The sequence below is a fragment of the Myiozetetes cayanensis genome, unplaced genomic scaffold (assembly GCF_022539395.1).
Source record: "Myiozetetes cayanensis isolate MyiCay16 unplaced genomic scaffold, myiCay2020 scf13, whole genome shotgun sequence".
Taxonomy (NCBI): Eukaryota; Metazoa; Chordata; class Aves; order Passeriformes; family Tyrannidae; genus Myiozetetes; species Myiozetetes cayanensis.
The window spans coordinates 13,505,800-13,627,695 of record NW_026086937.1 but is presented as its reverse complement, the minus strand read 5'-3'; the positions used below and the strand labels follow the sequence as shown (position 1 = coordinate 13,627,695).

Below are 121,896 nucleotides of genomic sequence, written 5' to 3'. Positions count from 1 at the left end.
CTGCTGGGAGGAAAAGTAAACAGAAAGGGGGCCAGAAGGGCTGGGCAGAAGATGGGGGTGTTATCAGGTACCCAATCTGCAAGGCTCTGTTCAAAAGGGAGGAGAAGGCTGGAACCATCAAAGCTGCTCTGGTGGCCTCGATCCAGGTGGGAGAAAGGTTTCCTCCAGCTTCTGCTGGGCTTCTTCCTTCTCATGGTGTACTCCACTTCCTCCCAAGCCAGGGACAAGCCCCAACATCCTCTTCCTCTTCTCTGTGTGGGAGATGATCATCGGTGTGCTGGGCAGTGTGAAGGGCAACCCCCTGCCCTGGGCAGCCCCTTTGGTCCCTGGTGGGGCTGGGGGGGCCCTTGGGTGGGAGCAACAGGGCAGTGCCCCAGGAGCAGTGGTTTGGAAGAGTGATTGAGGCTACAGTTTGGGCGATAAGCAAGCCTGTGAGGATAAGCTGTTCCACTCCTGGGGGCACACCCATCCAAGCTCATCACAGTTTATATCCACTATACAAGATCCTAGATAGTATAGAAAGTTACATACATACTTATAGATGTGTGTGCATACATTATGTGAGTTTTCCATGAATGTATATACATGGTCAAACAGTCTCAACAGTTTTTGGGAAGAGGCATCTTGCTGACCTGGACTGCTGAGTTTGGCTGCTGAGGGTCTGCAAGCCAATTCCCTGGGGGTGACCACTCTTGGTGCTCTGGGACAGACACAGTGATGCCCTGGTTGTTCCATCGTCTCACTTCTCACTTCTCTTCCCAGCCTGGCAGCACAGGAGCCTAGTCGGGGTGGCAGCATCCTTGGGGGCACCCAGCCATGTCTGGGGAAGGAACAGGAGGGTCCCTGGGGGTGTCACCAAGGCTGTGCACAGGAGCTGGTCCCTTGGCTGGGCAGTGTTTGAGAGCCAGAGCAGGTGGGGAGCAGGGCATAGGAGGATTTTGCTCACACACCCTCTACATCACTTGTGCCTCTCAAGAAGTTGAGACATCTGTGGGCTGGCTTTTCCGTGAAACAGCCTGCTCTTCTGGTTAGCAAAAATCCCCAGCTCTCCCTTGCACTCCTCCTGCACGCCTCCGGTCTCGTTCCCCCATCACAGCCACCTCACTAGTGTGTCCCATCACCCACGGCCAGGCAGGAGGCTCAGGAGATGGTGTCTCTAGTGGGAATGATCCTTACTACCTCATGCTGGCAGAAGGAGATTTTCCCTTCACAGGAGGGGAAGGCTGAGGCCAGCAGGACTCCAACCCCAAGCCCCTCCAAGGCCAGCATTTCTCCTGGTGACCTTGAGACAGAGAGTGGAGGCAGCTGGCTGGCTCTCAGGGCCTGTCCCCCCATCTGAAATACCAGCTCAGTCTATAAATAACACCTGGCATGGTTCTCTCCCCAGGCATCAGAGCACTGAGAAACTGAGCCCTCTATGCCCTCATGCCACAGGACTCGTGCCCCATTTTAGAGATGGGGAAGCTGAGGCACAGTGGGGTCCTTGACCCTGCCTTGCAGTGAGCTGTGATGCAGTGCTGTGGGTTTGCAGGGCACTGGGAGGTGTTTTCCAGTGGTAGAGAGACTGGTCCCCACTGGGAAGGGGAGGATTTGATGGGGGCTATTGCTCTGCCAGGGGATCCACATGTTGTCCCACCCCAGGTGTGCTGTCAGGGCAGTCAGGGTCCCTTTGTCTCCGGAGAAGTGGACCGCAGGGGCCTGGTGTGTTGTAACCCTGTAGTAGCCCCCCTGCCCTCCTTGCTCACTGCTCCCTCTTGACCATATCTGCCAGGGACGGCAGTTCCCACCCCAGCAGCTGCCTCCCGGGGCAATCGGTGGGGAGCACATGGCCCTTATCCGCAGGCCATCCGCGGGCAGGGCTCCCTGCCATCCCTATCAGTGGGGCGGCTCCGGACCTGCGGCTGAGGGGAACTGTTCCTGCTGCACTGGGGCCGGGGCTGGGGGCATTGTCACTTCCCCACGCTGACCATTGCAGGGGGATGGTCGAAGGTCCGGGACTCCTCTCCAGCCCTGTGCTGTGACACAGATGGATTTGCAGGGGTCCGGCCAAGGCCATTGCACTGGGAGGTTGTGGATTGTGGTGGGACATTGAAGGCAGGTGGTGGCAGCAGCCTTATGACTGCCAGCAGGATCTGCACCCCCCGTCCACTTTCACCAAACTCTCATCAGCAACTTCCTTACCAGGGTGATGCTTGTGGGCACCAGGAGTGGGGGGTTCGACAGGGCCAGCACCTTGGGAAAGGCTTTTCTGTCCCTTTCACAATTCTGAATGACCTCTGTGTTTTATTATTTTCTTAAGGTGTGCCCACCTTCCTGTTTCCAGTGGCTTGGCAGGGTGCTGCTGGAAAGCTGGCAGGGTGGGGATGATGACTCTCTCCAAAACTCCAGGGGTGTGAGGGACCAGGGTCATCTGTGGCTGTGCAAAGCATGGGCATCCCTGTGAAGAGGTGCCTGTGGAGTGTGGTTTTCCCCAGAGGTGGGGCCGGACATCCCCCCATGCTCTGAGATCCCATTGCTCTTGGGGTGCTGGTCCTGCCTGGCAGAGTGAGGGATGTCCCTTGGGAGAGGGAGCATCCTGGCTGCTGTGTCCCACTGAGCAGGGTCTGTCCCTCTGTGTCATGTAACAGCAGTGAACATGGATCCCCAAAAGCTCAGAGTGCAGATCTTTATAGTCCATTTGTCTGGCTGTACCACAGCCTGAGCTGGTGTGAGGTTCTCACTCCTCAGCGTCCCTGTCATCCGCAGTGGCCCCAGACTCTGGATAGGAAAGGAGAGTATGAGGAGAAATGTGTTTTGGTCTCCTACTACCTCTTACCAGGGCTTTTAATGAGGATTTTTCTTCCCTAACATGTCCTGGGCATGGGGAAGCTGGTGATGGTCTGCTGGGAGCCTGCTATGCCTGCCAAGGTCAGCCCCTCTGGCCATAACCACAGGGAATTAGAAACGGGTGGAAAACTGTATAAAACCCCAAGCAAATATTTGCATTTCAAGGGATTTTCCAAGTACTGGAGAATGCTGACACAGCAGCAGTGTGGGCGATGGATGGCATGCCAAGAGGGTCTGCTTGGCTATTTTTTGGGGGCAGAATTTCAGTGGTAAAAGAGTTTTGTTTAAAATAAAAAAAGCTAATAAAGCAAATGGAGAGATTTTCCATCACAGCTGCTGGCTTCTCTGGCAGCTCCTCAGGGCAAAATAGCCACCCTGATTCTGAGGGAGCCATGACCCTTCAAACCACCCCTGCCCTGGGCTGGTAGGTGTGTGGCTTCTGTCTCAGTGCTCCTTTTTCCTCTCTCTGCTGAAGGGATTTTTGGCAGGAAAGGGGCTCCCTGTACCTGGGGCTGCTCTGCCCAGGGGGGCGTCCTGTGAGTCTGGGGCTGAGGTCGAGCTGGTGGGAGCCTGACCTATCTGTTGCCCCAGTTTTGCCTGCGCCCAGAGGTTGCTCACCTGCTGTTGGCTCCTGCCCACCCTGCCACCTTTTGGCCATGGTAGCGGCCGGAGTGGAGACGGGTGACTGGTTGTCTTGGTTTAAAAAGGCAAATGCCTGCCGAGGAAGGCGGTAACCTGACTGGAATGGAAAGAAGACCCCTCCCTCCAAATTATTATCCTTCGAAATTAAGAGGCTCTCAGGCAAAAAAGTAGAAAAAGGAATTACAGTTCTTTACTAAAAATATATGCAGAACAAAACAGAACAAACACCACCACTTTAACAGAAGCAGCTAGGTCCTGCTTCGCCTTGCGGTGCTGCTGTAACCACGGACAGCAGGGGACGCTTGGCACGGGGCGGGAGGAGAAGGGTCAGCCGAGAGCGCCGTGCCGAGTTCCAGGACTCACCGAACCACGGTGGCGGGGACGGTGTGGGAACCTTCCCGTGGGCAGCACAAGGACCCTCTCACCGTTTGCCGGAGTGGATGAGTGGGGACGGGGTGGTGTTGGAAGCTCCTCCTCGGGCAGTGCCGGCCCCCGCCGAGCCTGGAGCGAGCTCCGGCGGTGATAGCAGTCTGCAAATAAACCAGCATAGGATGTGTAAGGTCGGGACCCTCCTGGAGCCGCTGCGAGCCCCAGCAAGGGGGTAATCAGGCACTGGAATGGCCTGCCCAGGGAGGTGGTGGATTCTCCGTCCCTGGATGTTTTTAAGATGAGACTGGATGTGGCACTCAGTGCCATGGTCTAGTAACCATGGCGGTAGTGAATCAAGGGTTGGACTTGATGACCTCAGAGGTCCTTTCCAACCCAGCATTTCTATGATTCTATTCTATGGTTCTGTGATTCTATGACAGCTGAGCGCTAAAGCTGATGGGACCAGAGGTGCGTGGAACGGGCGAAGATGAACGCAGAGACTCTCTCCACACCACTTCCCGCTCCCGAGCCAGGGAAGAAGCGAGCAAAAATCCTCCCAAGTCCAAACCCACTGTACCTGCTCTTCCCACACTGCCCCAGTGCATAGGCAGAAGAAACCAAGGAATTCCAGCTCTGCAGGGAAAGTCGTCAGCCCTTCGATGGGAGAGCCATTAAGATCTGAGCTAGAAAGACAATTGAACTTGATGTTTCCCTAGCAGAAAGGCTTGATTGATTTTCGCTCAAAACTGTGTATTTGTGTGGAGAAAATTCATCAAAGGGTTTGAACCTATAACACTGGTGGACGAGGGTGCCCACAGACCCTGATGGCCTCAGGACCATACATCCCAAGCATAGATAGGGGCTGCAGTAAATAAGAAGTTGAGGTTACCCTGGCCTACCCCATCCTGCTGTGTTCCCTCTCTCCACACCCATCTCCACCAGCTCCCGGGGCAGGTCGAAGCAGGCGAGCTGGAGGCACGTCCTGTCCTGCTGGCACAGGGAGGGCTCAGCGCCACGAACTGCAGGGGTGAGAGCCCTCCCTGTCCCCAGCTCTGGCGTGGTGTCCACAGCAGGATGGTGTAATGGTGTGTGAATATGTCTTGGCCGCATGCAGGGTGGGATGGGGTGGTCTTGGGCAGGGTAATGGGGCTGGGGGTTTGGTGGAGGTGAGTCAGTGCTGCTTGTATCACCGGTGCATCCAGCACCAAGAGAGGATAGAGAAGGGAGTGTGTGCAATGATGGAAAACTTGCATGCGTGTGCATGCGTGGTGGGACCAGCTCATGCAGAACATCAATGTGTGGGGATGCCCCCCTGCTCTGGGCTTGGGGTCCAGTCATGTCCTGCATTCCCATCTCAGGTTGGCAGGATGCTCCATGCCCTACAGCCATACCTGGCACCTGGGGGTGTGCTGTGCTTGGGGACTGCAGGGGACCCAAGGGCTCAGTCAAGCTTTGGTACCGCCTCAGCGGTGAGGAGGGTTATGATGATGCTGGAGCAGAGTCAGGGACAGACCCAGGTGTGCTGGGCAAGGGGACCACCATGTGCCCCGATGCAGTGGGCACCCCTGGGTGGTGCTGGCCCTGGGGCTGCGTGCAGGCAGGTGAACAGGCTCCTGCACAGCCTGTGTGCACAGCACACTGTGCAGCACGTGTGTGTGCATGCTGGGACAGGCCTCTGCTTCCCTGGGGCCACGGATACGTGCAGATCATGCCTGTGGTTATGGACCGCAGGGGGATGAGCGCCGGGTAAATGAGGCAGGAGAGCAGGACTGCCATGACATAACAGTGACCGCCAGAGGCCGGCACAGCAGACATCACAGGAGTTGACATGTTTCTTCGGATGTGGGCAATGCTGGTGACACTGGTGTGGCACAGGGGTGCTGAGTGGGGGGCCTCCCATAGGGCCCCTGCACCACGTGGGGTCCAGGAGCATCTAGGGTTTTGGCCACCCCCTGCAAGGGGTTTGCTTGTGCAAGGTGGGGGTGAGTGTGTGAGTGAGTGCACAGGGCTGGGTGTGCAGCGTGTAGTGTGCCAGGTTAGTATGGGGGTACAGCATATAGGGCAGGACAGGGGGCATGTACAGGGATAGGGGGCTTGGTTAATGGGGCTGAGGAGAGGGGAGGGCCAGGTGTGTGCAGCACCTCTAACATGCACAGAGCCCCACAGCAACACCCTCCTTTCCCCATCCCATTCCCATAGCAACTGAGGCATCCCCCCACCTCACCACCCCATTCCTGTGAAAATGGCAGCATCTTGCTCCCACAGCGAGATTCAGGGCACCCATTTGGAGTCCTGGTGCCACTCTGGCTTCAGCAGGAGCCCACTGCCAGAGGGGCAAAGTGTGGAGGGTTCCAAAGGGACCCAGTACAAACCAATACTCATTTTCTTTGAGGTGCTGGGAGGACACCTGGAGCCGTGGGCACCCCTGGGACCCATGAGGATGCTGAGATCCCTCTAAGACAAGGATACATTGCTCCTAACACCTCAGCTCCCTGCTCAGTGTGCCACCTCTAGCCTGCTGTCCCCCTCCTCAGGCCATGGTGCTGTTGATGTCCCCAGGGGCTGGAGTGCTGAGCCGGGGCTGAGCAGTGGGCCAGCCCTGCCCCCTAGTGCCGTGGGAGCTGCACCCTGCAGGGTTCAGCCCCGAGGCTGCTGGAGCTGAGCCACCACAAACTCCTCACAAGGCCCACACAGCTGTGCAGGAGCATCACCTCCCACCCTGCCCCGCTGCTGAGTGGACAGAAGGACACATCCTGGACCCTGCATGGCACAACCAGCCCATCTCCGGCCTGCCCTTGGGAATACGCAGCAGTGTCACCCCAGCACAGGTGCCCTGGGACATGCAGGAGTGCCGGCACGGGTGACAGCCGCCTTCCCGGCACCCCGGGTCGATAACCGGGCGGCCGAGGCTCTCTGTGGGCCGGGACACCAATGGGTGGCTGCAGCAGCGGGAGAGGGAGGGGAGCACTGGAGGCTCTGGTTAAACTGGAACGAGGCGCGGCGCCCGCGGTCCCTGCCCTGGGGACTCTGACCCCGTGGGCCGGCGAGGGGAGCTGAGGCAGGCGGTGACGAGCAGCCCCACAGACACAGAGCCGGCAAGGGCAGAGCAGGATGGATCCCACCTTCGAGCTGGCAGATGACCCCAGGTGGGTGCTGGAGACCCTCACGCTGCTTTTCAGCCAGGCAAATCTAACTTTTTGCAGCAGAATTTCGGATTATTCCATCTGTCAAGGAGGGGAGCCAGTTGTGGGTGAGGCAAGTCACGCAGGGGACTGCGGGGACCCTGCAGGGCTGGGTGTCCCCGTGCCCTTGTGGCCCTCTGCAGCACTCCCTTCTGCTCCACAGGTTCTCCCACAGTTTGGTGGAGATGCTGATCAGGAACTACAGCGTGCCGGCAGCCTGCTTCTCCCTGCCACCCACCTCCCGGCAGCTGCTGCACCGTAGGTGGGGGGGCAGGGTTGGGGACACCCTCCTCTTGTTGCTGGTGGGAGCAACAAGGGATGAAGGTGGTAGGGTGGCTATGGCAGCTGCAAGCAAGGAGCAGCCCCAAAGAAGGAGGAGGCAGTGTGGTGCTACCAGGGTCTTAGCCTCCCACCCCACAGTCCTGCCTGCAGGGGTGGGGATGGCCCAGGAAGGGCCAGCACCAGGGCAGGTGACATGGGACAGGGAGCAGCGGGGCAGAAACGCCAGCTCTGGCACAGCCAGACATGTGTAGGATGTGGCACAGAGCTTCCCAAACCTGTGGGGTGGTGGGTCGGGGGGCAGCTCTCTGCAGTAGGGGCCCCAGGAGGGATAGGACATGATGAAGACGGCTTCTCCCCCCTCCCTGGCAGAGCTGGATGCAGCCCAACTTGCCATCATGGGCCTCTGCACCATCATGACGCTGCTGTCGGTTGCGATCTTTGTGGAACAGGCTTTCTACCTCACCCGCAAGATCCGCTGCCCCATCAAGATGAAAACCCTTCGCTGGAGCAGCTCAGCCCCTATGGTGAGCTGGGGTGTGGGGGTGGTGGGGAGCAGCACCCCAGGGGGCCAGGGCCACCCAAGGAGTGCCAGCCCACAGGAGGGGAGTGTCGGTGTGCCAAGCTCACGTTCCCCCAGGTTGTGTCTGTGGTCAGCTGCTTCGGACTGTGGTTCCCGCGCTCCATGATGGTGGTGGAGATGGCTACCACGGCGTGAGTATCACCCACCCCAGGGCAGGGGCGCTGTGGAGCCCATGGGGCTTGACTTGCCTTCCTCCTCCTCCTCCTCCCCAGGTACTTTGCCATCTGCTTCTGCCTCCTGATGCAGGTCATGGTGGAGGGCTTTGGGGGGGAGGAGGCAGTGCTCAGCACCCTAAAGGATGTGCCCATGGTGGTCAGCACTGGGCCCTGCTGCTGTTGCTGCCCTTGCCTGCCCAAAATCACCATGAGCAGGTGAGGGAGACATGGAACAAACCCCTACTCCTGGGGAGGGCTTTTAGCCCTTCCTTCTGCTGGGCTGGAGGAGAAGTCCCTGGGCAGAGTGCTATTGGTCTTTCTCTCTATTCCAGGAAAAAGCTTAAACTGATGATGCTGGGGACTTTCCAGTATGCCTTCTGCAGGGCAGTTGCTGTCTTCCTGGGGCTGGTCCTGCACACCGATGGGAATTACAACCCTGCTGACGTGAGTGCGAGGGCACAGGGATGGGCAGGGTGATGTCCTAGACAGGGAGCCTCTGCTTGCCCTTGCCTTTCCCAGCAGCTTTGTCAGCTCAGGACTATATTTTGTGTGCTGCCCCTACAGATTTCGGCGGAGAGTGTGGCCCTCTGGATCAACACCTTGGTTGGCGCCTCCACCCTCTTTGGCCTGTGGGCCCTGGGCATCCTTTTCCGGCAGGCCCGGCAGCACCTGGCTGAGCAGAACATCCAGGGCAAGTTTACCTGTTTCCAGGTGAGCCCCTGTCCTGCCCAGCCCCCTCCTGCAGCACAGATGGGATGAGGGGGCATGGAGGAAGATGGTGGGACAGGAGCTGCTGCTGGGAGAGAGCCCGGTCTGGCTGTGGGACAGTGGGAAAGGTGAAGGGTGGGATCCTGGCAGCGGCGCAGTCCCCACCACCTGTGGTGTTGGTGGTTGCAGCTCCTTCTCGTCCTGACGGCACTGCAGCCTGCCATCTTCAGCATCCTGGCCAACAGCGGCAGCATCGCCTGCTCGCCGCCCTTCTCCTCCAAGGCCAGATCGCAGCGTAAGTTGGGAGACGGGGGAACGGCCTGTGCTCCTGGCTGAGCCCCTCCATCACATGGCGTGGCATGGGGAGGGGGCGTAGTGGAAGGTGACAGCTTCAGATGACCCTTCTGCTTTTCCAGAGATGAACCTGCAGCTGTTGATCCCGCAGACCTTCATCCTGGCAGTGCTGACGCGGATGTACTACCGCAAGCAGGACAACAAGCCAGGCTACCAGCCCGTCAGCTTCGCACCCACAGGCACTGACGTCAAGGCGTGAACGGGAGGGAGAAACTGGGGTGCCAAGGGGTAGAGTGGGGTGAGAGGCTGGTGTGCTCTGTACAACCATCTCCTCCCCCAGCCCTGGGGAGCTGCTGGCAGCAGAGGAGGCAGAGGGGAAAGAGCATCTTGGGACCAAGTGAAAGGGTTTGAATCCTGAAAGCCATGTGCCAACGGGATCCGTGAAGCTGCCTCCAGCATGGGGGCTCTTGTCTAGCACTGAGTAAAGATGAATTTGTACTTGAGTCTTGTGCTGGTGGCTGGGTTCATATTATCTCTGTCCAGGTTGGGTGGGAGACGACTCCAACGAGGGTAAGGAGTATGAAATCCAGAGCAGCACAGCCATGGCGTGGGACCATCATGGGGTGCCCAACATCCAGCTGTGACAATGACCTGTGGGTGCTGCTGGCTGGGGTCCCAGAGCCAAGGCAAGGCCAGGTGATGGTGATTTCTCACAAGACCTCTGGACAGGTCTGGCCTGTCCCTGGGGCACATTCTCCATGGCAGTGGTTGCTCCTGAGAGCACAGAGGGAGCATCCACACCTGCCAGCCTGGAGCCAGGCAAAAGGAACCTTGATGAGCCTTTGTAACACAGGCAAGTAGTTAATGCTGCCTTAACCAGCCTTGCCCCAGTACCTGCCCTATACTTAGAGCAGAGGTGGGGACAGACATCAGGAGCAATTGCAACTTGCAGAAACCACTGGGTATTTTTGGACTTCCAAGTGTTCATTACAGACATCACAACAGGCACAACTTAGCCCGTGTTTTCAAATGAACAAATCACATGTTTAAAATCCTAAAAAGTTGCAGCACTCTCTGATGCTCTTGTTTCTACCAGCATCCTTGGCACCTTTCAACTCCCTTCTGCTGCTGCTGCTGTTCTTTGCCATCAGAAAGTCCCCTCCTGGGGCTTATACCAGCTCTACAGAGGAAGTGAGGTAGGGCTTTATCACAGGAGTGGACTCTGGATTTAGCAGCATCAAACTCCACACGTTCACTGCATGCTAGGAAAATTTTATTTTCCCACGGTACCTCTTACTTCATGCTTAAATCAAGCATGTCCCTTCTGGATACTTCTTTTGAAGAGTGAGGGATGGGCTAGGGGTGTGCAGGACAGCCCTGAAGCAGCAGCATTGGGTATATCTGTGGGGAACAAGATGATCCTGGAAAACTTAGTCAAATGTGTTACTGAAAGATCAATGTCCTCTTCCTGATAGGACATGACAGTGCAGGAGATGAGTGGTCCAGTGATCCAGGAGAAAAGAAAATAACAAAGGAAAAAAAAAGAAAAAAAGACTAGACTGGGATTTGAGTGTCCAATTTAATTTCAGTGCAAGGAGGAAGCAGGGATTATTGGTTACAAGAAACAGCTCTGTTATTCCAAGCTACATGTAAAACCATGGCTGGCTTCTTACCAAGCACCCCGGGTTTTGCAGAGAGATCAAAGAGGTTAAGGTCCCTGCAGAACAAGCCACCATCCAGAACACCACTGTTATCCAAATTTACAGAACACTGTTGCATAACTTGTGTTTTAAACAGTAGTAAGGCTCTAAAGCAGCCTGGCCTTTGTGATCCGGCTCAGGAAAGCAATGCAACACCCATACTGAGGGAAGGGTGAGGAAGGGAAGGTGGGGAAGATGAGGGAAGAGACAATGTGGATGACAAAAAGTAAGTGCTCTACCACTCATAAACCAGAGGATTAACAACTGGCTTCTACCAAGTGACCATCATTTTTGCTCCTTGCAGCTTCAAATTCATAGCAGCCAGCCATGCTCCCACAGCCACACACATCCCTGCTGAAAGAAGTCCAAGTGGAAGATTAGGGATCCCCAAAATATCCTTTCCCATACTGGCTGTGAACTCAACAGAAACACAGAGTCTCTGTCAAGCTCTTTGGGCAGCATGACAAAGGACCAGTAAGATAAAAGCTGGAAAGAAGCTGCAGCCTGTTCCTACCACAGGGCCACCATGTACCCTGGAAGCATCACATTGTGCAGAGCTTGTGGCAGTGCATGATGAGTTTCCTCCTTGCACCTGCTGCTTCCCAAGCCTCACATCCCGCTCTGCAGACCTCCCTGCAGCACTGCTGACCGGGCCCTGAACTGTCCTCTGCTCCCAGCACTGCAGGATACAGGCAACTCAGGCCCAGCAGCTCCACCCAGAGACCACAGAATCACAGGCAAACCCGACAGAAAAGTGTGTGGGAGCTCCACAGCTTCACAGCAAGGCCAGTCCCTCCAGCACTGGCTGGGGGACAGTGCACTGACCTGCTCTGCTCAGGCACAGGAGGGTAAGTGCCCTTGGGGAGCTGCGGACCACAAAGCTCACTGTAGATCACAGACATGACAGCAGGCACAACTGGACCACGGATTCAAATGAGCATTACACGTTTAAAGACTTAAAAAGCTGCAGCACTCTCTGATGCTCCTTCTAACCTGCCTCAAGGATCAGAGTGAGCCTGCACCAATTTGTGCATGTGCTGCACAAAACAGGTAACTGTCACATGAACTGGGACCCTTCATGGGGGTAAAACATGCCCTTCATCTGTCCAGCTGCACACACGGACAGCAAACTGGTTGCTTTGTCCTTAGAACAGCGACTTCACAGCACCAGTGTAAAGGACTGCTCCAGCCCTTAGAGCACAGCAACTGAAACACAAATACGCACAGAGCACAGTGCTGAGGGGCAGTCTGCACAGACACATATAACATACCACAGACTGGGACAAGGATCTTCTCAAAAGAGTACACACATTCATTTCCTACATGGGCTCTCACACCCCCAGGGAAATGCATAGACAGCAAGTGCACTGAAGCAAAGATTCATTCTCTTCTCTCCAACAGCAACTGAGGGCTCAATTTTAGCAGTCTTGTTGAGGTTAGCTGGACAGGCCTTTCCCCTTCAGCCTCCATATAACTTGGAGCTGTGAATGCTGCGTGCTTTATGGGGTGTGCCACTCTACAGTGCCATGAGTCCTTCCCGGGTGTAACTCCTGCGTGCCAAGGTACCCCTACCCAGCACACTCTCACTGCAACACGCTGGGAAGCTCAGCTTAGAGGCATGTGAGCACTACAGGGTCTGCTGGATAGACTCCTATCGCTCCAGCCCAGCAGGGAGGTCTCTATTTCCTAGAAGCCTTGTTACACCACTGCTTTGTGAGTGCTCTCGAGGTCATGCCGGTTGAGGAACTGAGGGGTCTTTCGTTTGGCAGCGGCATGGATACTGCCTGGGAGGGGGGGGGATAAGACAGAGGAGCTGAAGGAAAGAAGAGACAGATGGATCTTCCCACTCTCCCTCTCGCCTGGAGGTTTAACAAGGGAAAAGAAACCAAAATAAAAGCCACGCTCAAGTGCTATTCTTTGCGCTTTTAAAGAGTATTTTTTTTAAAATATAAAAGCCATCTTCACCCTGGAAACCATTAGAACGTAAACAATAAAAAGGGGATTTGGGGAGAAGAAGGGAGAGGAGGTTTGAATGTGCTTCCAGGCAGCAGCCCTTGCTAAGAGCAACGGGTGCCTCCAAGGCCCTGTGCTCACCGTCAGCCCTGTTCCTATGGCTCTCTTGCTCATTCAGAGTTCCCCGCTGGGTCTGGACTTAGGATTCTGTGATTAGCAGTTCACAGCAAATCCTGGCAGGTAGCTCAATCCTCTTCATCCTCGCTGATGTCATAGGTGACTGCAGACTCGTTCCTGGAGCGGTTGGCGGGTGAGGAAGGAGGAGTCTTGGTGGAAAAGGGCCAGCGGAAGGAGGGAGATGGGGAGCGGTCATGTGTGGGGCTACTGCTGGGACTCTGCTTCGGGCTGATGGCCTGCAGCATCCGGCCCTTGCCCTCCTTCAGCATGTGTTTCTAGTGATGGAAGCAGGAAGAGAGTTAGCACAGTTTAAACAGTCATGGAAATGAACACTATTTACAGCTTGTGCAGCAAGAGCTGTGTCCCTTCAATACTTCGTGCAATGTAAGAGCAGAAAAAGCCCCAGCATCACTCTGGGCTTTGGAAACTGCACTCAGAGTAATCACCACACATTTTCAAGCACTTCTAACATGCAGTGCCTGTGATATTTACCCAGCAGCACAGGAAAACCTGGCATAAACAAGCAGCTTCAGACTCATCCCAAGCCAGTGACAAAGTGACTGTCATCCTCCTGGCAGCTCAGTGGCCCTGCAGGGCACAAACTGGAGTTGACAGGCCAGCTTGTGGGACAGAGGAACTTTTCACCTACAATTGTAACTGTGTTATCTAGTTGGCAATGGTGAGGGCCCCCTGAAAACAGGCTGCCCAAGCCTGGGACAACTTGTCTGGAGACAGGTAACACACTGAGCACCACAATTAAACCCTAAACCTTTGCTCTGCAGAGGCTCTACAATGATCACTGATCTCTCTGAGATCCCCTTTTCCCAGAACACCTCCTTACCAATGCGCCTTCTGGACCAAACATCTCCAAGAAATTGCCGATGAACTCTCGGGACTTCTCTTCCCACTTCTGGATGAGATCAATGCTCTTCTCCTCCACTTTCTGGACAAATTCCTTTGACTTCTCCTCTACATCCTTCACCCTCTTTTTCACCTTATCCACGCGTTCCTGGAGGTGGTATTTCTTCTCCTGCACAGTAAGCGGTGGATCAGAACACAGCTCACCAGATCTGAGTGGTGACCACTTCTGCTCTGTGTTACTGCACTGAACTGCTGCTTAAGACTCAGCATCTCCATTAGTCTGGTGACACTTCTCCTTCATTTCCATGACACTTCTTCCCTAGACTACATGGCAGACACAGTGGGGCTGTGAGACACTTTGTGGTAGGCACTGGCACAGCACACACAGCAAGACTATAGCCAGAGATAAGCACTATCTAATAGGAGTGCATGGAAGAAGGAAATATTTATACAGCATAGAGATTAGATTTGAGTGACCTGCTGTAGGTCTCTCTGCATATCACAACAGCACCAGTCTTTTTGCTGGGTGTTTTTAAACACAGGCAGACTATTACATGCCAAAGAGAGGCCAAGCAGCCGTTACCTCTCCTCTTTCATTGTTGTTCATAGGCATGGTATCTGAGTGATAAAAAAATGTTTACTACTTTACTTCCAACATCAGAAGTGCCTTCTGCCATGTTATTTTGTCTGTGGGCTAGAGCTGCTCAGCAGAGGATCGGGGCGTGTCCTTCTGTCCTGCTCAAGCACTTACTACTACTCCTGCAGCTCCAGAAGAGAACAGCACAGTGGGAACAGGATCAGGTTTTATCCTAACAAATGACTCTACCTTAAAAAGGTGGCTGAGCAAATAGGAGAGAGATGAGACAGAAGCTGCTGCCAAAAACAACCCACTTTTCATTCAATTCAAGAAAGTACACATTTCGCCACACACCCTCTCTCCAGCTCTTTCAACAGGTAAAATGTCACTAGGATATCTCTGACAATGGAGCAGTATTAGCAAATCTCCAGTTCCTCTGGGTGGGTCCCTGAGGTGATTTCAGGGGCACAAGTTTAATTTCTACTCCAAGGACACTGTTTTGGTGCAAATGCTTAGCTCTGCAGACAGGCCTTTTACTGGCTTGTGGCAGGACTGTGCTATCACTAGACAAGACTCAGAATCTTCATACTCTGCGGCATGTGGTGAGACCCCCTTCAACTCACGTTTATGAAGCTGACATTGAGCTCTTTAGCTGTGTAGCCCCGCTGCAGGTTCCGTCTGACATAAACGTCATAGTCCCGCACGATCCGTGTGATGATGTCTGACGTTGAGATCCCCTCGGTCCTCTGAGTGGGTGCAAACATGCCTAAAGTTGGGGAACAGGACACAGGACAGCTGTAGCAAGACACATGGCAAAAAGCTGCTACCACCTCTATTAGGAAACAATCTCTCCTGTCAAGAGCTCCTTTCCTGACTGTCCTCCCATCATCACCTCTTTGTCCTCGAATGTACAGTATGAGAGTCCTCCTTTCTGGGACTATAAGGAAGACCTAAGTAAGACCAAAGCTTGTCAAAACCCTCTCAAAATACCAGGTATTCTAATGAAAAGTTCTTCACTTTAGCTGGTATAAAGACTATTGATCATAACCCACTGCATCTAGAACAGTGTGGGCACAAGGACAGGACAAGGGGCCCTACAATTCATATAACACGCTGTGAGGGCTAAGTTTGGATAGATATAGGAGAGCTGCACCCTCGGTGAATTTTACAGCAAACAGTTAGAGGAGCCCCTTTGCTAAGCTCATGAAATTCCCCATTTGTGAGAATCTGTAAGTTAAACTGTACTATGTTTTCAAAAGGTCGCAGTTAATTCAATCACAACTATATTGGAATTAGGAATTAATGCTGGGCCATGGTTGGCCTGGGACATGGAACAGTCCTAGTGATATGAAATAGGGCCTAAAGCTGCTTCTTCCTGCCCTCAGTGCCTCCTGGGTAGACCTTGTTCCCAGAGGGACACTGCCATTTCCCCAGGCATAAACAGTCCTCCCATACACAGGCGCAGGAGAAACCACAGCAGATCTTTGACAGGAAGCCCTGGGGAATCTGACTCAGACCCACCTGCCTCTTTTATATGCTTATAGACATCATCACTGCCAGCAGAGGAATAGGGGATGTCATCATGTGCAACAAAGTCGATCTGAAAATTAAGAAAGTGAGTCAACATTTTATCTTGAATGTGCAGGTCTCCTGCTTCTGTCAAAGGCTGGTAATTTTCGGCTCAACACCTCCACGCAGGGGTGCGACAGAGAACAGCAAGACACTTTCCTCTGTTACAAAGTACCTCTGAGCAGTCCCGAGTTCTCACTGGCAATTGCCTATCGATTGTAAGCACACACCAGAGGCAAGGAAAGGCTGGGAATAAGGACACAGCTGTTTTAAGCCCCACAGAGGAATGGTTTGTTAACGGCAACAAGTCTCCCCTGGAGACTCCTTCACCTCTCAGAGCAGTTCAACAGATGTTAGAAATTCCTTCCACTTTATCTCACCAACTGATAAAGACTCTCAAGGAAGCTTGCCTAGTCTCCTACTGCAGGGAAGCTCATGAAAATCTAAGCTGCTCCTGCTGTAAACAGGGAGTTGGACCAGACGCCCCCTAGAAATCCCTTCTAACCCATGTTATCCTCTCCCTACTGCATTTCACAGCTATCTCTACCCAGCACCAACTTCTGGAACAGCAAGAACCCTCTCAGGCTTCTTACCATGTCACAATCTCTACCTTATTTTAACATTACCTGCCAGCTCAGCAAATGCTTCTAGTCTCCCAAGAAACCCACTGGAATCCCATAACCCAGTTCATTCTATATTCAAGCAGTTTCAGCAGAAAGAGCTTGCTCAGGCAGAGGTCACCCCCAAGGATGAATTCTTGCTGTGAGCAGACAAGAGGGTAATCAAAATTCCAAACAGATCAGATATCACAAATTACCCTGTGCTCTGCCAGGAATTCGGGTGTGAGCGTCCACGGCGCGTTTCTCACCACTTCGTCCACATAGCGACAGTGCTGCACAGCATCGTAGCGCTCGTTCTCATTCATTACCGTGAAGCCCTTGAAGTTGTGGGTCAGCTCATCACTGCAGACTGGAGAAAACAGACAGGCAGCAGTGAGCCTGAGGTACTTACCCCAGGTCTTTACAGTCAAAGGACCTTCCACACGCCCCTGCTGGCAGAGGCTGGCACTGGCACTTCCAAACCCAGCTCTTCCAGCCACAAAGCACCAGAAATAGAGAGCAGTACAGGGCACTTCCTGAGAAATTCTGGACAGGCTGTTTGGGGAACTTCTGTCCAAGCTGGGGACCTACACCCCAAGCCTTCAGGGTCTCTAGAGCTTACAACACTTACCAAGAAAACCAGCCAACACAGAAGACAACTCTCCTATTTGAAACAGCACCTGGGGGCCTACGGGGCTTTTAAGCCTAAGGATGCCTCAGGCTTGAAATCTGAAGAACAAAAAACCCCACTGCCTAAACTTTCAATTTCATAAAATGCCATAACACAGTCGAATTCTTGGAAAGTTGTATTCAAACACAAGGGTGAATTCACAGGAAATCAAGTTAGCTTAATTATTATGTTCTATGAGAAAGTAAATTAACAGCTCTTCATAATCTGCAACACAAGGTATCAAGGAGGGAGTTTTATTTGATTATCAGACTCAAAAGTAACAGACTCAAAACCAGTCTCACTGGTATTGGATGTATTTATGTTCTAGACAAACAGATGATAAAGAGCGGGTGAGACTGTTCCCAGCTTGGAGCTCATGTTCTCTTGGGCTGTGGCCTCTCATCTCAGTCACGGTGCAAGGGAAGCAGGTCATTGCCCTCCACCTCCTCACCAGTCTCCGAGAGGCAGAGAGCGTGGTTATGCTCCTTGATACTTTAACATGTTAATAGTTTGACCTGAAGTTATTTTCCTGCTTGTTTTACAATGTTTATGTACATGGGGACGTCATTCCACTTTCAAGATTTCTAAGCTCTGGGCATTTTTGTAGTTGGAACAACTGTTTCAGCTCTCCTCTCTCCCTTCCCCTTCCAAACACTGTTGTAGAACACACAAAACAATGCAGATGTACCACTACAAAAATGCCCTCAGCAGTGATGAAACTGATAAGGAAACAAACCACCCAAGGATGTTACGTTCTATTGCATGATCAGAGTCTGATTTTGCTTCAGGAAGCTAGTGGAGTTGAGAAAAATAGTTAAAGGTATTCTCAGCTCTCTTACTGTAGCATCATTACACAGCCTGACCAAGGGTCAGCTCTTGACAGACAACATGTACAGCCTGAGGGGCACAGAGGCAGTCTCTGGACAGAGGCCTGTGTATTGCAGCAGCCAGAAGAAGGGTATCCATTTTCCCCTTACATTCTTGAAGGAGGCCTGGCTAAAACACCTCTGTTAGATCCCCTCAGGCACTCGGCAGGATATTTCTGGCATCATCGAAAGACTTATGACCTAACAGCCAAAACAGTGAACTTCTATTTGGAGAAATGGGGCCTCGCTGACTTCCATGTGTTCAGGCACATGCCCGAGAAAGCACTCTGATTTCCATGCTCCTAAGGGGATCTGTTTGGCATTAAGCAATTCCCATAAGCAATTCCCAGCAGAGAGCTGGAGCTGGGGAGTGACATGCAGAGCAATACAAATGACACAAAGCTCAAGCAGCCACAGAGGGACTATTAATCATTCTTTAGCTGTCTTACTCAAGAGTCAAATGCTCAATTATCCTTAAGACGTTTTGATACTCAGATGTGCAACTCACCTGTATCTGTCACAAAACAGAAGGGTCAAATTAGAATAGCGTGATCAAAAATCTTTTCCTGAAGCACTCACCTGGTACGGAGAATCTTTCTCCAGACAAATCCAACCCTCAACATATTGCAATAAGACTCCAGCAACATTTGGGACAATCAGCTGCAGTGAGAGCCACTGAGGCCACAAAGACAAAAGCCCTGTATGCACAACTACAGACGCAGGTAAACTGTACTCCTGCAACAGCCAAAGTCAACAAGGTCACTCCTTACCTCCAACAATGAGGTATGTGTTTGGGAAGAGGTTCTTCGCTTGCATCAAGGCCCGGGCATGTCCAGAGTGAAACAAGTCAAATATTCCATCAGCATAAACTCTGACAGGGCGATCCACTGTGCCAAAAAGGACAGAGAGACAGCTGTGAAGATGCCTTCCTGGAGAAGCAGCTGCTGCTCATGCCTGCATTTGAGGACCTGCTTAAACTCATGGGGGGGTTACGGAACACAAAGCCATAGCCAGGACAGATTTGTGAAGAGAAACGGTTGTCTCTGTCTTCCCACATGGAAACAAATGCATCTGAGCTGAAACACAATCCCATTCAAAGACAGACTGAAAGCCTACCATATATCACCCTAACAAGATAAAGGGAGACCTAAGGAAAACCCTGTACATTTCCCTTCTATGGAAATCCAAATGCAGAATTAACTTTTTTCACAGCAGTGAACTACCAGAGGGGAACTGACCCAGATGTTTCATAGGTGCCTGACTTCCTCCTGCCTGCCAGGATGGCATCTCAAGACCTTTACAGAATCCCCCTCTGCAGCCTGCTGCAACATCTACAGTCTGGTTGAAGGACCAGACTGTTCCAATTCCCCACCAGCATCTTGGCTCCCCTAGACCAAATGGCTCTATCCAAAACCCCAGCTGGACTACTCAAAGGAAAGCATACACAATTCTGCTGAACTTCTGGCATTAGCAGCTAAATCCATGGAAAAATAAGGAAGAACAAATCTTTCCTCAGGCTACCTCTGCCAGGGGAAATTGTAGCTCAGCTCTTTGAGGTCAGCACAGAGGTAAATTGAGATAGTCTAGCCCTGCCATGTAATAGTCCCATCCTGAACCCCGATTTCTGGTCTTGGGACTACACAGTATTCCAGTCCTCTTGCAGAAAGCCACACAGTCTTTGTATCTGACACACTTGGGAACAACCTGCTGCTCTCTAGCCTAGTTCAGGCAGACAGACTCAGAGAAGTGGTGTGAGCAGAGGCACACCAGAGCTGCAGTGAGGACACAGCAGAGAGAATACCTAGCAGGATTGCTGAGACCCCATCTGGGCAGAGTCCTGAAGGTACCCAGAGACAGAGCCTGGGAGGCAGCAGGAAGAGGACTTGATGCAAAGGTCAGGGTTGTCAAGTTCAAGCTATGCAGAGGAGTCACTTTTTAGTGATTCTACGACCTCAGGCTGAAGATGCCAGGAAGCTCTGAAGAGCCAAGGATCTGGAGATATGTGACTGCAAAAGCTTTCTGTATGCCAAAAGAGGGCTAGTCCTGGCAGGCCTTTATGAATGTACAATCACATTCTGGAAATTGGCTGGGACATCCTTCCCTTTCCTCTGTACCTGCAGCAGCTACAGTTCCTGAGCACAGACATAAACAGCAACAAGGAAGCATGTAGTGTATTTTAGTCCTAGCAGGCAGAAAACCTACCACTGCTGAAATCAAGAGACTTTTGTGCAGGCTCTGGAGACTTTCAGCTGGGAAATTAATGTGGACTGTGAAATAGTCAGAACCTATGGCAGGAAATCACTGCCAGGTGTCAATCTGAGCTGGCTCATCTGTCAGCAGCAGTCAGGTAGAGAGAACTGCAGCATTTTTATTGTCTCTGTAGCTATAACAGAGGCCAAATAAGACAGCACCATCTGCACACTCTGTTTGGCAGGAGAGGGCAGTTATCTTTCAGGAGTCAGTCCTGCCTGTGCCTCTGCTCTGGACTGCAAAGAGAACAGTGTTTCTTCCACATTGTTGTTGCGAGGCTGGCCAACTGTGTTTAATGACACTGACTTTAATTCAAATCCAGGCTAGAATGAGACATTCAGATACATATTTTTTTTTCACTTGCCCATTTCAACTTTCAGAAAAGATGCCTTTTAGAGCGCTTAACTTCAAGCTACTGCAAAGTAGTACTGCAAAGTAGTACAACAAATGTTCAGCTCTGATATTACTCTATAGTTGTCAGCAGCACAGGAAGAGTTAAATACCTGTTTGCTTCAAATACTCTTACTGGTGAAGGTACAGCTCCTCACACATACAAGCTTGAATTTCAGTTGTACTGACAGGCCCAATTTCACATGGGAACAGTTATCTAATCACCAAAGTGTTAATTAAGTCATTGGCTGCAAACCTAGTCCAACACACAAGGTTGTTTCGGTCTCAGAGATACCACAATCACACCCACCCTCCAAAACCCCAACATTTACACAATCTCCTTCCAGTCAGTTTTTTTTTTACTTACAAGGGGTCCCTCTCATCGCTTCTTCATAGGTTACTCTGATGTATGGCTTGCTGTAGTCGATTTCCACTTCATCTGAAAACGGAGCCGGTTCCCTCAGTCCCTAAAAAGCCAGGAAAGTTTTGCTGTGAGAATGCAAAGGTGAGGGCAGTTCAAAGCAGCAGCACTGCCACGGCAGTGTCCTAGTCACTGACTCACTGCATCTCTGCACAGTTCAGACACGTGTACTAAAAGGCTAGTTAGTGTAAAACCTCAAAACAGCCCTGCAGGGTGATTAGCCTGAGTTTAGAGAGTAAGAGAGAAAGCAACGTAGAGTTTAGATGACAGCAGTTATACTGGACCCAAGAAAACCGGAGGCTCAGATCTGCAGCTGCTAAACCCAAACTTTGGACACACAGCACTTCACAGCAGCACAAGCCAAGCTTCAAACCTCACTGTCGCAGCTCCAGCTCTGCCCACTCTGGCAAGACCATCGCTCTGCTGTGCCTGAGTGCTTGTGCCATGACATACAAATTGTAACAGCTCCTTGATTTGAGTATATGAGCAAGCAGAAGAGCAATGCCAACAGCAGCACTAATGTGTGTATTGTCATATTGTATTACATTCACCATTTCTGAGCCATACAGAGTGAGGGACTGACCTCAATCTGTGGCAGAATACTCCAGCTGCTTCAAGAAAACTCCTCTAACTTGCTAGCTTGACCACAGCAGTACATTTAATCAACAGCTGAAGTCCAGACATCATTTCTGGTGGGCTCTGAATGGAAACAAAAGATCTGCCCTTCCCATAACAAAACAACAGCTCAATTTCCTTTTAGCTGGAAGGTATGGGGCAGCAATGGACAGTCAGAACACTAGTAAATAAGCTTACAGATCATTAACACCTACAAGCTGCAAAAGTCTTATCAGCAGTTTCCTCTCTGGCTTCCTGTCCCCCTGCAGAATCCTGCCACGGTGCCCAGCACCACTGCAACCCAAAAAACCACTGCTATTATTGCTACTGTCATTCCTCATTAGAGTGCTTCTAGAGAAGAGCACAGGAAATCAACCACTGACCACTACATTCAAGCAAACTGATACTGCTGAGCATCTCCTTTAACTTACTGAGGCTCTGTGTTTCACACACCACCTCCTCTGCCAGGATCCTTACTGTCAGGTAAGGCCTGCAGGCCTCTCCTTTCTTCACTGCCATTGTATCTGGGACTTGTGAATATAAACAGATTCTTTGTAGTTTGGTTGGCACACACCTGATATGAAGCTAGAAATAAAAGCATAAAAAAGCCCAACAAAATTATCAGAGGAACACAGAGAAATGTTCTCAAAAGGTCCTGCCAGCGTCTTGCCCTTCCTCTGCAGGGCCTCGGAGGGTCAGAACCTAACGTGGTTTGCACAGTCCAACAGGCTTATGTGTCAGCAGGTTTGTTACCACCATCTGCTGCTGAGCCCTGCTGCTTCAGGGGAACATTCTGCCAGCCAGCTGCTCAGTTGGGAGTGGTAAAGCCTTCAAGGTAATCTCACAGTTAGGCAACACTATTACTCTTGCTATAATAAATAAAACTTTTGCAAATGGAAGAAAAAAAAAAAGGAAATCTTTCATCAGGAGATCTGTGTTTGCCCTCTGGCTAAAAAACAGGCAGGAAGCTTAAAAAGTGGCTAGATATCACTTGTCTTGTGCTATTTGTAGACAAATGCTTTATTTCTGATACAGGACAGACACCAACTTAAAGAGCAAGTGACTCCCATGGAAGAATAACCTGCACATTTAACTTTCCTTACTGAAAAGACATGGGGGTCTTTAAGAGGGGCGGGGCAGGTCTGACAACAGTCAAGGATATAAAGGCTCTGTGGGATAAGTCACATAACAGCTCAAGCCTCCACTCCCAACGCTTGCCTCCCCAGTTCTCACTGCTGGCACTGCTCTTACTTCAGTACCACCAGCGCTATGGGAGAGGGCTGAAGGTCCCGAGGAGCAAAATGTTGCCATTGAAGAAGAAAGCTGCAACACATCGCCCTATTTTGCCAAGGACTATGACCGCAGTGCAACGTGGCAGGGATGGCAGCTGGCTTTGGACAGAGATAAGGAAAGAACAACCAGAGAACACGTGATGCACGGGGCAGCTCCAGGAAGAGGGCAGAGGAGAACTGCAAAAAGCCCATTGTCGCACTACTGTGGCAAGGACAAGTTAAAGTTAGCCCTTGACATTGGCATTAACTGGCCCGGACCCCCTTCAGAAGAGATCCCATTAGCTTTAGCTTGCTAAAGCTGCCCCAAGGTTGATCTAGGGGAAATCCTTTCACTTGTTTCTTCTTTTATTTTTATTGCTCCTGAAGTACCAGGAGCATAAATGCAGTCTTTCTCCAGACCAACAGAATCAAACAGTGATCTTCCCAGTGCTTTAGAGCATGAATTCAACAGATTACTTCTGTGGGTGCTTACAGACTTCAGACTCTCCTGCACTTCCATGTGCTTGTCTGCAGTATTTCTCCCTCCCACTGGGTCACTCAAAACACACCTCTCAGAAGCAACCTGCTTCTCCTCCATGGGTATCTATATGCATGCCTGTTCCACTGCAGCTTAAGTGACAAGCCGGACACACCACAAAAGCAGCTTAGCGATTGCCTCAGACCTAATTTAAGCCCACGTTGTAAGTATGTTATTAGCATGAACAAAGGAAGATTTCAAACTGGATTTGCAAGAAGGATAGCTACTGTCATGTGCTTCTTCTCCTCTGCCCCCCCTTGTTTTCTGTGTCCACAGACAAACCACCACAGCTCAATGTTCTCATCTCACATGCTCCTAAAATTCATATCTCTGCTTACTTACGAGTGAGCGTCGGGACATTTTTGGAGGGATTCCATCCAGCTCTGTTGCCCCATTAGGGCCAGATCCATCTTTTCTTCTCTTTCGGGAATTCAGCCTGGAGGAGGTCGGCGGCTCCATCTTGCCAAGCACGTCCAGTAAGAACTGGAACAAAATGAAGGAGGAGCAAAAAAACTAAACAAAAAAAACCCAAGAAAAAAAAAAAAAGAAAAAAAAAAAAGAAAGAAAGAAAAGAGAGATATTTGTCAGTTCTTCCAAAGCAGGATCAGTCAACAGCAGGCAGAGTGTACAGAAGGTCAGTGCAAAGACACAGCCACCTCACAAGGGGCTTAGCCAGTTGTATTTGGCATCAGCTGCCAAGGCTTGACAAACAGTGCCTGGTGGGAATACTGAATCATTTAATGCAACTCAGAGCTGTTCTGCAGAGAGAAGCGTGCAGCAGTCAGCTGGCTGGAGAGAAACTGAAACAAGAGTTGCAATACAAATTATAAATCATTACTACAAGGCTAATTATATTACTCTCACATCTGAAAAGCAACCTAAGGATTATGGCACGCCCAGTTCACATTCAGCCCTCCCTCAGCTGTCATTTGGACTCTTTACCCTTTACAGCACCCAAGGCAGCTGGCTGGGTGTGCTGCATCCCTGTAGAAACCTCAAGAGAGGAAGGAGGGATAAGGGTGGGGGAAGCAGAAGGCTGAGGGAAGGGGTCAGAACTTAAATAACTAGCTGGCTTGCTGTTTGCTTTGTTGTTTGTGTAAGACCAAGCTGCAGCTCCCCACTGGGGACAGCTCACCTTGGGCTGGCTGCCACCATGCTCCCCTGTTGTCCCCCTGTCCCCACCGCAGTGGTGACTCAGCAGATGGTGAAGCAGCTGCTGACACCACATTAGGGCACACTGACTTCTGGCACTTTATGTACCAGGTTGTCATTAGTGGTGGTACAGCTGAACTGCTTCTGGGATGGACAGACCGACCACCAATTGGGGACAGAAATTGTGACAGCTATGTGGAAGTAAATTATCTGTGCTTTTGAGCGGGAGTCACCATACCATTCCAAAGGGGCTCTGGAATATTAGAAAGCCCAGCTTCACACAGCTGAAGCAAAACTATGGGTTTATGGGAAGGCATGGCAGCAAATACTCCCTTTTCAGCTGCTGCAGGATTTAGAAATGGGTGGTAGATTTGCAAAAACTAAAGATCAGCATTATGTCTCTTGCTCACTTGAAGTGTGCACCTCTCCAGGGCAGCAAATGGCACTTCTGGACTGCTGTTCCTGAGAGCAGCGTGACCCCTCCACCGAGGAATGATCCTTATGTGCGTGCCTCAACCCCTAATAATAAGAGCAGTGTGGAATTTAAAGTGTCTCCCCACCCATGTGCTATGGGTGTGCTGGAATGTGCTAGGTGGGGCAAGTGTAAGGTATGAGAAAGGGCAGATGCCCCTCTGAATCCACCCTTTTCCTCAGCAGAGGGGCTCTGCTGAATGTTCATGCTTGGGATGAGCTGGGACTGTCCTCACTATGGGCCACTGGCAAAGAAAGGTGTGCTTTGTGGAAGAGCTGTTAAGAAGCAGATTTAGTGACTGGACTTACTTACTCAAGCACAAATGACTTCAGGTTAAGGAATGTTCCAAAGTAAGGAGTCCAACGCGGTTAAACAACACACGAACATCCCACTCTCCCCACTGAGCATCAGCAAGACAACACCTTAGAGACAGGGTTAGAGCCAAACACAGCTGATCTGGGCTGGGGCTACAGGCATCTGAGCATCCTTGGCTGCCCTGTTAGACCTGCTACAATACACTAAGAACAGGAAAAGGGAATCTTAGGTGTGTGGGGAGCCAAAAAATACTGTGAAGAAGATAAAAGTGACAGTGAAGAGCAGCCACAAGGACACTTCAGAACTGCAAAACCCATCCAGCACTCACTCTATAATGCCTGTGAGTCAGGCTTGACAAATTTCCCCCATTCCAGTAATTAATTTACCATTTCCTAACAACGAACATATGTGAGGATGCAAAAGTAATCTCAGGCAAAAAGAGTTTGCAACCCTGGCTTCAAGTCTTCAAACATTAAACTAGACATTTAACTTCCAGGCAAGATCGGTGCTATAAATGCAGCAGATTCCAAAGTGCCTCTGTGAAAACACAGGGTATAACACAAGTAATTTTTAGATTTTGCAAGGTGTCTCCTTGCAAGCACACTGTATCAGTCATTTACTTCACCACCATGGTCCCAGCAGAAACCATTCAGTTCACAAAAAGCAGAGAACATCTGTCCCTGGCTCAAGTAACCCCAGCGTTCATGGAAACAGAGGGGTGGAACAGCAGCAGCTTTTCTTGTTATTTGGTCAAAATAATTTCACTGTGCTTCAAGTCCCCTGTTTGTCCCTGACCACTCCCTTTCCTTCCCTTTGGAGAGAATTAAACAGCTTGTTCACATGCTGAATGCAGACATTCTGAACCACTGCCCAGCAAAACATTAAGAGCACTGGCAGAGGTTTTGGTGCTGAAGTTATGGACAGAGCAGCCCCTACACACAACCAGGTGAAACTCTTCCCACGCCAGCCCAGCCCACCAGAGCAACCAACTTTTCTGCTGAATTATCACCATCACCTACCTTCCTGCTCAGTGCAGAGCTCACGGTCAGACAAAGACAGCACAGGGTAACACCGCGCTTTAGGCTGACGTACAGCAGCACTGTCCCAGCCCAGGACAAAACTCCAACAGCTTCTTCCAGTCCTTCCCACACCCAAACACCCACTCTCCTCCACGCTAACTTTTCTACCTCTCAGGGTATTCGTAGTGAAATGATGGCAAACAATAACATAAGCAAATGGATTTCCAACTTCAGATATTCTATTAATGGCTTTGCATTAAATAAGCAGCAGTGGTGAGACAGTACCAGCCACACAGCAGCAGCTCTACCCAATATACTGAGTGAGAAAACTGCTTCAAGGATGGGATAGACATGCTCTGTCTGCTCTGATCTTACAGGTTAGATGTTGCTGAAGAAGCCTCTGAGATGTTTGGAGAGCTGGCTTGGGCACCTGAGTGATGCAGCTCTGTTAATTACTCAAATTAAGGGAGAGATTAAACAATAATTTTACCACTCTTTGGAACTTTAAAACCTCTATGCTGTGGCTACTGCGTTTCTTGCAAGTCCTCCCAGCAGTCCTCGTCTTCATTAAGAACCGGGAACACGTTTCCAAAAACACAACACACCTTACTGTGATAAAGTTACTAATCTTAGAATGTTTCATTTTAACCCAAGTGACTAAAATAGTATCCTAAACAATTACTAACAATGGGATCCAGCATCTGAAGTTGAGCTTAACACATAAGGACACAGATTTGCTTCCCCAAATGCATAAAACACTGCCTCTTCTAAAATTAATTACATTTGCACCAGACGGGGAAGAGGAAAGACAAGATAACTCTCGAAGCTCATTCTGAACACTCCAAGATAGAAACCAAGCATAACCCGAAGAAAGAGCCCTGCTGTAAAATATTAACACTGTTCTATTTTAAGGCATCACCCTCCTGCATTAGTGAGTGCACGACTGAATATGAGAAACTGCTCGCAAGGAGCAAGGTTGGAAGTGTCCCATTTGGGGCAAATCACAGTCTCCGCACCACTTTACAAAACACTAAGGGCTTTGCTTCTTAAACTTATTTCTTTGGTGCATATCCCATACCAAAGAAGGGCCTTGCATCACCAGCCAACTGGCTGACTGAGAGAGAGAGGCCTGTATGTGCTCTGCAAGCAGCATTCGACTGCCAGACAGGAGAAGAGTCACTCTCCCTGTCGGGGAATCACTGAATCCCACCAAAACGCAGCCACTTCTGGGAGGAAAAAAGGACAAGCATTGATTACCACCAAGGAAGAAGATATATAGGCAGGGAAGGAATTTAAAACTTCTCCCTTAATTAATTACTTCTCTTAATTAAAAACTTCTCCCTGAGTTAACTACACTGTTGTCAGAGCTGGAATTTAACCACAACATCGAAGTTAATACCTCTGGCAGGTGGAAAAGGTCAGAATAGGCATGGCAAATATTGTTGGTTAGCCAAAGCCTTATTTCACTGCATCTTCACGGACAGCACTGATGTTTTTTAACCTTGGTGGTGTCGGAGAACTCCTGCCTCACACTACACCGGAGAAGCAGATCAGATCTTTCTGCACCCTGAGCACACTGATGGCAGGAGGACCCGGCCTATCTGCATCGCCTTTTGATGTCCCAAAGAACTTCTCGAAGAATATTATCTGAAAGCTTACATCGGCAGCACGATTTTTTTTGCCACTTCTTTTGCTTTTCACTTGCAGATTTACATGCCAAAGCAAAATAAATCCTGCTACTTAAAGTGAAAGCCTGTGCAAAACAAGAGCTGATTGCGACGACTGGATAAGTGCTCCAGTCCAAGGCTGCTGCAATTCCTACCTGGGACCTGAGCACAAGACTGGCAGCGGGACCAGCGAGGCCCTGGGACACCCACAGCTCCCTGGGTGGCACCGCCTGCTCCAAGGCTGCGCTATCGTCCCTCCGATCCTGGGAGGCGTTGGCACAGTCAGATGTGACTGTCATGTGCTGCTTTGCCTACAAGATCATTGCACTTTACAGGAACCAGCTATTTCTCTTCTGCTGACTCATCTGCAGGCAATACTACTAAACTTTGCACTCTGCCATGTGTCTGCCTTGACACATGGACAGCATGTATGCGGAAGCCTCAGGGAAAAAGAATAAGTCCTGTCACTTCAGATAATAACCCTTGTCAGGCTATAAAGTACCAAAGAGTCCCTGTATTCCTCCACATTCCTCAGTCATAGGTCAAAAAGAATCCTTTCCCCCTGTTTTTCCCCACCTTCAACGCTCAGTTTAAAAGTAACCTTACTGGCATGTACCCCTGTAGAGATCTGTTGTAAACAGAAAGACTTGGAAGAAGTTAATGGCAAAAGACTCATCATGGATTTCTCTTTAATCAGTGTTTAAAAATCTTGCCCCATCTCCAAGGCAACTTCATGCCCCGCCCAGGCTTGCCATGCCCACCTCTGTCCCAATCTCCAGACTCAGAGCATCTGCCTGGAAACAGAGTGCTGCTGGCTGTGACCCAGCCTGTTCAGCTCCAGAGACACTGGGATGGTCCCCACAGTCAGCATCTGCTCTATCTACATGGTCTAAGTCCTTGAGCACCTTGTAAAGGTTACTGCAGGATCTGGCAGAGTCCTATCTACACGTAAAACAAAGTCTGCTTCAGCTTCTCCGGATAAACAACAGCAGCTATCCTGCAGCATAATCACAGACACTTGAACGTACAAAAGGGATTCCAGTTCAGCCAGTGCTACACATTGGTCCAACAGCATCCAGACCTTTGCTACACCAGCTAGAACAACCTCCCAGGCCTTGCCCCCTCTACTGATCTAGGCAGGCTGATAGCATTTTCTCTAGCAGAGCCTGAGAATGAACAAGCTCTGGCACTTGTGTCCTGCAATCGATAAAAAGATGCTGCTTCTCACCAACAAAGTCCCCATTGGCTTAAGACAATTCTACATAACACCACAACTGAAAAGAGTGCAGCACAATCACCTTGGCAGTGTTGTGAATTAATACACACATAAAAAAGAAAAACTGCCAGCAAGACCTTCTCTGTGAATTCACGGCCCTTCTGGGTATACCACAACCCCAAGGCACTGAGAGTCCCGCCATGCAACAGTGTCTGCTGTGGGTAGTGAAGCAGAAGAAGTAGGGTTTGTGCACAGTATCAGAGATCTGGAGCCTGCCCTGGGACAACAAAGTACGAGAATGGATGGTCATTTTGTCCCAGCTTCTCCACTGTGTTTTCTTTTTAGGACTTAACCACAGAGCTTTTTGAGACTTCAGTGTGAACTTCCTTTCGTAGTTTTACACGTCAATACCAATTCCTTGCTGCAACAGTTACTATTTGTGGCTCTTTATACAGTGATTTCAAGACAGTTACATCCCAGTTAGATCTTGGAGTGAGAAACTTCCAAGTCATGAATTTTAATAATTATGTATATACAGCAGATACCTTCAGGAAATAAAGCATGGGTACTTGTCATCTGAATTTCAAAAGCAAATACCATGGCTGTCCTCAGGCCCAGGAGTCCTGCAGATGGAAACCCAGCAGTACCTGTCCCTGACCACCCCAGCCCTTGCCAGCTACTCACCAGGGTCCTGGTGCTGCAGCAGGACAGGGTGGGGACACAGGGAAGGCCACCTGCAGCACCCTGCACCTCCCTCCACAGCCAGCGAGGGCTACCGAGGAGCATCGCAGCTCTCAGAATTCCTGAGGGCTTTAAAGTCTAAGCACAAACCCATTAATGAGCGCAGCCAGGGCTTTGGTGGACACCAAAAGCGGGTTACAGAGGACGAGTGCCTGCGCAGCAGCTGGGTCACACCTTCCTTCGCCGCGGCCAGGGCCACCTCCTCACTGTCCTCTCTAGGCCGTGGCTGTGTCCTCTAGGTCAGGGCACGTTCCCCAGAGCCCCCCTGCTCGGAACCCTGCGGGTGAACTCCAAAAGTTTCCCGCAGCGTCTGCTGCTGTCTCCTCTCAGCCATCCCCGAGGAGCAGCCCCGAGGATCACACCCGAGCCCCAGCCCCTGCCCAAGCCCCCACGAAGCTTGGCACGGCGACCACCCCAGCAGACGCTGCCCCCCTACCCAAAGCCAGTGCCCCATGTCCCGGCCGGCCAGCACCTCCCGCCTGTGCCACGGCCACCCCGCGGGGAGCGCGGTCCGGGGAGGGACCCCGAGCGGCTCCGCAGCGGTGCCCTCGTGTGCCGCCAACCCAAACCCGGGCCCCGTGACAGGCACGGCTCTGTCCCTGTCCTGTCCCTGCACCCACAGCCCCCCACCGCCCCCTCAGCGCCAGCCCCCACTGCCGCCGGACTCCCCCTTACCCGCGCTCCGCCGCCGCTCCGCCGCCCAGCCCGGCCCAGCCCAGGCCGGCCCCGCCCCGCTCCCGCCGACGCCAACGGGGCGCGGGCGGAGCGTCGGCCCCGCAACGACGGGAAGCGACCGGCCCGGCCCCGGAAAGCCGCGTCCCGGGAAACCGCGCCTTGGAACCTCCGTTCCGGATCGCGACGGCCCTCCGCGTCACGGAATACACCGAGTTGGAAGGGGGCCACAAGGATCGGCCAAGCCCGCCTGCTGGCCGTGCACAGGGCAGCTCCGAGAATCGCGTCATGTGCCTGAGAGCCTCGTCGAAACGCTTCTTGAGCTCTGGCAGGCTTGGTGCTGTGCCACTGCCCTGGGGAGCCTGTTTCCAGTGCCCGACTGGGTGAAGAACCTTTCTTAGTATCCAACCTAAAGCTCCCCACTCTTCATGCCATTCATGCCATTCCCTCGGGTCCTGTCACTGGTCACCGCAGAGAAGAGATCAGTGCTACCCTGCTCTTCCCCTCACGAGGAAGGTGTAGACTGTGATGAGGTCTCCCCTCAGTCTGTCCAGTGTAAATTCCAGGGGTTCTGGAAGGAGGGAGCAAAGCATCCTTAGCGCTGCCCTGAGCCATGGTGACTTCAGGGCAGCCCTGCATGGCCACACAGCCGCGGTCCTCCTGCCTGTCCCGGCGGTGCAGGACACCAATGCACAGTGCTTCAGCAGCAGCTCACTCTTTCTCCAGGGAAAATACAGCATCCCTGTCCCATGCCACAGCCAAGGGTGGTGAGGTTGAACGATCACGGACGCAAACCTTCTTACCTACTTTGTACAATACGTTTGTGAAGCAGCCATTAAAACTCTCCAGAATGGAGCAAGCGCAAGGTGAAAAATCATGATTTAATAGCCATGACTTGATATAAGCATCCAAACGAGTCTGAGGTCATATATACCATCTCTTGGAAGGTGTTGCTGGGGGGGGGGGGTGGTTTGCTGGTCCCTAAAACTCACACTCCTGGGTTATGCATAAACTGAGCAGTGCCATCTCATCTCTGGGCAGGTGCCTGTGGGTGACACCCACAGGCAGCAGCAAAGCAATCAGGGAAGTCACCCTCCATCTCCCATCAGAGGAAAAGGAGAGGAAGCCACTTTCAAACAAACAGAGACCCAGAAGTATGCTGTATCTGGCATTGTAGCCCAAAGAGGGATTTCAGAAGATGCATCATAATTTTTTACTTCCCTGACTTCCAAGAGCTGCACAGAGAGTGTTCTGCTCCTAAAGTTGGTGAGGGTGGGATTCAAGGTTCACCTCACCCCACTTCAGCATGCTAAAAGCCAGTTCATGTCACTGGAATGGCTCACCTGTGCTTGGTCAGCACACAGAGAACAGGCATCACCACAGAACAACTCATCCCACCTTCCAGTGGGCATCCAAGATGCTCTCTGGTGGCATGCACTCTCTCAGGAACCAACCTGGTCTTCTAACTTTGGGGGAGTGAGAAGCTTTAGCACTCTTCTGCAGATCTACAGCAGCCTTTCCAATGCTGGAGTCCCAACAAATTTGGTTGTAAACACCCACCCTTGTATCCCAAAACAGAGAGGCAGAGATTGAGAAAGTACTGCAGTATCTGCTGAAGAGGGCAAGGAGCGATGATCATTTGCAATGTCCCTGGGTGCACCAAACTAAAGAGTAGTTACAGCAGGGGGGAGTTTTGGCAGTCTTGGGGTGTGCAGGCTCTGGCCTGACCTAATGTCCTAAATACCTTGTCTTCCTATCAGTTAATACCACCTCATGTGACACAGTTGGGACTCACAGCCCAATTGTTATAGGAGTCACAGAAACAAATCTGGATAACCGGAATAAGAGGTCAGCTTTATGGGTTAATTTACAAAGAAACCTCAGAAAACATTCATCTGAGTAGTGCAGACAAGCCATCCAGGGTAGTGCACCTTGTAGAGTGGAAGAAAATGTCACAGTAGAAGAAGTATCAAATACATAGATTTATTATGTTTCTTTTCTTATAAATATTTCATTAATTTCATAAAAATAAAAGTAACAGAACCCTCTCAAGACAAAAGTTTAGTTTGTCTTAGAAACAATACACTTTTAGGACAAAACCAACATACTACATAAAAAACAAAGGGCCATTTAAATAAAGGACATAATAATATTGTGCTTAAAGCTCTATTGATATCCACAAGGAAGAAGGAATGTTGTAGTGTGTAGACCAGGTGTAGGACGTGCTTTGTAGAGCTGTTATTTTCTTAGGTACTAAAGGAAGAACATGATGCTTTAGTGCACTTTAACAAAAAATACCCCAAAGCAATGCTTTCTCCTCCAACTCTGTCCCTCTGTGCAGTGTTTGCCACTTTCAATAGTAGAAGCAGCCAAACGCAGCTACCACACAAAACAGGCTGTCCTGGGGAAAACAGAGAAAGGCTCCATGTTAGTCAAGGCAAGCTCTTTGCTAGCCTAGTGGAATGGGAAAACCTCAGGAACATTTAGACCAGAGCATAACCTTGCTTTGTAATATATTGCAACTTTCTGTCTTTTGTTCACCTCACAGGTCAGTGCATCTGAATGCCAGAAGTGCCTCACTTGCCTCCATCCACACACCCGCAGGTGTCTAGGTGTCAGTTTAAGATAAATAATGAAGTAAAACCTCAGCTTCTACTTAGTCCTGGATTTCAGCCATGCTCCACGACTGCAGTTCAGCAAAGCCCAGAGAAAAGACTTTGTCTCTTGTGCTTCCTCTCCCCACCTGTAAAATGGTGTGACTATAATGACTTTTGTACAGTACTGTGTGACCTACTCAGGAAAGAAGTTTTCCTATGTTGGATATTATATCTAAGTATGTTATGTGAATGAGGACATAAATCATACTGGTTCAATAGTCTCAGTTCCTTCCTTCTATTGGTTGCATTTTTTTCTGCTCCATATTTAAGGTCTCCCTGGCTCTCATACAAAAGCAAGTAGCCTTACACTTCCCATGGGAATCCAGCTGGTACTTACATTCATGAACACGTCGTGAGCACAGCTGTCAGTGTCAGCGTCCCAGAAACATCGCGCAGCCATGCTAAACAAAGGAGCAGAGCGGAGACATTACCCAGAGTTCACGTGTGAGCACCTAAGTGATCACACATACTGTCCTTGAAAACCAAACAGAGCTTCCTTTAAAGATAAAGGAATTGGGAAGTGTTCTCCTGAATCCCAAGCCTAAATCTCCCCTGCTGAATACAACATGCTGTAATCCCCTCTGTATGTGGCTCAAGCTCGATCTTCAAACTCATCACCCTATCAACCCTGCTACCTCCACTGTGCAGCAGGGCTTGAACCTCATTGGTATGGTGCATAAGAATCTTTGACTTCTGGCCTATGTGTATCAGTGGCTGATTTAGCTTATTTGTCCTTGTCCTTCACCTCCTGCACCCTCATGGTACATACTCCCAATTTATTTATAGGGAGCTATCGTATTCCTTGGCAGATGCCATGTTACTAGACCATGAGCTAAGCTCTTCTAGTGCTTTTGTATCTATACGTTCTGTTCCCTGAACATCCTGCTGGACTTCTACACCTGCTTCAGTCCAAGCCTTATCCTGAGGACAAGCAACTGGCCCGTAACAGGGTATTACAGATGAGACCTCACTGCTGCCTTGTCTAATGTCACTGACATTCCCGTTTCTATGCTGCAAATGTCCCACTCCCTGCCTACCTCAGTAAGTCTCAGCTGATGGGATTCCTGTTTGTGGCACATGATATTGTTCCCAGTCCCTACATTTATGACTCACTGTTCTAAGATGGCTGATTTTCATCTCTTCGACTATCTTAGCCCTCAAGGTTATCCTGTTTTTTCGGTTTTTGCTGTACAGTATTCCACTCTGCCTCTGGAACACCCTGGTTACCCAGTATTTTGCATTAAGGATATTGGTGACCATTCGTCAATATTGCCTCCTGCCTGTTGCAAACCAGAGAACTTCCCCAATTACTCTGTCATCGTGTGTTGCTGGGCTTCACATTTCCAGTCAGACCACCTCACTGAACTGTTCACCCTAGTACGGTGCTTCTGGAGCAGTCTGCCTGCAGCTGGACATTCCTGACAAGAGCCTGAGCAACAGGTATAAATATTTCTCTCCGATGCCCAAAACACTGAGGCAGCTCTGTTGTACTTATCTTCTGCTGGAACAGTAATACAGATAAGCCCAGCAGATAAAGCACGTAAACCTTGTGGGCTGCTCTCTTTTGTCTTCTCCCTATCCAGTAGTAATGGAAAGCTACAGCCCACTACTGCAGCCAAGAGGAATTCTTTTGTCTGACTGTAGGCATCTGGAGCTAACTGCAGGTGCTCAGCACCCACATGGGAATCTAGCTAGGTTCCCATGACAGTAGTGCAGGGGGATTATATATATTTAAACTTCTGAAAAATGCCTACCTGGCATGATTAAATGTAAATGAAGTGCTTATGGAAATCTGGCTTTAGACAGAAGTGAATTACCATGGCTCTTGTGCTACAGCAGAGCCTTGGGAATGGATGGGGTGTGTGCCCTACTTCATCATGAATACAAAATAAAATGCTTCTGCAACACTCCTCACTAATGCTTCTCAGCATTTCAGGTTGCTAAAAACCACCACAGAGCCCATTATCACTGGCTAATTCAATCAGCCACAACCTAAGCCTTCAAGTGCCACTTAAAGAGAAAAGAAAGTGCTTTACACTTTATCATCTGCAGAGAGATTTTTGTACCTAGGGAAGCTGGAAGCAGCTTCCAAAGAAAAAAAAACACACCCAAATCCAACAAACGTGATAGAAAGACAATTAGAAAACTTACTTCACTCCTTCTCCTCTCTGTTCTCCAATCACAACCTGCACCACCATTTTGTACCTGTCAAATCCCTCCTCTGGAGAGAGAGAAAAAATAATAGTGAGGGAGCAACAATTTGTTTAAAATATGAGCCCAAAATAGGACCCTGAACGCCACAAAGCCAATGTCCTCTACAAGCCCGTGCAAGTAGACAAGTGGGCAGACTGCCTTGTGGCTTCATTTTCCTAGAACGGAGTACCATGGTTTTACCGGAGTTAAAGGGTGAACAAGGTAGTTGGCATCTATCAAAAGATGCATCTAAGGCAGAAAACACCCCTGAACAGCCACACTGTATGTCAACATTCTGCTTTGACAACTTAGAAGACCTGACCACATGGAAAGAACATATATAAGGCTGCTGTGGACAAAATGCAAATGGAAAAAAATTGTCTTATTTTAAAACTGTTCTGATGCAAAGGTATTGTAGAGATTCTTCTGCCACATAGGCATTTCCTTTGCTTCTGAGTGGGAAAAAAGGCCCCATAAAAGCATATGTGGGTCTGTGTTATGTGTGTGCACAGATATGCAATTGTTTTACAATAGTAAAGAAACGCCTCCGGGGCACAGACCAGATCCAATCAGGCCATGGCAATGTTCCAGAAGCCAAATCAGAACAAGCATGTTTAAAATCAAATATGGATCCTAATGCCTGTCTTCAACAAAGCAGTGTCCCGGGAAGACTCCGGCGCATTGTTTCCACTGGAGGATTGAACACAACAGGCTGGGTCTGTTATAACATTCACCATGTCAATGCTTATCAGAGATACCAGCTGATACAGCGGCCACACTGGGCCAGCCTTGCTTCAGGCTGCTGCAACTGTGTTTACACATTACTGCAGCCAAGGCCTGTGCATATGAGCTTGGCATCAACACGTGCTGGGCCTGCAGCTGCTGCTGGCTTTAAGGCAGATGTGCAAGTCCGGGAGAAGCATCAATCCACGGCACCTGCCAAGGTGACAGTCCGGCCATGCCACTGCACTGTGTCAGGCCAGCCCAGCAGATGGAGCACCAGCCTGTCCCCAGGAGGAAAGCAAAAAAAAAAAGTGGTTGTGCCAGCACACACATCCATGTACTTGTCCCAGCACAGAACTCAGGAAACACCTGCTGGAGCTTGCAGTTTCCTTCTTGAACTCAAAAAGGTTGGAGGGCATCCTGTGCAGCACCACCACAACCTTCTTGCAGTGCTGTAAGGCTGTAGTCACACCCCTCCTTGTCAGACTGCTCCTCTCTCCCTCTTCCCTGTGCCCAGTGAGCCTTGTTCTGATCTTCCTGCTGTTCCACTCTGACCCAACTCTGATCTCACAGCAGAAAAAAAGCAGAAATAGTTCTGTTTATGGAAGAAAGAAGCAATGAAGCATCACTTCTTTCTTCTCTCTGATGCCGCTTCTTCACCCCTGCAGCCCCTCCTGACATCCCACACCAGCCAAGCTACATGAAAACAGATCTTGTCTGCTGGAATTAGATCTTCAGTTCTGCAGGCAAGGAATGTATATATAGGACAGATTGTTTCATAACAGTAGACTCGACTCAGTCAACAGGCAAGGAATAGGTTTCAAGAATAAAGGAGGAAAGAAAGATTTTGTCAAAAGGGAGAGGACACGGTAAGGAAAGAAATTACTTCCCCAGCAGACCTCCTTACCTTTCAGTCTGTCTTTTATTGTTTCTGATAAGGACCTTGTAAGCTCGGGTATTTCTTCTGGGTCGTACTGTACATTGGCCAGCTTCTCCTTCAGTATTGCATGGATGCATTCTTTTACTGTGGACGATTTAAATCTATCAGGGAAAAAAAAAGCAGCAACAGAAAGCCCCGAAAGTTCACACAACGTGTAGAAACGTACATAACCCCACCTGGGAAAATGTAGCTTTCACATATTAAAGAAAAAATGACAAATCAAAAACCGCGGGGGGGGAAAAAAACCCTGCTACGATGGAGATACTTAACCAGCCCTGCCAAAAGCCAAACACCCATGAAAAGGTGAGAAACCAGCCCCTCCAGCTGGTGTGAAGTTGCCCCTGAGCAGCATCCCCCACCCGAGTGCGTGTCCAAGTTGGTTAGGGAGTCCCGTGCCCCCCATCTCCCACACCCTCGGGGCTCCCCCATTCCCAGCAGACCCCCACAGCCCCTCCTGCCCAGGGAGCCCCTCCCCGACATTCGACATTCCCACCACAGCTCCCACATCCCCAGGGCCAACCCCCCCCCACCCACCCCAGTCCAAGGCTCCCACCATCCCCTCTCCCTACCAAAGCCCCCAGCCTCGGCTCACCGGTGCTGGAGGCCGGGCCGAAGGCTGTAGGTGTTGCCGGCCCCATCGTCCGTGCCCAGCTCGCCCATGGCCGCGGCCCCCGCAGCCTCGCCGGCGTTGGGTTACCGGGACAACCCCCGCCGCTTCCGCCGCTCCCCCCGCCCGCCCCCGCCGCGTCAGCGCCGCGTCAGCGCCATCGGGGAGCGGGGGGTGCGGGGCCGCCGGCAGGGGTGTACTGACTACCTTTGTTAAAAAAACAACAACAACAAAAAAAAAAAGGCAACGAAAAACAAACCTCCAACAACAACAAAACCAAAACCAAACAAAAACAAAAACCCCAAGACAACCCCCCCCCCAAAAAAAAAGAACCCACCCAAAACACACAACAAACCCCAAAGCCCCAAAATTATTTTGACTAATTTTTGCGATTAAAAAACTTGCCCAATAACGTCATTGGTAAATAAATGGTAAATAACCACTATGATGATTGTAAACTATTTTAATAGTTGTATTAATGGTAACATTTTGTTGTGGAAGGCACTGAGGTGCTGAAGCGTGTTCAGAGAAGGGCAATGAAGCTGGTGAAGGGTCTGGAGCACCACTCCTATGAGCAGCGGCTGAGGGAGCTGGGGGTGTTTTGCCTGGAGAAAAGGAGGCTCAGAGGTGACCTTATCACTCTCCACAACTCCCTGAGAGGAGGCTGTAGCCAGGTGGGGATCAGGCTCTTCTCTCAGGCAACCAGTGACAGGATGAGACGACATAGTCTTAAGCTGCCACTGGAGGTTTAGGTTAGCCATTAGGAGGATTTTCTTCACAAAAAAGTTGATTAAACTTTGGAATGGGCTGCCCAGAGAGGTGGTGGAGTCACCGTCTCTGGAGGTGTTTAAGGAAAGGCTGGACGTGGCACTTAGTGCCGTGGTCTAGCTGTCATCGTGGTGTTCAGTCACAGGTTGGACTCAATGATCTCAGAGGTCTTTCCAGCCTAAATGAGCCTGTGATTCTGTAAATAAAGTGTTTCATGAGGCTGCTGCCTGGGGTGAGGCAGGAGATCTGACAGGGAGAGAGTGAGGTAAGATGGCCCAGGCTCTCTGGGTGCTTCCCCGATGCCCCCATCCTGCCCCAAACCAGCAGCTGCAGCCCCTGTGTGCACCCTCATCCAGGACTCAGTGGGCTGGAGCAGCTGTGGGTGCCAGCAGGGCAGAGAGGTCCCTGTGCCCAGAGACATGTCTGCCAGACCTGGCCTCAGCTGGACAAGGTGAGGTGTGATGGTGTCCCAGACCCAGGAACCTTGCTGGGAGGGCCTGGCTGCTGAGGGGCAGTGGGTGCAGGTGGAGGAGAACACAACCTGGACTCATTGCCACTGCAAAGCCTGTTCCCCTGATTTTTGCCTGTGTGTTGCTGCCAGACCTTGTACTCTCTTCCTGCCTGTGAGCAAAGCATCCCAGCCATCAGGGAGAAGGTCCCAGCCTTTCTCCTTTCCTCCGGGAACTTCTTAAATCCTCCATAAAAGGCCTAAACTTCTTGTTCCCTGATATCCTCTCCCTGTCATACCCCTGTGCTCTTTTCCCTGCCTGCAGCTGCTGTCTGTCCCAAGGAAGGCTGCATGTGACGCAGCCCCTCCTGAGCTGACATTCTGCTTACCCCGCAGTTTATCTCGATGCTGCGATCTCCTCGATCCTTCCTGCGTGCAGTGGGTGACGCAGCTGAGAAAGGTCCCTGTGTGCTTCACTCAGCTCCGAATGGAAACAGTGTGAAGGCACAGCCAGTGCCGGTACAGAGCATGCTGCTGCCAGGATCGAGGTGCTGGAGGGGGCCATCACGTGTGACAGGGCTGGGGATGACTGCAGGTGCCCCTGGGGTACAGGAGGTGTGAGGTTGGACCAGGACGCAGAGGGTACAGCTACTGCAGTTTTGCTTGGGATGCACAGGCACATCCCAACTGGTGCCAGGTCCTGCCCCAAACTGCTCTGAGCATAGATGGGTTGATGAGATTCCAAGCAGCAGGAGCTCCTGATTTCCACATTTAGCAGCACCACTTGCTAGGGATGGACCATCAGAGTCCTTAGTACCACCGGACTCTGCCCACCAGTAGGAGCAGCACCTTACTACCATGCTGAAGGTGATGATGGCCCCGTGCCATACCCGTGTGGCACCTTCCCATCGGAGTTACCATAGCTCTGCCCAGGCCCCGCAGGTTTCCACTCGCTAAAGGAACAGTTTTGTGCCTCTGTTCCATCCCTCTGCTTACTCACTGCTTACCGTTGCTTACTCACACCCACGGGCTGCTGCCTGTCCCCACAGGGTCAGGTGCTGTTCCTCATGCAAATAATTTGCAGAGACCTTCCTAAATTCTAAGAAGTATCTGAAAGACCTCAACACCCTTCTGTGTTTATCTGCAAACACTATTAACCGTTTCCTCTTCTTGCCCCAGCCATTTGCCTCCCGCCTGGGTCAGAGCCACAGATGTGAATTCAGTTAAAATGTTGGGGGAAGGATCTTTGAAACCTGTGGGTTTCTCTTCCTGAGCATCTTTTTGTGGTAATCTGTGTTCCCCATTTCATTTGGGAAGCTTTGCTTTCCCTGGACTTCAAGGTCATTTAGCTTTGGACTCCAGTCAGCTTATCTGACGTGTTTGATCACAGCTTTCTTTTTCATCTTCCAAATTTCCAGTGCTCCTTAAATACCCCAGATGCTTGTAAGCCATATTGGGTCTGACTCTCTATCCTTTGACTCTGGTGATAGCTGTGTGCCCTGACAGTGATGGCTGCAGGAGACTGGAGCCTCCTCTGGGTCCCAGCTGTGTCCCAGACTCTCACTGACACATTGGCCACCTTCTTGTTGGGGGAAAAAAAAGACATTTGTGCTCCTATGAAGTGGTATGGTGTGCTTGCTGAAGTTACTCTCTCTTAGTTTTAAAGAGCAAACACTTATTTCTCTTTGTCCTTCCTTTTTAGACCTTCTTTTCCTCTTTTGGTGGCCGCATAGCAAAGGACCGTTGCGTGCAATTTACTGTATTCCATCTCACAGAAAGTGGCCCCCTCAGCAAAACCCCAAAGTGTATCATCCACCCCATTGGGCTGGAGGGGATTTACCAGCACAATGGGGTGCTGCAAAATGGTCTGAGCCAGGCTGTTTTCCTTGGTGCTGGAGAAGCTGGTGAAAGAGCCGGCAGGAGTTGTGTTGGTCTGGCAGGGTGCAGGCAGGGTGCAGGCAGGGTGCAAGGCCTTCCTAAAGCCTGGTGGCTGCTGTGTGGCTGGGGCTGGGCTCCTCTGCGATGCTGACACCTGGGGCACATGCTGGGCTGGGGCACGGCACTGCTGCTCACCTCGCTTTCCTCCGCAGCGACTTCCTAACAGCGAGATTGATCTTTTCTTTTATTCTTTTCATCGCTTTTTTTTTCTCAGAAAAAAGGGCATCTAGACATTGTTGGTTTCTCATGGACGTGGCAGCCTCCCCGCCTCAGGTACCGGCTTACACCCATTTCAAGCGCGTATTGGAAAGTTTGAGCAATTCGTGCTATGATTTTAATCAGAGCCCTGTGCTGCTGCCGCATGGGGTGGGGAGGATGAGCCAGTTTTTCCTGCTGTTCCCTGCCTCGAAAAGTTGTGATCTTGGTAGTGATACCCATCACATCTTCTCCCTTTAGAAATCAAAACATGTGGCAAGTGCCAAACAAGCCTTCCCCACCTGGCCTAGATGCCTGGTGTCAGCCATTTGGGGACATAAAGCCTCAAGGCAGAAAAACCTCCTTGCTATGAGCTTCTGTATTTCCTGAAGTTCAGTTTAGTTTAGTTTAGTTAGGGTTTTTTTGAGTGGGAATGCAGGAAATTGTGAAAGAAGATGTGAGGTCCACCTCAAAACCCACCTGCACCCTTGCACATGGTGGAGAGCGCTCCCTTTGCCACCCATCCAGGTAGTGCAGTGGCCTCTGGACAGGTGGCATGGAGAGGTGACAAGGTGGGCACAGCTCCCAGCCTTGCTCTGCAACCCACGCACGGCCAGCAGCTCATGAGAAAGGAATGATGCTACAATGCCAGGAGGAGACTGGAAAAGAAGACTCAGGACAGGCTGGATTGAGCCACCCACCTAGGGTGAGCCTTGTCTGCCCCAGTTCAGAACCCCCTTCTTGGCCATCCCAATTTGACCATCACAGTAGTGTTAGGTTAATAGTTTGACTTGATGATCTTAGACATCTTAAGGATTCTATGGTTCTATGAAATTAGGGGTGGCTCCCCCAGCCCACTCACCTGTCAGGACCATGTTTGAAAGTGAGAGGTGAGCAAGCCCCGGCCCTGCAACTCATTTCTGAAAGCCTGGAAAATAATGAAATCGTCATTAGAATCACATCCTTCACCCCAATTATTAATTTTCCCCTGGCACTTTCCAAAATTGCAAGGCACTGAGGCTGTGTTTGAGAGAAGTGGCGGAGCTGCTTTCACCGCTGGTTATTTCCTATGCAAGTATTAGTCAGTGTGGTGAGCGGGGAACATCGACGGCGGAAAAATTACAGAAGCCTTCTGCAAATGTCACCCCAATAACAGCACCCTGGCCCTGGGCACCTACCTTTGCTCTCTGCAAATCTGTTGTGAAAAAACACCCTGAAGGAGGCAAACCTTCTCCTTCTCCTTCTCCTTCTCCTTCTCCTTCTCCTTCTCCTTCTCCTTCTCCTTCTCCTTCTCCTTCTCCTTCTCCTTCTCCTTCTCCTTCTCCTTCTCCTTCTCCTTCTCCTTCTCCTTCTCCTTCTCCTTCTCCTTCTCCTTCTCCTTCTCCTTCTCCTTCTCCTTCTCCTTCTCCTCCTTCTCCTTCTCCTTCTCCTTCTCCTTTTCTCGTTCTCGTTCTCGTTCTCGTTCTCGTTCTCCTTCTCCTTCTCCTTCTCCTTCTCCTTCTCCTTCTCCTCCTTCTCCTTCTCCTTCTCCTTCTCCTTCTCCTTCTCCTTCTCCTTCTCCTTCTCCTTTCTCCTTCTCCTTTCTCCTCATCCTTCTCATTCTCCTTCTCTCTCTTCTCCCATCCCATCCCAGTGGGAGCAGCCTACCAGTAGGTGCTCCAGACCCTCCCTATCTATCCAGTGCCACATGTCCCGCAACACCCCACTGCCTTGGGCACCTGTTGGGACTACCCGTGGGTGCCTGGGAACCCAAGACAGCTTTCACTTATGTGCCAGGCTTGGAGCTGAGGACCTGTCCCTTGTGACCCCTGCCTGCTCCATCCCTGGAAGATTTCCCCAAAAAGGGTTCAGGCTCAGAGGTGCCTGTCTCTGCTGCTTGGTAGCTGGCTGCCTGTGTGGGAAAGCAAGGAGGGGAAGGGGCCAGGTATGGCTCAGCTGATCCCTGCCTCTGAGGGGAGGAAGCTGGGGGCGGGAGGCAGCCCGGGTTTCCCTCTGGGGGAGAGATGGGCACGTTTCATTTCCACCCAGCCCTTGCAGTGTACGACAGAGAACAAGCTGCTGCTGCGGGGAAGGAAGCACGGAGAGAGCCGGGGCTGGTACAGCACATACAGCACAGCACATCACGCCTGCCTGGGTAGGGGACCCACCACCTCGCTGTGGCTCTAGGTGCTTTGAAGACAACGTGGGGCAGCATGGAGGTGGCCCTGGCTGGCCTCTGTGCCGTCCTGCTCTGCTGCGGGCCCACGCTGGCCTGCTGCCGCAGGGGTAGGTACTGGAGTGTGGTGTGCTTGCTGGCGTGGCCTGTGTCATTTGTTGCTCTTGGAAAATGCCTAAAGGCTAGTCTAACTAACTAAGAATCTGGCATCAAGAAGGCAGAGACCCCAAAGCTTTTGGGTACATGCGGCTGAAACAAAGGACATGGGGATGCTTGAGGCAGAAACGGGATTAACAGCTGGGGAAGGGGACACAGCCCACAGTGCTGACACCAGAGCTGTGTTGTGGCACAGTGACTATAGTTAGGGTTTGGTGGGTTTGCCAGTGCCATGTGGGGTCTGGTGTTTTCTGCTCTGGTTCTTATGGCTTCAGTCTGTGCCCTTGGGCTGCAACTCCTGTTTTGGACTTGACACTGAGGAAGCCAGGGTACTTTCTCTGGGTGAAATTTGGGGAAGAAGGAGAGGTTGAGGGGAAGTGTTGAGTCTTGGCAGAGCAAGTGAAAGCCCTGGTGAAGCTGTGTTCCCCCTTCCTCCCAGCCTGACTCTTTCTTTGGTGGATTCATGTGTTTTCTGTCCTGATGGTGGTTGCAGGGTTGGGCAGATGTTACCTCTGGTGCTGGGAAGATGCAGGGAAAATGTAAACCCAACATCTACTTTCAGATGTCCTCCAAACACTTCATTCATTGTTGGCACCAGCAATGGTAGAAGGCAAAACCCTGAGCCTGCCAAATATTTCCTGTTAAACACAAAACACTGCAAAATTCAAAACCTGCAAATTCAAAATACAAAACACTTAAAAAATTCCATCTCTTAGTGTGCGCGCTGCCACAGCTGGTGCTCCGGTGGGAACTGGGGCACTTCCCTCCCTCCTCCTGTTTGGTCTCATCCCTCATTTCTCATCCCAGTTTTCCATCTGATCTTGTATCTATTTAAGAAATCGTCCAGGTTCATTTTCTGGTTGATGACACTGAGATCATGGTCCTACAGCCTCAGGCCAGAGCTGGAGGGACAGGAGGGACTTTCTGTCTCTGCCTGCAAGCTCTGGGGCTGCTATTGGTGTTGATTTCTGAAAAGGGGAGGTAAATTTCTTAATGACAGAGACTTTTCAAAGCCTTGGTTGTTTGAATCATTTGGACAGGTAACCCATGTGAAAAATGCCTCTTCCCACTTTTTATTGCTCTGAACAGAAATTAATGCAACAACTGCCATGTTCTACTGCATGGGACTGGCTGAACTGGGCCAGTGTGTGCCTGTCCCATGTTTGCAGCATCCCCACTGCCTAGAGGGGTTGAACATACCAGCATAATGGGGAGGGAAATGTGGTGAAGCAGCAGGGCTGGTGCTGAGAGCCAAGAGGCCTGTGGCTGTAGCTGACTGCCCTCTGTGCTGGGAGCAGCCTGGCAAGCCCATCTGGGACCCCCAGGGTGGAGGGCATACAGTTTGGGGACAGGCAGCTGGGAAGGGATGGCACTGTACGCTCCAGGTTGCTCTGTCCTGTTAGGTGGTCTCAGGCTGGAGATAGCAAATACTGTGCCATGGGCAGCCCCTGCCTGCTCTGAGGTCCAAGCATGGTGCAGTGGGCAGAGCCAGAGCATCCCAGCAGGCAGCCAGGCGTGAGATGGGCTGCACCACAAGGCACTGCCCCAACCCAGGACTCAGTCCCTCCGCTCACTTTCAGAGTCGGCATCAGCTGGAGGAAGGATGACTCGGATATTAAAATATAGCATAGATTTTGAAATAGTACAACCTTCAAAGTTTGTTTTCCCTGGTAGAGGTGTTCTGTGCTAATTTTAGGTAGCCCAGAACACAGCTTGCTCTGCTGAAACCACTTCACCGTACAGTTACTAACTCTGAGGGTCCCCTTCTACCCAGCAGGCACACACAGGAGGGAAGAGACATGGACTGATGTACCTCCCTGTGACCCAGAGTGATGAAGTGGACTGGGCTTGCATCCCTGGCTCCTGCACAGGGGGTATAACTGTTTCTGAGATCTGTACCTGCTGTAACCATGTCTGCACCTTGTTTCCTCTCTCCCAAACAGTGACTATCTTCCCATCAGTGTTGAATTTCCATGAAGGCGGCATAGCCACCTTCTCCTGCAATATCTCCATGGAGAGTGACTCTGGCTCAGAGTACAGCCTCAACTGGTACAAGGAGACCAACCTCAGCCAAGCCCAAAAAATAGCTGAGATCAGCCAAAACAACCCCACGATGAAGACGGAGAAATACCGGCTCACCAATCACACTCCTGTCTTCACGATCGAGATCCTGAACCTCCACCAGAATGACTCGGGCTCCTACTACTGTGGACTGATCACCCTCTTTGAACCCAATAAAGTGATGGAGAGCAAACGGTCCGAGCTGATGGTCACAGGTCAGGCTTGGGGCTGAGCTGATGGGTAGCACATTGTAGCTTCAGGGCTTAAGGCAGGCAGTACCCTGCTGGTGGAGGATCTGACATGGGTCAGGAGAGCACAGCTCTGCCCTTTCCCCTCTCCTTTGCATTCAGGGTTGAGGTCCAGGAACACAGGCTGACTTCCCTGTAAACACTGCATCTAGATGTGGTCCTGATGCAGGAGGTCTTCATCCTGCTGGGGCTGTGTCCCCAGTAATGCTGTTGGGAGAAGCAATTCTTACCCATTGATGGAGGTCTGAGACCAGTAGGGAACTGTCTTCATCCTTGAACAGCTCCTTCGGGGACGGGAATTGCGTTTGGGGTGATGACCAGGGCTCAGATGCCTCGAACAGCCAGTGTTGGTGTAGATCCTGACATTGCAAAATCATGCTCTGTGAGGGTCTGATAGTCCTGTGGTGTGTGAGACTGAGATTTTGCAGCAGTGTCTGCCATACCCTTGCTTGACAGCAGAGGGGCTTTGTGGAGCTCAAGCTGGCCTTTTATAAAAAGGAAAAACTCTGCAGAAGTCACTGTCTTCCACAATATCTCTTCCCAGTGCGAGCTGATGTTGTACTGGCCCCAGGATGTGGACATGGAAGGGAGGCCTGGGGAAGCTGTCCTCCATTGGGCTCTGCTGAGCATGGGGTCATGGCACAGGACTGCCTGCAGGTGCAGAATGGAGCCCTGACCCTTTGCACCCCAACTCTCAGAGATGTGGGATCATCTTCACCACCTGCAATGGGAAGGAATGGGACACATCCAAAACATCTCCCATGTCAGCCCTAAATCAGGGCCCCTGGAGGGATGGTGGGGCTGTGGCAGCCTGTCTGGGACTGAGCCTATTCTGAGGATGGTCCCTATGTTCCTCTGTTGCCTTTTACAAGAACTACAGAGATAATTTCCCACTCCTGACCTGCTGTTTTTGAATGGCTCTTGCAGCAGCCCCTGAGATGAATCCAACTGAGGAGCCAGAGATAGAGGAAGGCAACCTCTCAGACCACATCAAGGCCATGCTCCTGGGGATCCTGCTGCTGGCCGGGGTAGTTCTGCTGCTGATCTTTGGCTACCTCACCATCACGTACAGGAGAGGAGGTACAATCCCCCTGGGGGCCATGCAAACCCAGCCTGGGACAGGGATCAGCCAGTTATCTGCAGCTGCTTGGGGTGCATGGCCTGGTTCAACGTGCTAAACTCTGCTGTGACATATCCCTATGGAACGATATCTCAATGCCTAGGGGAGATGGGTGCTTTGAGCCCTGCTTGCCCGCTGTAGAGCCCTCAGACTATGTACAGTGGCTCTACACCACTCGTTGGTGTGGTGCCCCTTGCCCAGGCACCTTTGGAGTGTCTCATTGTCACCCTGCTGCAGCACAGGGCATCACCTCAGCCACTCCACAGGCACCCCAGAGGGTCTCACAGAGGGGCCCCCTGCATTCCATTAATTCAAATTAAACTCTGGACTGTGGGCTGATGTCTCACTTGTCCTTGTAATGCTCAGGGTGTTAGATCCTGAGCAGAGAAGGAAATGGTTGTGATGTCCAGTGCTCTCTAAGACGGGGGGCTGGGTCAGTTCATGCTGTTGTGGTGAACAAGTCTCTTCTAACCAAGTGTGTTACTTTGCAGATGTGCAGAAACCACCAAGTGAAAACATGCCAGCGGTGAGTTTTCCGCCTCTGTCGTCCTGCCGTGCTGCAGGGGAGCACTGTGGCATCGCTGGGGTGAGCAGGGTGCAGCGCCTCCCTTTATCAGCCCTTCACAAGCATCTTACTTCTCCTGTCTTCTCTGCTGCTGCTTGATCTTTTCTGCACAGCTACAACTGCTTTTCTGCACCTGCAGCACAACAGTCCCATCACAAAATCAAAAAAACTGCCCCAGAGGGGATGGGACTCTCTAGTCCAACCCTTCATCAACGCAGAGCTATCTTTGACAGTGGATTGCATTGCTGCAGAAAATGGGAGAATGTTTCCCCCCAATATATTAAACTAAAATATATTTTGCTGCATTTGGTGCCTGTTTTCTTCTGCTTTTTGCCAAGCACCTCCAGGAGGGATCTGTCTCCATCTTCCTTCCTACCCACTAATTTGGTAGCAGTAGGTTCTGCTGCTCTCTCTGTTCTCTGGGCTGAGCAAACCCAGCCCCAGGCTCCTCTCATGCACACTGTGCCATCTTCAAGACCAATAGAGAGGTGGGAAAAGGGCTTCTAACATATCCCTGCCTTCCACTGCACGACAGGGAGAGAACCCAGCCTGCCTGCAGAGGCAGAGAGCTGAGATGCACATGGCTTTGCACTGAACTCAAGGTTCAAGATCTGGTTCCTCTGGGCACATGCTATCCCAGGTCTGTGCATCTTTCTGCTTTGTATCTCTCACCCTCCTGGTATGCCTCAGACCTGATTCTGGCACTTGCTGTAAAAAAGGGGGCTTGTGCTGGGGATGGCAGGTACCTCTGGACGTGGAATCACCACAGTGGGATTTTCTTGCAGAAGGAAGAGAAGCCCCCTGTGGTGTCGGTATCCACTGTGGACTATGGTGTGCTGGAGTTTCAGAGGGATCAGTGCACACACGTGCTCCCTGAGACCCAGCCTGTTGACCAGACGGAATATGCCACCATCATTTTCCCAGAGGAGAAACCCGTCACACCGGAGCGGGGGAAGAAAAGCCAGGACAAGAGAACTCGACAGCTGCACTCACAGCCCTGCTGAGGATCAGGGTCCCTCCTCACCACAGTGTGGGCATGAACAGACTGCCCCGGTCCCTTGCTCCCACTGCAGTTTGCAGTTGGGAAAAATCCAGCATATCAGGACTGAAGCAACAGAGATGCTGCTGCTGGAGTTGATATCCGACAGTCCTGGCCACGGTGTTATTGTGGCTGTGGGATGGGTACCACAGGATGAGGAAGGTCCCTGCTGGGCTCCATGTGCTGCCTCTTCACTCAAGGCAGGGAGAATGGGCTGGGACAAAGCAGTGACACCAACAGGTCTGTCCCAAAGGCAATGTATGTCATGCCTCAGTTTTCTACCTCCACCCAGGGCTCTGTGGAGTGGCCCTGCTGCTTCCCTTCCCCAGGTCTGACCTAACTAGCAAAGCACGACTACTGGAGGTAAAGCTGGAGGCCAGAGCTGGAGTGGATCCTGTGAGATGCTGCTCATGGAAACCCAGGACTGAGAGCTTCTCCTTGCTCAGAACAGAGGCTGCCTTGTGTTCTGCTATTTAAAGAAACCCCTGGGAAGTGGGCAGCTGGTTTTCCTCCTTTCTCCTGGCACTTTCCTTGTCTCCAGGAGTCCCTGCGACCACAGGTTGGAGTTGGATCTGGCCAGGGGGGTGAATAAAGGATTTTGCATGAGGGGAGTTTGTTCACTTGTGATGGCAAGTGCGTGGGCAGGCAAATAACGGCTCTTGCACTGCAGGCGAGAGCTGGGAGGTGGCAGCATCTGTTGTGGTTCCTGGGTCTCTCCGTGAGATATGCAAGCTGCTCTTCCACAAAGCTGCTCTTAATAATTTAAGAGGCTGATGCTCCTTTTCCTCCTGCCCCTGTCTGAGATGGTCACCCAGGCACAGCTGCAAAACCAGGACCGCCCCTTACCATGCTTGTCTTGGGACATTCACCCAGCCCTTGGGGATATGCATGCTTGCTGTGCGTGGGTCTGGCTGCCATCAGCCAGGGCAAAGCTCACAGCAAGGTGCTCAGTGCAGCTTTCTGGCTTCAAACTTCCACTTTCCCTCTTAAAAGAGGTGCCAGGGCTGTGCTGCCTGCCAGAAACCAGAACAGAAAGAAATGACAGCTGCTCAAGAGGGGAGAAACCCCAGTAAGGAGTGGCTTTGAAGGCAGCAGAGACCTACCAGGAGACTGTAAAAACCAGTGAAAACAGAGAAGTCACTTGCATGTCACACTTCAGCAGCACCGTCAGCATATTTCTTCTTCACTTACTTCCAGTAAGCCTCGTGGGACCCAGCCTGGGCACTGCAGGAAGGGGTGAGGCAACCCAGGCATCACAACTTGTCCTCTGTGGGGACTGGAAAGTCCACGAGAAACTTCCAGAGGGGACCAGATGGGATAAACATCCATTTGGAACGCCTTTCATCTTTCCTCAGGGTGGGACAGTGGATATGGTGGCTTCCCTTTGTTCCTGGTGCTGCTGAGGGGTCCCAGTAGCCTCCATGGGCAGCGTTGTAACTCCAAAAACATTCACTCAGGCCAGTGCATGGTTCAGCCCATCGGGCCTCTTTGCCAGTAGCAGCCCTGCTCCTTTGCCCCAGCAGCTCTGTCAGAGATCTGCTGTGGCCGGCAGGGCCCGGAAAACCAAGGTAGGAGGCAGCCACAGTGGGCGAGAAGCGGGAGCTCAGTCAGCAGTTTTGTTTTTGGCTTTCCTGTCAGACACAACACCGGTGAGAGGGTGGGCCAGTGGGCCCTGCTTCATATTTTCCGATCTGCCTCTCAGGCAGCAGAGGTGCCAGATCTTGAGCCCTTCCTGCACCCCCTGGCTGCAGCTATGACTCCTCCAGGAGCAGTTGGGGCTGAGTCCCTTCCTCTCTTGGTAGATTGTGGTCTGCAGCTGACCAGAGACTCCCAAGCTCTCTGGTGGAGTTGGAGGTGTAGCAAACACATCTCCCTCTGACGTCTGGGGTGGGAGAATATCCAGCCTGTGTCAGTGCCTGTTGTGCCCCTCCAATCCCCATCAGCCTTGCTGCAATCCTACCCCATTCAGGGAGCAAGGCTGGGCTCTGGGGATATTTGGAGTGAGTGGTGCAGATGTTCCAGGCTGCCAGACACCATCTTCCATCCCTGTTTGGAGCACAAGGTACTCAACATTGGCAGAGACATGAGCTATGCTCCTGTGCACTGGGCACAGCACTGGCTGTGGTAGCCAGAGCAGGAACACAGCTGGGATGAGCTCCAGGTAGGATGCAGGTTTCAAGCCCCCAGCTGGGCATCTCTAAACCAAAGCAGTGCCTTAAAATGCATGTCAGGCCCCACACCCCAACATCCTGCTTGGGAATGGGGAGTTGAGCGTGTTTGTGTGCAGGAGCTGTTCTTTTGTCTTTCTTTGCAAGCCAGGAGAGCAGACAGGTACAGTTTTAACTTTCCCTCCAGCCTGGTGATGGTAGTTTGGTCTTCCCAGAATTACTGTGCAGGATCTGGAAGAAGCTGTTTTACCTCCTGTCCTGAGAAGTCCTCAGTTCTGGCTTTCCCAACTACACTATCCTACATCCCTCCTTCCACTGCCCCTCCCTCCCTATCACAACCCTCTTGCTTTTGCCCACCACTGCACCCATATCAATTGGCTGCCTGCCATTTGCACTAACTGGCAGGTTTATGCCCCTTTTCTCCACTCCAAGTTAAGGAAAGACTCAAGTAAATTCATTTCCACCTAGGATGCAAAGGTTTGTGTTAGGTTTTTCGAGGGGGCTGAGTTGACAGCTTCAAGTCCTTTGGCTTTCCCTACCCACATCAAGGGGAGACTGGGCTGTGATGGGCCTGGTGTGGTTTTGGCGCACATACTTTCTTCCACAGCTGCTTTGTTGGCTCTGAAGGGCTGTGGGTGGCAGGGTTTCAGTGGTCGTTGGTTTAGGCTGTGGAGGGGAGGTTTGCTGAAGGGTGGTTAGGCAGACCAGACCATCTGGCTCTGGATTTTGACCTTGTTCCCTGCAGCATCACAGCCACTGGGACTAAGCCCTGCACCTTAAAATCACTGGCCACTAACAGAGTAAGAACAGATCTCCAGACTGGTTTTCCATCCCATTCTGGGTAAATGGTGGCTTATATCAGTGCAAGAGGGAAAAGAACAAGGCCCTGAAGAATTAAATAGCACCTGGACCTGACTCTGTGTTCTCAGATGTGTCATCACTGGGAATAACTCCTGAAATGCCAGAGGAGATAGGGTGTAGGTTTGTATCTGCCCACCTCATTCCCCTTGGCATAGTGATGTGAGCGATGGAGAATGCTCTCAGCAACTTCCTTCCCGTTGCACAAAGCTCATAAGTGCACAGCAGCCAAACTGGGGTGTTGTGTGTGTGTGTGTGTCCAAGTTTTTCCATGCTGTATCCCCCCAGAGCAAGCATCCTCAGCCTGTCCATGCACACTCATGTGCAAGCACACGTGAATGCTCATGAACACAGATGTGGAAGCAACTCCCCATGCAAATTTGTGTGCACACGCCCAGATTTGCACAGTTACTGTTACCAAATACACTCACCCCACTGCAGACATGTATCCCCCCAGCCTCTCCATCCATGTGCCAGGGTTTCTCCCGTACTGGGACCTGGGTGCAGCCAAGGGGGTGGCTGTGGGTGCTTAAGCTGTTGCATTTCCTGCACACTTTGATCTGGCAGTCAGAGCAACCGCTTCTGACCGCGGACACCCAGCACTCCCCTGAGAAGTGGCTGTCACCAACGTCAGTGCCAAAACGCTTTGTCAGCTCCCTGAGACCACTTACCAGCTGTGACCTCTTGGAGAGCCTCATCCCTGGTCCCACCCTGGGGTCTTGATGATGGAGAATGGCCAGACCTCTCTGTGAAACGTGAGACTGATCCCTGTCAGCATCTGCAGGAAGTTTGGATGTGTGACTTCATGTGCCTAAGCTATACCAAAGCAAACAAAACCTTCCACGTGAGGCTTGGGAGCCAGCCTGGCTCCTTATACACCCTAGGCTTGATTAAAGGTGGTTGGGAACAACATGTGAACAAGCACCCCTTAAAAAAACCTGTTTCACTTAAAGAAAGCTGAACTTATAAAACACGTATTGAGAAAACTGGGCAGGCAGATGAAGATGGAGAGGCACTTGCAGCAGTGTCTTTGAGGAGAGCTGTGCCATGGAGCAGCAAAGTGCTGTTCCTAAAAAACAGGGCATTGCAGATGCAGGGGTGGGGGGAAGGGGTGGTCAGGACATAGAACAGTAAGGTCATTTTCAGGTGAGCACTGTCTTGATCACTGGGAGGTCTTGGAGATGTGTTTTTGTTTGAAAGAGGTTAGGCTGGAGGTGATGCAGCAGGTATGTGGGTTATTTGGCCCCCGGGTTAATGAGATGGTCTGTGGGTGGCACTGGTCTGTGTGGCACTGTGGTGTGGAAGCATTGCCATGGCCTTGACTTGCTGGGAAAGCAGATGTCAGTCCTGGAAGTGACAGGCTGGGCTAAGCTAGTGGGTGGTGTCACTGATCATGGGAGGGATGGGCTGCTGGGCAGGCTGCCTGGGTCCCTAACTGTGGCTTGCACAGCCCTGGTGTGTCCTGAAGGGTCCAGGCCACAGCATCTCTGTCCTGTCCCACCAAAGGCCTTGCCCTGCCTTTCACCAACCTGCTGTAGCCTTGTAGAATATCTGCATTTCCTCCTGCCGCCCTCGCTTTGCTTTCTCTAGTTTTGCTTTGAGTCGTCTCCAGAGTTTCTTCTCTCTCTTCTTCCCTTTGCTGGGATGTGATACTCGAGGAAGGTGGTGGCAGGCCAAATCCTGACACATGGGGGCTCAGAGGGACAGGCAGGAGTCCTGTGCCTGCCCACTCCACTGCCCCAAGACCAAACCTACTGTCCATGGAACTGGGGCAGAGCCTTGTCGGAGGGTGCTGAGCTCTCTCCTTACGACCATCACAAGGCTCACCTGAAAGTCAGGTATCCCAAATCCATGTGGACTGATACCTGTCCACATCTTCACATCCTGCTCCGTTAAATCTCTCCCCATCCTCAGCATCCCTTTCATCCCAGAAGTCCTAGGTGATGAGGCAATCACCTCTCTAAAATTTGGCTTGGGCATACCCCCATTTCCAGAGGACCTGATACTCCTTGCCTAAAATTCACTCTGGGATAAGTGGACCCTTCTTCTCCAAGGGTTTGCATGTGGAGGCAATCCAACCTGGAAGGGAACCTGCAGCTATTGCTTGTCCCTAGAGGTGGTGGGTTTCACCACAACAGGGTGACAACCACTCGACATCAGCAGTGGCAAGGTCAGAGGGGGATCGAGGCACAGAGAGCTGGCATGGAGCTGTGTCCCAGAAGGATATGGATGCCCAATTACCCATCTGCTTCAAGGAGAGGAAAAAAGAGGATCCGTGAAACTCTAGATGAGTCAGCCTACCTTGGTACCCAGAAAAACTCTGGAACAAATTAGTAAGACCACCAAGCGGTAACACTGACAGGGCAATGCTGTGGCTGAGATAACGCATTTAGCAGGAACATGTGTCAAACCAACCTTGTCTTCTCTTCATTAGGGCGACAGGCTGGCTACCGCAGGGAAAGCAGGAGTGGTGCTATCTTTGTGCTGCCTTATGTGACATTCTCATAAGCAAATTAGGGAAATGGGAAATTCTGCCACTGTGGGTGAATGGCTTCCCAAGGAGCTATATCCCATGAGCAGTTATCAATAGCTCACGAGAGCAGATACATCAAACTAGTTTTCTGTGGAAGCATGGCTCACATGAAGGCAAGATGCTCTTGAGGGAGGGTGTAGGGCCTATTTGAGGGGAGGGTTGGAAAACAAATTCACCCTGATGATCTGGAGAAAATGTCCTGAAAGAATGACTGATGAAAAAGAATCGGGTGTGTTCAGTGCACGAAAAGATGATGGAAGTCTTCAGAGTGAGAAAAAGCCCCAGCACAGAGCAAGTAGTTTAAGGTTCTGCCCTGTTGCTCAGATGTCAGTCCATCTGTCCTGAAAACCTTGCCATGCCCATGAACTCATCATCTCCACTGCTGAGGGGATGTCCCTCTCTGCAGTCCTGCCTGGGGACCGGGATTGAATGTCCCTTTCTGCCCCTCCTAGGGACTGCTGGCAAGATGGAGCCACCTGTGTACGGAGTGACCCATCCCAAAAGAAGGAATGGATGTCCCAGCAAGGATGGGGTGCACATGGACCAACAAGAGTCCTCGTGGGCCTGGGCTGGAGGCCTGTGGGACAGGGAGGCTGACACACACTGAGAGACGAAGAGGAGGAGAAAGAGCTTTGGGAAACCTTCCAGCTTCCGCAGGGGCTGCTCACCCAGGGGTGGGAGCTGAAATAAAAAATAATTTCAGGCTGTGTGAAAGCAGCGGGGAAATTACCACACAGGCTGCACCTTGTGTGCTTCCTTCACACATTCCATGGAGGATGCATGACCAGCATGCTGGGATGGAGAGAACTGTCAGGGTCTGTCTCCAGCAAGGGTTGCCAGCCTAGTGGGGTCATTCTGTGTCCAGGACAGGGCTCATCCCTGCTCTCTGCTGAGGCTGGGCTGCTCCCTGTGGCAGCAGCTTTGGTTTCCAAGCAGGTGCTGGTAAGCAGCAAGGTGCTTGGGCAGAGCTGGGAGGTGTGTGTGAAATAGAACAGGACGTCAAAGCAGTTTCGTCTCTGAGGGTGGTTCTGGGAAAGTCCCTTTAGTAAAAGCAAGTCAAAAGCTTTAATAGAGGGACCAGCACCCAGCTCTGTCTCAGAGATGACTGTGAGGGCTCGGCACATCGTGAGTTGTGATTTGAGTTGTGTTGCCATGACGTATCAGGGGACTGGTTTCCATCACAGCTTAGTTTTGGAGACAGGGACCCATCCCTGTGTGAGGAGTGTCACTGGATTCCCACTGAACACTGTGTCTGAGGGGCAGCATTTTGGTCCCTGGAGTGGGAAATATGGGGAACGGTGCCTGTCCCATTAGGAGCATCCCTCTGCCCTGTGGCAGCAGTCTTGGGGAGGAAGAGCCGTGCTGAAAGAACAGACCCTGCAGATGAAGTGATCAGTGTGTTTGGGGTTGAACACAGGCAGCTCTGCCTGCGTTTTTCTTGCATTCAAACCCCCACAGAGTAAATCTTGGACAATAACACATAGGGGTCCAAGGGGGCAGGAAGATGCTGCAGGGTGGGGGCCCCATCCTGGTACCCTGCTGCTGCTGGGTCCCTATGTCATAGTGGGCCATGATACCCACTGTAGGCCAGCCTTGATGTTGCTTAGCTCCCACTTTCTGCACTACAAGATTTGCAGCCCTGGAGACTCCTCTGTGGCAGGATGCATGAAGGAGTCTTCTATAGTGAACCTATACAAATGGGGTCCACTGGGAAAGGAGTGAGAGGAGGCCAAGGAGATCTGCTACTTCCTCTCTTCCTCCCATGCACCAGCCCTGAGCCAGGGATGTTCTCTGGTCCCCACCTGTGAGCATTGAAAAGGCTGGTGGGATGACTCTTCCTTTTCTGTCCTGCTTGTAGTTCGCTGCCCCAGCGCAAGCATGACCTCATGTACCCATAGTGGGGCTCTTGGGAAGGGGGTGACTCAGGTCTCATCCACAGGTTAGGGCTTTCTACCTCTTCATAAGGATCATGAAGACCTTGGCTCCTCTGCTTCCAAGAATGCTCTTTCCTTTCTCCTAGTCCTGCTACAGATGATAGCATCAAGGGGTAACTAAGAGTGGAAGGATCTCAAAACAGGAAAGAACCTCAAAGCTGAAGATGTGGTCTGCCCTGGGACCTTGTTATGTCCCTCTGCTCTCATAGGACCGGCAGCACACACCGTGAAGGTGTTGGAGGGCTCTTAGTACAAACGACTTTTCCTTCCAGCAGCAAAGATCAGAGGCTCCCTGCCAACCTGTGGTTGTTGGGACTTTTTCTGCTTGAGTTGGCTAGAAGTTGATAAAAATAGCCCATGGTTAGTGGCAGCTATTGAGAGAGATAAGGTTACCTGGAGCGTTATCAGCTGTTGAGTCCTGTGTGGGTTTCACTTCCATTATTCCTAAGCTAGGCACAATCTCTGTCAGTTCACGCCACTGCCACAACAGTAATGGGCACGGGCAGCCTGGCAGGGGGTTTTGTTTCCAACCTCTCTGCCTATGGACAGAGCAGCATCGTGACAGCATGGCTCTGCAGGGTCAGGGGTTCACGTGTGGATCTTGATGAAACCCACCTGTCCTTGCTTTGGGGGACGTTTTACCTGGCCAGGACCTGGTGCAGTGTCAGCAGGGACTGTTGACCCAGAGATCAGGAGGGGGCGGTGCTGCTCTCATGGGAGCAAAGGTTCCCCTCTTCAAGCACAAAGGCATTGTACGAAGAGGAAAAGCTTGGGGAAAACACAGTCGCACGTGTGTATTAGCCCTTAGAAGCCACAAGCTTGACCTGCAAGCATGGTCACTGCCTCTTCCACAGCTCCAGGTGGAACTAGGATGAGCTGGCAGGACATTTTCAAAGAGAAGCTTGCAGAAATGTATGTAACAGAGCAGTGGACACTTCAGGAGGATGACACCCTGCAGGCGCAGGCCCTCAGTCCTGGCTGGAAGGAGTTTGTGCAGCGCCGTGCTCTTGGCAGGTAGGGGACTGCTGACTTGGTCCCCGTCGGAGCGGGAAAAAGGTTGATGTGCTGCCATGTGGATCTTTTCCTTTTTCAAAGTTTGCTTGTAGGAAACAGGTTTTGACACAAAAGGGGCAGTTTGGAGGTGGGCGAGGCTGGAAGGGGTTTTTCCGTTTTTGTTCAAAGCTTAGTGGGCTATTGCCAAACAGGAAAGCATGATAATTGGAGGGGAGAAGAGTGCAGTAGCCTTCACAGGGCCAAAGGGCAGCTGGTATTTGGCCAGAAATTTCTCCATGTTGGTGTCAAGATGCAAGAGCTCCTCCAGTAAGCAGGGATAGTTACACCACACTAGAGCCAAATCTTCTGGGTTTGGACCCAGAGGATGAGGACAGTGAGACCCACTGTCTGCCAAGATGTGGGGTGATGCCACAGCAGCCCCAGCACCTGCACCAGGCAATGAGATTTCAGAGCAGAGAGAGGCTGTGGCTCTGCATTGTTGATGAGAAGCCCCATCCCAAACATTTCCACCCTCAGACATCCTGCTCAGGTGGCAGCAAATGGAGACCTTTGTTGCCAGTCCCAATTGTGCAAGATGAAGAGCTGTGGGTTGCACACTGTTAGATTCCTCAAGATCCTCCCCTGTGCAGCAGCCTCCACCCACACCTTCCTTCTATTTTGCTTTTTTTTTTTTTTTTATCTTATCCAGTCTTGGGCTTGATGTTGGCTTTCTGCTGAGCTGTGATGAGCTGGCATGGGTGAGGGGCTGGGATTCCAAATAAGGGCCTGATGTTTCCCACCCCAAGGACCCCTGCTCTTGGCAGTGGAGGAAGGATCCCAGCAGACAGCCTGGCTGCTAAGATCATTAATGCTGGGGCCAGGCCTCAGCTCACATCTGTGGTGAACTCCCCAGCTTAGCATCATTTTGTTAGGGGAAGGACAGTTCAATGTAAAGCTTGCAGGAGCCATGGCTTCCCTGGTCCCTACTGGCTGAGTGGGAAGCTTCTAGCTCAGTATGGGGAGCCTGGGATGAGTTGGTCTCATCTGTGCTCTGACAGGTTTCAGTGTTCCCAGTGCTGTCATAAGTGGACTTCGGCCAAAGTGCTCATCCTGTTCCACATGTGCTGGTGCCCAGGCTGGGGCACCGTATGGATGCGAGTCTTTCGCCAGGAATGCAGGCGCTGCCGCAACCCCCAGCTGGAGTATCCTGAGTTCAGCCTGGAGACTATGGAGAGGATTCTGCACAATCTGGTGGTGAAGATCCTCCAGTATTTCTACAAGAAGCTTGTCCGGTCCTCTGACCTTCTGGAAGTTGTGGTGGATACACCAGTGAAGGGGCCACACGACAGTGCCCACTGCGAGGCCTGCAGGCTCGGCATTTGCAACAAGTCATGGCAGGCCCCGGCATCGGATGCCCGGAAAGACTTGACAGATGTGTGTCAATACGCAGCATGTGATGACAGGAAGAGCTTGTTAGATGCATATAGGTCCCTGAAATGCCAGCGCTCAGGGCCCCACAGAGCCTCAACCCATCGCCCCTCACCCTGCAATAGCAACTTCCTCTGGAAACGCTACTGCTGCATTGGCAGCTCTTTGCTCTTTGTTTTGGCAATGATCATCTTCTTCGTGGTTTATTTCACCAGGATGTAGTGGGACCTGGAGGTTGCAAAGAGGAGCTGAGGTGATTGCCCAGGGAGCTGATGGAGTGCCTGGAAAATTGGGTGCCCAAGGTCAGCCCTCACTTATGGCTCAGCTAGGCTTTCCTGGTTTCTGGGGGCATGGGAACACATAAGAATGCCTCAGCCAGGCACCTTGACCCAAAGCCTCAGGGAAGGTGGTGGGTGTGATGCTTTCTTATGGAATATATTCTGTATGAAGATGACTCTCAACTACTCTGTGCAAAGGATGAGGTTTATTACTTGCAAGAATAAAACAAGCAGCCTAAAGATGCATTTGTGCTTTTTAATTTCTCTAAAGGCTTTTCTAAGTGTGTGTGAGTAGCTTGGAGAGAAGGTGGTGCTGCTTTTATTCACTGTCTGAGCTCAGCTTCCAGGGAGGCACATCCTTAGGCTCCCCTGCCTTTGGCCCTGATGTTTGCTTTTTCTGCTGGTGTAAGATTTCCCAGTATTTTCACATATGCAACCTGAAAACTATTGGTTAAAAACAAATGTACATAACAAGAAAACCCTGTGTGATCCATGGGAAGTGTGGATTTGGTTTCTTGAGTGTTCCATCCTGCTTGCCCCACCAACTTCCCCCCTTCCCCAACCCCTTGTCTCCTCCGCAGCCTCAGCAGCCCTGGCCATAGAGCCACCAGATGGAGCTGCAGGTCTCCGGCACTGCACTGGGAAGAACTGGGACCAGTGAGCCGACAGCACTGGGACGGGAGAGCATTCCCTAGGTGGGGGATGCCCTCCCTCCTATTTCTGTGATCAGTTGTTTCCCTGTAGCATGGTTCCCCTAAAGTCTGTCCTACGTGGGAATGGAACTGGTCTGTGGATGAGTGGCTCTGCTGGGGAGGAAGAGGAGGCTGATCTCGAAGCCTGGACCAACTCCCCTCCTGTGATGGGAGCTGTCCGCCCTCTCCCCGCCGGCGTTATGTCATGAAGCAGAGACATGGCCAAGTTTCTTTCTGCCATTGCCAATAGCCCTCTTCTTTCCATGCTGAGGTTTTCCCAGCCCCAGTCATCAAGTCTGGCTGTCTGCAGCCTCCCCAACCACACAACCGCTGAGGGGCTACTCCCTTGCCTGTGCCTGAGAAGCCAACTCTCGTGGAGACTACATCCCTATGGGGGTCCTTATTTTCTTGCTTGAGTGTCTCTGCTCTTTCACAAGGGCAGACTCATCCCTTACTCCTCTGCAAGTCTTCTGCACACCCCCTGCGCTCCCCATCCACAGCCTCATGTAAATATGCTGCTTTTGTCTTGATGCACTCCTTGCCTCTGCCTACTTGCCTGCCTGTCTCCTCATGCTGTTTGAGCATGCCCTCTCCATCATGCAGCCCCTTCACCCCTCCCCAAAACTCAGAGCCACCTGAGCATGTGTAGGTTTCTTAGCCATGGTCTCATTTTTGGGGTCCTTTTCAGGAAACCCCTTTCCAACATGCAGCTGTGCCCATCTCCCACTTGTTTCTTAGCAAACTGTCCTCAAACTGTTTCTTTCTGTGGCTCTTGGCACTTTTGGAGTACAGAGCAAGTCCTCCCAGCTCGGTGCAGCCCCAAGGTTGGTGAGCAGCGGCCAGGCCCCCAGCTAGCATGGGAACAGTGGAAGGTGGCTGAGGGAAGAAGGATGCTCTCTCTCTGTAGGTCCTGGGTGTCCCCCCCCAGTCTGTTTAAGACTGGGCTCTGCTGTAGCCAACTCTCAGCTCACGCCTGGTGCTCACATGCAGCCAGGGGCAGTAAAACCTCTTCAGGGATGTTTTTCTGGCTTTTCACCACAGCCAGACTGATAAATTGCTGTCTCCGCGCCTGTCTCCCTGGAGAGAAGCTCTCACCACTCTGGCAGGTTATGAGGTGCCAGCAAAAGCAAAGCCTATTGTTGCCCCCACTTTTCTCCTTGGCTGCCTCTTGCCAGCCCACCCTGTAACCACTGAAGTGCCCGTGGGGTACGAGGGGTTGGCACTTGGCAGCAGCTTGGTGAGCAGGGGACGAGGGCTGGGTTGTGTTGGGGATTTCCCGGCAGAGCTATCAACAAGAGGTGGAGGAGAGTTTGTATTTATGAGTTATCTGTTGTAGTGCAGCAATATTTCTTAATGTGCCCCAGAGCTGTCTGAGCTCAGATCCTACAGATGATGGTTTAATGCTCAGAGGACCATGCTTTGATTTTGCTTTTTCTCTCTCCTCTCCTTTACCCTCAATGTCTCTGGTCATGTCAGCAGATCCAAGAGTGAGCCAGACCCATTGCCCTCCTCCCTGCCATCAATGCAGAGGAACCTGGCACTGTTTTTCAATTCTGTGCCATAGAAAAATAGGGATCAATAACTCAGCTCTCAGACTTGGATCCAGGCACATGATAGGAAACAGTGCCTGTGATTTTAAGCTCTCTCCAAAGGCGAGATTTTCACAGCCTGTGATACAGCCTGACAGAGCTTTGTACCTGCCTCAGCTCACATCTGAGCTTGCTGCAGAGCCTCTGCTGTGAAGACACGCTCTCTCAGTCCAACAGCTACTGGGATGGGCTGATTTTTCACTCCTTTTAAAGCAAAAATCATATACCTGTTATTTTTTCCTCATGGCAATTGAACTCAGATTTAATTGCTATTCTCAGCATACAGGTTGCTGCCCTCTCCTCCTGTCATTGCCCCTTCAGTGTTTTGCTCAGGCTAAAAGTAATTGAAGGACAGAATCTCATCTGTCACCCTTTTTTGTGATTTGTATTCAGGGCTACTCAGGGACTGTCTCAGCCCATGAAGCTGTGCCAGGCCATGGCTGAACAGCCATCGGAGTGAGGGATGGTGTGAGAATCCACCTGGGAGAGGAGGTGTGCATGGCAGAGACTAGCAACCAGCCTTGACCATGTTCCTCTTGGAATAAAAGTCTCAGGGCACAAACTCAGTACATATAAAAGTTTTATTTAGTTCTCAGGAGGAAGACTGCAGAGAACTATCCTTACATGACATTAGATATTTTACAGAATGTAGTATCAAAAAAAGAAATATATATATATATACTAGAAAATACCTTGCAGTTACATGACATAGCCAAGAGTACAGTTCATAGCATGTCTGCAAGACTGACCTTCCTTAGGCCTTCTGCTCTTCTAAATGCTCTACAAATGGCTTTTTGGATAATAACAAAATGTCAGAGTGGTTCATCCATTGTTGGCTTCTTCCTTTCATGGCAAAAGCAAGGAGGAGGAGGTGCAGAGGCCAAAAGGAGGCTACAGGCACATGGAGGGAGCAGCAGGCAATGTTTGCATGTTGCTTAGAGCTCTAGGAGGGCTTTGCTGGCAAATGAAGGAGAAAGTATCCCCACTGAAGGAAGGTAAGCTCACCTGACCTTGTTCCTTGGCAGGGCTTATTTGTCTGTGTGGGCCTTGGAAGGAAGCTGGTGAGATATGAATACTTCTGGTGCGTTAGGTGAGTTTGGGTCAGTCTAAAATGACTTGGACACCTGGAATAGCCCACAGGAGCCATGAACGAATGCTGAACACCATCGGTAACCTGTAAATCAGCTAAATCAATGGCCTTAAAAGAATTTAAAACGGACTAGGTTCTTGCAAGAATGAATAAACTGCCATGCAGGACTTACCAGGCCCCTGAGAAAGAGGTGAAAGCCCAAGGAAGCGTGTTCTATCTGAAATGATTCTGCTGAAAAGAAGTACTGCTTAGGTACAGCCAAAGTGATGCTGTCTCATATGTTGAAAAAATTTCCTTGGGAGGCCTGCTGTGGCTGGAAACCACAGAGCTAGTCTGGGGATGTGACTGGAGAAGGTTTGAAGTGATAGAGGGTTGGAGAAGTTTTGGTGGCTGGAGGTGAGTGTGACGCTGAGTCCAAACCTCTCTCCCTGTCCCTGTGTCCTCTGTGGGTCACTCATCCCACGTGGTGAGACACAGGTAGACCATTTGGGCTGGTGCTGGCTGAAGTTTAGGTTTGAAGTTTAGGGCTAACTGGATTCATCTGTACATCCTTGGGGCCAGGTGGGCATCACCTGAGATACCACCAGGCAGGGATGTTTGTTTGCAAACAAAAATAATAGCAACCCCCCACGACTCTCTCACTACTCCTTGCACAGAAAGTGTGGGGAACCTGTGAGGTTCAGGCCTGCCCAGATGTGTTTTCCTGCGCTGTCCATAGGCTCTACAGTTGCATCTTCTGATGGGAAGATTTGACCAGAGAGTCCCAGAGGTGGGGGCAATTCCCTGTGCATCGCACAAAGCTTTGGTGCCAAGGAAATGCTGCCTCAATTTCTGTGCCTTTTTCCTGGCTTGGAGGGAGGCTCCCTGGAGTGTGGGTGAGGTTTGCAAATGGGCAGCACAAGCTGAGGACACCAGCTGAGATCTTGCCTTTCGCTCCCTTCCCCCAGCTCCCTAGCAAGCATTTCCTAAGAATGCAAGTGAAGGGATGTGGGACCAAGTGAAAAAAATGACCTGGAGGGCTGGCAAAGGCTTGGCATGAGTGGAGTATCGTGGCTGTTGCTTGCGAAAGACCAGAGTCTGGAGCATATTAAACAATAACAAGAAAGGGAGCCGCGGTGGCAGCAGGCTGCTTAGTCACTCATCTCTCTGGCTCAGGGTCCAGAAATGTCCATCTTTCTGAGGAGCCTGTTTTCTTCTCCACCCAGTTCACGTAGTTAGAGACCTTGGTGTACACACCGTACACTTGCTTGCTGCCGCACTCCTCTGGGCCACCCCATGAGACCAGCCCTTGGGCCACCCACCTCCGGGTTCCTGGGTCCTGGATGACAAAGGCTCCCCCGCTGTCTCCCAAACAAGTGTCCTTCCCACCTTCGTAGTAGCCCGCGCAGAACATGTTCTCAGTCACGCTGTAGTTCCCTGACCGCGACTCGTAGCTGGTCTTGCACTCGGCATGCAGCACCACCGGCAGCTTGACGTACTGCAGGATGTCAGACAGGGTCCTCATGCCCGAGCTAATGATCTCATCCACTGTGATGTTGGGGTTGGAGATACCCCAGCCAGCCACCAGCCCCAGCGTGTTGGGGTGAGGCCCCTCCAGCTCGTGCTCAAGCTGGGGCAGACAGACAGGCATGACATACTTCCCCATGGTCACCTTCTCCTTCAGCTTGACCAGAGCGATGTCATGGTTGTAGTTCTGGATGTCAAACTCCTCGTGGAGGATGATCTTCTCCACTGTTCGGTTGACAGCATCCATCTTGTTCCTCACGTCATGAAGGGCCAGATAGACAGTGACGTGCTCCTTGGAGACGGGGATGACAGTCTTGTCCCGCCGCTGGGAACGGAGCACGTGGGCGGCCGTCAGCACCCAGGAGTCTGAGAGCAGGGCCCCACTGCCAAACCATTTGTCGTTGGGCACCCGGGACATGTCCTCCACCACAATCAGGGCTTGCCAGGGGAAGAAGCCGGGCTCTGCATTCCGCCCGCCAATGATGCGCTTGATGATGCCAGGCAGAGGGCGAGCCGGCCGGCCACACACTGGGGACAGAAAGCACAGGGCAGTTACTCCCAGTTTACTTATCTAGGGAACAAATGAAAAGGGATATCCCTGTAGATTATGCCGCATGGCTGGTTATCTTCAAACCAAACACTCTCTTTTGTAGTTTATGAAGGGATTTGGCTGGATCCGCACCACTTCAGAAGCAGAAAGGCCAAATGAGTAAATTAGCAGCCTCACTGTGACCTTTGAGGTTGCTCAGCCCTTCCCACACCTTTTAGCCAATTGCCTGGCTCCTGCTCAGTGTGCCAAGATACCCAGGGGAATGCTGGTGGGAGGACTGGAGCTTGACATTAGCCCAGTCTCACTCCTTGCTCTGAGACCTGTCATGAGGTCTGTGTTCTCATGACCATGGCATCTGCCCTCCCGGAGAAGCTGTGGCTGAAGAGGGCTCAGCCAAGTTGCCTAGCACCATGGGCATTGCTCCTGCACCTCCTCAGCACAATTCTGGCAACCAAAACAGAACCCCTTTCCTCAGTTCTTCAACAGACCCAGAATTAATGCCTGAAGAGCCCTGATGTGCTGACTGGTTTGCCTCCAGGAGCTTTATCCAGGCACTGTGACACAGCATGAGGAAGAGGAGGGACTCAGGATGCTGAAGGTGACTCTGGGAGGTTGGACAGGGTGGGCAGGAACAATCCTGTCCCTGTGGAACTTAAGCCTTGGCCCATGGTTGGTGGAGGTGGGAGGCTGATTCATGCCTCTGGCAGCCCTGTGGACCACAAGCCAGCTGGGGACTCCCAGCTGGCTTGTGGGTGCTGATGTCACCAGGAGGTTGTGGTAGCCAATTTGGGCTTGTCCTTCTACATCTGGGAGTCCTGAATCGCAGCAGCTCAGGTGCTGGTCTCATCCCTCTGAGTCTGCAAAGAGAACCCATATACACAAAGTGCCAGGCCTCTGCCTTGATGCCACTTGTATTGTGAGGGGAGGATGCCAAGCCTCACAAAAAGAGGATCTGACCTCTCAGGCTGATGGGATCGGGGCTGAGAATCAGCCTTGGAACCAGTGCAGGAGCACTGGGAGCTGCTAATGTGGATTTGTTGTGGCTGGGATCTGCCTTTAGGAAAAATGTGGCTCTAGCAGAGAAGGAACGTGGTGAGTGTCTCTGCATGTGCTCTGCACCCTGCCTTTCCCAGTGTTGCAAGGAATAGAAAACACGCTCAGGAAAAGAATTCCTGTGTCCCAGCACAGATGGTCTGCTGCACTGAAGCTGACGGTTGTCCCAAGGAGATGGTTTTAGAGGAAGTGCATCCAGCCAAATATTTATTCTATTAAATTACATATAAAAAATGCTGACCAGGCTGCAAATGCTCCCACTGATGGCAGAGGCAGGCATGGAGTGGCCTGGAAGAGAGGTTTCTATTGATGAGGAGGTGCGTGAGACATGGGGAAGATCTGAAGAACAGCTGGCCAGCTGCTGCCTGCAGATGCCGATCTCAGGAGAGCGTCACCCTCTCTCTGGGATTTTCCATTTTCCTGAAGTCTCTCTGACTCCTGCCACTAATCAAAAGGCCTGGAAATGGCCCATGAAAGCAGCTACGGCCCCAAAAGCTGTCCCCATATGCTCCCAGTTCAAATTAGTTCAGGCTGAAACATCAAGCAGAGATTCAGGGAGCAGCTGCCACAAAAAGAACAGCCACAGACCAGGAGTTTTTTGGGAATTTACTGTAGTTTTGTGGGATGCAGGGAATCTTAGGGGTCCCTTCTCTGGACTTGCAGTGTCTCAGCATGGCTGGAGAGCAGATACCCTCCATAGGGCTGAGCCAGTGTCTGGACCCTGGGGTGGTTGCAGCTGCAGCTGCTGCACAGCAACTGGATCCCTGCAACTCTCTGGAGAGCCTTCCCTGCACATTGGACCATAATCCACACCCAAACTGCCTCCAGGCCCCCGACCTGCCAGCCAGACCTGGCCCCACTCTTAGCTATGGCCCACAAACAGCCCAGAGACTTTTGTTTAATCCTGAGTGGGCGCCTGGCCTAGAAACTTGCTGGCTGCAAACATTTCTGCCACTGCTCAAAGACTTGAGATTTTCCTTCCCTGCAAAAGCAGATGAGTTTTTCTGCAAGGCTTGAAGAGGTGATAATTGCTACTGGATGTCTACACACTGCCTATGGGAGCTGACAGCCAGGCAATGCTCTACCCTTGGCTGGAGACATCTCCAGGGATGCTGGGGGCTGAACATGGACGGTGGTCTCTGCCCTGGGACTGCTGGCTTCCTTGTCTGCTGGAATGGGGAGCTTGGGGAGCCATGACAGCCAGGATGGCTGTGACCCCACTGCTGCCCTAAACTGCCAGGGACATATGCCCTCATCACTGCTGCCCAGTGCCACCACTGCACCCTGACCATCTGGGCCAGCTGGGATAGCAGAAAGACTGTCCCCAACCCTCCCCATGCCATTCACTGTGGCAGTTGGATACAAATAGCCAAGTCACGTGACACTGTCACCAGGGAGCACGGGCTGGTCAGGCATGGCAGCATCCCCTCCCTGCATGTGCATCCCTCCCTGCTCTGCACCCCTTGCTGAGCAAGCGGAACCAGCTGCCCCAGCACCAGTACCTGGTCGGCAGGACGGCAGCTTGGTCCCCAGCTCCTCGCTCCTCCACACCCCCGAGGCGTCACAAGTGTAGGTGGCTGCAAGAGAGCAAAGCGTTAGTAGTCTGTGGTCCTGCCATGAGGGGGTGTCCTTTGCAATGAGGAGACTTGCCCAGTGGTTAGGACCCTGAGAACCCTTTTTTCAAGTGACCTGTCTTTTAAAGCTCTCTGTGCTCCACTCTCTGGAGGGCCCTGGCAACCCTGTCCCCATGCAGGGGACATGCCACAATCCTCAGTTTCATTGCCTTGAGCTGTCTGGAGGGCTGTGCTGTGCCTTCAGCCTCTGCTGGCAGCAGCCTCCACATAAATACTGCCAGTGCCCGATCTGCTAATGCATACGGGATGCTGGGACCAGATGCACAGGGCCAGTGGGAGATACAAGCAGGGAGACAGGAATGTGAGGAATTCCTTTGGTTTTGCTTGCTGAGGGAGGAGGAGAAAGATGGTCTGGGGTGTGTACACACACTTTCTGCTGCCCAGAGCTGAGTTTGAAGGGTGCAGAGACCTGTAGTTCTTGCCAAAGTACCTTGTACATTTTCTGTGGTTGTGGATTGGGGGGACTGGGGGGAAAACCCAGTCTGATATGATCCTACTGCTATCTGTTTAGCTTTGGCTATGCTGAACATTTGGTTGCTGGGATGAGGAGCCTCACAGAGCCCCTACTGAGGCTGCTGGACCTGGTGCTCTCTCCAGCAGCAGCTCCTTTCACTTTTCCATAATTCTATAATCTGCAGGGAGCAATTGGCAGGGCGAGAAGGCAGAACGCGGAATACCCACACTGCTCTGCCAAGGTTGTGGAACACTCAGGCAAAGCACGAGGCAGGTCCAACTCCCTCCTACCTCACCGAGGAGCAGGATGTGTCCAGTCTGACAGTCCAGGCAGTGTAGATGCAGAGTAGGGTGGGTGTAGGCCACATCCACAGCCTGCTGTTTGCAGAGCACCCCGGAGCAGCCACCCCAAGCTCTCCCCGCTTGCAAACGCACACACGCGTGGCCACGCGCCCACCTGCGCTGTACAGTAGGGACATGGCCTGGCCCCACTGCTCACCCGTGCTGTTGGGGGCCATGTGGTAGTAGGGGTGCTGGCAGTGGTACTGGATGGCTGCTCGGTAGGTGGTCAGGTTGTCCCTGGTGGAGTACGTGACAAAGCCATGCTCCAGCTCCGGCGGCGCTTTGCAGTCAGCAACTGAAACCCAACACAGAAGGGGAGTTGAACCCTGTGCTGTTTCTTGGGGTATCCAGACAACCAGCAGGCAGGTAGTGCTGGGCTTTGGCACTGGTCCTGTGGGGCAGAGCATGGGCCCATATAGCCCTGTATCCCCCTTCTCTAGGGCACTGCAGGAAACTCAGCCTGACATGACCTCAGACAGCAGCAGAAGGCTCTCTCTGAGTCAGGACAGCCTGGCTCTGTGAAACCCTCCCACAGACAGGGCATGCACAGACAGGGCATGCAAATGGTGTGGCTCTCCTGCTGGCTGTAAGGCCAGCACCACTCATGCCAGTTGAGACCCCAGTCCCGGGAACCCCTCCGTTTAGTGTGAGATCTCCCTGCTATACTGTTGAGAGGGGAGAAAGCCTGCTCTGGCAAGTGAGAGCTGATGTGAGATGGTCTCACAGTACATCTTTGCAACCCTTAGGAGTGGGCAAGGAGAAGTAGGCAGTAATTCACCAGCCTATGCTGTGAACCAGGGGTGTTCCTCTATGCACAAGGTTTTGCTGAAAGCATGGTCCAGTCCTTCCTGCTCTGGTCTTGCTCATCAAACAGTGCTGTTAAGCATTTACACGTCAGGCTGAACAACCCTTGGTCCTGGCTGTCCTGTGACAGCAGGAGATGAAGGACATTAAGAGTGTGGCTTGACTGGTCTGCAGGCAGGGATGACGCCAGTAGATATGTGTGAGATCAAACCTGCTCCATCCCCAGGACATCGTCAACGTTGGCTCTGCTTCACCCATCCCTGGTGTTGGCTCAGGGTCTGATGGAGGGATAAAAATTCTCAAGGTGCCACTGCCCTTCCCCATGGTTTGTCCATGATCCCCTTTCTCCTCTAGATCACTCAGAGTGCCCTGCCCAGCCTCTCCTCCCAGCTTGTCCCCTGTATTGGGTTTTTATGCCAAACACACCAGGAAGGACCCCAGGCTGAGAGACGGTTCATCCTCCAAAGCCAGGAGTCACCCCTTTGGAGCTATAGCTCCCTGTCATGTCACAGAACATTCAGGTAATGCTGTGCAGCTTCCCCCTGCCCCATCCTAGGGGACCTGCCCCATTGAAGGACAGGAAGCAGGGTCTGATCCTGCCAGGAAATGCAGTACTGTGGAGTAGGGTTCTGCTATGTTTAGGACGAGGGTTTGAGTAGGGGATGGGTGACTGCAGAAAGTAGATCCTGTGGATAAGGGACGACCCTCTGTGGATGTGGGTCTGCATGTCCTCCAGATTGTGAAGGGAGTGAGCACAGGAGTCGTAACTCCTCATGAAGTGATCCAGGCTAACAAAGAGAGAATTCACCTGAAGTAGTAGCTGGAACAAGGGATATGTACCAATGCTCAGGGTTGCCTAATTGCTTGGGTGAAAAAAAGCCTGGTTTATGGCAAAATTCTGCAGCTCACTATTCACTAGGGTCCCCTTCACCTTCTGTAGGGACAGTAGGTGATGGAATGAGTGTGTGGGTGCAGCCAGGTTGGGTGGATACTCTGGGTACCTGTTCCCTTGCAGGAAGGAGGGAATGAATGTCGGGGGACCATCCTGGCTGGCACCTCTACTCTGGGGTTATTTACGGCTGCAGGGAAGCATCCACCAGCCTGAAGAGCCCATCCCATCCCTGTGTGTCCCCGAGACCTGGGCAAACCTGATGCCTGGAGAATGGGCTCTTGCAGAGAGGTGTTACCACACCAGTGTCCCAGGTCCTACTGAAAAGGTGAGGGGAGGAATTTGTTCCATGAGTCTTTCCGGAGTTTTCCCTCAGGAAAGGGCCATTTAGCATCTTTGTCTTTGTAGGACCAGAAGTGGACCGAGCTCCCCAACACACGCCTCCTCCTCTCCCAGCCTCTGGTCCACATCTCAGATCCCTCCTAGCCTCTAACGCCTCAGGGAGTCCAGGGTGCATGCCCATGGCTCCTGGGGATGTGAATGGGGACAGATACCAGGCTCTGACCTCCTTCAGCTGCAGTCAGCATGAGGCCAGCCCATCCTCACCTCTGCCAAGCCAGCAGTGGGAAGCAAAGGGGAGGTGGAGGAACATCCATCCTGCTGTGTTGGTGCCAGGGCTCAGTGCCTGCAGGCAAGGGCTAGTGATGCCAACCCATCCTCCAGGCCTCCTTGTCCGGAGGGTCTGAAAGGCACCAGGACTCTTGGAGAAAGGAGAGGAAGGAGTGTTTCTTATTTGTGATGCTGGGCCAGGGACGAAGGGCAGCGGGAGACTGAATCCAACCAACCAGCCATGGTTGCCATGTGCTCCTTGTGCAGTAACCGCCTTGGAGGGGGAGCCAAGGTGGTCAAGGCATCCGTGCAGAGAGGGAGGGATATGGACATGCCAGGAGCTGGCAGCAGTATGTGGTCCCCAGGCATGACAATGGGAACGGGGTGTTCAACTCCAGTTTCCTTTCCCCTTCTCAAGACGGAGTTAAGAAAGCACCAGGCGTGGGGGGGGTTAACAGTGCCATGCCGGTTAGACAAGCCACAGAGATGGATTTGGCAGCCAGGCCAGCGGCAAAGGGAGCCTGCCCTGGGTACTGGATAGATCAGAGAGGGGCATCAAGACAGGTTGCCCGTCGGGGCGGCATGGCCGGCGCCAGCCTCACGCGGCCACTTGCTCCGAGCCAGCTCTTCCCTCTGTCTGGTTGTCGACTCTATCTGCAGCTGCACCGAAAGCAGAGGGGAAGGAGGAGAGCAGAGAGAGAAAGCCCAATTAGTAGATGAGCAGAGAGAGACATGCAGGAAACCCAGCCCCCAAAACACCAGAAATCGCTAATGAGCGCCTGGCGAGCTGTGCCAGGGTGCTGCGGAAGCCAGCGGAGCCACAGCCTTGCTGGGGACCCTCTCACTCTGCTAGGTCAGGGCAGCCTGGGGGCAGTGGCTGGGAGAAGCTGTCACAGGTTTGTGTTTAGCCTCTCCAGGCTATGGAGCTAGATTTTATCCACACTGGCTGGGAAGTTTCCTGTTTTCTGCATTGCTTTCTAAAACCATTTTTGCCTGTGCCCTGCCTCTCACAGACATCCTGGGGAGGTGGGAGGCTTTGCAGTTTGGAGGGATGAATTGCCCATTTAGGGGCTTCTCAGCTTTCCAAAAAAGTCTTAGAAATTTAGTGTGGTGAGTCATATTACACAAGAAGTGATCATTATTCCAGCTGGAATAATGAAGAGAATAATTTAAACTTTCTCAGAGAAAACAAATTTCTGGGGTTAAAAATATTTACCTGGAATTTCATTCTATTTTTTACACGGTGCAAATTTTGATCTGATCACTGTTCAAGCTGTATACAATCAATGGGAGACTGTGACAAGGAGAGTGTAGGAGTGGGGAGTTCCTTGGCAGGGCAGAGGCATCGCTGACCCTACACTTTCTAAGGAGCTCTTTCAGATATGAATCTATTTAGTAGGTCTCAGAGCATCCCACTTTCCACTTTGAGTGAGAAAACATGAATTAAAACTCCAGAAATACTCTTATAAGGTAAGATCCACAATATTCTTAAAAGGAAAAGGATCTGCCCAGATGAGGAGAGCCTGGATCCCAACATCCCTAGAAAGTATCTCCTCCTGCATCTCCTGGTAAAGGCCTGGGACACTCTCTGAGTGAGTTTGCTTCTTTTCTCCTCTCTGGGCCAGCCTTACAACAGACTGAGCAGCAGTGAGAGCCTCCCTGAGGGCTGAGGGGTTTGGGGTAAATGGAAAAGGTGTTATCAGATACATCTCCCAAGCCTGAGCTGAGATGGGAGCTGGGTTAGATGAAAGAAGAGATGATGCAAATCATCACCTGGCCTTTCCAACGGCATTTCTTTTCTTCTCCCCTTTTCTCCCATTTTATGGTTTGTTAATATTTGGACAACTTTTCTCTCCCCTTTCACTTAGCCGGGCAGTGTCAAGTTTAGGCTAGTACTTGGGACTAATGCCCTGGGTCTTGACAGCCTCCATTGGGAAGGAAATTTGGACCAGGAATTGGATTATCCCAAATTATCCCAGATTTATGTGACAGAGCCAGTGCTCAAGAGCCAGGCTTGCCCTTTCTTTGACAGGGAGACAGCAAAAAAGGCTCAGAAATCAAGTTACATGAGTAATCTAAATAAGAGCACCAATCTCCTGCTTGTGGTATTTGGACTGAGCCCTGTTATGTTATCCAAGAACAAGCCAAAAGAGCTTTGCAGGGTTACGTAGCCTCTCTGGCTGGGTTTGTGTCTCTGAGTAAGGAACTCCACTCTGGCAGGGTAGCTCCCATTAGCATGAAATTATTTTAGCAGGAAGAGGACATTGGCAGGGTAGGGAAGGGTGTCCTTACTTTTGCAGATAGGGATCTTGTTACTCCATGTCCCATCCTTCAGACACTCAATCTGGAAGGAATCGCTTTCCACATTATCCTGTGTAGAAGGTGCCAACAAAAAAACAGAACACCTATTAATGTTCATGGAAAAGAAATAAATCTCTTGATTAAAAGGGAATTTCTTGGTGATTTAGTCAAGTTATATCCAGCCTCCCCTGAAAGATGAACTAAAAATTGCAATAAAATCATAACAAAAAACTTAGAAAGTTTTCTTGCTGCCAGCAACTCAGTGTCATGCTGAAGCAAAAGAACTGGAGTCATTTATTCCTGTTCTAGATGACGGGATGGGTAAGAAGGCAGCTCTGGATAAAGAATGGGACTAGGAGGACTTTAGAGAAATACCCAGCTCCATGTTTGAAGTCACAGTGGGCTACTGGTTTGGAGGCAAGACAGCCACTCCGTGAGTCACCCACACTCCCTGTGGTTCTCAGCTGCTTCCCAGAGAGGGCCTGCCAAAATCCTGCTTCCCCTGACTTGCTGAAGCTGTCCCAAAGGACCTCACAGTCAGTGGAGGGTGGCCTCTGTAGGGCTGCTGAACCAGTGCTCATCAAGGTGGGGAGCAGACAAAACCCTGGCACTCCCCCGGGGCTTTTGCTGACTTTGGCAGATGTGCCAAGCCTGACATTCTGTGAGCTTGCTTAGAGGGTGGCTCAGGAAAGTCCTCTCTCTTCTCTTTTTCTGCATCTTTGGAAAGGAAAAGTGGTGGTTCTCAGAGGAAGCTTTTTCCTCACCCCTAGGAAGAGGGTAAGGATGTTTTGTGGGTTGCGTTCACTCTCCCAGAGATGCAATGGCTTTGAGCAGATAGATCCTCCATTTCCTACCCTACTCCCCAGTCCACATCATTTCCCCATACCTTCAGCACTTTATATCCAGTGTTGCAGCTGATGACAACCTGGTCTTTGAAGGTGTATTTGGCTTGAGAAGGCTCAATTTTCCCATTGATTGGTGGCTGCACTGGTGGGCATGGGTTTCCTTTGAATAAAAGAAAATGAAGCAAAACAAAATACAGAGGAATAAATAGAGGAAATGCGGAGTCCCAGCTCTGCCACCCAGGCCATGTAGCAGAGTCTGAGAATTTCTGCCCTGCTCCTGCACTAGTCTACATTGGCATGGCTCATCCAGGCTCTTCCAGAAGGAATGGAGGTTCCAGGTCTTTCCTCCAGTCTGTAATTCTCTGGCTTTGGGCATTACAAATCTGGGAGCTAATAACAGTAGCCTGTGCAATTACCCTGACCAAAACTGCTCTGCTTTGCAATGTGATCTTGTTTCAGGGCCCATCTGAAAAAGCATCCTTTGGAGGGAGGGCTCTGTGTTATTTATGCCTCTCCTTATGTGATTTCCAGAACAGATCCTTTCTAGAGACAGGATCATGGACCACCAAACTCATGGTGTCCACCTTTATGAAGCCCTTCCTATTCCCAAGCCCAGCAAACAGTGGAAGGCAGCAGGACTCACCAATTGCTGTGTATGACAGCTTCCAGCCTCTGTTCTCTCCAGAGTTGTCACTGTGGAAGAGGATCTGCACACTGTTGGTTTGGGTTTCAATGCCTCCTGGGGACTTCTCTCCACAGAAAGGTCCAAACTCCTTTTGGCCAGCTTTGATCTGACAAGGCAAAGATGAGTGGATGGTGTAAGGAGGCTCTTTGATCCCTGAGACTAATGGGTAGGCCTGCAGTGGGGTCAGTGGGGCTTAAGCACTATGTGTTGGTGGGATGTGAACAGAAAGAGTGTCAGTGTTGGCTGAAAGGGTCAAAATCAGATTTAATAAGAGACATGGGGTCAAGAGAGGGATCCTGATGGTTACATCACTCCTGTTTAGACTGGGGCGATTTGGTCCCCTCACCAGGGCACTGGGGAAAAGAAAAGTGAGCTGCAGAGGAGCAGTGTGCAGACCCCAGCTCACCTTGATGTAGTCATATGGACAGGTCACCTCAGGGTGGTCTTCCACGTCAAAGCTGTCCTCAAAGTCCAGGGTGATGAAGAAACCCTCCTCCAGCTCGATACGGTACAGGCAGTCCGAGCTCTTGGGGTAGGGGCTGGGGAAGTCAGCGCTGGTGATGACCCCGCTCCTCTGGGTGTAGAGGTTGTCACTGCACTCCACTGAAACACAACCATGGCTTTGTCACAACCCTGACAGTCATGTCTCAATCCTGAACACATTTAGGAGCCCTCCCAGTGGAGTGGGATCTGTTGAGTGGGTCCGTGGAACCCAAATATTTTCCATGCGTGGAGCATCTCACACAGCCAACTTACAAATATGCCTTTGGCACAGAGGCCCTGGACTGAGAGCTAGTCCCAGCTAATCTACATGATGCAGTTTCAGAGCACAGACTAAACCTTTTAATTTCTCTGACTTGGGGAGGGCTATAGAGTTTGGTCGAGGAGCACAGCCCATGGGAACAAACAGTCCCAAATCACTGGTTTGTAGGGAAGAGGCACCTCCTCCCTCCTGGCAGCAAAAAAAGGCAGTTTTGCCTGTGTTTGGTAGGTCTGTTGCCTGCTCAGGGACCCCTCTGTGTGACCATCCCTGTGTCTGAACTGTGCCTGGGTGGTACCTTTGCAGGTCCTGTTGTCGGAGTGGAGAATGTACCCGAACCTGCAGGAGCAGTAGTACCCGCCGATGTAATTGTGGCAGTAGTGGTCACATGCCAGCTCCTCATCACTCTTCTCCAGGCACTCATCCACATCTAGGATAAAGATAACAAGACAGAGAGCTCATCTTGTAATCCTCCACATGTCACTCCTCATGGAGACATTTGCCACAACACTGAGAAATTACTTGTCCCATGTGGTGGGTCACATGAGCACCCAGCGAGTCCCACGTGGCCCAAGGGCTGCACACAAGCTCCTGTCATGCCAGGGTTCCCCAAGGCTGATTTGGTATGTGATCTTTGCAAACTTGTTACCCTACCCTAGGAAGCTCATCCTGAAGGCTCAAATGCTGCTTACCCACGGCCGAGTAATGGGCGTCAAAGCCGGTGAAGCGCTCCTCATTGGAGAAGTCGGACCTGAAGGTGAGCCCCATGTAGGGCCCTGGGGACAGGATCACTTGCTGGCCAGGAGCCTGCTCTGTGTCTGTCGTCTCCCTGCCACAGAAGGTTGCCAGCTCCTGGTCCTCAGCTTCAATCTGTTAGCAGAACAAAGGGGTGAGCCTGGAGAGCCTGCCATGTGTTCCTCAGGGATATCAGGCTGGGTTTGGAATCATCTCTGCACCCAGCAGCTCACACCTTTGCCTGTGCTTGCCCAGCCTGCCCCCTTCCAGAGCTGACCAGTGCCTCTGTGGGACAGGCTGCTCAGCTGGCAGCCTTGGATGGCCATAGCCTGAGGATGTACCTCTGGACCCTGCAAGCCCCATCCTGCTCATCATTCTGCTGCCTTGGCCCTTCCCAGGGCATTCTTGAAATAGCATTTTCCAGCCATTCCCACTGCATTCACACCACCTTCTGCAGCCTAGAGTGATTCCATGGATGCTCAGAGCATGGCAGGTCTGACTCCCCCTGAGCTCTTTGAGATGCTGTTAGTGCAGGAAAGCAATTAAGTGGGTTCTGCAAAATGTGCACAGGGACTCAGGTCTGCCTGCTCTGCCTGGAGTCACCCTCTGAAGCAGATGTTGAGAGAAGGTAGCATCCAGGATGTAGGGAGGAGCTGGGAGGGTGTAAGGGGAAGGGGCAGGGTGGGAGCCCATTTGGAAGGTGAGGTAAGGATGTGGACAGGTGGTGCAGAGGAAGAGGTGTGAAAATCAGCCCCTGGGCTGTCTCATTCCCATTCAGAGCTGTCAGTACCTGAGATGCTCCCCCTCACCCCTTCCCGTGGCCCAAACACTGATCCAGGTAGGGCATCTGTATGGGGGTTATGCTGCTGGGAAGGTGCCCAGAAGAGCCTCTGCCCACTGGTTTTGCATCACTTCAAAGAAGCAGTTGTAATTTGGATCATGTTTCTGTTCCCTCCGCTGCCTTTGGACAATCCTGGTCCTGTCCCTACCACCCAGGGTCCCTCTCTGGCTCCAGCCTTGTGGTGCCAGGCACTGTTTGGACTCCAACCATGCATCCAGAGGGATAAAGAAAGGGAGCAATGAGCCAGTATGCTGGCCCTGTTGTCATGTCAGCACGTTCAGTAGTCTCTAGTGCATCCATTTAAAACACAGCCTCACCTGTGCCTTAAAACAATGTAATCCCTGCAGAAAACCATCCAATTTTCCCTGGAAAGCCCCTATTTTCCTTTTTTCTTGCCATTTTCTCCAGCATTGATCCATCTTCTTCTCCTACACATCCCATCCCCAACCCTTCTCTCAACCACAACCTCTCCCAGGCAGTTCCCAGCACCCTGCCTGCTTTCCCTCAGGAGATTCAGATATGAATAAGCCCCAGCAGAGGAATGTGATGAACACCACCAGCCAACCCACCACCATTCATGCCAAGCCACGGCTATTGAGGCTGTGATGAAGTGTGCAGTCCCCCAGCTGTGATGAAGTGTGCAGTCCCTCAGTCCCCAACAGTCATGTGCTTGGGGACATATGGGCTCCTGGAGGTGCTGGAATGCTGTCCCTGGCTTGCGTGGCCTCACTAAGGCCACACTATTCTCTGAATTCCTGTTTTCTGGAGACCTTTAGGGTGTGCTGGCTAGGGAGGGTCCGGGTCTGAAAGGGAAATTTCCCAGAGCTGAACAAACAGGCGGAAACTCGTTCACACCAGGGAAAGCCAATGTGGAAATGGCAACTCAGCATGCCTTGATATTGCCTCCAGATATTTTCCATCCTCTCATACAAGCTGGAGCTGGCCAGAAAAGAGAGAGACTTTCCGATGTAAATTTTGGGAATTTGGAGAAAAAACATGTGGCCTGCTTTGGGACAAAAACCCAATTGAATTTTTTTTTTTTCTTTTTTTTTTTTTTTGGTAACAGCATTCTGGGGAAAAAAAAGAAAACAAGTAATTTGGGCTCCATCTGGTTTCAATCCCTTTGAAATATACTGTGGTGTTTTAGAATTGTTTTTAAATCTGAAAAATTGTTTTGAAATAGTGTTTCAGACTGAAAAACGGGAGTGCCATCACCAAGGATGGAAAAAGGCATTTTGGCCCCAACACACAGACTTGGCGGTGCAAGCACGTGAGATGCAGCCTTTTCTGCAGAAAATGTTTTTTTCTTAAGGAAATCTATGGGAAGGAGGAATTTCCAGCCAGCTGCTCTGTGTGGGGCTGGTGGCTGTCACCTCTGCCAGGACACATGAGCCACTGTGTGAGCTCCCATCCCTCTCCTTAAGCCCCAGAATCTGCAGCACAGCATCACCAAAGTGGGGGAAAATCTTCCCAGTGCCCCATGTCTTGGCCCAAGGATGCTCCATCCATGGGGCCAGCCTCAACACTGCCCCCAGAATCCCTGGATACAGCCTGGAGCAGAAGGATGGGGCCCGGGAGAGCTGTGGTCTCCTCACTGAAGGTATCCATGGCCTCTTATCTGAGATGGGTCCCATGCCCCAAGCCACAGGGAGCAGAGGCAGCCCTCCAGCAGTAAACTAAACAGAGAGGTCATCATCCCTGGTTAATATTTGCTGCTTCTGCTGGGGATTGTATACTTTTTTTTTGTGGATCATTTACATCCAGCAAGCAGGCTGGTAATTAAATCCTGGTTGTTTGTTTGGAGTTTCTCCCTCTCGGGTCACGATGTCGACGTTTTCACTAGAGAAGATGTGTCCCTGAGGGAAATATCAATTGCCACAGAGAAATTCCCTGTAAAAATACGCTGAAAGAATCCTCCTTTGAAAAATAAAATATAGCGACACCCTCATGCCTTAAATTTACCCTTGCCAATGCCTTCTGCTGTGTTCCCTGTTTCCGCTTGCATCCTCATTCTCTCATTAAGATTTCTGCCCCTCTGGATGGAGGCAGCTGGGAGTCCCTCCCTGGTTATGGTTCTGTGCCCCTGCATTTTGGCTGGTGCTGTGGGTAAGGGAAATGGTGTCCCAGGCTGTGGGGCCCCTCTCTGCCCCACACTGATTTCTCGCTTTGGGGCAGGAGCTGGAATACCCTGGCTCAGCAGGAGAGAAAGGTTGCCCCAAGGCATGGGCTGCTGGGGATACCGGGGCATTGATGCTCCGGAGGGTTAACAAAATGCCACCATCACCAAGGGGAATTTGGCTCTCGGCAGTTTGGTGTCTGCTGCCGGCAGTAGAGTGGAGCAGGCAGTCGGCAACACGGAAACACAGCCGCCACCAGCCCCCCCCTCCAGCCCTCCAGGAATGCACTAATTGGACTGATGAAGGCCAAACATACCACTTGTAATATATATAAATGGCTCATTAGGCAGAGAAATCGCAGTGCTGGGCTGAAGACACTGGGAACATGACATGGGGAGGAGATGCTCAGAGCCAGGGAAGGGCATGAAGTGGCCCGAGCGGCCCCGCAGTCAGAGTGAGGCAAGAACACAACACCCAGATCAACACATTGCTACTGCTGACTCTTGGGAAGGAGGCAGGGATGGGACAGCCCCTCCAAGAGCCTCCCTCTCCCCTACATGCATCCATCCTCCCCCTGAAACACATCAAGGGCCTTTTCATATGCAAACATGAAATTGTCCTGAATTTCCATGGGAATGTGTGGCAGCCCTGCCACGAGCAAAAAAGGAGGATGTCTGGTTTCCTGTGCTGTGGACTTGGCTTGGAGTCCAGAAACTGTCCCCTCCTGGCATGGTAGCTGTGCCCATATGCCCTATTTCTGGGCCAGGCCTGTTCCCTGGAGAGGGTGGGGATGAAAATTGATCCAGGAGGGATGCTGGGGTGCTGCAGGAGCTGTTGGTTTGCTCCCATGCCTGGTCATCCTCTTTCCCCTGCATTGGGCATAACTGTGCCCCCCAGCAGTGCAGGGAGTGGCCAGTGCCACCACACTGCTCTACACAGAGCCATCTTCCAGATGCCTCCTGAGATTCAAAGTGTTCCTCTGGGGACCCCACACTTCCAAGGCATGAACAACCCCCTGATTGGGGCTGTCTGACGGGACCAAAAGAGGATGCTCTCCTCCTGAACCCCCAGTTCATGCCAAACCTTGATTTTTGCCTTTTATCCCTACTTTGAGCAGAGGAAGGTGTAGATGGGTCCTATGCACCTTTCTTGCAGATCCTGCCCTGAATGCAGCACCTTATTCCCTGTTGCTGCATGTCATCAGCAAGGAGGTGTCCCCTCATCCTCACCTCAATCAAAGATATGTACCCAACTGGCTGCCAAGTTCTCAGGGGGTGATTTCATTCCAGGGGTTGACTGAGTGATGTGCAAAACCTCATGGACAGGACCCCAGGCTCAGATCTCCCTAATAAGCTTGAGGATTTACTCATGAAGGATCCTCAGAAGTCAGGATTCATCATACACCTCTTTGCCTCTGCCACAGCGCTCCTCAGTGACACAACTCAGGTCACTTAACTTGATTTCCTGGTCATGGCCGTGGCTTTTGGGGTGCCCTGGGACAGTGCTGGAGGCTTGTTTGCAAAAGCATTCACTGCTGAGTGACCTCAGAAAGGAGTGGGACAACCCATGGTAAGACCCTCTGCAAGTGAGGAACCCCCAGATCAGTTCCCTGCAGAGAGCAATGAGCTGGGCAGAGCCTTCTGAGGAGCATGGCAGAGGGCAGGAGCTGAAAGCCCAGGGTGGACTCCATCCCTGACCCCAAGGACCTGGCAGGTGGCATCCAAAACCTGTGAAGAGGCTGTCCCTGATGCACTGGGGCCCAGAGTTTGGCTTCCTGAGGCAGCGTCTGACCGGTGCTTTCTACCTGCACGGGCGGCTTCTCCGGTTGGGCATTTTGGAGGCTTTGCTCCCATTCCTCCTGGATCACTCCCTCTCTCTGCCATCCCCATTTGCACAAACAAGCCTCCCATCCTGCGAGCATTTCTTTAGGAGCCACGTTCTTTATATATATATACACACAGGCGCACGCGTATATGTGCATATACATAAATAAACAGCTATTGTTTTAATTAGCCATTGTTTTAGAGCTCTGGAAACTGTTCCCTTCTGCAGACCACCCCGAAGGCAGAGATCTGTGTGGGTTTGCAGCTCAGCTTGCCCTGAGCTCACTCACAATGAGTTTCTACACTGCTCAAGAGCTTGGGTGTGCGGGCAGCCAAGGACTGAGGGAAGCAAAGGCCAGGGTTCAGGGTTTTTTTGCCTGTCCTGAGTCCCCACCTGTTCAGCCCCATTGTAACCTCCTTCTTATGACAGTCAAGATGATGTAGAGTCTGAACAAACAAGAATGTGACTCTTCATGCACACACACACACACACACGCACAAAGAAGCATGTAATCATATATTTAACCTGTGTAACTCTGCCATGTGAAGCAGCAGAGATTAAAGTCACCCATGAGCTTAGAAAGCAATGGAACAAGTTCATGGGTGAGAATCCATTGAGTGCTGTGGAATGCAGAGATCCACCTCTGTCTTTCTGAGCTTCCTCCGTGGGACCAGCAGAGTATTACAGAGAAGCACCTGTATATGCCAGATGTGTAGTTATACTCTACAGCTGTTCACTGAGGCCTCTGTCAAAGAGTGCACTGACACTGCTTTTACACCTTGCACTGATGTGACAGAGCTGGACACATAAACCCAAGGAGGAAAATGGCCACGGAGTCATTCGCTGCTCTCTTTGATGTTTTGTAAACTGGTGTTTTAGTAGCACCAAGACTGCACCCTTACCCAGCAGAGTAACTTACGGATTTCCCATAATCCATCCATTTTCATCACTTTTCAAATGTAATTCTGTGGTGGAGGCTCCGCAAGCTGAGTTACAGCCCTGAGCAAATTTATACAGCTGAATCTAAATCCCTGTGAAAAATACCGTCTTCTTACGGAAATCCAGCGGCAGGGAGAGCTGCTGTGCCAAGTTGGCACCACAGCCAAATAACAGGGAACCTTATGAAAAAGGAAAAAAGAGCAGGGGGTGAAGGGTGGGAGGAGGGGTAAAGCTTGGAACGGGGAAGTTTCCAAGAAATCTGTTCCTTGAGCTTATTGGGTTTTTAAAGCAATATATCTCTATATATGTCCCTGGCCCTTGTGCTTGGAGAAGCTCCAGGAGAAGCAGAAAGAACTAATCAAACCTCAATGAGAGCTGTTAGTAGCAGAATGAGTGCCAGCACAAAGGGGAAATTAAAGCAACGAGCAACAGATCCTAGAGGGAAAAACTCACAAATGTTTGCTCTGTGTTCTTAGGGTAAGAATAAAATTAAAATTTCAATTATCTGGCAACTAGCACCAGGGCCAGGTTCTGTGGTTCCAGACATGGGAGCAAGCTGCACCTGCCTTTGTGCAGAGGGGCAGGGTGAGGCTTGTACTGGACGATGGGGTAAGGTCTGTTCAAGCAAGGAAACCTAGAAAGCATCTGCTTGCTACTGCTGGTCTGCCAGAAGCACCAAACGTGACCATTTTCAAAGATATGGAGAACTCAGCTTGTCCTGGGTGGGAAGGAGAGCCCTGCCTGGAGAGACTTGTGGTGCAAAAGGCAAGGTTACTCTGTGGCACTGCAGTGAGTGGTCCACTGCAGTTTTGGACGCTTACTGCCCGGAAATGAAGCAGAATGAAATATTTGGAGGTTATGGACATGACAGCTCCCTGAGAACCTCCATAGCAGCCTTAAACTCAGGTATAGCCTTTCCTTTTCTGCTTCCCTGGGAGCTGGACAGTGTGTCCCAAGAGCCTGCAAGTCATGGCCAGGGACCCAGGCTGGCTGCAAGGTGCACCCACAGTCACGGCCCGGCAAAGTGTGACCAACTCAGAGGTCTTTCTTGCACATGGTTGGCATTAAAGTGGCATAGGCTAGTGGTTTAGCCACAAGGGTTTCATCAGCCCATAGGTGTGCAAATCCCATTTGATCCAGTGAAAATCAGATGCCCAGCTACTTCCAGAAATCAGATCCTCTGTGGGTAACCTCTGATTCTGGTGTCCCACTCACTGCTAGTCCAAGGGATGTTGTCATCTTACCTGAGCTCTTCCTATGGTCCAGTGGACTGACAACTGCACAATAAATGGGGAAAACTCTTGTCTTGTTCCCAACTTTTCCAGCACTACCCTTTCTCAGATGGCCCAACAGATCTGCTGTCTTACCTCTCCATCTGCCCCATGATCTCACACCTCACCTTCACATAGTCGTATTCGCAGAGGTAGGATGACTCCAAGTCAAAATGCATGAAGTACAGCTTGATTTTAAATCCATCAGGCACAGAGATGTTCCAGGTCACTTCCGAGTCACTGGGATAGGAATCGGGGAAGTTGGGAGACTGGATCTCCCCAAACATGTCTGTCAGCTCAATGGCATCTGCCATGCAGAGCAGCAAGGCACAAAAGGGCCCGGTCAGGAGGTACCTGGAAAATATATGTGAGGAGATGAAATGAAATACCAGCAATGACAAAACCTGTTGAAGGCTCACCTCTTTTCCCAAGTGGATCATGGAAGAGGAGTCACCACAAGCGTCCCCCTGGCAAATCACAGGGAGGTGGTGGTGGGGATGGGAGCTGCATATGGCTCCTGTGAGGGGAAAGCCCCTTTAAAAAGTGTGTGACACAGGTGCCACACCTTATGCAAAGGCACCTCCACAGCTCCCAGACAGCTTGAAGTGCAGTCAGGAACTTGGTGTTTCTCCTGATTCTGGGAGCAGCAGCCATTGGTAACATGTCCATTAACTAATGGGGCTCTGATGGGCAAATCTTCATTTAATGGAAGAATAAACATAAGGATGCTTAATAAAATAATGATGCTTTCTAAATTGGTTTAATGAAAGGATCATGGCAATAACTGCTAAGTATCATTATTATTATTATTGCTTAGCCTCATCCTGCCAAATTGGGATCATTAGCTCTCAATGAACAGCACAGTCTTTGCAGCTGGGCAAGGACAGATCCATGCCCAGCAGCTCAAACCAGCATGTCTTTTCTTTTCTTTTCTCCCTTTCTCTTTTTTCTTTTCTCCCTTTCTCTTTTCTCTTTTCTTTTCTTTTTTCTTTTCCTCTCTTCTCTTCTCTTCTCTTCTCTTCTCTTCTCTTCTCTTCTCTTCTCTTCTCTTCTCTTCTCTTCTCTTCTCTTCTCTTCTCTTCTCTTCTCTTCTCTTCTCTTCTCTTCTCTTCTCTTCTCTTCTCTTCTCTTCTCTTCTCTTCTCCTTTTTTCTTTTCTTTTTTCTTTTCCTTTCTTTCTTTTTTCTTTTTTTTTTCTTTTCTTTTTCTTTTACTCTGAATTTCTCAGAGTTTTCACCCAAGATGGAGAAGTACACAGAGGCTGAGATCCTTAGAGGTGTTTTGTCATCAAACCCATCTTTTAAAAAATCTCAACCTGAAGAGTTTGTCCCAACTTGTTACCAACTTGATTTTCCCAGGGGAGGATAGAGGGGACAGGTAAATTGGTGGCAGTCCAGATGACTTCACACCAGCCTTGAGTTCCATTTGACCATGAAAGTGAGCATAAACTGAGTATTTCTCTGTGAAAGGAGAGACCACCACCTGTGCTGAAGGTGTGAACACAAAAGCCTATGCCATTGCATAAAACCCAGAGAGAGGATAAAATCTCAGGCTCTTTACACACAGTGGAGCACACAAAGGAAATTTAGAGCCATTAGAAATGAAAATTTCTGCTTTCTAAAATAGGCACTAAGGCCTGGCAAAGGCTTGTAGGTGTGTACTACAGACACTGGAACTGCTCATACGAACACGTACACCTGGTTTCAAAATCAGGGCTTGATTTAGGTATGCTGATGAGGAAATTGAAGCTATATTAGTGGATTATTTTTAACTTGTCTGTGTTCTTTCAAAACCAGAGCAGTAAATTTCTGGTTTTCATTTGTGTAGTGCCATCACTTTTCTCAGCTCTTCACTACAAAGAAAAGTTAATGGGAGCTGAGAAATTTGGATTGATTTTTCTTTGTAGCAGAGTGAGGTTGAACATGCCTTTTTTTGACAGCTTTTCTGAAACCACAAAAATGTGAGAAGGGAAGAACTGTTCCTCCTCTGGCCAAAGTACATGCATGGGGCTGGATGTTCAGCTGGTGCAAATGGGCATCAGCTCCTCGATTTCAATGGGCCGTCTGCTGGTGCAACTCAGTATTCCCCTTAAACACGGGAGGCAAAACAGCATCAAACTTCTTTCCCATGACAGAAAAGTCTTGACCTCAGGTAAAAGTGACACCGTGGTGTCCCCAGAAACCTGAAACCCGTGCAGCAGGTCCTGCCTCACTCCCACCTTTGTCCCTCAGAGCACGGCAGAGCGGTGCCCATCACCCGACGCTCGCTCCCGGGACTCCGGCATGCAGACTGGGCTGCGGCACGAAGCCGAGGCGTGAGCAATGCCTTGTTTGCTCACAGATAGGGGAGCTGAAGCCACGGTCATCAGCGAGAAACCTCCCTCAGCAGCACGGCCCCCCCTGCCCGGCCGTGCCCTGAGACCATGGTGTGCGGGAGCCCGGGGTCAGCCCATCGCGGAGCTACTCACCTCATTTTGCTGCTGGGAGGGTTTCCCGGTGGATTTGGTGCGGAGGATCGTTGGCTCGTTCGCGGGGGACAGCTTTGCCTCCTTCCCAACGCTCCGCTGTCCGCCTTATCTCTATCCGGAGATTTGTGAGCGTGTGTGCGCCTATGTGTGTGTGCGTCTGGAGTTGTCTGGCATTTTCCATGCAGGTCACGCCTTTCCCTGCCTGCAGCCGTTCCCCACATCCAGGCGGGCAGCAGGCAGCAGGCAGACCTGCCCGCATCCGAGCCCTCCTCCCCGCCCGCCTCTCCCTCCTCTCCGCCGCGGGGCTGCCCTGCGCTCCAGCATTCAGCGGAGTTTTTGTCTTCCCTAATCTCCAGAGTTTTGTATGTGTGAGTGTGTGTGCCCATGCACATTGTGTTTTCTCTTTTTTTCCCCTCACAGCCTGCTTTGCCAGATGGCTAAAATTTGCCTCTCAATGGAGTCGGAGGCTCCAGCAAAAACAGAAGGCAAGAATGTGTGAAAAAAAATACCAAACCGTGCGGGGATAAATAGCTTTAGTGGTGGTGCTGCCGCTGGGATTGGCTCTCGGGACTTTCTTTCAGCATCTCTACTTAGTGCCGGGCAGCGTTTGGGATGGGAATCTGGCTTCCAGTAAACTCTGGAGTTGTGACAGTCCGAGAAAAATTAAACCCTAGTTTGCAGCCTCCGGCAGAATGGAGGAATTGCCGGGTTCAGTATTTTGCCCCAGGGCAAAAGAGCAGCTTTAGATGTGGACTCTGCTCAGGAATGAGCTCTTTAAACACTAAAGTTTTAGGCTTTGAGCCTGACTGCCTCCTGTTCAGGAAACAGGTAAAAACAAGAACACTCCTCGCTAAGCCAGACGAGATTCATGTCCCCTCACTGTGCCAGGCACAAACCAACCCAAACTCCCTTGTCTGCAGAGCTAAGTGGGAAGAAGACCTATCTGGGCTGCAAACAAGGGAAAAGCACGTAGAAAGTCAAAGGATGCAAGCGACTCCCTCACTCAGAAATCTCCTTGGAATATGACGAGCAAAACATTAATAGCTGTTTACCAACTTCAGCTTGAGCTGGTTAATGTAAACCCTGCAGACATCCACTGGCAGGCACGGATACACATGCGGCATGTTAAAAGGCACACACAAACAAGAGCCGAGCCGGGAAGAGGCAGGGAAACAGGGATGTGTTGGCACCACTCCTGGAGCAGCAGCTCCCAGCCTTCCTGGACTCCTCAGCTCGCTGATGTCAGGCTGTGGCGCTGCTGTTAAAGGGGCGATGGTAACTCCAGCCTCTGCATCAGCTTTGCCCCTCCAGCAGTCCTGGATAAGCTGGGAGGGGATAGAGTGAAAAAAAATAGACTTTTCTTTTCCAGTTCTTGTCTTTTTGTTTTGGGGTGGTTATGGTTCCTTGTCTTGCAGGGCAGAAGCTGCTTCTCTTGCTCCCATGAGTCCCTGGTTTTGTGCTGGGAGAGAAATGGTACCTAAGAGACACAGTGAAGTAAAATAAAAAAATATGAGTGGAAAAGCACTAGAAAAACAGGAGAGAGGCTCTGGGCAAAAGGAAAATCTTGGTCTGCAATTATTTGTTGCCCTGTTTGGGAAGTTTTAACAGCTTATCACTACACAGTCACGAGCTCTCACTCATGCTCACACACCCAGGCAGGCTGATCAAACTAATTAATATGTAAGCAATGTGTCAAATGCAAGCATTTATTTTTGTATGCAAGTGTGGTCTTGTCTGGGCCCTGAATACATTGTGATCTTTTTTTCCCTGCCTGTTCAGCAGGGTGGGTCCTTCATACACTCATTTTTCCATCACAGCAGCCTTCTGCATCTTTTTGGAACAGCTCCTCTAATTCAAGAGTAACATTAATTCTGAAGTGACATTTTATATGCCTTTCTATGCTTCTTTCAAGCCAGATCACCCAGGGTCAAGGTCAGTGTCTACACTGCAAGGCTAGACTGGGAAATGTAAAGTGGCAACAGAACCTCCTCATGTTTTTGGGGCGTGTTGCTGGATGCAGTGTGGGCTTGAAGCATCCATGGCGACCATGTAGGCTCTGAAAGGCAGGAGAGGATGCTCAAGAGGCAGGCCACTGCAGATCCCTTCAGCAGCCCTCTGAGCTGATTTCCCTGTGAGACTGCTGTATCCTAGGGGGTTTCCTTGACCTAGTGCTTGTTTCAGTCCACCAACCTCCTTGCTGCACAGAATCACAGCTCCCTGAAAGCTCGTGCTGAGCAGCTCAGAGATCAGTTTTTTTCTGGCCAAGTCTGACCTGAGACAGTGTGGGCTCATAAAGAAAGTTGAGAAGCAGTGGCTGAATGGGCACAAATTTGGTTCTGCTGTACCCAAGTGCCTAAAACTTTCTGCAGTCTCCTGCACCCCCATTCCCTCCTGCTTGAAATTCCAGTCCTGACACCTGCAGTGTTGAGTCCTCTAGTGGGACTCAGGTCTCCAGATGAGTCCTATTGGAGCCCCAATTAGCTGGCTTGGCTAATTGCACTGCCTCCCTCACAGCAGGTCAGCCCTGATGGACTCCGCACCCCACTGCTGCAGTGTGTGGGCGCGGCACTCCAGGTAATTCCCAGTCTCTTTAGCAATATAAACCCTGTGCTGCAGAGTTTGCTGGTGGGGAGACAGGCAAGAACCTGTAAAGGGATGGTATTGTAGAGTCTGCTCTGGCTACAATGCCCTTCTCCAGCATTATTCTCATCTCAAAAGAAGGGTTCTCTGTAGCCAGGCCTGGCCACTCACAGGGCTGTGTGAAGTATCCACCAAGAGTAAAGGCAAGAAAAAGATCACTGAGAGGAGAACCCGTTGCTGTGCAGGCAGGGTGCCAGGCAAGGGTCACCTTGTCTCATGTGTGGTGTTACCTGCTCTTTACCTGAAACATTCAGCTAACTCACAACTATCTCAGTGATTGCCAGGGAGATGGAGTCTTGTCCCCACCAGGGTTCTTGCAAAAATATCATCTGAGGACTCACAATGAAGTGACAGGAGTGGGCATGCTGAGTTTTCAGTGAGGATTGTTTTCTTCCCTAAGTGCTGGTGGGACAGTGGAGTTAGACTGTGACAGACCAGCACACAGACTGGGGACCTGCTTTCTCACCAACGTCTCCCATACTTGAAGAGGTCATCCGTGGGGTTACTTCTCCATGTCCATGATTCTCATCAAGGACTGATCTCAGCAGTGTTGTCCAAAGCGTTTCTTTAATGCTGGGGGCAAATTCAACTCCTGGAAATAATACTCCTAGAATAAGTGGAGTTAGACAGGGATAAAACAGATGTAAGGGATAAATGTGGACCCACAGGAATAAGACTGTGGGGGGAATCTATGACTGGTGTAATGGTGTAAATAATCATACACTGAACACCAGTATCCTGCAACAACTTGTGTCCCTGTGGGTCAGGCCAGCACAGCCCACACCACAGCCTGGCTCAGGCCCTGTGCTGGGCACATTGCAGTTTGTGCACTGCTCCTGGTCATGGTGTATGTGACAGGGACAAACGTTCTGGCAGATCCTGCCCCTTTATCAGAGCTGTGACATCTCTCCTGCTCTCCTCCACCTGGGATGCTGGAGAAGACCTCATTCTTTAGGAGACATGAGCTCTGCTGCAGCATTTCTCCTCCATCCTACAGAAGATGTAGGCTCTGCTCCTGGCATTTCTCCTTCGTCTCGGATGAGTTCCTGGAGCCCCCTCGTGGCTCTTACCACTGACAAGGCCCCATCGAAGCCACCCTTGGGGAGCTGCTGGTGGGGCCCAGAGCACCCTGCTGCGGGTTCTCTGCAGCTCCAGAACTAGGGAGAGCAGAAGAGCCGCCTTGGGGATGGCACTGGGGGACAGGGCGTGGACGTGACAACAGACACTCAGGAGTCTGAACAGGGCAGACAGTCGCGTTGCGAAGCCATCTCCCTGCTTTGTGAGGCTGGGAGGAGATAAACCTTTCAGTGGCTTTGCAGTACCCTGCCCCTGGAGCCTGCTGCACGGTGTGACAGTCCCAGGAGGAGGTGGCCACAGCCCAGATCTAGCCCAGATCTCGCAAGGATGAAAAGGAGGATGTGTGGGCATGGAAAAGGGGGGGATATAAAACAATGGGGGTGGGGAGGGAAGGTGGATATCGGGAAAGGAGACTACACGGAGATGGGAAAAAGAGGCTGTGGGGTGGTGGCAAAGGGTGGCTCTGTGGAGAAGAGGGGAGAGCATCTGGGAGGCAGCGTGCAGAGACAGAGGGGAAGGGAAGGCTCGCTGCCCGGGAGCTGGGGACGTCCGTCTGTCCCACGGGGATCTGCGTGCCGCTAGATGGCACTTGAACCTCTGCGTGGGGAGGTCCGGGGGGGCAGCAGTGCTCCCGCCGTGCGACACGGGGGTCTTGGGGATGCGCTGGGCTCTGGGGGCTTTCAGACTGCTCCCGGCAGCAATTCCAGCGGATGATTCTGTCCTGGGGGTGGGTTAAAGAGAAAGTGTAGAGGTGAGATATCTTTTGAGATACTTCCCTTATGCCCCTGGGCTGTGCTGGCCCTTCTCCAGTATTTGTCCTGAGGAGAGGCTCATGCCACAGCCCTTTGCAGAGGTGACCTGCTGAGGTAGCACACAGCATTCACTAGAAGATACCTAAAACAAACCTAGTGCACCCTCAGCACAGCCCAGTGGCTATTCGATAAATCAATGCTTTGTTTGGCTGCAAGAGAAAATCAGATCCATAATGCTGTGGATGGAAATATTGAGCCTTCTTTTTCCCCTTTTCAGCCCCATCCTCTGTCTCTGTATGCACATCGTGGGGTCACGGGAGGCAGCCTGACTGTCACAGCACATTCATGACTTGCATATTCATGATCAGGATTGTTTCAGCAACCTGTCATTCCTCCCTCTGCTGAAACTGAGGGATACTTGGTGGACCTCAAAAGGATGCAGAGAGGAAAAAATGCATAAACCAGTGAAATAAACCCAGAGAAATTAGGATAGTGTGTCATACATTGGTTAATTCAAATATATCTCTCCTACTGCTGGGTCTCAGCTGCTGCATCACTGACTCCTGACAATTGTCAAAGCTGTGACTTTGTGCTGGTGTGTAACCATGTGTGCTGGCCCTGATTTTGATGGATATTTTGGCATTGCTCCCCTTTGTACTTCACTAGCAGGGAAGCCCCTGAATGCTTTTGAGAGAGTGAGATTTGAGGTGCTGAAGCATCACCTACCTTGATGGGATACAGGCTTGGCTGAGCCTACACCACTGTTGAAGAACAGGCACAAGACTTGTGAAGCATTGAGACACTTAATACCCATGGAGGCAAGCAGCAGAACATCACTTGCACACTTTTGAGAGAAAAAGACCTCTGAAACTTATTTGGAGCAATCCATGGGGAATGTGGGGCAGGGACAGGCTTTGAAAGTTATGGACCTGCCTCACAGCCTGATGTCCCATACCCTCCCTTGTCCAGAGGAGCACTTGACAAGGCAAGGGCTCTGTTTTCCATGCCCAGGTGCCCAGACACAGCACCCTTTGCTTGTTCAAGCACTTTTCTTGGTGGCAAGTGAGTCACTGGGGAGCTCTGGACCCTATAAGGGTCACACCACAACCAGTCCCTCTCTGTGCAAACCAGTGTCCTTTTAAGAGGCAGCACACAGTTGCAATGCTTTCAGACAAGCCCAAATCACTGTGATTTCCCCCTGACTGAGCGGCTGTGAAATTGCAGTGGGACAGAGCGTGGCGTGACTGAAGTGATTACGTGGGTGGCAGGGGATGATAGCAAATCCATGGTGTTGGAGGGCACTGCACGCTGTGTTGTGCTCCCAAGCACAGATAACATGAGCTGGCTAAGCTCAATCAACAGCTTGTTTGCAGGACCTTGCCTCCCTGGTAAAAAAAAAAAAAAAAAAAGAAAAAGACAGAAAGATCTCAGAGTATTGTTTCCTTCTGTTTTTTCAGTTCCAGAAACTTGGCCTTGCTGAAGCTGGTGGGTGTTGAACCATGATGTGAGTCCTTGCTGGCCCTGATAACATCAGCTCCTGCTCACATGCCCGGGGTTCATCACAATTCCCCACAGCTTGTAGCTCCCAGCATTTGGGTCTGCAGTCCCTGTTCTAAATGTGTAACTCTCTGCCCTAAATGTAACCTCTTTCTCCTCTTGGGAAGCCTGAAAACCAGTGTCCTGGGGAACCCAAAGCCTCCTGCTACTAGGGAAAATGAATGTCCATTTTCTCTTGGGACCAGTAGACCTTTCCAAGCTCCCCCAAGGGGAAGCCCTCTCTACTGTAATCATTTCTAGACTTGCTGGTGGTGAGGTTGTGATGGATGTGGAAGCCTGCAGGTCTTTGCTACTTGCAGCGATTAACAATCCCATCCCTGCAGGTGATGTGCTGGGGCCACCTGCTCTCCAGGGTCTAGGTTATGGTGGCACCAGGTAGGATGGTGACCAGGGAGCAATTTATCATGAGCGGTAGCTTCTAGTGGTGCCACTTGGTCCTTGGTGGAGCCGGAGCAGGCAAGCAATTTGCTGTGTGTCTCTGGTCCTGGGGACACTTCCCATGTGTGCCATGACCAACACATATTTATGCTTTAGGCCCCTGTCTGTGCTAAGAAGCATTTTTAAGGCTGCTGGTGGTGTCCTCACGATTTTGGCTATCTCAAACCACACAGCCTAGAAGGAAAAGGATCTGAGGAAGGTTTGGTGCATGGAGACATCTGGGACATCCAGTGCTCCTGGACTTGGTGAGGCCAAAACTAAATGGCAAAGCTCTGGTGCTGGAACTGGTTCAGTGATGAGGCAGCTCATACAGACAGCAGTGCCAAGTGACTCATTTGCTCCTGGCCACAAGTGGGAACTGCTGCTGCCAGCATGGAAACCCACATTTGCAGGGCCTTTCAGTCACTCCAGGGATTGCCCCTCTAGCTTCCAGCCTCTGGGCGGACATAACAGCTGGGTTATTGAAAAGCTGATAAGGCTGGAAGGCACTGGGAGTGGTTGCAAGAAGAAGGTGCCGCAGACAAGTCCTTTGACCACTGACAGTGGTGCACACCCTGTTACTGCTGAAGAGATCCCCAGGTCCCCACAGGCACAGCTGGATGTGTGCCTTACACATCGATGGAGGCCCAATGTCCCCTACCTCAGTTCCCCTTGGTGTGCCTTTCTCATGGTAAAGGCTGTCCAGACACATGAGGTACTTTGATATTGGAAGGGCCGAGTCATTAGACACAAGGACAACACAAATATCAAAGTCATCACACAAGTAACTGATAAGTAGAGGGGAGTAAAGAGGACTTGGGGAGTGAGGAATTCAGGAGAAGACTGAGAGCTGTTTGCCTGCCTATGTGCACTGGCCTGAACCAGTTTGGGAGCAGTCATTCTTCATGTGGGCTTTGTGAGCCTTGTTGTGGAGTGTAATCGACAAGCAGCAGCTCTGCTCTCATTACAAGCTGTTAATCATCTGCTGCAGGTCGTTAGGAGGTGTGCAGAGACCCTGCAATGGCAGGCCATGCATAACATGTGCTGTAGGCTGGGGCGGGAACACAGCTCATAGATCACATATCTGGAGACAGGAGGGCTGGGTGAATTTCAACAACTCACCTGGATATATGAGACCCAGAAACGGGCCATTAGTTATCTTCAAAATCTGCTGTGACTTGTGCTTTTATGGACAACCACATTTACAATGTCATTCAAATCACATTTTGATTCTTACTCATGCAACAGTCAGCTCCTCTAAGACACAAAAATTCAGCTGAGATAAGCCACAGGCTTGGGAGAAGCAGAAGATTGTTAGTCCTGAGGGCAGCAGTGGGCAGAGAGGGATGGTGCCCTGGGCTGCATTTGCAGAGAGCAATTTCTGCATTATTCATTCATGAGTGAGCTCCTCAGGGGTGTATTTGAGCACAAAAATTGATATTGAATATTTCTAGCATCACAAAACGATTGCACACAGGTGATTTCACTTGCTGTCAGGATGTGGCCACTTCTGGGTCAGAGTTCAGGTACTGAGAGCACATTACCAGCGGAGGAACAAAGAGAGGGCAGACTGGTGAAGGGAGAAGTCTGAAACCAGAGTCTGCCTGAGACACCATCAGGCAGTGACCCAGACACACTGTGCCTTTGCTTACAGACAGATGACATTTGAACAGCAGTTTTACACCTCAGGGAGAGCTCTGCAGCCTGGGTGCATGTCTTGGGACTGTGCTCCCATCTCAGAGCAGGGTGCTCAGGATGGCTGGAAGCTTGGGGTTAATGTTGTTCACTGGTCTGACTCAGGTGCGCTGGCTTTGCCTGGAGACCAGTTAGAGGGAGTCTGGAAACTGCATGAATAGCTACAGAACAGCTGGGAGTTGTGTTGTTGAACCTTGGGAGGACTTTCTTCATGAATCCTTTGCTCTGTTCCCTCCTCTGCTCTTTCCATCAGGCTTGGGGCACACAGGAGTGTGAGTAGCTGCTCAGAAAGCTGAGGGATGCAGTCTGGGTGAGGTGTGGTGTGCCTGGTTCTTAGGAAAGCCTGGTGGTGCGGGTGGGGGCACCTGTGACCTGCTGCAGGAGAAGGATGTAGGCTTGACTTGCCAAGGAGGGCTTTTCTGCAAGCCAACTATGTCCAATTTCTCTTTAATGGTATCTTTACAGCACTTGTGCTGTACTTACAGTACTTGTGGAGGCTGAGCTGGGACACACAAACCTTTGCTCAGCTCCCAGTCTGGGCTCCCTAGGGAAAGCTGTTCTGTGATGACTGGAGGCCAGAGGGTACAATGTGCAGCTGTATCTATAGTCGGTGTAGGTGGGTGAGGATGCTGTGTGCTACCATGCTATAAACAGTAATAAAGGTACCAAACCTACACAAACAGGCCACTGGTGAGGCTCCAGCAGCCTTAACAAGAGACTGAGGGACCATTTAGCTGCCTTACAGCAGCTGCTGGTGGTGAGATATGCTTCATGTCTCATTAGTACTGGGGGAGTGCTGGAAAAGAGAAATAAAAGGTGAAAACAAGGAAGGGGAAGCTGGACAGAAAGCATGACCTTGTATGCATTTTAAAGTGAAGAAAATCTTGAACATGTTGCAGAACTGCAAGGGGATGGGATTGGATCCCTCAGCAGGGTTTGGACCACCCCACAGCAGCACTGGAGCACAATGGGCTATTGGTGTAGTCAACAAGAGCATCCAGTTTGGACTGTGCATCTGTGGAGTGACTCCAGCAAGCACTTGTGCATCAGTGCTGTGAGCAAAGGTGAGATTAAACCCAGCTCCTGTGCCACTTAGTGCCGGAACTGTCAGCCTGGGAATGTCCTCTATCTTCTTCTGAAGTAACTAACTTTGGGGACAGGGTGGTGAAGAAGGAGACGCCATGGGGTGGCTGTCACTTCCAGCCTGAACCAGCTCCTTTGTGCCAAGGTCATAAATGTTTTGTGGGTTTTTTGTTTGGTTGGTTTTTGGGGTACTTTTTTTCACTCTCTAGCTCTGTAATTTCATCTATAAAATGCTGAAGTGTCAGTTGGGATCAAGTCCTTCCTTTCATTTTACATTTCTGCTTAAATGAATATTGATGTAGTGTTTATCTTTATTTAATATTCATGATGATAAAAGACTTGGAGCCATTCACTTTTAATTACATCCTTCTTGGAGAAACAGTCTACTGCAATTAGAGAACTTCCAGTGCGTGAAAGAAAAACAAACAAACTTTTTGCCTCCGCTTCCAGAAGTTCCAAGCGGGGTTCCCAGGGACATCCCCTTTCTCTCTGCTGTGTGGTGGCCTGTGAATGGGAACTTCTGTGTAGGACTCTTCTGTGTTGTGCTGTTAGGGAGTCCCCAACACCTGGGTGACCTTGTGCAGCCCTCCCATGCGAGGCAGGGGTCAGAAGGGAGGGGAAGGAGGCAAATGTACAGCTCCACTGGATGGGGATAGGTGGCTTGGAATGGAAGGAAGAGCAGCTGGGATTTCCCAGGTGGGAGGGGTTATGACATGAGGGTTCCATTTCTATCTTTGCAGCAACCCTGCTGTGTGTGGGGGAATTGGACCCCTTGAGCTCCCTACCCCCTCCATTTTGGCTGGACACAGCCTCGTGCCCTTGTGCAACTCAGAGAGTCTCCCACTTATCCTTCAGCAATTTAGATCTGGCAAAATGGTCATGGAGTGATGCCTTGATGGCAAGGCAATAACCAGCTCTCCTCTTTAGCGCTCAGACAGCATTGCTTCTCTCTCCCGTAACATTATTCATGAGCAAATTGTTATATTGAGCTGCGCAAATTACCCAGGAGCTTCTGCTGGGAGCCTGAACCTTTCCTGACACATAAACCCAATCTATCTGAGCGTACCTAATGATCAAACATGGTCTGGCTATCAGCATCTCTTTGGGCAGCTGGGTCAGTGGTGGCTTCTGCTCTTAGTGTGGCTGGTAAGAGGAGGCAGCAAGTCTGAGAATTTCCTGTGGACTGATCTGGGTTTTCACAAGTCTTTGAAAATCTGAGCCTTTAAGAATGTCAGCACCCTATGAGGAAACATCCCATGTTACATCTCTGTTTGGAGACCTCTGTGCCAAACAGCTTTCTGTTCTTGGGCTGCCTTTTGATGAGCATTCGGACATTATTGGTCACATCATGCTCAAAACCAGAGGAGTGCTGCATGAGGCTTTCTCATGTTTACTGGCTGTTTCCAGCAGCAATGTCCTTTGGCTGAGACAACACCTTAATAAGAAGCTCTTTTAATGTCTTTTCTCTGCTGCGTTCAGGTAGGACTGAGTAGTGCAACAGGCCGATCGTTCTCACCCTGTAAAATATACATAATTCCCTTTTACATGGGGGATAATCACTGCAGGACTGACTCTTCTTTTCATCCTTTTCCTGCCGTAATTACTATCCCTCTGCTGATGCCTGTGCCAATGTCTGGGCATGATGAGTGAAAATTTAAACTGCCCTGGGTGATGGGACATAGACCTTGCTGAAAAATTTAGATGTCTAGTATCCAGAGAAGGCTGGCCCATAAATAAAGGATGAAGTCCCCACTGCAGGAGGGGGAGAGCTAGTGCAGCTCCAGATTTAACACCTTCCTGCCCACCTCCATCCATACTTGGAGCTGTGGTTATTTTCCTTGCTGAAGTCTGGGAATTTGTAGGAGACCCAGGATATCAGGGGCTGGAGACCCTGGGCTCGGAGGCCTGCCTGAATCACTATGTGTCAGCAGGAATCCTGGGAGTTAGGAATAAATTGAAAGCAACCATCCTGAGCTCAGGTAGGCAGGTTGATCCATTTGGCTTTAGAGCTAAAGCTGCTGGTACCTGTGGAGCAGAGAGGCTTAGCTAAAGTAGAAGTAATAGGTCAGGTTTTTTTCATTGGAAAATGAGGAATACAAGTAATTAATCTCCTTGCAACATGGAGGGGATACTGGAGGAGAGTGATTATACCATGCTATGAACACTAGCATGAATAACCCACTACCCTTTAAAAGGTCAGTGATTTTTAGTTTTACAGTGGGGGACTGTCTCTATTCCCACATCTGTTTGGAGGTATTTTACAGTCAGCTTTTGCAGATCAGCCCAGAGAGTCACAGATGAAATGACAATTTGGTGAAAAATCTCTCCCAGTAGTAAGTTGCTATTTCTGTGTGTTACTGACTGTGCTGCTGTAAAGAACAGGGATTAGAGACCTATGGCATCATCAGCTCTGACTACCTTCTGTCACGTGCACAACATCACATAGACTTCAGGGGTCCCTCCCCCATCTTCTGCTGCTGGCAAGGGCTCATGCAGCATGCACTTCTGAGGTTCAGTCTCCCCCTGGACTTTTGTCCTCAGTCCACACTGATTTAAATAGTTGCATGGAGGAGGGAATTGTGTGGGATGGACCAGTGCTTTGGGAGGATGCAGTGCCACTTCTTGTCTCCCAGGTGGTAATTTGCTCTGAATGTGAAATCTGTCATTTCCAGCTTCATGTCCCAGGAATGAGTTGAAGGGTTTGGCTCCCTGTCTCTCACCCCAGCACCAGGAACCTTCAGCCAATTACCCCATTTCAGCTAATTGCCCTCTTTCAGACAAAGCTGGCATGGGACAGTCTCAAAGATGTTAAATTCCTTTTCAGTGAAAGGTGGAGGAGAAAAATCCAAATTGGTGTCTCCAAGGGATGAACTCAACAGCATCAGACATGTATGAATCCATTTGGGAAAGTCCCTGAAAAGCCACCTTTGTGGCTCTGCTGCCTGTGGAAGACTGTGTGCGAGCAAGCAGGATGCAGACACAGGCAGGTCACAAGCTGTACTTAGATGGTTCCGTGGCACCTTCCTGCCATTGGCCCTCGGGGGCAGAGAGACACAGGCAGGACAGAATATCTGCTTCCATTAACATGGGTAATTGCTTTGTCATTCCCTTCTCAGAGCTGGGTGCAGTGAGCTGTGCAGAGCAGATGGAAATTGCATTGACACATTTTGGGGGCAATGTAGAAATTAGCTAAGCTGCCAGGGCATCCTTTGCTGGGGTCCCACGGAGCTGGGTGCCCTCCACTGTTGTGGGTGTGCTAAAGAACCCTCCCATGGGGTGGCATGGGATGGCAAGGATGGGGAGGGCTCATTCCTGGGGCTTGCACGTTCAAGATGTCTGTGTGGGTTCTTCCAATTAACCTACTATACTTAATTAGTAGAAGCTCCCTGTGGAGGCAGACAACTAGGTAACAAACTTGCTTGTTAGTCCTTATTAACTTTGGATTAGGATATTGGATGGGGAAGTGCAGGGTGCTCTGGGATCTGCTGTCTGAAGCCTGGAGAAACTTGGCTCTCATTCCCTGATGTTTCTGTCACCACAGCAGACAGTGTTATGCGGTCCCTGTGAGCACTCTGTTCTCTGCAAGGTGCTTCCTTGAGGTGGTTAATCCACTTCCCAGGACCCAAGAAGCTATGGATTTTGCAGGATCACTTCATGGGCAACAGATATCTGTTGGCAGGGCTTCTTTAGAGGGAAGCTCTTGGAGATGGAGCGTTGCCCTCAGAGTGCACCAGCGAAGTTCCTGTTGGTGGACTGGAGGCTCTCAGTTGGTAACAGTCAGTGGAGGTGAACAGAGATCCCTGTCTGTCCCATCTTCCCTCACTGTAGCTATTTCCTGCGCTGGAGACTTCGCAGGGGTGTTTTCAAAAGGCCAGAGCAGTCTATCCAGCTCTGTTCCAGCTGTATTCTGCCTGCATCAAGTAGTCTGTGATAGCTGTTTTTATCTTGCCTTCTAATACGTGTTCCCTTCTCCCTCAGAGTGGCCCATCCTCCCCCATGTGCAGTGAGGCAGCCCTTTCATTTTGCAGCTGCACCGTGGAGAAACACAGAATTCTGCGTTTTTATTAATTTTGAAGAAATAGATATTTTGATTGTCAAGTCAATCCCAGATTATTTTGGGTGAATGCAGTTTGACAGACCATTATTTTGAAGGGACATGGATCATTTAACCAAGCCTAATTGCCTCTGTGTCACAATTAGTCACTCAGGCTGAGAAGGAATTGGTGTCACCATCATTTTGTATTTGGGAGCCAGTGACTAAATCTAATGAAAGTGTTTGAATCAGAACTTCTATGTACGTACATTCATTATACTGCAAAATTGGCTGTATCTCCTTGTGAAACGGGGGGAGACTCTGTGTGAGAGTGTGGTTGATGCTGCAAAGGTGAGATGAAGTGCTCAGGGTTTGGAAGAGGAGAATGAGGTTTTCAAGTGCTTCCTTGGGTGGAGATATGCAGGGCTGCTCCTGCAGGTATGGAGAGTGGTGCTCAGTACAAGTTTTGGGGATGTCCTCTGAGATACGATTAACCTCCCAGCAAGGGTGATAGGCTCCTGTTTGTAGCACAGACATAGGGGAGGGAGGAAAATAACCAAAGGTATGAAGAAGGGAAAGATTGTAGAATCCTTGGACTGCTTCCATCACCTGACAGAGTCACTGTGAAAAGCAAGTCGAGGAGCTTGAGACTAAGGATGCAAGGCTATTCCTCAAGATAAAGTGAAAAGCTCTGCCTTCTTTCATTTCCAGCAGGTAAATATTGCTCTATGCTTGTGTCCTGGCAGTGGTCAGGGTTAAACAGCAGTAAGGGCTTGCAAGCTTCTGCTCCCACCACCATAGCCCAGGCTCGTGATGCTGAGGGTGGGTTATTTGCTATTTACCTTTTAAATGTATAGGGTAGATCTTGCTATACTTTAAGGCTGTCAGTCATCTCCTGTGTTGAGCTCACCAATGGGAAGGTTGTGAGAAGGAAAACTGGGACCCTGGTGGAAGGCCAGTGCTCCTATGCTTCAGGTGCCACGGGCACTGGAATGCCAGCACAAAACTGAGGAGTGGCAAGGGGTTGCTGGGAATTCGCCTTCCTGGCCCACAAAGTCCGAAGTTTCAAAAGTCTTTGAATTTTTCAGAAAACTGCAGACCGTCAGCTGAACACTGCAAGTGAGCAAAGGAGCCAGGAAATGAACTTCTCCCTGAAACAAAAATCAAACTGACTCATTTGTTTTCAAGGTTCTTTACCCCAGCAAAATGAAAGACATAATCATACAGGGGAAATAGGAAGATAAATTGGGTGTTATTTCGAGTATCGCTGGCTCACATAATTTTATTGTGATGTTTGCAAGAATGGGCGTTTGTTCTAAAGCTTTGGATACTGGATTCAGACAGATTCTTGTTACTCTAAGCTTTCAGTAAAGAAAAGGATGTTTTATGCTTCATAATCATAGAAAACAGCTTGAAAATTGTGATCTGAGATTGACTCCAAAAGTTCAGCAACCAGAAAGGGAGTAAGGAGAACTCAGATGACACTTTGTCTGATTCAGGCCAGGGGGTCGTGCCTTTGAAGGTCTCTGCCACGGTGCAGTACAGATAATGAACACAGAGCCAAATAAGCTGTCTCTCAATATCTGGGGGCATATCAAGGTGTTGGATATGTGAGCTGACTGTGACTGAACCAGCCTCCTGGGAAGCTCATTTGTCTGCAGCATCTCTGCAGGTTGAACTTACTGGGAAGTGGCGAATGGGGTATGTGAGTGACTTGTCACACTGAATGGGGGAAGGACTTGGCACTGATGTCAGGGGAAGATGTTGTGGGAGCTACCAGACCCAATGACCACCAGATTTCTGATTTTGTTATGTCCTGATGCTGTCATCAGATGAAGGGGGTGAGTTGGATTCAGCTCCTGCTTCTCCTCCGAACAGCTTTGACAGCCTCTCTGATGGAAACAAAACTGCATTGGCCCCTTTCCTGTCTTGATCAAGACAAGTTTTTCCGTGCTTTCAAACAGCCAAACATACAGCCTCAGAAGGAGAGTAAATTCTGGGGACAGATCAGGTAATCCTTGTGTGACTTGGAAAGCTGTGCAACATCGAGGGAGATGTGGGTCTAACACAGTCTTTCCATGCTCTTGAAAAACAAAATACCTGGGCCCACTATGCCTTTAGGAAAAGGGAGTGAAGGGAAGACAGGATCAGTCTGGTACAGTTAAGATAAGGCTATGCCAAGCACTCTCACATCTCCATCCCACTCCCAATAGATAAGTGCCCTATCACAAGAGGGCCCTTGCTTTACACCATTTTGTAACCGTCTGAAGGAAGTGAAACCCTGAATGGCTGCTAATGTGCCTTGCGTAGCTGTGTCCCCTCTTCATTATTAATGTTTAAATCCCTTTCAGGAGAACAGCCATTAATTTTGCCGTTGCCTTGGTGTCACAGAGCCAGCACAGAAAACGATGACTGTTCCTGGAGGCAGAAGTCTTGCTGAAAACAGCCTCCTACTTGGCTCAGCTGCTGTCCTCATCCACACCATCAGGTAGAGGGGGGCTCAGGTCATTTGGGGCAGATGCTGCTGGTCAGAGAAGGTCTGCTTCAATTAAGAAGGAACAAATGTCTCAGTGAATGCAGAGGATAAAAGGCTGTATCTTGTTCCTGTCCTTCTCTTACCTCCTCCCCTATACCTTGTTCAGCAGCTGGTTTGGTCATTGTCCTGCCCTCTTTTGTCTATGATGCACTTTCTGAGGAGGATGACTGTAGCCTGTCACTCTGAAATGTCATACCTCTGAAAGCGGAAATTATTTCAGAAAAGAATAGTTAGAGTAGCAACAAGAAGGACCTGGGGTTTTAAGAAATAATCCCAGCAGGGTTTTGGGACAATTCTAGCAATTCTTTTGCCTAGGCAAAATGTAGAAATAGTCAAAAGGACCAGGGTGATAATTTAGCAGGAAAAAGCAAAAACTTCTCTGATATGTTGGAGCTTCCTCACTGGTTTTGGCCAAATGATTCATATTACACAGATGCAGCCCAACTTGTCTGGACACTAAGCCTCTAACAGAAGATGCTCTCAGTGCTGTAACAGTCCAGTCCCTACCAATAATTGTATTCACCCTCTTTTCAGTATTTCAAACCTGAACTTGCCTGACTTTTGTTCCTAACTAGGAGATCCTGTGGAGGATTAGGGTCTCCTCTGTAGTTAGGGAATGGCAATATGCATAAACATGTATAGAGTGGGAACTGTTCATCCCATAACTTAAATGTTGAGTGCCTGGGAGCTGTAAAGCCTGGCTCTGCTGGAGGACTTTCCATGAGATGTCCAGAGCAGCAGCAAAGTCTCTGATGCTCTACAGGGCTGCCTGTACTGCTTAGCTGGGAAACTGCATCTCCTCGTGAAATGGTCAAACCCCACCCCCCTCCAGTGGGGAGGAAAACCTTCTTACCCTCATGAAAGGGATTTATCTGCTAATATTTCCAGTCCTCGAGGCATTTCCTTATTTCTACTTTTGGAGGTAACCTTGCCATGTCTCTGAATCTTATGCCACAGCCCAAGCTCTCCAACAAAAACATAGTGGGGCAGGTTGATGGCAGATGTGGGTTCCTCAGCAGCTGCAGTGGGAGCAGGTACATACATCATAAGTATGGGGTTCTCTGCTTGGTTTCTTTCCCCATCCCCTTTTCATTTTAGGATGCTCTAACAGTAAAGCTGCTGTCTGAATTATTGACATAAACTGTGTTTAAATTGCTTGCATAGTTGATAGCCAGTGGTCAAACCAGCCTGTCGTACTGATGCTGTGCTCAGCTACCACTCATTTCCCTGAAACTTGGGGCAGGAAAACTTTCTGTCCAGCTCATGGCCATCCCACACTGGTATGCAAATAGCTTGTCTTCTGCTTTATCTGCAGATTTATGTCTGTCTGTCTGGGGACCTGTCCTCTGATATGTCCCACTATAAGCCCTGGTTGTCTTCCTTATCCCTGCCCCAGTGCTCAAACATTAGCTGGAGAGCTCTGACTCACCAGTAAAATTGGGATGAGACAGGGAGTGGGGATGTGCTGAGGTGAAGCCAAATGGCTCTTGGAGGCAGCCAGGAGGATTTTTGTCTCACTTGTCTTGTTCTACTAATTTTTATGTTCTGTGGGAGGGGAAGCTGACAGCCAGGGTTGGAAATGTGGGATGGCTGTAGAGCATGAATCTCAACCTGAAAGATGAAGTTTTGTTGGCAGAGGAGGGTCAAGACAGCAAAGGAGGCATTGGTGGTTCTGGCCATAAATGCAATGTTTGGTGTAGGGCTGGTCTTTCAGTTCCTGGCCATCCCCTTCCCTGGGGAGAACTTTTTCCCCATGCAGTGGAGGATGCACTGGGCATCACTAGGGCCAGAGCACTCTTGTGTCAGAAAAGGCCATGCTTCTCTAGGTGGAGCATTAATGAATTTGGATGGATTCACTGTCACAGTCAGCTCCAGCACTTTGAGACAGTGCTGCAGGTCTAATAACTACCCACAATCAGCTGCATGGCAAACCTTTGAGGATGGAGCTATTTTCCAGGGATTCTAGAAGCCCTGTGGACATGTGTGGCACATCCATGAAGTCTGGGACATGTGTCTCTTGGTACCTCTGGCTGCACTGGCAGAGCAGGAGCCCTAGAGGTCAGAGGTGTTTGGAGAGATGGGTGGAAGCAGCTTGTGGCTGGAGGGAGGTAGAGATGTAAATAGGGAGGGGGAGTCTAAGGACCAGTATTTATGGATTATGGGGCAATTTAGCAGCACAGGTTGTGGCTTAGTCAGACCAGGATGCTTTGGGGAGCAAATAAACCTCCACATTGGTTTGGGGACCGCATTTCCTGGCTCGCAGCCACTAGAGGCTGCCCTGCTCCAGCTCCTGAGCATACACGCTCTGGGATAACAGCAGCTTTGCTGCCTGTGCTGGAGACATCAAGAGAAGGTGGTAGGAAAAGCCCTGAAGTTTGTTTTTTTCCCTTTCTTTTGGGAGTGGATCAAGCAGGTGTCACAGCAAACCTGGGTCCCCAGGGATGTACCTTGTGTCCCTGCTCAGAGGCAGAGAAACTGAGGTAGGAGGAGCTGCACTGAAGCGGCTCATGGCAAGGGGGGTGTTATCACAGGCAGAGCCCAGTGCCTGTCTCTGGTTGCTGTCACATGAGGGGACAGGAGCAAACCCTGTGGGATTTTGTGGGTGGGGAATAACTTCAAAATCCACAGACCTGCTGGGCGAGCTTGGAGGGACCTGATTCTGGGTACAACTGGGCAGACCTGATGGCTGGCAACTGACCTGAAGCAGCAGAGCTTATCTAGGGGAACTGCAGTGTCTCCTGGTGCACGTGCACCCTCAATCCTGCACTCACACACCTCTTCAAGCCCAGAGTCTGTGCTGGCATTTGCTGAGCTCCCTGTGCTGGGGAGACCTTGGCTGCTTCTTAACTCCACTGTCAGCACACTCCTGCAACGTCCTATTTGATAGAAATCCTGCCTGTGCAGTCCCAGTGTTTCTGCCCCACGTGGTGGCAGATGCAGAGATGTAGATGTAGAAAGGTAAGTCGTGAGCTGCACTGAGCAGGTTGAATATGTCCCTGAGACAGTCCTGCTGCCTTGAGAGAAAGCCACGGGTTTTCAGATGTGAATTGGAGGCAGGATGCATGAGCTGATCCCATGGGGATGCTGGATGCCAGAAGAGATTATCCCAATGGTCCCTCACAGCTTTCAGATGGCTCAAGAGCTTCTGGGCTGATATCACCAAATGCTCAGCACCAAACCTTTATGTCTGCTCCCTTTCAGTTGGTGTCCCAGCCCTGCTTCTCACGGTACTACCTGTGACACTGGGTTTGGCTCAGGAGCCAGTTCTACTCTCAATGGATCTGGCACATTTCCTCGATGTCCTAGGCGTCCCGAGAAGCAGCTGTTTACAGGCTGAGCCCCGTGTGCTCCACCGTGTGGCAGCAGGCAAGGCAGTGCTGGGGGTGGAGTGGTTTCCAGGCAATCAGGCAGGTTTGGAGTGCTCATGGGTCAGAGCCCCCACTCCTGCTCTGTTTCTCCTTTGATCTCACTCACTGTTGCTCTTCTCTTTTCTCCATGCCCTACAGAGGTTGTCGTAAATCTCTGCTTCTGCCCTTCTGCTAATGGGCTGCTTTGTCTGGAGCGAGCAGGATCCTTGGGTGATGTAAATTGATGTAGCTGCCGTGTGATCAGGGCTCTTGCACTGAATTAGCCCAGGTGAGGATCTGCTCTGCTCCATAATCTCTGTTTCATTGTTATCAAAGTCCAGGCATGGCTTCTAATGCCTGAGAATCACTGCCTTCTATCTCACTTGGTCTTTGCAGACCGATGTGTTGACAAAGACATCTTCGTTTATCTTCTCAATGCATCCGTTGCAGCCGGATGCTTCTCTGACCCTCACGTTTTCAATAATCTTTTCCCTTCTTCCCTCCAGCATTACAGAGCCTCTTATTCATTTGAGAGATAAGTATTTACGTATGTTGGTGAGGAAAACTTAATCAATAATGTCTGTGAATAACATTTCTTTGTGTGTTAGACCCACCAGATCTCCCCCCCCTCCCCCCCCGTTTCCTTTCTTTTGTTGCTTTTTTGTTGGGGGTTGTTTGGGGTGGGTTTTTTGTTTATTTTTATCCTTTCCAGGCAGGATTCATATTCTGTCCTGGCTCTTTTTTTTTTTTTTCCTTCTTTTTTTCCCCAAAGTTCAGTTGTCAGAGAGAGAAAGCAAACTCCAAGCAAAAGCTGTCATTTTGGAGAGGCATCAGTCTCAACAGTCCCCTCCACCTACACCATGCCTGTCTGAGGGGCTGCCCATCCTGTTCCCCCCAGCCTCTCCATAAAGGACAGGGCAGTCTCTCCCTGATAATTGAGTCACATCTTCTGGGCACAGACTTTGCTGTCGGGAAGTGGTTCCTCAAATCTGCAAGTTTCAGAACTGAGCAGTGAAATGCAGCTGCAAAATCCTCATGTACAGACTTTTATTTTTTTTCCTCCACATGATTTAAAAATAAGAGACACAAAATTGTGTATTCCAGTGCAGGGGATTTATGAGGCTTCAGCTGCTCTTTTTTGAAGGGTAGGGTGCTGTGGGTACTGGACCTGTTACCTGCTCAGGGTGAGCTACTCTGAGCTGGGGCAGCCCAGAGGTTGCTCTGGCTGGGAAGTGTGATGGGATGCTGCAGCTCCTGCTGTAGCTACAGGGCTAGATGGTGGGAAAACCCCCTCTAATCCTTCTCCCTGCTCTATTTTTCTATGCAATGCCTCTGCCAGATGGGTGTCATCCAAACCTCCCTGTGCCGTGACAGTGGCAATCTGGACCAGTCCTCACACACTGGTTCGTCAGCACTTGTGCACCTTCATGTGGTGTGTACCGACTGTTCTGGACATCAGCATCCCTGGGGATCCTGCTCTGCACTGCCATGGACATGGCTGAGCTGCTTTTCCCGTGCCCCTGGAGCAAGTGTGACAGCTACATGTGTATCTGCCCGGTGCCTGTGCTAGCGAGAGGGAAGCTCATGCAGCATGGTAATGTGTGTGTGTTTGCAGGAAGCAGCTACAGGAAACTAATGGACCATGAAATTATCCAAGGAAAGAAAAAAAAAGGGAGAGTGTTAGAGCAAGCTTCACTGCCTCCACAACCCTGCTCTGTTCTCAACCAGCTTAATGCACTGGCAAATAAGATATAGTAGTTTTATGCTGAAGACAAGGGGCTGGTAAAATGGCTCTTTCCAGGTTATTTGGGTGACCTAGTGTGAAACTACACTGAAAAGAGCAATTTCCTGGGGGAAGCTACAAGGAAGTGTTATTGCATTAAAGAAAAAAAATAAAAAAGAAAAAAAAGGGCTTTCAGGGGAGAATAGGATAGTCACCATCACCCTTGTAATAATAAAAGTGCACTGATCCAACAAACTTTATCCCAAGGGATCACAAAGTAGAATCAATAAAACACTGCACTGTGTTGCTACAGATTGCTGAAGACCAAAATAATGAGGAGAAGCACGCAGATGGACTTATAAGCACCAAACTACGTATACAGAAATTCCTTGCCATTTTTCTGGAGCTCAGTCTCCAGTGGGGAAACCACACAGAGGGGCAAACTGTGCTTGAAAACAGACTGCAGGAAGAAATTGAGAGACATGGAATGGCTACTTAGAGCAGAATTCAGCAACAAGGCATCATCCCCAGGTGGGAGTGATGGAGGTTGCTAATGGCCCTGAATGGGTGCAGAGAGAGCAGCGGCAGCTTTTCATCACCAGGCTCCCTATCTAACCTAGTCTGATCTCATCAATTCTGCTTTTTACCTTCCTGCCACAGCAGTGTCTGAGATGGGAAATGAAGTTGTCTGCAGTAAGTAGAGCTGTTTGGGAAATGTGTTATTTTTTTCCATCAAAAAAAGTCTGGTGAGAACGTATGTTTTTGTTGAAGCAAGGGAAAAGCCCTCAGATTTTTATTTATTTTTGTCCATTCAAAGTCTGAAGCTTGAGGTTTCAGGTTTCTGGAGTGTCTACTGCAATTAGTGCTCTTCTCAACTCACAGAGAGGAATTGTCTGGGAAAACGTTAAGTGTGCATTTGATCAAAAAAGGCATGTTATCACTGTGTTGCTCCAGGAGCAGAGCACAACCAGTCTGGCTCTGCCAAAGAAACATTCAGAGATCATTTATCTACTCTGCTGCAAGCTTCCCAACTGATATTGGTCTTTTATGGCTGCACCTTTCTCTACAGCTTCATAGAATCAGAGAATACCAGGTTGGAAAGGACCTTAAGGACCATCTGGTCCAACTTTTCTTGGCAAAAACATGGGCCAGACAAGATGGCCCGGCACCCTCTCCAGCTGAATTCTAGAAGTGGCCAGTGATGGGGAATCCGCCACTTCCCTGGGGAGAGTATTCAAATGGCTAATTGTCCTTATTGTGAAAAATTTTCCTTTTGTGTCCAGTAATTTTATTTCTCCCCAAATTCTGCATCCCCCAAAACAGAACTTGCAACCAGGACCCAGCCCAGGGCTCATCATCAAGCCCCAGCCTAACTTCAGTTACCTCTTGCTAGATCTGAGTGGGACTTCAAGGTGCACCTGCTCAGGGCCTTCTTTTTATACCGATTGAAATAACTGGAGAAGGAATTTTGTCTGATAAGAAAAAGATCAAGATCAAAAGGAAGCTCTGGGGCTGTTTTGTCCTGCTTGAACCTGTGAAGTAATTCAATTTCTCCAGTGCCGTGTTTGTTTGACACCGGCTGAGGAGCTGAAATGTGTTTGCCAAGTTAATTTGCTTGCAAACAACAGATAATCGACACCAATGCTGCAGCTTAAATGCTACACGAGAGAATGTAAGCTCATGTGAAAGAGCAATCACCCTCCAAAATAAAGGATGGTGTCCATGTGCTCTGCTAAATAGAGCTCCACCTGGGATTCAGAAAGTGGAAAACATGTAAATAAGAAAGGTGGAATTATCTGATGTGATTGCTTTGAGTCATGCACAAAGGCAAATACAGGATGTAGAGGGGCAACCAGAACACGTGGATTTTCCTCCACCTTTTCTATTTTTCCTTTTGCAAAATCTTTTGTGGAAAGAACAGAAAAAGACCCTGGCAAATGAAGTTGTGCTGAGGGTCTGTGGTCCTGTTGTGGGATAAAGTTCTCCCAGAGCTCTTCTGGGTGAGGTCCTCTCCTCTCACCCAGCTGAGAGGACCAGCCTGCTTCTGCTGTGCTGGTCCTCTGTGCCTGCAGGAGAGGTAGTACAAAGTGTCCCATCCACAAGGAATGTCCTGGATCATCACCTCCATCCTGCCCACATCCCAGACCAAACCAGAGGATCCCAGCTGGCTGGTCTCAGGGCAGTGATGCGTTCCAGCTATCTGCTATGGCCGTGTCCCTTGGGTGCAGATGAGCTCTCTTCCCACCATGGGTCTCCCTACGATTAGTCCTGTTGAACTGGAATAAGCAGTGTGTCCCACTGTGTCACCACAGTGGAAGAGCCTGGAGCAATGCTGGGTTATAGCGGTCCATCACCACTCAGCCAAGCACGGAGCCCTGCTCTCTGCTTATGAAAAGAAAGTTACATTAGAAAGGCCTTTTACCCAGATACTTAATTAAAATAATATTGAAACAAGCAAGACACACTGTGTGCTAAGCACACGGTCACAGCTTCCCACAGCTCATTTGCAAGAGTGCTCAATAATGGCTGTGGGTAATTATTTTTTAATCAGCCAGTGTAAAGAACGATTGGCATGTTAACAAATGGTACTTATTTTCTCTTGCTCCAACGGGGCGAGATCACAGGCGACGTGGTGCCAGCCAACGAGTATCCCCTAGCACAGCAAAATCCTCCAGCTTGCCATGGCTCGATCTTGTGTTTGGAGATGCAAAGAAGTGGCTGGGATTAGGGATAGCTGGGGGCAGGCAGGCTGTGGGCTTGGGGCAGCCCAGAAACACTGAGATGCTTGGGAATGAAGCTCTGTGCAAAACCAGAAGGAGGAGAGCTAGACAGAGATAGATACCTTTACAGCTATCGGGTTCCCATTCTCCCTGCTGTGTTAGCGTGGAGATAATTCAGGACAGTTTTGGGATACCAGTTTATATCTGTCCAGAACCAAAAGTTCAATCTGGGAGACTTAGACTGGCTTTCTCGTTAATTAGCTGAGATGTCACCAAAGCTCAGATGTGATTTTAAGGGCAAGAGCAGTGTTGCCAGCTCTACCTCTTGAGAATATTTTGCCCTTCCTAATTGCCTTCTGTCCCGCTCCTGGAAGCCCAGGGTGGCTCAGAAGCAGGGCAGCCCTGAATTAGTGCAATTAGACAATTTCTTCTCCTTTTAAAAGCTAAGTGTCTGTGTTATTTTATTCCTTCCAAACAGCAGGGCCATTGAGGGGCACAGGATCTTTTCTCCAAGGTTCCTGCTTTTCTCCCTCTGCCTGCCTCCAAGGACAAGCCCGGCTGAGCCCTGAAGGAAACACTTGCTCAGTTTTGGCTTTTTCTTCCTCAGTTTGTCAGCCCTGCTTTGACTCTCAGACGGCCTTGTGCTCTTAACAGTGCTTGGGTAGCTTTGAACATTAATAATTCTGCTTGTTCTAAAACCACACTCTGGGTACCATGAAAATTAATGAGGGAGCCTCTGGAAATCAATTTACTTCTGTAAAATCTTTGTGGAGAGCTGGGTGCTGTGGACCTCGGGGGTTACTTTAGGCTGATAATGTTCCGTATCTTTGGCCAAAGGGAATTCTGTCATGGGCATCTGCTGTGGAAACATGCTCCTTGTTTACCTGCCATACATTTTCTGCCTCCTTTACATGACAAGGATTTGACAAGCCTTGCTCTGACTCTTCTGTTCTGTGTTTACTCAGTTAACTTGGACTTAGGAGAGTGTCGATAGGGTCATCTTTGCAGAGTTATGCCGTGCCGTTTCTCCCAGCCTTTCTGCATGGCTCTGACTCTTCCTGCTGCTGCTCTCTGTTCATCCTACAAATATCAGCCTCCTAGGTTTTCAGGTTTTGCTTCCCTTGGGAGATATAGCAGCATCGCAGCAAGTTAGGAAGAGCAGAACTCCATCTAGGGTCCCCTGAGATTGCTGCTCAGCTGACCAAGAAGTTGCCTTTTTGTGGCTCAATGGCCATGTGTTCCTGAAACCTCAGCCCCACTGGCTGGAGAAAGTTCAAAGATGCTTCCTCACTTGGGAGATGCATTGTCATCACCACAAAGGGGGCTCTGAAGTCTTTCAGACAAGATCTTGGTTTCCTGGCAGCTGACTTCATGTGGCCCTTGTCTTCCCACAAGACTGTGTGGGCTCATCTTCATCTCGTCTTTCCATCTGGTTGATTTATTTCATTAAGTTGCAGAATTGCAACTGACACATTCCTCCCACAATTCAGTTGTTTTTTGGGGTGCAAAAAATTATTTGTCATACCACCCAAGTGCGGTAAGTTATGATTTTCCCATCTGTGCAGATGTGCTTGGTGCCTCTGGGATTTCAATATGCAACAGAGAGTTTTACATTGGGCACTATCTCCAACATCTCCATTGTGCAGTGCTGTTCAGGGAACAGGGGTGGGGAATGCAGATTTCCTGTTCCTTTGGTGCAAGTCCAATTTATTTTCACTGATGTTGCTAATTATTTTGTTTTGTTTCCCCAGGTACAGTGAGTTCTCATGGTTGTCCTTCCTTGCAGAGCCTCCAACACAAACCCAAACATGGAGTAAGATCATAGCAGGGAGCTGGATGCTGATGCCCAGCTGAAAGCTGCTTCCTCTGGGGATGACTTATGAGCCCCATTTGGAGCCACCATGCCTTGAGGTGGGTTTCAATTCAACACCACCAGCAGATGATCTTTCTGTCCTCTTCCCTCCTTTACTTTCCACTCCCAAAATGCGACTCAGTCTGTTTCCACCCTCTTTTTTCCTCTGAGTCAGTATATCACATAGTTTGTGCCCTCATCTTTGACGTGCCCAAGGGTCAAACTCGTCAGAGAGCTTTCCCTTTCTGCTTTTTAAAAGCAATTTGATTAAAATAGGTCTCTAAACCATGCCCCTGTCCAGGCTCAGGGGACCCAGCCACAGCTCTTCGTCTTGCAAGTCAATTTTCCCTCCTGGTCAGTCCATTAAAACTCTTTTTCCTGCCAGAGCTGTTCCGGATGAGAGCACTTTGCTTTATTAATATGGATATGTTTGCTTGGGAATTGGAAAAGGGGGATTTCTAAGGGAATTTTATACTTTGAAGCAATTCTGTGGTTCTGGCTTTGTGTGATTTATTTTCCTGAGGTGGAGATGAGGTGGTTTTGTTGGGGAACTGACCCTTTGGGGTTCTGCTTAGCTGTCTGAGGGGAGATGCTCAGGTTAGTAAAATACCAGCAGTTGGTATTTAGGTGCTGTTGTGTCCCTTGTCCCAGACATACCTACTCCATCCAAATGCCAAGGATTGCACCTTGAAAGGTGTCCAGGCTGCCTCCTTCCAGAAACAGGTTCACTTAGGTGTCCCTTAGCAAATCTACTTTGCAGGGAAAGGGTAAACTGGGTCTTGTGCCATTCCAAGCATGCAGACTGGGACATGGCAGGGGATGCCATGTGCTCACCTGGCTCACGGGCCCGTTGCTAGGGGTGAGTTTCTCTGACTGCGCAACACAATACATACCCTGAGCAGTGCCAACTAGAGAAACAGATTGCTATGAGATCTGAGATACACAGCCTTTCAAATCCCAGAAGATTCCCCATATACATTACATTTCCTCCTTAGACTCACTCTTAGCTGGAAAATTATTACATGTCTCTGCTGAAGGAGACGTTCAAGATACACCCACATTAATACCTGGAGTTAATCTTGCAGTCAATCTCAGTCAGTTCCAGTAAAATGAGCTCCCCTTTCTTCATCAGATCTCAGGTGAAAATTGGGATGAAGTTGTGAGATTGAGGTTGCCCAGTAAATGACTTTCTGGGACAGACATCAAACGTGTGGACCAAGCACAATCTCACACCTGGGCACATGCAGAGGTGTGTGTGTGTACACACCCTTGTACACATCCCACCCTTGCTTTAAAGATCACACATTGACAGGCAGAGTCAGTTCCTGCTCCCCAGCCAGCACTCAGGCTCTCAGCAACATCTAATCTCTTCCTGTTGTTAGTGATGATTGCCATAAATACCGACAACATGAATGTGACTTCAGCCAGGCAGTTAAAGTCCGTTTGTTTTCGTATGATTTAAATCCCACCAACCCTGTCTGTGTTAAAAAGTGTAATTTTTCTACCTTTCCTCACTGCCCTCTGTTCTCCCCCGTAAACAGATTATGAGCTGGGGGAAAGTAAATGCCTTATTTGAAGTAAAAAAAAGAAAGATAATGTTGAAATAACTGCTGTCGGAGGAAGATACATTTTCCAAGCACATCCTCTGTGCTCAGCATGAGGCAGTGGTTGCCTGTGTTTCAGAGCATTATGGTACATTAGCCTCCGCATGCATTGTCTCTCGCTTTGTTTATTATTTTAATTTCCAAGTTGCTGGCAGGGGCAGATAGTGCCGGGGTGACAGCATGGGAGGAGTGAAAGGCTCTCCTTCACTGTGCAGCAGGGCAGGGGACAGCAGAGGTATCACTCCCCAGGCAGGCAGCTCAGGGAGAATGGCACCTGAGGACCAGTAGGACACTGCCACCCTAGCAACGAACATGACAATTCCTTCTCCTTTCCTGAAAAAAGTGATCTGGAGCCTCCAAACTCAGCCTGTATGAACACCCTGAAGGCTTAGCTACAGAGGTCTTTGACAGGACAGTAACATGTCCCAGTTACTCCATCCTTACCTTCTCCAGGGGAGGAGCTGTCTCACTGACAGAGTGGGAAGGTCAGTGTCTGGCTGTGCAGAATGATTTGGGTGAGCTAAAACGGAATTGTTTTCTTCTTTATGAGTGCAGCCCCTTCTCCCTGAACCACCCAGTGCTCCCCATGTGAAAGCAAAGATAGAAAAATGTGGGTTCCAGTCAGCTCCTATCTCTGCTCTGTCCCATGCAGATGGGTTTCTTTGACTGTGTTTTGTTTTAGTGTCTCCAGAAAATTGGGGCAATTTTTGAAGAAAAAAAAAATTACTTTGTAATAGGGGGGAAAAGAGAAAGAGAAAAAATGTTTTGACGTTCCCTTTGAAAACACCCCTATTTCATCTCCACAAAGACTGCTGCATTTGACCTGAATTCTCAAATAGCTCCAGCCCTCCTGAAAGTCTGGTTTTCAGTAAAAACACCCCTCTTTATTCACCAAATAATGTTGCCCAGCTCCACTCTGCAGGCTGCCCACAGGGTGCTCTGGGCTGCCAAGACCTCTCAGGGCTTCTGGCCTCCCCATCAGCTGGGTGATTTAAGCTAAAATATTTGTGATTCTTCTTCTCTCTTCATCCCTGGGCTGTGCTGATGGCTGCATTTGTCTCACTCCATCGCCTGGAGAGGCCCAGAAGATGGGAATCTTGGGAGATACCTTCCTCCTCTGAGAAGCTATTTACAAATATTAACATAAAGCCTATTTGTATGCATTTGAGGCCAAGGTTAGGCTGAGTTCCTCATATTTGACACACGATTAAGAGCATCTCCCAAGCCCTGGTGAGATCAGGGGGAGCAGTATCAGATGGTGGGTGGATAGAGATGAGAGGTTGGATTCATTAATGACACTTTTCACTGTCTGCCTGATTCTGGTTCCAGCACAGATTTACAAGGGAATGCAGTCAGTGGGTAGCAGAGATGCTTGGAAAACTGTGTCTATTTGTCTTTCCTAACATGAAAAGGAATTATAAATCATAGTAAACTAATCCTGAAAACTCTAGAAATGGACTTGACATCTGGTAACAAAATGGAACTGGAAGAAAATACTGGGTTGAAAGCCAAATGATTTGGCAGAAAAGGTCTGAGCAGCTCTAGCAACCAGGTAAGCACCCACTGATATGTTGACCACTGCCTTGTGCTCAGTGGCTGATGGCCTTGGTGAGCTGGCTTGGCCATTCCCTGTGAGCATTCCAAGACTTGGCAGTGGTCACCCAACCTGAGCTCCTGCTATCACAGCCAGTGGGGCTTTCCAGTGTTCTGCATGGTTGCACTGGACTCTGCCTTCTCAAAACTCAGTGGATCCTGGTTGGAATCCTGCTTTCTAGACTTCAGGCCCTGACAACAAGGAGTCTGCTCTGAGCTGGCCTTGCAGGAGGTGACAAGAGAAAGTGGTGTCCTGCCACATCATTGTTCCACGTGCCTTAAAACCCCTACCTGGAGTGGAGTAGAACATCCTCTGGAAATGCCTCTCTCCCCTCTGTCTGCAGGGAGAGCAGCTGAATTTCAGGGAGTGGAGTCTTGTCTTGTATTTAGTAGCTTTTTTGTATCCCAAGGAAGTGGCTGGGAAAGGGATCTAGGGTTCCCAATATGAAAGGTCCAAAATCCATCCTGCAGCCCAGGGCTGAGAGGTGCCTGAGCACTCCTAGGTGCTAAATGCCAGTTCATAGCAGTCACTGCAGGTGAAGAGATAAAGAGAAGGAGCAAGACTTTGATCGCTGTGAATATGCAGCACATCGAGAAAACAAAGAGAGCCATTGATCTCATTTACTGCCTGGTCCCTTCAACGGGAATGGAGACAGCAGCTGCTCAATCCCACTGCGTCAGAAAATCCTGCTCTGAATATTAGTTTCAGCTCATCCAAAAGAGCCTGACACTAAACATAAATCATAGTCAGAGAGGGATGAAACAATACACTTGTATATGTCCTTACTCTGGTATTGTTATAGAGCCCAAAGCTGGGACTTCAGAGTCAAATGCTTCAAGTTCAGACACAAAACTTCTAGTCCAACCTCCCCGCAATGCTTCTGAATCAAGCCTGCATTTCCAAGCCAGAAGGGGCGGCTCTGTCCAGCCTTTATTTTAGGTAGGACTGAAATTTGGAAAGATGAAATGAAATCACATGGCTTTGCCAGACAGCTGACAGTCAAAAATAAATGTGTTTCCATGGGGAAAGGGGAGAATTTTTAGCAAATGTATTAAGGTTTGCTAATCTCAAACCTCTGTTTCACTTTCTTTACAAAGCCAGTAATTGCAGAGAGGATCTGGAGGAGTTGCAGACACTTGAGATGAGTGATTTGTAAGTAGACACTAGTTTGAATTTCACTTTTTGGAACTGCTTGTAAAGGGGCAGGGTTGGCTGGTTTCTAATGCAGTGTTTTCCAGGTATGTTGTATAACTTTTTTTCTTCCACATCTCTGGAGTGGTCCATAATGAGCAATTATAAAAGGCTAATCTCATTAAAAGGAAAATCTCCTCATTCATTTAATTCTTAAATCTCTTTCTGTTGGGAGGGGAATATTTAAATGAGCTTCCTCCCTTTATAAAGTTACTTCATGGTCTGTTTTTCATCACAGTTAAATCAGAACAGGGGCATGAGGTGCTTTTACTTTAATCTGTTTTTAATCTGATTTTGCTTAAATGAAATTGGATCATTTCTGGTGCAGAGTCCTAGAAACCAGGGAGACAATGACTAGCAAGAAGTCATTTATTCTGCTCCATGGTCCCAACAGGGACCCTAAAGTTTCATTAATGATCATTGCAGTCATAAAGTAACCCATTCCTTTTACCCATTGGCCAATAAATGCTTTATAGTATTTAATGAGACTCTTCTTTATTTAAAGATGAGAGGGACAAGAGCCCTTTGTAGAAGCAGAATCTCAGAGCTGTCACAGGTACAGCTGTGAGCAGGGAGGAATGTCTGCACATCATGGGGGGCTGAGAGAGGGATCCAGGCCTGGAGCAGCATTTTGGCATCCCCCGGAAGCCATGTCTGGGAATGGAGATGCTGGGAAGTGATGGAGGGAGCAGAAGCATCCCGACATCGCTGGTCTCAGGCTCTGCGTGCGTGCAGTGCTTCGTTATCTGGGCTGTGCACTCCAGCACTGCCAGCCTGCATGCCTGGATAGCACTCCATTGTCTGTGCCAAGTTCGTCATTGGGCCTTTCTTCTGCTCCCCTTCTGTCCCTTATCAGCCGTCCCCGTGCCTCAGTACCCACCAGTGCTTTTGGGAGACAAGGCTGGGCCTTCTCAATCCCCCTCCTCTCCTCAGGGCAGGACTTGGCCTCTCTGGTCACTCGGTGGGGGAAGGCAGAGCTCAACAGGGCAAAAATCAATTCTAATAATAAAGTAGCAAACTGCTCCAGGAGAATGAGTGTGCCTGGAATTACTTTTAATTGAAAAGTTGGCCTGAGATAAGGCGTCAGCCCAAATGCCATTATGCTAATGTTGATCCTTTAGCAATGTTCTCTGCCAGTGCCTCTACCCTGCTTGTTCCACATCTGTGACAAACTGTCTCTCCTCAACACCAGAGATACATATTTTGCTTAGAAATTAGGGCAAATCATGCCAATATTTCAATGTGAATTATTAAAAAAGGCCAACACTCTTATACCATCCTCTTACGTGTCCCCTCTCTCTTCCCCCAGTGTGCTGAGCTTCCCACCACATTGTCTTTGGAGGTGACTCTCTGACTTCGGATTTGATCCCTGCCTTCCATCTTGTCCACTCTCCAACTTTCCAAAGGCATATATCCAGAATCTGATGTGGAAGGATGGAAAATGTTTTGCTAAGGGGAGTTAAAAAACAATGGAGGGTTTGTTCAAAGGGAGAAACTTCAGCACGATGGGAACATTTTTTGTAATGGTCCAAAGCAAAACCTGGGGTTTGCTCTTTGAAAGAAAATGACCAACATCGTAAGTGGGACCTGGACTAGAGTGTCACAAATGGTTGCTTTGGCAACTAGCCAGGGTTCTTTCCCTGAAGAGGGTTTTAGCCTTCTCCTTTCTCTGTATTATTTCATGTCTCAGGCTACTTTTCCTTTCTGCAGTCCATGGATGCTCCGTCCTCGTCCCTGCAGAAAGAGAGGAGTTGTACAGAGGCAAGGTTCAATTGTTATCTTGTCTAAAAGCATTCACAGACAGTCAATCCTGCTTCTCAGTAAATGAAATATTTCCTCTCCAGTTTATCTTCCCGGATTCCAGCAGCCCAAATTGCTAATTGGCAGCAACCTCTTCCCTCAGCAGAACAATGCTTTCTCATTCATGGATTGTTCTCCTTAAATTCAGTCATGACAGAAGTGGAAATCCATTTTTACACTTTTTGCTTCTTTTCTAAAATAAAACCCTTTCTTGCTGTGGAAATGAATCCTACTTTTAAACTTGCAGACAGATCGCTTTCTCTCTTGGTCTTGATTAATTTAAATGCAAACTTTAGGTGAGTAGTTCTTGATTGCAGAAGGCTGGCTATGGAGTTTTGTTTTCTAGGAACCATCATACAGAGCATAGTAAATAAGCACAAAATGAAATAAAACCGAGGAAATATTATGAAACAGTGTATTTTATCAGGAGATCCTTCAGTGATATTTTCATTTTGGAATCAATGGGGAGCCATTAGTATTGAAACAGTAACCTTAATTAAAAAATGACTGTGGTAAAATGGTCTGTGGAAAGAGAAGGTCTAAATCCCTGTATATAATTTGGAATCCAAAATGCTGACTTTAAAGGAAAAAACCTTGGAAAATGGTTTAGTTTCTTTTCCTCTGAAAATGCTGACTTTAATGCCTGCGCCCCCCTCCCCCCCAAAAAATTCCATTGAAAAGTGCAGAAAATATTTCAAGTGAAAATTACTTGATACTATAAATATCACTTCCATTTTTGAATGGAAAGATGTGATTTATTTGTGAGGAATATTGCAACTTTCTAAAAAAGTCTACCAGTACTTAATCAAGCTGCCTGACTCCCAGCAAAGTGTTACTGCTTGGAAAAGCCAAAGCCCTCCAGGCTTGCCCAGCCTAACTCCCACTGGCACAGACAGCAGTGAGAGGCCCCTGGACAAACCCTTCTCCATCTCTCCAAATCATGATGGATATTGTAGTTTAACCCGTTCTTAAAACCCTCAGGGATGGTGGTGGAAGAATGGATGGATAGATGGATGATGTTCAGTCTCTACCACCGGTAATTCTGGTGCTGATGTTCCAGCTGTATGTTGGCACAGCAACTATTTTTGCTCACTATAAGTGCCCAGCTGCCAGAGAGAAAAACCAGTGTAGCCTTTCCTGAAATCAGAGCCTGGGTTAAACTCCAGCCCAAGAATCTCCAGCAGGGTAAGGTCTACATTTAAGGAGAAACCTTTGCTTCTCTCCCTTCAGGGCCCCAGGAAGCCTGGGAGAATGTAGGAGATATGATGGTGGGACAAGGTTGGAACAACAGGACCAGGATGGCAGAACTATTCCTGCCTGTCAGTTCTTTCTAATCCTGAGGCTGCAGGAACAGCTGGAACTGCTGCTTACACTCCTTTCTCCTTAGAGCAAGAGTCCTCACAAAGACGTGTATTTTTTCCAAGTGCACAGCTTTCAGGCTGCTATTTTTGCTGCGCTGTCTGATCTGCTCCCGTGGCATGATGATATTTCTGTTCTCTCCTTCTTCCCTGGCAGGGTGCACAGTGCTTTGCAAGCATCCACAGATATGAGCTCACCTTCTCCCTTTGGTAGAGAGGGGAAACTGAGGCAGGGGAAAGAGCTGTCACTCAGCCATGGTTACTCAGGGAAAGTAGGAGACATCAGAAGCTTAGCTTTGGGTTCAGTGGTTTAGCAGCAAGGCGGTCCTTCCCCTCTGAACTGTGCTACTTTAAGTTGCCTCCGCGTTTTATTATGTACAGGATTTTCGTCAGACGTGCAAAGTAAATTAGCACCGTATTCACAGCCATAATCACCTACCAATGATCTCATACATGTGGCACAAAGGGAAAGGATCTGCATGGGATTCTGTTCTGCAAGTATAATCCGCCCATAGCCTCCTTGTTAATTAGCTCCTCTCAAGCATCCAATCTGTGGCAATTATAGCAATCAAAAATGCATTCAGCCCCCCACCCCTCCTGCTCCCCATCAGCACCTGACAAGCCGCAGGCACATTATCCCAAACCACAGAAAGCGCACGCTGATAGGACAGAAACCTCTCCGCCGCCTGACTCAGGATTCATCACCCACAATACCAGCCCCAGCACAAGGCCTTGCATACCAGGAATTATTAAAAAAAAAAAAAAAAGAGAAAGAAAGAAAAGGAGACAGAAAGAGACAGATTTCAATTTTCTCCCATAGTTTTAGGAGTCCATAGAAAATCGAGTGAAAGACGCTATTTAGCCCCTTGGGTTCAATTGGCATCTTCTTCTTCTTTTTTTTCTTTTTTTTTTTTTGCTGATGTCAATGGAAAAGTGAATCTCTCTTATTTTTAATGTTGCCTAATTGAAAGCGCCGCTCTCCACAACTCACGCCAGGAGGCCCAGGTGGGATGAATGCCTGGAGGGATGGATGCATTGTGTTGTGCTCCCCGCTCTTGGAGACACACTTTGTGAGAGCAGCAGTGAGATTGCGCTGGGGGAGTTGGGAGTGGAGTCCCAGTACAAAGATCCGCCACTTAAATTTAGCTCCTTCATCCTCCTACTGCTTCCCAGTGCTTCTTACTCCAAGATCTCAGTAGCTTGTGTGCAGGAGGAGCTAATGATGGGGACCTCAATCTGAAGATTGCACCATGGGCACTCCTTGCTCCTCGGGGTCAATAACATTGTATTTCTTGGGGAAAACCCTTTGATTTGCACTAGTACCTGCTACCTCAATAATTTACCTAGAGGTAAATTTGCTCCTTAGTTTCCTGAATGGATTTTTTCTTTGCTGTCCACGTGTGCGGATAAAATGGCAGAGCGTGCTCTAGACTTGACATCCATCCTATCCTCCTTGGGGCCTGGGCTACACCTTGCTGGGAGAGCAGTAGTACGGGGTGCAAGTCTGCCTTGTCATGTCTGTCTGCAAACCCCCTCCAGGGGTATTTGGCATCTCCTGCCAGTATTATCTGGATCGAGCTAAAGGTATTGTGAAAAAAAGAGTACCTTTTTCAGTCCAGATCCCATCACTGACCCACATGCACTCGGTCCCAGTAGCCATCCACAGCTATCATCGCAGTGTCCATGCACTGGGCACATGGGACAATCCATGTGAGTCCTCCTAGGTCAATCCTATGGCAAATCAACTGGCTGAGCTGGGGGCAGTAGTGCTCATAAGTCTCCTAGCCCAGCTTGGCTGTGGGCACATCATCCTTTAGATGGACTGATCCCTTGGGAAAGTTGGACTCAGCCTGATGTTCCAACCAGCCAATGTGAGAGATCACAAGCTCTACTGATTATGCCATTCCTGGTCCTGTAGGCTGCATGATGCCAGGCTTTGAGCTCTGAAGTGTTGAGATAAGTCTTCCAAGGTGAGAGATGGTCCAATAAAGCATAGCCAGAGCTCAGGAGAGTCCCCAGAGAATTGCTGCTTTCAAAATTACTTGCCCTTTAGTCTCCTTCAAGGTCCTCCCAAGGAGGAGGAGTTATTGCTGTTGTTCACAGACAAAACATGCTCTTGAACTCCTCTGCCTTGAAAACAAATGTCATAACCCACACTCCCACACTGCCTACACAGAGCAGAGGTAGGCTTACAAGGGACAGACTGTAGAGAGACAGAGAGAGCACCTCCACAGTGAACATCCTCCTAGGTATTTGAACTATTGTGCCCTCTTCATCCATCACAGCACTTTCTGCATAGCTCCAGCCTGCCCCAAGCTCATGTGGGGTCAGCCCTTCTCTTCAGGCTTCATCACAGTGTGACGGCTTGTGCTGCCCAGGTCCTCACTGAGACTCAAGACACCTGCCATCCCACAGGGCTGGTTCAGCAGGGACAGTGAGGATGAGGTGGATGGGAAGGGAGGAAGAAACTGTATGAGCAGCAGTCCAGTTGTTGCTGCAACCAGTCAAGGGAGTTTTTTCATCCCTGTCTAACCAGGATAGAGGAAATATTCCTAGGAAGAGCCAGCCCTGCAGGCAGCATCTGCTTTGGATGCATGTGCAGGCAGCAGTTCCAAGCTGCCTGGGGAGGATTGCAGAGCACTGGTGTTGCCCAGCCACAGTGGCACCAGTGGAGACTGCCTTAGATACAGCTGTCATGTGGCCGTGGGGTCCAGCAGGATTTCCTTCTCCCTGACATTGCCATTTTTATCTCCCCCCAGCAACCCGCTGCACCTTGCTCTTCTCTCAATTTTCCGGCTCATTTCTCTCCAAGCTGGACTTGTCACAAAGCCACCCTCACCGCAGGTCCTGCTGGCCCTGCAGGCCAGCACCAGTAGAGAGCTAAGCCCCAGGTACCAGCTTTGCCCATCTGCTGTCAGCAAAGTTGTTTCCCTTTGCTTATCCAATAAAGACATTTCACCAGTAGTTCCATTAGTTGAGGGAATTCATGTTGCAGAATGTCACGTGGATGGTTTCTCAGATGTGAAATGACTTTCCAGGGCAGTGTGGTTGCCTCGAATCTCCTGTTTATCTCTATTTGTTTAGGGTTCATGGTGGGGTTTCTTTGAAGTCTGTTTGCTCTCTCTTTTACTTCTACATATTCCCAATGAGGGAGAGAATTCCATCCAGGCATGCGAACACCTGAGGGGTGAGGGTTGATAGGATGAAAGCCTGGTTACCAGCATCCACCCTGAGATGGATGCCGAGCTGGGGTCATGGTGTGCTGCTGCACAGAGGTGTAGGTACCTCTGCAGAGGACCCAAGCTTATGCATCAGTATGGAATGGCTGGAGAATGGGAACTAATCAGTATATGCGGAAATAGTGAGAACGTTGGCTGAATTAGCTAAGCCATTATTCAGCTTCCCTGTTCCCTTCCTTCTTTCTTTCCTTCCCAAGCCAAAAAAGCTGGTTTACATTCTAATGGCTTTAATTACTTCACGAAAATGTGAGCGGATGGGGAAGCACTGCCACCAACAACACTTTCATGGTTGGCTGAACACAATTTGAATTAATTTCGTTGAGATGGCTATTAGAACTAATACTCCAGGGCCTGTCTCACTGGTGTTGCTGTAACTTCCCGTGCCCCTGACGGAGCGGAGGCTTCCAGGCACTTGCTCGGTTTCCCACCCACCAAGGCACCGAAAGGAGAGTTGGGAAGTGCCCTGTCTCGCTGTCATCTCCCTCACTCCCGGCTTTATTTTACTTGCTTATGTGTGTTCTTATTTTGGAAATGACTTAGAGCTGTCTTTGAGCCTGAATCAAGCCACAGAGACATCCTTCCTGTGTCTCCATTTCTCACAACCTCTCTGGCATACAGAAACATGTGAAATTTGCCTAAAGTGCATCCTAGCTTGTGTCTGTGCCTGTGTGCATGTCTCTGTGTGTGTGTGTACGTGTGTGTTCTCTGATCTGTGCCAAGGGGCTGAGCTCCAGCTGCTGCACCTTGGTGGAGAAAATAGCAGGGATCCCTCCTCTGTCTAGTCATCCACATTTAAATCCACATCTACTAGCTCACAACATTTGTGGGAACTTCGCCTCCCTAGGATCTCTCCCTCTGAAAAACATTTTCTAGAAATGGCCTGGAAATTTTTCTGGAAAAGTTTAAAAGCTTCAAGGGTGGTGGCTGAC

General features: G+C 50.2%; 6 protein-coding genes across 9 annotated transcripts; 3 read left to right on the top strand and 3 right to left on the bottom strand.

Annotated features, from left to right (window-relative positions):
• Nucleotides 1–6,816: 6,816 nt before the first annotated feature.
• Nucleotides 6,817–9,541, top strand: SLC51A (solute carrier family 51 subunit alpha). The gene is made up of 9 exons (XM_050308271.1): nt 6,817–6,983; nt 7,183–7,277; nt 7,671–7,825; nt 7,939–8,012; nt 8,094–8,252; nt 8,369–8,480; nt 8,601–8,747; nt 8,934–9,039; nt 9,161–9,541. Exons 1-9 carry the CDS (start codon nt 6,949–6,951, stop codon nt 9,295–9,297), a joined length of 1,020 nt encoding a protein of 339 aa, XP_050164228.1. The 5' UTR covers nt 6,817–6,948; the 3' UTR covers nt 9,298–9,541.
• A 1,057-nt stretch (nt 9,542–10,598) lies between these two features.
• On the bottom strand, nt 10,599–30,806 carry PCYT1A (phosphate cytidylyltransferase 1A, choline). 3 transcript variants are annotated; one of them, XM_050308269.1, is made up of 9 exons: nt 30,753–30,806; nt 23,838–24,008; nt 21,018–21,117; nt 18,781–18,897; nt 16,693–16,844; nt 15,828–15,906; nt 14,930–15,072; nt 13,710–13,898; nt 10,599–13,143 (listed from the first exon to the last, which is right to left on the bottom strand). In XM_050308269.1, exons 2-9 carry the CDS (start codon nt 23,952–23,954, stop codon nt 12,937–12,939), a joined length of 1,104 nt encoding a protein of 367 aa, XP_050164226.1. In that variant the 5' UTR covers nt 23,955–24,008; nt 30,753–30,806; the 3' UTR covers nt 10,599–12,936. The 3 variants fall into 3 exon arrangements, with proteins under 3 accessions (XP_050164226.1, XP_050164227.1, XP_050164225.1); XM_050308270.1 differs by lacking the exon at nt 30,753–30,806 and adding an exon at nt 25,432–29,207 and having other exon boundaries at nt 23,838–23,978; XM_050308268.1 differs by lacking the exon at nt 30,753–30,806 and adding an exon at nt 25,432–29,206.
• Nucleotides 30,807–32,716: 1,910 nt separating this feature from the next.
• On the bottom strand, nt 32,717–37,991 carry DYNLT2B (dynein light chain Tctex-type 2B). 2 transcript variants are annotated; one of them, XM_050308495.1, is made up of 5 exons: nt 37,855–37,991; nt 37,230–37,363; nt 35,558–35,627; nt 33,744–33,807; nt 32,717–33,150 (listed from the first exon to the last, which is right to left on the bottom strand). In XM_050308495.1, exons 1-5 carry the CDS (start codon nt 37,920–37,922, stop codon nt 33,103–33,105), a joined length of 384 nt encoding a protein of 127 aa, XP_050164452.1. In that variant the 5' UTR covers nt 37,923–37,991; the 3' UTR covers nt 32,717–33,102. The 2 variants fall into 2 exon arrangements, with proteins under 2 accessions (XP_050164452.1, XP_050164453.1); XM_050308496.1 differs by having other exon boundaries at nt 37,230–37,346; nt 37,855–37,965.
• A 5,389-nt stretch (nt 37,992–43,380) lies between these two features.
• Nucleotides 43,381–48,527, top strand: PDCD1 (programmed cell death 1). The gene is made up of 5 exons (XM_050308428.1): nt 43,381–43,483; nt 45,473–45,805; nt 46,766–46,918; nt 47,450–47,484; nt 48,309–48,527. Exons 1-5 carry the CDS (start codon nt 43,411–43,413, stop codon nt 48,525–48,527), a joined length of 813 nt encoding a protein of 270 aa, XP_050164385.1. The 5' UTR covers nt 43,381–43,410.
• Nucleotides 48,528–56,926: 8,399 nt separating this feature from the next.
• Nucleotides 56,927–58,698, top strand: LOC126636345 (receptor-transporting protein 3-like). Its single transcript, XM_050308433.1, has 2 exons — nt 56,927–57,069; nt 58,107–58,698. Exons 1-2 carry the CDS (start codon nt 56,927–56,929, stop codon nt 58,696–58,698), a joined length of 735 nt encoding a protein of 244 aa, XP_050164390.1.
• Nucleotides 58,699–61,602: 2,904 nt separating this feature from the next.
• Nucleotides 61,603–85,031, bottom strand: MASP1 (MBL associated serine protease 1). Its single transcript, XM_050308435.1, is given in 12 exon segments — nt 61,603–64,159; nt 66,737–66,811; nt 67,821–67,958; nt 72,258–72,336; nt 73,153–73,271; nt 73,755–73,902; nt 74,203–74,399; nt 74,855–74,986; nt 75,249–75,426; nt 82,412–82,637; nt 84,750–84,886; nt 84,889–85,031. Coding segments are annotated over 12 exon segments (2,445 nt in total). The 5' UTR covers nt 85,009–85,031; the 3' UTR covers nt 61,603–63,263.
• Between the last annotated feature and the right edge of the window lie 36,865 nt (nt 85,032–121,896).

What these genes read in the sequence shown, in the direction of transcription:
- SLC51A (XM_050308271.1), top strand. Translation starts at nt 6,949, where the DNA reads ATGGATCCCACCTTCGAGCTGGCAGATGACCCCAG. An exon ending in CTCCCGGCAGCTGCTGCACC is followed by an intron (nt 7,278 to 7,670) that starts GTAGGTGGGGGG and finishes CCTCCCTGGCAG; the next exon opens with AGCTGGATGCAGCCCAACTT. An exon ending in CTCCAAGGCCAGATCGCAGC is followed by an intron (nt 9,040 to 9,160) that starts GTAAGTTGGGAG and finishes CTGCTTTTCCAG; the next exon opens with AGATGAACCTGCAGCTGTTG.
- PCYT1A (XM_050308269.1), bottom strand. Translation starts at nt 23,954, where the DNA reads ATGGAGCCGCCGACCTCCTCCAGGCTGAATTCCCGAAAGAGAAGAAAA. An exon ending in AAATGTCCCGACGCTCACTC is followed by an intron (nt 21,118 to 23,837) that starts GTAAGTAAGCAG and finishes CTGGCTTTTTAG; the next exon opens with GGACTGAGGGAACCGGCTCC. An exon ending in TAAGCATATAAAAGAGGCAG is followed by an intron (nt 15,073 to 15,827) that starts GTGGGTCTGAGT and finishes CCCCAACTTTAG; the next exon opens with GCATGTTTGCACCCACTCAG.
- DYNLT2B (XM_050308495.1), bottom strand. Translation starts at nt 37,922, where the DNA reads ATGGGCGAGCTGGGCACGGACGATGGGGCCGGCAACACCTACAGCCTT. An exon ending in AATAAAAGACAGACTGAAAG is followed by an intron (nt 35,628 to 37,229) that starts GTAAGGAGGTCT and finishes CTCTCTCTCCAG; the next exon opens with AGGAGGGATTTGACAGGTAC. An exon ending in CAGAGAGGAGAAGGAGTGAA is followed by an intron (nt 33,808 to 35,557) that starts GTAAGTTTTCTA and finishes TCCTTTGTTTAG; the next exon opens with CATGGCTGCGCGATGTTTCT.
- PDCD1 (XM_050308428.1), top strand. Translation starts at nt 43,411, where the DNA reads ATGGAGGTGGCCCTGGCTGGCCTCTGTGCCGTCCTGCTCTGCTGCGGG. An exon ending in GTCCGAGCTGATGGTCACAG is followed by an intron (nt 45,806 to 46,765) that starts GTCAGGCTTGGG and finishes TGGCTCTTGCAG; the next exon opens with CAGCCCCTGAGATGAATCCA. An exon ending in CAAGTGAAAACATGCCAGCG is followed by an intron (nt 47,485 to 48,308) that starts GTGAGTTTTCCG and finishes ATTTTCTTGCAG; the next exon opens with AAGGAAGAGAAGCCCCCTGT.
- LOC126636345 (XM_050308433.1), top strand. Translation starts at nt 56,927, where the DNA reads ATGAGCTGGCAGGACATTTTCAAAGAGAAGCTTGCAGAAATGTATGTA. An exon ending in CAGCGCCGTGCTCTTGGCAG is followed by an intron (nt 57,070 to 58,106) that starts GTAGGGGACTGC and finishes GTGCTCTGACAG; the next exon opens with GTTTCAGTGTTCCCAGTGCT.